The sequence below is a fragment of the Myxocyprinus asiaticus genome, chromosome 22, assembly GCF_019703515.2.
Source record: "Myxocyprinus asiaticus isolate MX2 ecotype Aquarium Trade chromosome 22, UBuf_Myxa_2, whole genome shotgun sequence".
Taxonomy (NCBI): Eukaryota; Metazoa; Chordata; class Actinopteri; order Cypriniformes; family Catostomidae; genus Myxocyprinus; species Myxocyprinus asiaticus.
In genome coordinates, this window is record NC_059365.1 from 25,124,450 (window position 1) to 25,268,628 (window position 144,179).

Below are 144,179 nucleotides of genomic sequence, written 5' to 3' on the forward strand. Positions count from 1 at the left end.
GAAATAACACTTACTACCCAGGAACAAAAATTTTATTACATAGTGATATTAGTGCAGTTCACTCAAATGAAGATGTGAACGAGAGGAGAGCCAGGTCCCCAACTGAATTTGCAGCATTTGCATCTACGAGCCCCCTTGTCAGTCTGTGTGGGCACTTTATAATCTTTTTGAAATCCAGAAGTCTCACCTGAGCACAAGTTTTTAGCACTGATGGCATTTCTGGCATGAATATGCTTTTGAAATACACTTCTAGTGTGGATTTCATGGTGCTTTTGGTTCAAAGAAAGAGACAAGTAAAGAAAAGAAGCAGTAAAGATGAATAAGTGGCGTAACCAGGAGAGATGGACTGATTACAGGTTGGCATGGATGTCCTCGTGTCGCAGCACTTTGTAGGTGATCCAGTAGAAGATGTTGAATATAAGGAAGCTGAGAGGAAACACTGCTCTGGATATGGTATCAATGCGTTTGGCTCGGTCCACAAAGCGTTTCCGGACGGCCTCACCATCGTACAAAACATGCACAGGGGGTGGTGGGGTGAACACGTTGGACCCTTCCACAGTTGTCCCATCTTTTGCTTGTAGGCAATGGCCCAGTCCATACCCACGGAAGTAAAAGCCCCTGCTTTCCCGAACAAACTCCTCCTCCTTTAACAGAAGTAGGGAAGAAAAGCCTTCTCAGTTCTTGTTAAATGTTGTTTAGTGGCAGGCAATAAAGAAACTTTGACCTACACTGCTCGCCCAGCACAAAAAAAAATGTGCCGTTCTACATTACAGCTGATATGAAGACTTCAGGGCACATACTGTATGCCAGATTTCAAATGAAGAGCAGAAAACTAAAACTAAAATAACATACTTTAAAGTGGTCTTTTGGGCTACTGAATTAGAATGTTCTAGAATACTGTTACAGAATACAGTTGATAAAATCAAAGAAATGTTTACCAAGTTTCATGCTTTTATGATTGCTAATTGTGTGCAGCTTATGAAGCAATGGTTGATCACAAAATGTTTTTTTTGTCTCTCAAAGAAGTAAAGACAAAGATAGATATTTGCCTCCCTTATTTGGCCTTTGAAGTAATAAATCTCTCAAAATACCCACATGATGTGACAGGTCCTCAACCAAAAAACCCACAATGGCAATTGTCATGTAATGGATGACCAGACCTCTTTTGCAGACTCACAGAATTGAAGTCTTATTCTATTAAGACCATTGTTATGGAATATTAATAGATATATGTATATCCCAGTCTAAACATCCCTGAAAGGCACAGAAAGGCAGGGTAAAGATTTTTCACACCAAAGGTCAAACGGAAAAGTGAAACGATTCACAGATGAATGGTCTATTCACACCAAGAGTGAAAAGAATATTCATCAGGCTGAACGAAAACCAATTTTACACTGGTACAATATGTGGCACTGATCAACAACTAAATTTACTCCAGTATGTGGAATGCATCTTTCAATTTCTCAGCCATCAGGCAATCAGAGAGGAAAAGAAAATATAAGCTAAACAGCCACAGAGAACCAAAGGACTCAGGACAAACCAGAGAGGGTATTCTGTTCACTGTAAACCCTAAAGATGTCATTACTGGAAATATCAAGTTGCCTTAATTAAGTATTACTTGAAATGTCAGGTTTTGAGCTCATAACTCAAATATTTAAGTTCATTTAACTTATTTATCTTAAAAATCTATAGACTTAAGATTTTAAGTGTTAATAACTCAAACTTAAAAGTACAAAATTGAGGCTATGGGGAATACCCATAATGCTTTGCGTTTGAATTATTTAATAGAGCGCAACAGTGCCCGCCCACTTTTTCCAGCCGTCTGGGTTCCGGAAGTATTTTTCCCTTTCATTTCTTCCACAGACTTTTTATAAAATCCTTCATAAAAGAGTTGTAAGCCATGAACCAAACCAACAAGCTCCGAGGTGAATCACATCACAAAATTTGTTTTGAGACAAAAAAAGTATTTGAATCGGACATAAAAACAAAGGACCAAGACTGTGTATTTAACATCTTTAATGAGGGCACAAACTACAGTCCCATGAAGCATTGCGAATGATGTCATTGAATAAAAAACAATGGGTATATATAAAACTATTGTTGATTATATGTATAGAAACAATATATTTTATGTTTATTGCAAAATATTCCGATATGTACAAATATATAAGTGGTTTAAGGGTGAAGGGAGACCACTCGGTTATGTCATTCACAGTGTGTCATGGGAGTGCAAGATCATGTTTTGTGGGTTTCGTTGGCTGCGGTTCTCTGATTGGTGGATCTTTCTCTGCTGTATCATGGGTAATGTAGTTGTTTACCATGAATTATGCTATCAAACATGATTTTTTTAAACAGTGAAGTTGAAATAGTGCAGACTGATGGCTTCAACTGAAGCATATACTCGATGAACAATCTCGTAGCTCTAAAGGTTTATAAGTTATCGTTGAAAATCAATTAGTCTATGGGATAAATAAACGGGATTTTTACTTCCGGATCCAGACTGCTGCACTCTATTATGTTTCCTTGGTCAAAGGGAAGATATGGGGGCATTTAAATAGTTTTAATTAAGACTTTATAGAGGTTTAAGCTGTTTTATAGTATTATTTATATTGTTTTGTTGCAAATATTTGTTTCGTATGATGTCACTATTAGTGTGATCAGTGTCCCATTTGGTCAAGTTGGACCCTGTTGACTAAGTCTACTTGCATCTAGTTTACTTAACTTATATAATTAAGTTCATTCTATGTGAACACCAAGTTAATTGAACTTAATTACATATGTTTTGGAGATGCCATTACTCAGTTTAATTGAGGGAACAAGTTTATTCAATCAAATGAGTACAGTCAACTTATTAGGGTTTTCAGTGTTTACGTCAATGTATTAGACTCATTCCAAAAGTTGATGTTCTCTCTGACCCCAAAAGTTTGCACCTTTGCATTACTTTGTTATGTGTTGTGAGGGGGCAATATTAAATAGAAAAAGTTCCACCTTTTTCTCTTTTTCTTTCTCTTCTCCATCAATACTAATGGAATCTACTGTACAAGAAAATCCCAGGATTTTACAAGATTTAACAGTAATTTCTTACAATAAAATACTGTTTTTAATATTTTACTGTAAAATCAATGCAGGCTAGATAATGTTCTGTCCCAACACAACAAATTAATGTGAAAAAAGGAATTTCGCACTGCATTATGGGAAAATGGTGTTTCATTTGAAGTCAACTTAATGGTGTTTAGTGTTCCCTTTGGATGGGACCTTATTTATTTCTAATCAAATTTCTCCCAGTTGGTACAATTATGTTTAAGAACACAATTTATTGTACTGTAATGTATGGAAAAATAATCAATTTAGTGGTTGACTTAATGTCGCCCATGAAGCATAAACTACACCATATGATGCATTTGAAAGTAAAGAAACAGTTTCATTTTAAATTAACAGTGAGGGAGGGATGTTTGTAAAGCTAGGCTATAATATGGTGGGTTTTATCGCTCATTAACATTTTATCATGAGTTGTCAATCAGGCACGCAAGATATCAACACTCAGCATTACTAAACTCAGTGATGGTGACAATTAACAAACACTGCAGATACAAAATACAAATGATCATTGTGATTCTACAACACAGCACTGCTATATTACAGTAATTTATTGGTCCTGTTCCCTGTGAAGTCACAGTATACAGTTGTCTTTTAATTGTAATAAATTGTAGAAATACTACTGTAAAAGTCATGCAACTAGTAGCCATAAAATGTTTTACAGTGTATGATTACTTGTATATCTAAGTATATCTAAAACAATAGCAGGGTACTATGTAGTACTTTGGCCTGTTTCTGTGCCTCTAATATTATATAAATTGGATCAGTTTATCTGTCAATCTATGACAAATTACCCCTTTCCTTGAGAGGATAAGAAGATTAAGTTCTCATTTAGTTCTTTATTAAAACCTCTATTTGTACCTAAAAACAATCCAGTAAAACATGTGCCTATAGGAATAATGATGTGTTTGGTTTAAGATAAAAGGCACCCATTTAAAGAGATTGTATGTCACCTATGCAAACAGTTGGATCAGACTGTACCTCTTTAATCAAGGTCAGGCAGTGTCCAGACTCTGAAGCGTCAAGCGTGTAAAAAGAACTTTGCTACCTAGATGTTTTTTGTGTAAAACAGGCCAGTTCTATTTGTGTGGGGCTTATTACAGACTGAGAGGAAAATACTGCAGACTGGGGTCCACTCAACATCACGGACTAAAAGAAAGAAACCATATTGGGTGGATATGCACACCTTAACATAAGCACATATTTGTGTATAACACCCTTTCACACTTCTAAAAGGAACAGGTCACCCAAAATGAAAAATGAAAATAATTTACTCACCCACAAGCTGTTCCAAATCCAATTTTCTTTCTTATGTGGAACACACAAAAAGATGTTTCACATATTTTCAGTACAATGGCAGTTGATAGCGACTCACTTTAAAGTTATGTTCTGGGTTTAATACAAGTTCAGCCTCAAAAGTAATTTTAATTCGTCCCTCCTTTTCTTTAAAAAGAGCAAACATTAAGGTTACAGTGCGGCACTTATAATGGAAGAGGAGGCCAATTTGGAGGATTTAAAGGCAGAAATGTAAAGCTTATAGCTTATAAAGCTTAAAGCACTTTTATAAATTAAATATTATTTGTTTTTGTTAAAACTTGTTTATTATTTGAACTGTAAAGTTGTTTATATTGTAATTTTGAATGGTCATTTTAGGGTTTTGGTGTATATGGCGTTACATCATCATGGTAACAACAGATTTGAAAAATCATATATAAGGTTAGTAAGAAATTGTATAACTCTAAAATCATGTTAAAACATATTGTTTACATCTTGTGGCTATACTTTAGAAATAGTGAGTATTTTAAGATTTACGTATTGTCCCCATTCACTACCATTGTGAATGCCTCATTGTAATTCAGATTTTAAGGAGGGAATGAAGTCGAAATTAATTTTTGTGGTAATCAATATTATGCTACAAATGCTGTCGATTGAGCTTAAATTGCTTTGAACCTGGAATTATTCCCTTTAAAGCTTAAAAAAGGACTCAAATATTTAATTAAATTAGCCAATGTGACTCATGCATCATATTCCAAGTCTTCAACAGGTTTTGGTGAGAAACATCCTGAAATTTGGAACGACATGAGTATGAGTAAATTATGACAGAATTTTTATTTTTGGTTGAACTCTCCCTTTAATGAATTTCCTAAATTCAGGGATATATTTATCTATTTTATTTTGTCTGGTTTTACTCATAGGTAGGTGACAAGTTTCCATATTACATATGTGCTTAAGCTAAAGTATTGACTGAATTTCCATGGGGACACATCTTATCACTTAAAGAAGACTTTCAAGACAGAATGAAAAAGTACAAAGGCATTTAGACATCACCAAGTGTGTGGAGAACAACTAGACTGAAGGGGTTCTGGGTTTCTGGGGCTCAGTGTTTGCCCATGGGCAGAGAGGATGGGGAAACAGATGGTAGTTTTACCCTGGCGCAGGTGTTGCAGTGCTGGTTGAGTTTGCTGAAGCTCGTGCTGTTGCCAGGGAGCTCGTTCACTTTCCGTTGCGAGTCGATGCTTCCAGGCTCACTTGCTTGATACTCCATGAGGAAGAACGTTAATGAACATTGTGCATTTTTATAAAATGTTTTGTGAATTATTAGTCTCTGAAAGTTATACAACAATTTATACAATATTTAGTTTCAGTGCACTAATTTGATTGGACAAGAGGCATTCCAAGATTGGTGATATTTCATGTACAGTAACAGCAACAGAATGTTTTACTGTTTGTATCACTGCTCGTCTGTGTTTGTGTAGTTTCAGACAGGCTTCTTTTGGAACTATTTTTGTTGGCGGTGAAAATGAAAATACAATTTTACCTGAAACATAAGTTGCTCGATATGATAATAGAACTGTTGTGTAAAAGCAATATCACACTCGCAATCATGCTGTTGTCCTTAATGCTGTTGATTACTTATGGATAAATCACAGCTGTTCTGATATTCAGGTCAAAAGCACTCTTGTTCTCCTGATACCTCTTAATTGGAACCTTAGTCTGATGCTTTTTCCCCCTCCCCTTTTTTCCCCAATATGGAATGCCCAATTCCCAATGCTGTCTAAGTCCTCATGATGGCGTAGTGTCTTGCCTCAATACGGGTGGCAGAGGACGAATCTCAGTTGCCTCCGTGTCTGAGACTGTCAATCCATGCATCTTATCACATGGCTTGTTGAGCGCGTTACCACTGAGACATAGCGCGTGTGGAGGCTTTACGCCATTCTCCGCGGCACCCACGCACAACTCAACACATGCCCCGCCGAGAGCGAGAACCACATTATAGCGACCACGAGGAGGTTACCCCATGTGACTTTACCCTCCCTAGCAACCAGGCCAATTTGGTTGCTTAAGAGACCTGGCTGGAGTCACTCAGCACGCCCTGGATTCGAACTCATGACTCCAGGGGTGGTAGTCAGCATCTTTACTCGCTGAGCTACCCAGGCCCCAGTCTGATGATTTTTAACATCTGGGGATCAACAGAGCACATTCATCAGTCTTTCTAGAGATCATATCCTTTTACATCCTTTTACACTCTTACACAGTTCAATGCATCAAAGAGTGCATAAGTGCATGCAATTCAGATACAGGCTTAGCAGACTGAAAATCATCAATATTGACAATTGTGTAAATACTTAAGCATTTTAAAGAACAACAATAATCAAGTGCTTCAAAGCCTGTGTTCTGCTGCATCATCCAAGTTGCTAGGCAACACTGCAAGTGAGTGCTCACTTCTTTGCACATTGCTAAGGGACACTCCAATGAAGTGTGCACTCAAGCTAACCGGCCACAATCTTTAAGTCTCTTCTGCAAAACTTGATAAAAGTCAAGAGGATAATGCTCAAGCTGATGATAGAGTACAGTGAGCTACAAGTCTGACACATGTTTTTCCAGAACAGATCTCTCTGTGTTTGCAAATGCAGGAACATGTGGCCTAATTTGTCTGTAGTGTTATTAAGGCAGAATGAAGCCGAGGATTTGTTGTATTGATTAATCCTGGCCAGTAGTTGGTCCATCAGCCAAACAGCTCTCTCAGCCAGTGACCCATGCATCGATACAATATCACCCAGATTGATCATTCAGGACAGAGACTTTCTTGGCGGGAGAGAATGGGACGAAGAGTAATGGCTGCCAAGCTCTTTAAAGCAGAAGGGGGAGGAGAACTCTTTCATTCTTAAAGAGAGTTATTCTCATTTTTCTCTCATTATTGATTCAGATCCAAGAAACACACTCGTAAATCTCCATGGGCTTGTGAGCTTGGACAGCAATTGCTGTTCTACCAGCTCAGAAAGTGCCCCTGCAGTTTTAAATGCGATTGTTGGGGCTTGATCTTTTCTGTATTGAATATTATACAAGAGTATAATATTTCTTGACTGAGCAAGTACTGTTCCAAGAGTGCAAATATTTACTACAAAAGCACTGGGATGCTGATAGACTGGAAGTCTGTGCGTTCACTGCGTTGCTTTCTGACACACAATGGTTGGTCCTGCTTTGGCTTTGTTTAAAAATAGACAAAAAAACAGACAAAATAACTTTCCATATTATGTCTAAAATGTATGTGTCATGATTCACTGTTGTTTTGCCTTTTGTTTTGCCCCTGTCGTCTGTTTCCCCCGGACTACACTTCCCATAATTCCCTGCCCTCATCACTGCCAGCTGTTCCCTATTATTCTCACCTGTGTTTCATTTTCTCATTTACCCCTGTGTATATAATGCCTTGATTTCTACCTAGACTTTGTGAGTTGTTGTGTTTTCTCCTGTTCATGTATCGGTTCCCATCGTGGATGTAACATTTGTTTTATTTCCTAGTTCCTAGTTCTGCCTTGTTCCAGTGTTTACCGTGTTTTTGTACTTTGCTTTATTTTTTATTAAACTTTAGCTGCATCTAGATCCAGCTCTCGTGACTTCCTTCCAAACGTTACAGAACAAATCACCACGAAATGGATCTAGCGGCATACTTTGTGCAACTGAGTCAGGTGGAAGGGAATACTCCCATTTCTTCAGTACTGTAGCCTGCCGCACAGGGTTTGATGATTCCACCCTGAAATCCATATACCGGATTGGACTCACAGCTCGCCAGTGGAGGGAATTGCAGGAGACCGGAGATTACACGTGGGAGGAATACGTGAATCTAATAATAGAAACTCTCCCCCAATCCTGGCTTCTGAGCCTTCCATGCCTGAGTCCGCTTCGCGCCGTGTCACAGCCAAGTCTGAGTCTGCTTCGCGCCGTGTCACAGCCAAGTCTGAGTCTGCTTCGCGCCGTGTCACAGCCAAGTCTGAGTCTGCTTCGCGCCGTGTCACAGCCAAGTCTGAGTCTGCTTCGCGCCGTGTCACAGCCAAGTCTGAGTCTGCTTCGCGCCGTGTCACGGCCAAGTCTGAGTCTGCTTCGCGCCGTGTCACGGCCAAGTCTGAGTCTGCTTCGCGCCGTGTCACGGCCAAGTCTGAGTCTGCTTCGCGCCGTGTCACGGCCAAGTCTGAGTCTGCTTCGCGCCGTGTCACGGCCAAGTCTGAGTCTGCTTCGTGCCGTGTCACGGCTACGTCTGAGTCTGCTCCATGGCAAGTCACAGCCAAGCCTCCCGCGGCCCGTCTCGAAGCCTTCCACGGCCCCTGTCTCCAAGTTGAATGATCTGCCACTGATGTCGGTGCATAGGTCCATGAAGACCCTCCATCACAAATTGTCAGTGCCCACGCTTGCCACGGCCAACGAGCCAACACCCATGCCTGCCACGGCCAACGAGCCAATGCCCACACCTGCCACGGCCAATGAGCCAATGCCCAAACCTACCACGGCCAACGAGCTGGAAGCCTTGTCCGTCCCAGAGCCAGCGTTGCCAACTTTGGCCGTCCGGAGGAGGAGAGGAAAGGCTTCTACTCTCAAGTCTCTTCCCGTGTACATGACCACAGCGGTTGTTTCCAAGTCTCTTCCCGTGTTCACAACCACGGAGGTCGTTTCCAGTTCTCTGCCAGTGTTCATGACCATAGAGGTTATTCCCAAGTGTCTGCCCATGCCCACGACCACAGAGGTCATTCCCGAGTATCTGCCAGCATTCATGACCATAGAGGTTGTTCCCAAGTCTATGCCCATGTTCACGACCACAGAGGTCGTTCCTGAGACTCTGCCCATGCCCACGACCACAGAGGTTGTTCCAGAGTCTCTGCCAGTGTTCACAACCATCCCCAAGTCTCTTCCCATGTTCACGACCACGGAGGTCGTTTCCCAGTCATCCAGGACTCTTTGTCTCGAGCCTCCCACGGCTCCGCCTTCAACGGCTTTGCCCCTCGAGCCTCCCATGGCTTTGCCCCTCGAACCTCCCACGGCTCTGCCTTCTACGGCTTCGCCCCTTGATTCTGCCATGGCTCCACCTTCCACGGCTTCACCCCTCGAGCCTCCCACGGCTTCACCTTCGCCCCTCAAGCCTCCCATGGCTCCACCTTCCACAGCTTGGCCCCTCAAGCCTGCCATGGCTCCGCCTGCCACGGCTTTGCCCCTCGAGCCTTCTACGGCTCCGCCCTCAGAGTCTTCCACAGCTCCAGTCTCTAGTCTGTGGCCGCCTTCCAGGCCTCCTGACCCTGTTTCAGCCCTGTGGTCGCCTCCCAGGCCTCCTGACCCTGTTTCGGCCCTGTGGTCGCCTCCCAGGCCTCCTGACCCTGTTTCAGCCCTGTGGTCACCACCCAGGCCTCCTGACCCTGTTTCAGCCCTGTGGCCACCAACCAGGCCTCCTGATCCAGTCCCTACCCTGAGATGGTCTCCTGGGTTCCCTGGCCGTCCGCCTGATCTGCTCTGGTCCTCTGGGTCTCCTGGCCGTCCGCCTGATCTGTTCTGGTCTCCTGGGTCTCCTGGCCATCCGCCTGATCTGCTCTGGTCTCCTGGGTCTCCTGGCCGTCCGCCTGATCTGCTCTGGTCTCCTGGGTCTCCTGGCCATTCACCTGATCTGCTCTGGTCTTCTGGATCTCCTGGCCGTCTGCCTGATCTGCTCTGGTCTCCTTGGTCTCCTGGCCATCCGCCTAATCTGCTCTGGACTCCTGGTTTATTTTCTATTAAACTTTAGCTGCATCTAGATCCAGCTCTCATGACTTCCTTCCAAACATTACAGTATTTTACACAATATTACTTTAAAATGGATGGATATAACATTGCACTTTTCAGTATTTCAAGAGCTTACATTATAAATCTGTCAATGTTTTATGCGTTCAATGAGATTTTACTCTCCGAAGCCTTGGGGGTATTTTCCCAACTTTTCACTTTGAAGGCTCTTTGGCATTTTAGTCAGTATCTGTGAACTAGATTCAGAGAGCAGGTTGTTGGCCTTTGGAAACTGACTGTAGAAAAGCTTTAAAAGCTGTCAAAAACAGTGGGCTCAGCATAGGGGACTGCTCACTATGGAAACCATGCAATCTGAATTCCCCCCTACACTGGATGTGACAGCCAGCTGTAGTATGTAGGATTGCCAGTGTTTGGATATGTGGCAGCGCACAATGAGAAGAGGTGCAATCCACTGTGACAGGAGCCTGTATTTGTTTGTGTGTGTACATGTGTGTGTGTGTGTGTGTGTGTGTGTGTGTATGTGTTTATCACACTTACTATTCTCTGCCTTCGTTGCTTCTTGCGCAGCCTGATGAGCTCCTTATGTTGCCTTGAGACAAAGTTGACTGCTGCGTACTCCAACAGTGCCGCAAACACAAACAACAGACAGACAGCCATCCAGATGTCAATGGCCTTCACGTAGGAAACCTGGGATGCACGAGGTAACAGTAACGTCAATAGGCGATCAAAAGGGGCATTGCTGGGAATAATGAGGCGGTGTTGATTTTAGAGGCATCTTTTCATTTGGGCTTAAAAAAAACTAGTTCACCCAAAAATGATAATTCTCTCATCATTTACTCACCCTTATGTCTTTTTTCTTCCGCGGAATAAAACCAAAGATAATTTAAAGGAGATATGATGTCTGTTTGTCCATACAATGCAAATGAATGGCGACCAAATGTTTAAGCTCCAAAAAAGCAAAAAAAAGAAGCTTGTTAGTGACATCAAATCTTTTAAAGATATTGAGAGTTTCGTTTGAGGCATGTAGTAGAAAGTAAAGCAGATATCCACAAGCAGAGCTGCATTTTCTTCTTTGTTTACCAAGTTATGTTTTTGAAATTCTCTATAATGAGGTTTTCTGTGTTGTACTTAGACTCTCTACACATTTTCTGCTATTCTCCCATGTGTTTTCTGTGTAACCGCTCACTGAGACTTGTGCACCATTATATAAATTATCTTTTTCACCATGTCCAATTTTAGACGGATTAAGGGTAAGTAAATGATGAGAGAATTATAATTTTTGGGTGGCACCCGTGTTCTTCCATTATAAGGAACTGACAGAGCTCTGTCTTCTTCTAAAAATCTTCATTTGTGTTCTGCTGAAGAAAAACAGTTATACACATCTGGGATGGCATCGGGGTAAGTGAATAATGAGAGAATTTTCATTTTTGGGTGAACTATTCCTTTAACTAATACCCAGTTGACATCCAACTCATTTTACACTATAATTTCTTGTCCCTTTAAATGTTAAAATTGACCTTGAAAACAGCCATATTTAAAAATAAAGGGAAAAAGAGCATTTTTTGACCCTTCTTATGTTGGTGATATAGGCTGCTTTAAACTGTTAAATTTGTAGTGATTCATAGTGACTATTCTGAATTCCAAATATATCACTTGATTCATGTGAGAAGATTATTTTCTGTGCTTGAGGAAAGGGGTTGCCTGTCCAATTTTAAATTTTATTCCTAATTTGTCAAGGCAAGACCTCAAAAATTTCAAAGTGCCCCCCCCCACCCCCCATTTAATGACATAACGCAACCCATCCATGCTTATCCATGCAAATGTCAAATTTACAATCTTATAATTATTTTGCGTTTGATCACAAGGCGTGCTTGACTAGCATGTTCGCAGGGACTTTGATGCATTTACTGGGATTTCCCATGTGCACTACTGCGCGTGCTCAGCGACCATGTCTGACAGGAGTGGTGGGGTTTTCTGAGGTGAGGCCCTTTAATGACAAATTATATCACTGACCATAGAAGTTATGGAGAGTCATAATATAGAAATGTTCCTGTTCTTCGAATCAACATGATTCACGTAAGGAATGTTTTCATTTCATTTTCAGAATAGAATTATTCATAAATATACATAAAATGTCAGAGTCAAGTTTAATTTAATATAGGCTTCTCAACATGAAGTCTATTTTGTTTACTTTGAGGTGAACCTGGTTTTTATTTTTGTAAACAGAAACAAGTGCTCTTCAACATCCTAGCTAATAGTACAATATCATTTGTTCCTATATTTTAATCATTAAAATGTACACTTTGCCTATTCTTACCCTTTTCATCATGAATTTGCAACCCTGAATTTCATTGATTGTTGTCTTGTTATTCATTATCCCATACTTTGTAACTGCTCTGATTCCGAATTGATTCTCTGTTTGTATTTAGAGTGATTTTGTTACCTTGGGTAGAGAGGCTCGTGAGCCTGAGCTCTGGGTGGTCATGGTCAGCACAGTGGTAATACCCAAGCCCACTCGAGCAGGGGCAGCATCCATGTTGATCCAGAAAGACACCCAAGACAGGATGACAATCAGCAGGCTGGGGATGTACATCTGAATAAGATAATAGCCCATCTGTCTCTCTAAGTGAAACTTCACCTCAATACAGGTGAATTTACCTTGGAGAACGAGAAAAGTAAAATTTTATTTATATATCAACTTTTTTCTTTTTCTTTTTTTTTTTTATTATCATTGCTTACAAAGTCAAATCAAATCAAATCACTTTATTGTCACACAGCCATATACACAAGTGCAATGGTGTGTGAAATTCTTGAAAAAGTACTTTACAGATGACATGTAGGATATGTATATAAAACACATTCACATGCAAACATATGGAAGCAGATACAAGAGAATAAAATGGGCAGAGTAAAATGAAATTAAGTTAAACAGACCAAATAGTGAGAAAAAAATGGATGGCATAAAGGAAAACCCTAGTTAACAGGTGTCTTGAGATCCTTTATAAAAGTGCTAAGTGATTCAACCTCTCAAAGTGAGTTTCACAAGCAGTCTCCCTGCTTTTCAACATGGATGGATGTTGGTTTGTAGATTGTATACATACTGTATAATTTGGCATGATGTGAATGTCATAGTGGTTTCTCAGTTTACCTGTGTTGTAGTGTTTGGTGCAGTAGCCAAGATCTTTTTCCTCCTTCAGTAAAAACTGGGGAAGAGTCAAGTCATCCGCTACCTGCACAGGGCTATCAGAAAGCCACTCGAAGATTAGATCATTCATGGTGTAGCCAACTGTGAAAAGGGAGAAAGAATGAGATAGAAAAATATACAGCATATTTGTTGAAAAAGTGTGAATTGAGCCTGTCAAGCTTCAACACTCATCCCATACTTTGTTTCCCATGTAAAGTTCATCTGCCAGACAACCAACCAAAGTGGCAGACAGGTAGATAGAAGGTCTGGTACAGAGAGCAGAGGACCATTATGCTTTTAAACAGTGAAAAATGTTACCAGTTTTGGGTTGCAACCACTGATGATTACCCAATAGATGCTCTGTCTGTGTATGGCTCTGCACAGACAACCATTCACGTATGACCACCAAGACGTATTTGAGCAATCGAGTGGAAATCTCTCTTTCTTGTTCATTCATGCCACTTTGCCTCAATTTCTTCACACTTTCTGTAACAGATCTTTCCCTTCATGGTATACGGTGAGATTAGGGACCTATTAAAAATGCATGAGGCATGCAGTAACAATGTAGAATACTTGACAAATCTGAATAATATTGATGTCTATCAGAGACCCTCAGGGATTTACAAAGGCATCTATTATTCACAAACCTTCCATCCCCCCTCCATCTTCAAACCTTGCCAGAAAACAACAAACCCGTTAAAAAAGGATGAACACAGATTGTCCTTAATCCTAATCGAGATTGCCCTCGTCAAACTAGCTAGAGGAAAATGAATGTTGTTCTAAGATGAGGAAATGTTTTTGTCCTACTCTAGCCCCAGGACAGAAACAGACAAATGTCCAGAATGTATTATATGCAATATAATTGGCCCATAATACATATTTATAGCCTACAAAAAATGTTTGTTGAACAGACATGTGGCAGACGCAGTGTAAGTGGGCCATCCATCCATTGATTGCCACACTTCAATTTCTACACTTGATGGACTGTATGGTCTCATGCTTCCCTTTCTGTTTTAATTGTTCATGTTCCATATGGTCATGTAATAGAGATAAACAGTAAAAGGTATGCTTGTCATAAAATATCGATATATCGATTACTGATCAGCACGTTATTTTATCAGTTTTGAGGCATCAATATTTAACATTAGTGGCATTTAAATTAGAAGCATAATTTGCGTGCTTTCCAATTCACTCAGTTGGGCATCTTCTGAATATCTGGCGTAATAGCGTTGCGAGACCACAAGGGGGTGATATAACATTTACTAAAGCAGGTTGCAAGGCACAACGCATAAACACAAAAGTTACAAAGGTTTTTGCACTTCTTCAAGAATGAAAATGACATGGATGAGTTTGCAGGTTAATGTATGAAACTGGTTTAAACTACGCAAACTGAATGATTAGAAATTATTATGCAATTTCTCTGTATGGATCTTTCAAGAGGTTTCATTCAAGCTATCAAACTACCAAAAAACATACTTGTATCTGAAAATACATTGTGTAGGCTATATGAAAGATGCATACTGGTGTACACAATATATAATTTATTGATGGCTAGAGTAAATAATCTTTGTCATTTGATAATGACTTGGGTCGAATTGAATGGAAAACTATGTGAGTTGAGCTCCGTGGCACTGCAGATTTTTGAGCAGCTTCGAGAAACGGCGAGCCCGTGGTGTGTGCGTACATACCTTCATAGAAAATAATTGTTTTGAATTTAAGAACACGCCATGTCATCCGTCAGACACATCCGATGTGCGACACCCTTTAACTGACTCTGCTGACTAAAGTTGTGTTGAGAAATAAGTAAAAAAAAAAAAAAACTGAATATTGTGCAACAGGTAGCCTTATTTATATCAGAAAAATCCCAAAATATATTGATACAGTGCATCCGGAAAGTATTCACAGCACTTCACTTTTTCCACATTTTGTTATGTTACAACCTTATTCCAAAATGGATTAAGTTCATTATTTTCCTCAAAATTCTACAAACAATACCCCATAATGACAATGTGAAAGAAGTTTGTTTGAAATCTTTGCAAATTTATTAAAAATAAAAAACAAAAAAAATCACATGTACATAAGTATTCACAGCCTTTGCCATGACACTCAAAATTGAGCTCAGGTGCATCCTGTTTCCACTGATCATCCTTGAGATGTTTCTACAACTTGATTGGAGTCCACCTGTGGTAAATTCAGTTGATTGGACATGATATGGAAAGGCACACACTTGTCTATATAAGGTCCCACAGTTAACAGTGCATGTCAGAAACCAAGCCATGAAGTCCAAGGAATTGTCTGTAGACCTCTGAGACAGGATTGTATCGAGGCACAGATCTGGGGAAGGGTACAGAAAAATTTCTGCAGCATTGAAGGTCCAAATGAGCACAGTGGCCTCCATCATCCGTAAATGGTAGAAGTTTGGAACCACCAGGACTCTTCCTAGAGCTGGCCGCCTGGCCAAACTGAGCGATCGGGGGAGAAGGGCCTTAGTCTGGGAGGTGATCAAGAACCCGATGGTCACTCTGACAGAGCTCCAGCATTTCTCTGTGGAGAGAGGAGAACCTTCGAGAAGAACAACCATCTCTGCAGCACTCCACCAATCAGGCCTGTATGGCAGAGTGCCAGACGGAAGCCACTCCTCAGTAAAAGGCACATAACAGCCTGCCTGGAGTTTGCCAAAAGGCACCTGAAGGACTCCCAGACCATGAGAAACAAAGATTGAACTCTTTGGCCTGAATGGCAAGTGTCATGTCTGGAGAAAACCAGGCACCGCTCATCACCTGGCCAATACCATCCCTACAGTGAAGCATGGTGGTGGCAGCATCATGCTGTGGGGATGTTTTTCAGCGGCAGGAACTGGGAGACTAGTCAGGATCGAGGGAAAGATGAATTCAGCAATGTACAGAGACATCCTTGATGAAAACCTGATCCAGAGCGCTCTGGACCTCAGACTGGAGCGAAGGTTCATCTTCCAACAGGACAACGACCCTAAGCACACAGCCAAGATAACAAAGGAGTGGCTCCGGGACAACTCTGTGAATGTCCTTGAGTGGCCCAGCCAGAGCCCAGACTTGAACCCGATTGAACATCTCTGGAGAGATCTGAAAATGGCTGTGCACCGATACTCCCCATCCAACCTGATGGAGCTTGAGAGGTCCTGCAAAGAAGAAAGGGAGAAACTGCCCAAAAATAGGTGTGCCAAGCTTGTAGCATCATACTCAAAGAGACTTGAGGCTGTAATTGGTGCCAAAGGTGCTTCAACAAAGTATTGAGCAAAGGCTGTGAATACTTATGTACATGTGATTTTTTTATTTTTTTATTATTATTATTTTTTATAAATTTGCAAAGATTTCAAACAAACTTCTTTCACGTTGTCATTATGGGGTATTGTTTGTAGAATTTTGAGGAAAATAATGAATTTAATCCATTTTGGAATAAGGCTGTAACATAACAAATTGTGGAAAAAGTGAAGCGCTGTGAATACTTTCCGGATGCAATGTAATCATCTGGAAAATCTTCCGATTATCCTTGTGTGAAAAATGCATCGATCCCAAGCCATGCCCAAAGATTTAGACTGGTGATATGGACTAGATTACGGTCTAAAACCAGCCACAGAGCTCTTCAAATGGGAAAATATTGAAAAGTAAATTTCTAGACATTTATTTAATGCTTTCTAGTGTCATTTGAGGTCAGGGTGAAACAGGCTGACCTCACTTTTATCATGTATCATATGTTTGGGCAAGAATGTCATGGCCATTTTCATATGCCCGTTTTAACCCATAAAAGTGCCAGTTTATTAAATCTCTGTGAATAATACCTAAAAAGCATGCATTTTTGGGACCCTAACGCCAAAGGGTTACAGATTCTGTGTGTAGAATAATCCTGCATTTCTCTAATTTGCCACAAGGCACTTTTCTCCACTCTTTATCCAAATCTCTTGCCTTGGTCATGATTCTTTTTCCCTTTGGTGGAACAGTTTCTATCCTTACCCCTAAAATGGTCGAAAATCCTTGACAATGCATCTTCCTTGGACAACATTGATGCACATCCAGTGTCCAAAATTGTACTTTCCTCCTTTGTTTGCTTGTGCCCTCACTTTAATCTCTGCATCTTGGGAAACAGCAACAGCATCACACTTCTCTTCTAGGATATGTCCTTGCTAGCCAAGGTGATCTCACCCCTCGGCTGTGTCCCAACACTTGTCAAAACAGTGTTCAGCAGGCCCTTTCAAATCCCTTAAAAAAGATGCTCTTGTCTAATCTGAAATTATTATGCCCTCCGTAAAGGCTTTGTTAGGCAGTAAACCTGCCCATCTTCCTGTGTCTTCTCTCTCTCTCTCTGTCTGCCCCTATTTCTTGGAAGAGGGCAATTTTAACTGCATCCAGAGAAGAGGGCTTTTTCCTCTCCTTGAGTAAATGTAGTGGACATACAGAGGACACTAGGTGTAGCCCATCCCCTAAATCTTTAAACCATATCACTGAATGTAAAATGTACTTCAGGTGCTGTTTGAGGTCACTACACTTAAATGGGAATCAAATCAAATAATCCCACAGACAAATCCAGACTCAGAGCTAAGTGGCATCTGCAGTGCATTTTTGCATTAAATCAATGCCTAATTTGGCTCTGCTCTTGGTTGAAAAGGGGAATTCTTTTGTCTAAAGGAGGTGGAATTAAAAAGCCCCTAGGGCAGCTGAGGTGGGTCACATAATAAAGGGGACACAAAATGAAAGTTTCATTATTGATATCCTTTAAATTGGTTCCAGGAGTTAAGATGCTATCTGCTCAGAGGGCACGGGGGTGGTGAATAGTCTATTTATTTTCCTTCCTCTTCCTTTTATCAAGGTAATAAAGAAGGACACTTTACAAACAAAAGAGGATGCTATATCACTAGCCTCGTTTCCATCCACTTTTCGCGCTATTTTGTTATCAACAAAGTGAAAATGCGTAAAACAAATTGAGCGAAATTTGCCGTCTTCTGCCTGTTTCCATTCAAATGGCCTTTTATCGATAAAAACGGTGTGCCTAATGATGTCATGCCTAAAAAAACACTTTGTCGCATAAGTTTTGGTTTATCGCAAAAGAAATCTGCCCTTAAGCCATTTCCATACAGAAATGTGTGTTTATCGCTAACTCCCAGATGTCCCTAATTTTTATCCTCTGAAGTTTTGGTAAAATGGGGAGAGTATTGAGACAATTCACTGAAATTTGCCAGCTTACTGTCATTTTAATTTCACAAATAAAAGCAATCAGAAGAGGAATTGCAATCAAATGGGAGCAGTTGCCCTTCTGATAGGACTATAATATTGGTCCTGATGTTGTGCCTATCGCAGGTTGCCACCTGTTCCGACCCGAAAGCGAATCGTCATGGCCCTGTTCAAGCTGGCAACCTGCACCAAGTAGTGCGGGAAACTTTCAGTCTTAGTATAAGCACCATTCATCGATGTGTAGCCTATATGCTGTGTGCACAGCTATTAAAGAAAAAAATTATGCGGTGTAATATCAGGGTTTACTTATACATTCCTGATATTCAACAGGCTATTTTGAACAATCATCTAATCTAAAGCATTGCCATCACAACTGCATTATGTCCTGCATATTTGTCCAGCAACTTTTAACGACCAACTGAACTTGATTGTCATCTCAAATAAATTTTAGTGTCATAATGCAATTGATGACACTGAAAAAAGCTCAGCAAATGCGATCCGAGGTAAAGAGGGTTCGATTTAAAATATTTAAACGTTTAAAAATGTTCAAAAGCTCGTTTTCTGTTAGTGAACTCAGCATTAGACAAATAGTTCCGATAGTTTATAGTTTTGAAAAAAAGTGTAGAACATTCTAAGAATGTCATTCAGCCGACTTTTATGTCTACAGAACAGGGTAAAGCTAATTTAAGTTTGTGTAAAGAAAAGGCAGGTAAAAATATACATCTATATAGGTCTAAAAATATATATATTTTTTTCGTTTGGTAATTTATTTAATTTCATACAGGGAATTTTGCCGGATGATGCACTGATGTTTTTCTCCTAGTATTGTGTATTTATTTGTAATTTAAAACATCTTTGTGCACAGAAATGATATGTTTTTTGTATTGTGGGCTAATTCCGTGACTGCCGTCTATTATTTTGAATGGTGTGTAAAAGGAACGTTAATAAATAAATGGATGGCTGCCACGATTAAATTAATCGCAAAAAGTGGCCATTCATTTGTTCTCCGTGCATTTGTCGATGTGCACGATACGAGATATTTATGTTGGCACTCCTGGAAGTGTCATGTTTGCAGCATCGGATCTATATGCTGTTAAGATCAATCCATAATCACGTACAATAAATTAGCTTTCAAGGATGTATACCGTCGTCATGATTAACACAGGCTAACAATTGGGGTAAACTCTGTCTGGCGTTAATGCCAATTTTCTCGACAAAATGTGTTTCCAAACCAGTTTTTCACGACATTTGAAGTATCGACATAGAGTTTATGCACTAGAGTTAAACGGATTATATTATGTCGACACTTGTGAAATTTTAGCGATAATTTGCTTTTCCATCAGCTTTATTTTGATGCGCAAAAATTTTTTTCCGCAAAAAATCATTGGATGGAAATGTAGTTACTGATAGTTTCTCTAAAGAAAACTGCTTTAAAACCTTCCTTTTTCCTGCCGAATGCCAGTATGAATTTCCATATTGGTCCTAGCTGGTTTATGCTGGATATTGCTGGTTTGGTGCTGGTCTGGCTGGTGGACCAGCATTCCTATGCAGTGTTGGGGAGTAACTAACTAAAAGTAGCAATGCTAGTACCTTAATTACATTTTTCATTAGCGAGCTAACAACTTTCCAACAAGTAGTACTAGCAGCACAAACTGTTACATTTGTCACATTGTGTTGGGATTGCAGCAGTGGAGCTGAGGGAGTAAATAAAACGTTCATCCAGAGTTGGGCTGTAACAGAATACATGCAACAGCATTGCTTATTCAGAATACAAAAATTAGTAACTGTATTCAGCCCACGTTACATTTTCAAGCGCTTCTATTCAGAATACAGTTACTTTATAACATTTTGTTAGAATACTTTTAGAATACTTCTCTCATAATGAACACAAAAAAGTAAAAAAAAAAAAAAAAAATCTTGTCAATTAAGTGAGAAACTTGATTGTTTTTCTGAACAGCACAGATGCTTGGCACACTTCTCCTCTCGCTCTCTCTTCCCCAGAGCAGCTTCAGTGCATGAGCAGTATTGCCAGGGGTTTCAAGCCAAATAGGGCTAATTTGTAAGTACAATCATGGGTTAAAATCATAGCATAACAGGTTGTGGTTTTTGGGACACTTTAATAATGGACCACATTCAACAAAAGGTTTGATGGTAGACACTAGATAACGAAAATACGTCTTAGTCATGTATAATGATTCAGGGATTGAATATCTAGCAACTGCACTGGAATGTTGTTGTCTTAATTAGCGCACTGTCAGCTGTGCACCAGAATCAATACAGCCACATTTTTACACAAATATCATTTGAACGCATGAAACATTTGTGACGAGGAGGAGGGCATGGCCAGGCCATGAGGGTGCAGGGCCAGCACTGAATCAGTGAGAGAGCGAGATAAAGGGGGCCGGAGACACCAGTTCAAGAGAGGAGATGCACGCGGCCATGCTGCATGTGTGTTTGCTTGTTTATGTTTGCTTTATGTTGAGTTTTACATTAAAAGTTACGTTGACTGTTCAGCCGCTTCCCACCTCCTCCTTGCCCATCTTTATCTGTTACAACATTTGTAACAGGTCAACAGTTAGGCGAAAGCAAAGGACCACCTCGAACTTAAACGGCTGAAGAGCCAGGTACCAACAGGATGGAGCCACGTGGTCTGAACAGAGGGTGAAAGCCTGTCACAGGAGGTAGTACCGAAGGGTGAGGACTGCCCACTTGATGGCCAAACATTCCTTCTCCATGGTGCTGTACCTCGCCTCTCTCGGCAAAAGCTTCCGGCTGATGTACACCACCTTGTGCTTCTTCCCCTTGACCACCTGGGACAACCCGGCTCCCAACCCCCTGTCCGACACATCGGTCTGTAAAACAAAATGGAGAGCAAAATCTGGAGTATGTGAAGCTTTCACCTGCATAAAAGCCTGTTGGCATGGCTCCAACCACTGGACCGGGTCTGAGACTCCATTTTTAGTGAGATCAGTCAGCAGGGTGGTGACGTCTGAATAATTAGGCACAAACCTTGTATAATAGCCAGTCAGCCCCAGGAACTGCCTCACCTCCATTTTGGTCTTGGGTCTCGGGCAGGCCGCAATCGCTGCAGTCTTATCAATTTGGAGATGCACCATGATCCAAGTGGAACCCCAGATACTGTACCTCCACCCATCCAACCGCGCACTTCTTGGGATTTGCTGTGAGTCCTGCCTGTCTCAGCGACCTCAGAACTGCCCTCAGATGCTGCATATACCGCTGCCAATTTTACTGTATATAATGATGTCATCCAGATAGGCAGCGGCATATGCAGAGTGCGGTCTGAGGACTCGGTCCACAAGGTGCTGAAATGTAGCCGGGGCCCCAAACAAACCAAACGCAAGGGTCACAAATTGTCAAATGTGTGGAGAAGACTGCTTTCTCACAGGACATTGGTGTTAAGGGGATCTGCCAGTATCCCTTTGTCAAATCCAGTGTCGAATAAAAACGAGCCATGCCCAACCAATCGTGCAGTTCATCAATAGGAGGCATTGGATACGCATCAAATTTAGACACCACATTGACCTTTCTATAATCTACACAGGACTGAGCCGTCAGTTTTTGGAACCAGCACCACCGGGCTGGCCCAGTCACTGTGGGATTCTTCTATTACCCCCATATTGAGCATGACCTTTAATTCTTCCCAAACCACCTTTTTTTGTGCTCGGGTAAGCGGTAGGGATGACAGCATACCACTACCCCTGGGGTTGTTTTGATATGATGTTTAATGAGGTTTGTATGACCAGGAAGGGGTGAAAATTCATTGGGGAATTCTCTTTGCAACCGGGCCACATCCATGACTTGCGACAGTGAAAGGTGGTCTCCATAAGTGACCGGGGTGCCTCGATTAGCTTTTAAGTTCACCTCCGGCTCGAGCTCCTCCCTCTCCGGAACCACCTTTGCCAAGGACACAGGGACCGCCTCCCTCCATGGTTTTAAGAGACTGAGGTGGTAAATTTGCTGTGCTCCACCCCTATCCATTCGTTTAACCTCATAATCGACTTCCCTGACTCGCTGTGTGACCTCAAAGGGCCCTTGCCACTTTGCAAGTAATTTAGAGCTTGATGTGGGCAGTAATACAAGGACTTTATCTCCCTGTGTAAATTATTGTAGCCGAGCTCCTGTTATACAGCCGGGACTAACGTCCTTGAGCCTGTAGAAAATTCTCCTGTGATAGCTGAGTGCCGTCTACTCTAATGGCCCGATGAGGTCCATAACAATTCTTTCAAAGGGGACCTCGATCAGAGGAAGCGGGCACAAAGGCGCTCTTGGGGTGGTTGGCGGATTCACCTGCTGATATTCACAGCATGCTGCACACCATCTGCGAACATCCCCGTGAATGCCCAGCCAATAGAAACGAGCCATTAGACGGTTCAGTGTCTTTTCCTGCCCTAAGTGACCCGCCATCGGATTATGATGAGCCGTCTGGAATAGCATTTCCTGACGGCTCTTCGGTATCAACAACTGGGTTGTATCTTCTTTTGTTTGAGCTTCCTGCGTCACTCGATACGAATGGTCATTTATAATAGAAAAGAATGGATATGCGAGTGCAATGTCTGGCTGAAGACGTTGACCATCAATTACTTTCACTTGGTTGTCTCACGTCTGCTCCAGAGGGAAATCTCCTCCAGGGAATCCTTTAAGGGCTGGGGAAGCCGAGCCTTCCATCTCTTATATATCATCCTGCCATGGAGCTGAAGTAGACGGCCATGGCTCCACCTCTCAGCCAGTGCATCACAAACCACACACCGAGATGCTTTGTTACATGACCCATCCACACAAATTTCCCTCAATATACAGGTGCATCTCAATAAATTAGAATGTCATGGAAAAGTTCATTTATTTCAGTAATTCAACTCAAATTGTGAAACTCATGTATTAAATAAATTCAATGCACACAGACTGAAGTAGTTTAAGTCTTTGGTTCTTTTAATTGTGATGATTTTGGCTCACATTTAACAAAAACCCACCAATTCACTATCTCAACAAATTAGAATATGGTGACATGCCAATCAGCTAATCAACTCAAAACACCTGCAAAAGTTTCCTGAGCCTTCAAAATGGTCTCTCAGTTTGGTTCATTAGGCTACACAATCATGGGGAAGACTGCTGATCTGACAGTTGTCCAGAAGACAATCATTGACACCCTTCACAAGGAGGGTAAGCCACAAACATTCATTGCCAAAGAAGCTGGCTGTTCACAGAGTGCTGTATCCAAGCATGTTAACAGAAAGTTGAGTGGAAGGAAAAAGTGTGGAAGAAAAAGATGCACAACCAACCGAGAGAACCGCAGCCTTATGAGGATTGTCAAGCAAAATCGATTCAAGAATTTGGGTGAACTTCACAAGGAATGGACTGAGGCTGGGGTCAAGGCATCAAGAGCCACCACACACAGACGTGTCAAGGAATTTGGCTACAGTTGTCGTATTCCTCTTGTTAAGCCACTCCTGAACCACAGACAATGTCAGAGGCGTCTTACCTGGGCTAAGGAGAAGAAGAACTGGACTGTTGCCCAGTGGTCCAAAGTCCTCTTTTCAGATGAGAGCAAGTTTTGTATTTCATTTGGAAACCAAGGTCCTAGAGTCTGGAGGAAGGGTGGAGAAGCTCATAGCCCAAGTTGCTTGAAGTCCAGTGTTAAGTTTCCACAGTCTGTGATGATTTGGGGTGCAATGTCATCTGCTGGTGTTGGTCCATTGTGTTTTTTGAAAACCAAAGTCACTGCACCCGTTTACCAAGAAATTTTGGAGCACTTCATGCTTCCTTCTGCTGACCAGCTTTTTAAAGATGCTGATTTCATTTTCCAGCAGGATTTGGCACCTGCCCACACTGCCAAAAGCACCAAAAGTTGGTTAAATGACCATAGTGTTGGTGTGCTTGACTGGCCAGCAAACTCACCAGACCTGAACCCCATAGAGAATCTATGGGGTATTGTCAAGAGGAAAATGAGAAACAAGAGACCAAAAATGCAGATGAGCTGAAGGCCACTGTCAAAGAAACCTGGGCTTCCATACCACCTCAGCAGTGCCACAAACTGATCACCTCCATGCCACGCCGAATTGAGGCAGTAATTAAAGCAAAAAGGAGCCCCTACCAAGTATTGAGTACATATACAGTAAATGAACATACTTTCCAGAAGGCCAACAATTCACTAAAAATGTTTTTTTTATTGGTCTTATGATGTATTCTAATTTGTTGTTTGGTGGGTTTTTGTTAAATGTGAGCCAAAATCATCACAATTAAAAGAACCAAAGACTTAAACTACTTCAGTCTGTGTGCACTGAATTTATTTAATACACGAGTTTCACAATTTGAGTTGAATTACTGAAATAAATGAACTTTTCCATGACATTCTAATTTATTGAGATGCACCTGTAGTGGTAAATGCCGGCCAATTCATACCCAAGATTAGCAGATGGGTGAGGCGGGGACTAACTGCCACCTCGACACTATGCTTTTGTCCCCGGAATTGAATAGTCATCGTCACTACCGGATAACTGTGGATATCACCATGCACACACCTCACCTTCACCCTGTGACTAGCACCCAAAGCCTCATCTTGAAACAGCATTGATGGATGGTGGTTTGGTTGCATCCTGAATCTACCCAGGCCTGGTATATACCCCTCTTAATACTCACAGGTATGCGGTATGTCCCTGCTCAATCGGGGGCAGCCTGTGGAGCGTCAGGGACCTGGACCAATGCCCCTATCTCCATCACCGGGCATTGGTCCTGGAAATGCCTGGGCTGCCCCAGCTCCAGCAAACCGTCCCAGTCTTTGGCAGTGGGTTCACCAACCTGGGAGTGAGAGCGGTGAGGGAGAGGGGAAACCGGCAGGTAGGCCAGTCCCCGAAGCCGAGGAGCTGGTTTGGGAGGGGGCATCCCCCGTTACGGGGAGGAGGAACAGGGCGGAAAGAAGGGGAAGGAGGGAAGACAGGAGAGAGAAGGATCTCGGGGCTCGCAGGCTCCCAAATATGCCGCCATGTGGTCCTCTGCCAGCTGGATGGCTGTTTGGAGCGATGCCGGGCGGTTGCACTGGACGTACTCCACTGTCCCTATTGGAAGCCGAGCAATAAACTGCTCCAGTACCACCAGGTTGATCACAGCCCCGATGTCCCGTTGCTCAGCCAGCAACCACCTACGGCAGGTGTCCTGGAGCTGCTGGGCCCAGGCAAACGGGCGGTCGTCCTCGCCAATGGTCAGCAAGCATTGGCACTCTTGCTCGGATGTCTGGCTGACCCATTGCAGGATGGCTCTTTTTAAGTCCGTGAAAACCAGGAGGCTCTCGGTGGGTAACTGTTGCGCCGTGAGTTGGGCTTCCCTGGACAGATGTATTAGATGTATTAGGTATTAGATGTACCACCCATTGGGTTCTCGGCCATCCGCAGGCCCCCACTGTCTGCTCAAAGAGCTACAGGAAGGCCTCTGGATCATCATGGAGGCCAATCTTGGCGAGCGGAAGATGGGGCGGAATGGTTACGGTGTCCGGGGTTGCAGCGGCAGCCCCCTCCTGGGGCAGCAAACTCCGGAGCACCTGGTGATCCACTGCTTGGGCCCGGAGGAGCACGATGAACCGCTGCTCCTGTTCTGTGCGCAGCTCGAGCAGGGCCTGATGCTGTGACTGGTGGATGCTGGCGAGGGTCTTGAATACGCCCTCCAGAGGTGAGGCATCCATGGCAGCATTCTTCCTCCTAGATCCTGGGTTTCATCACCAGTGTAACAGGTTCACAGTTAGGTGAAAGGAGGAAGCGGGAGACGGCGAATCCAACTCAAAAGGTATGTATATTTTAGAACTCAAAATCACGCTTTTCAGCGGCAACAGTTCAACTCAAAATCATGCTTTGCAGCAGCAATGATTCAGCACAGTCTCTGGGTGTGTGTGGGTAGCTCTCTCTCTCTCTCTGGCATCTGGCTTGCCCTTAAATCCGTCTCCAACTCTCACTGCAATGACAAACAGCTGTTAGAGACAATCATTGACAGGTGATGATCCTTACCGTTTTCATCTCCTGATCTCACTCTCCATTTACAAGCTGGTGCTCGACCACACCCCCACCACCACAACATTGTTTACTGCAGTTGTAATTGCTGTGTAAATACATTTATTTCACATCTCATACCAAGTGATTCACAAAGAAATCTAAAATTGACAATTAAAATCAAAGGAGTAAAAGAATTAAAAGCACCCAAAGAATAAAAGTATCAGTAATAAAAGAAGTAGAAAATGCAAAGAATAAATAGGTCTAAATATGGAAACGAGCCTAGCTAAAATCATTCATATACTACATTATTGCCACAGGACTACATTATGTTGCATGTTTAATTTCTGCAAGTGGCATTCAGTTATCATATCAAAAATATGGTTAATTTGCATTTCATATCCAATTTTGTGTCATGTATTGTTTTAATCTTTGTCAGTCTAATCAAATAATGGGTCAAGAAGAAGATTAAAATACAAAAAATAGTTAAAAACATTAAAAATGCCATTCTGACCATTCACAAACAGCCCTGCTTGGTAGCTACGATGTTACAGCTAGGGCTTTTGGGTCTGGGAGGTACAGGCTGCATTATTCTTGTTGAACAGTGAACGAGATATTGGAGTTGACCGCAAACTTACTTCTGTTTGCCTTCTGCATTCCATAAAGAAAAACATCAGCATCCAACTCTACATCTAATTGAAAGAAATCAAGGTAATGCTAAATTCATGAAATTTGCTGACAAATAGCTTACTAGCTCTTTAGACTCACTTAGATGTTAATAGTGGAGATGTAGTGGTTCAGATAAGATAATAAATGACATATTCCAATTGTGCCTTGCCTTTATAAATATGCATTCTAAAAGTATTCTTGTATTCTGAATATGTTACTTTTTTATGTGATGTATTCGGAATACATTACTGAATACATTTATGAGAGAATATGGTATTCAATCCAGAATACTTTCTTTAAGTATTCTACCCAACCCTGTGTTCACCTAAACTGTCCTTTCTCTCATACTGTATGTATTGCTGGGAAATCCAAATCATTTATATAAATCAATTCTTTTGGACACTTCATTTAAATGAATTGGTTATAATAAAAGATTTACTTGTATTTAGCATTGGGAACTCAACTTCATTTTATTAAATCATTCGTTTGGATGCTTAAAGGGACTTTGCTTTCTGTTTTGAAGTGTTTCAGTTTTTGATCACTATAAACTGTATTACCACTCAGTATTATACTGTAAAATATTATTTATTTTTTTATTAGTTGAAATTAATTATTAATTTATGTTAAATTTAAAATTTGCAGCCTAATTTGTTTAATCATTTGATTAAATGTATATATCAGATTATTAAATTTTGCAATCAGAACTGGAAATAATAAAAAAATAGCTTCAATGAAGTTAGCTGTAGTTGTAATGTAGCTAACTACTTTTTTGTAGTGTGCAGTTTGACTGTTGTTTACATTAAAGCTGAAGTGTGTTACATTTTCGGTGTTAAAATACTCTTTTCCCAACTTAATATGCAGAGACAACTATAAGTAAGCCTTTCGTTAGTTAATTGTCGTATACTTTAAACAATGTGTCTCTACTCTGTCGCTATAAAAAAATCCTCTGCTTGTCTTGAGCGGATTGACCAGCCTGACACAATGACATAGACTCGACCAGTGAAGTGAGTTTGGGGCGGGACTAACTGTTCATTTGATCAACGACAGATGGGGGGCGTATTTGGAAGGCTGTTTGAAAACAACATTTATTTTTGCAATTCCGTTTGGTGGCACTAGTAGTGCAGAAAATACACTCTTTAGCCTTAAGTTATGAGTAGCTTGTAGCTTGGGAAGCTACAGTTTAAAACTAGTGAACACAGTTGCAATGTTGTTCACTAGCCAAAAATTCTATGCTTGCTGGTTATGCCTGGTAGGGACACCAGCACACTAGCATCTCATGCTGGGGACCAGTATCCAGCATCCAAAATACAACATATGCTGGTGACCAGCTATGCCAGTCTTTTAAAAAGGTTTCTAACGACCCCCCCCCCCCCTCCCGTTTGAAAACAGTGATTATTTTTGCAATTCTGTTTGTCGTTGCCAGTCGTACTGATATTAGACACTGTGGCTTTACACATTCAGTGTAATGTGTTCACCAGTAGAAACAGACAAACAGTGCATTGTCATTCCCTATCTTAACCTAAATATATTAATAATATAGCAGCTCATGATATAATCGTACACCATAAATACAACAATGCACATGGGAAGAGTTTTAATAATGTACATTTACACAAGCAAAACCACTTTCACTGTGCTTCACCTTCATGCTGACGGCTATCAGCACAATCATTAAAACTCCCTATCAGTGCCTCAAGAAGGGATTGCAACAAAGTGTAAAGAGATGAAGATGAGGAGTGATGGGGGAGGTAAAGATAAAGAGAAGAAGCCTACTCACAGCTTTCTAGCTGCATGGTACAGGTCTGAATATCCATTGGGAAATTCTTCAAGTCCATGGGACAGGACAGGATGAGTGTTAGCCTGAGATGAAGCATTAAAAAAGAGAAGAGCAGAAAGTGGGGAGTAGTAAGAAAAAAGGCAGGGCAGAAAAAGGTGTTAAATAAATAAAGAAAAAGAGTTTCCTAGAAAGACAGGCAGAGACATAGATGCTAAGAATATTAAGGGCAGTGCACTGAGCAGAAATCTAATTTCAGAACACACCATTATTTCAAAAGCTCAACATACTGGCTCTGTGCCAGTTTCGTTCTGTATAGCTGTGCACCTTGTCTCTTTGGTTTGTGATTATAGAGTGAATAGTTTTTTTCTTTTCATCCCCAAAAGAAGTGGTGAATTGCTGAATGTTTTGGTCACATAACTTCTTGGTAATAGCAAATCAACTGCCAGACAGTTCTTATTCATCGTGCTGTTGACACATTAAGGTTTCAGCCATGGGGAAGAGCCGTCAGTATTAGAGAGTTTGGACAAAGGAAGCAGTGTAATTACCTGCTGTAATGCAATGCCTCCACGCAAGACAAGAGCCACCAGCGTTGTTTTGAAGAGCCAATTTCTTTTGTACTGTGTTAATCCTAAATTCAACCCCCCCAAAAAACGCACTTACAAGCACTGATGGATAGACCTTTTAGGCTTGCCAATAATTGTGGGCACCATGGAAATTTTCCATGGTGCCCACAGAGACACCCAGGCATGATTGTTTGCAGTTAAATCCATCCTAGTATCAACTTAATAACAAAAGCTTACACCAAGTTCTGGTTTGTGCGTGTGTGTGTGTATGTGTGTCTATACATTTTTTGTAACTGATTTGATGGATATAGTGGTTGAAAAACAAAGTTCAACAGCAATTAATTTAAAATTTGGTACGATAGCACTAGTATTGTTTTCTCTTTTGGATCAGTCCCTTCTGCATGTATTATCTCATGGGTGAGTCACTTACAATAATAGTGCTAAATGCATAAATGTAAATGACGGGAGACAAGAGTTATCTGTCATTAGTTTTTGTAACTGTAGAACTGAAACAAGTCTTCGTGAAATTCAAATAAGTACATTTAAATAGCACTCATCTTTAACATTGTTTATTTGATTAATAATTGCTCAAAATCCATTGTGATAATAGTTGATAGTGCTATCTATTTTGGCTTAACTCATTAGATATAAGGAGATATAGATATATTTAGCCCCCCAAAAAACCCAAAAGCTCATGAGCTCAGGAACTAAGGGTCGGTTCACACCAAGTGTGTTTTTGCATCCACCTGCACTGTTTTTTAATTGTTTTTCTATGTAAACATGAGCCAGACAGACATCTTTGACCTTTTCTTTAGTGTCTCACACAGGAGCACCAGGTTTTTGGATGCCGTTTCAAGTTAAAAGAACTCAAACTTTTAAAAGCACGCCTTGAGATACATGCATTTTTTTCCATTCTTTGGGCTGCGTTACTTTTTTTAAGAACAAGAACGCTTTTGCCTAAACACCTATGACTAAGTCTGCAAAACCTTCTTTTCAAAGCCTAGTAGTGTCTGTGACATTTCACCTTGAACTGGCAAAACCTGGCATATAGGTGACTGACATTTAAGAATTAAAAGAACAAATTAATACATCAAAAACAAATATTTTGCAAGGATCTTTTCATGATCCAAGCAGGTATCTAAGCGGTAAAACCAGCATAGTCAAAATTATGACTACGTTCCCTCAAATCAGTGAAAGACGTTTCTGTTTACCTAATGCTGTATAAAACATTCCCATCCTGAAAGATCCTCAGTAGCTTGTTGTCTGTTGTGACTTCATGGAAGTTTGCACCTTTCTCATTAGCAAAGAACAGATCAGGTTTCCATATAGAGTCCAGCATAGAAGGGTCCAGGTCTAGTGATGCATCGGGATATTCACTATAGGCCAATCGAGGATCATTCCACTGCTGCCGTAGAAACACGTTAAGTCTGTAATCCTGTAGAGGGAAAAAATAAATATGTTAGGTCTTTAAGTTTAATAGTTCAATTTCTTTAAAGGTGCATGCAGTAACTTTTGTCTTTGTGTCATATTAGACTTACACTGACACCTAGCGGCTTGGATTCAGCATCATTTAAAATCAATAGTTTTCAGTTTCAGATGCCATTGTAGAAATGTATTATTCACAGTCAGACATGATTACTTTAATCAATGAGTGAAAGTGTCAAATAACAGGACGGTTACTGAGATTAAGCGAGTAGTATTTGGCTGGTCATGTGATTTTAACATGGCAGCCCCCATGCATGGACCATCTTCATATATAATAAAACAGCTTTTATAAGGTTACTGATATTACTGGAGTCTTCATTTTAATGAAGTCATGATTTCCTACATACAGTATATTGCAAAATTACAATTAATGTCTTCAGGAGTTACATTTTTGTTAAACCTTTAATGTGGCCTTTTTGCTTTTGTTATTTTTTTAATTGCAAACCTCACCAACTGAAGTTTTATCAAATATGCTCCTTATTTTAATAACCTTTTCCCCCCTGACAGTAATTTCTGTTGGAAGTCCTCCATTTCCAATGACCCTAACCTCTGGTTAACAGACTAACAGGCCGTTAACAATGGTATTCTGTAACGGTCAACTGACACATTCTGCTGACAGAGACACTTAGCCCCAAGCACAGGCTTTATAGGATGGCTACATAGGCATTTAAGTTTTGCTTGGAGATCATGTTCGTTCTCTCAATTTTTCATATTAATTGCAAAGTGGACAGTTCATTATCAGCACATCAGCTGACCCACTGGACTCTAAACTTCTAAGTGATGTGCTCTTGGAGATGGGGAGAAATCAGGCAAGCGATTAAAACTTGGTCAGCCTGCTGCCTCAAGGAATCGAGGGAAAGAAATGGAATTCTCTTTGCACTGAAGGTCAAGGTCTGTGTTTGAAAGACAACCATATGATCGGTATCTCTGAATATTTGATTTCAAACAAAAACACAACCAGAGGATTTAGTGTTACATACCATTGTTGTTTCAGTAATGGACCCAAAACTGTTGATGAAAATGTTACAGGTGACATTTACTGGTGGCCCTGTTGAAACAGAAGAGAGAGAAAGTCCTAATTTTTATACTCAGACAGGTTCACCAGAGTTTGGAGAGTGCATGGAAAATGGATAACCCTTGTAATAATAACAGAGAACCTTCAAAAGAGCAATTACAGTCTTATATACTTATTTAAGCATCTCTGATTCACCTTTGCCATTTCATTTCTCAACGGACTTGTCTGGGATTGGTTAGAATACTGCCACACAAATATGTTGTAAATAGAAACATTTGACACAACAGGAGTAAACTGAAATGGAATGCTGTAATCCTCAGTTTTAATGTAATCATAATCTCGATAAGTTTTTCGATTGATTGTGCAGCCCTATACACAGTTTAAGGAAACTTGAAGCTGAAGTGTGTAATTTCTACCCACTAGCATCCCCAAAAGTAATTACAAAATTAATCACTGTTGTTAAACAGATTTCAGAAAACTCCCTCGTCTGCCTGTGGTTGTAAAAACGAACAGTCCCGCCCCAAACTCACACCACTGGTTGAGCCAGTGTTGCTATGTTAGGATAGTTGAGATGCTTCAACAAACTGAGTGATGTTTTAATAGCACCGCAGTGCCACACTTTTAATCTTTTAAGTAAAATCAGCCTACTAATGGCTTACAGCCTTTGCGCCTACAGTAAACAGCAATTTTGCATAGCACGCACTGGCGCTACTCCTGTCAGCAATAGAAATCAATAGCTTAGAACGGTTGTTTTGATGTGTCCAGTGTAGACAGCCTCACATCCTGTCTACACCAGATGCGAGCTGCAAATCAGAATGACAAAAGCAAAACTCTCCCATTATAATCAATGACACTGTCTACATTGAATGCGTTAAGTCTTGTCCGACAGTAAACAGCAATTTTGCAGCAATTTTTGTGGTGTCAAGCCATTGCGATGCGACATTGCTGTAGACAGGGTGTTACTTATAATTGTCTCTGCATATTAAGCTGGGAAATGGGAAAGAAGTTTAACATAGGAAAAATGACACACATCAGTTCCCGATCTGTCACTCACTTGATGTTGTGTCGATGTAGTGACACTAGGGGTAACTCTTGGGAGCCCCAAACACCTCTGCTTTTTGAAAAAGGCCAATGGGAATTGGCGAGTGGAATTTGCATGCCACTTCCCTGGACATACGGGTATAAAAGGAGCTGGCTCACAACCACTCATTCAGATTTTCCCTTTGAAGCCGAGCGGTTGTGTTGTACAAGGCACACGGTGGTCTGCCCGTCTCGCACCGCCAGTCCACGTAACACAGTTCAGCTAGTTGTGCCGTTTTGTATAGGGACCCCTAGTGTCACTACATCGACACAACGTCGAGTGAGTGACAGATAGGTAACGTCCTGGTTACTTTTGTAACCTCCATTTCCTGATGGAGGGAACGAGACGTTGTGTCCCTCTTGCCACATCACTGAACTACCTGCTGAAATGGCCGGGAGCTTGTCGCGGCTCCTCAGCACAAAACCTGAATGAGTGGTTGCATACCAGCTCCTTTTATACCCGTATGTCCTGGGGAGTGGCATGCAAATTCCACTCGCCAATTCCCATTGGCCTTTTTTCAAAAAGCAGAGGTGTTTTGGCCTCCCAAGAGTGACCCCTAGTGTCACTACACCGACACATTGTCTCGTTCCCTCCATCAGGGAACGGAGGTTACGAAAGTAACCAGGACGTTTTAAGTTCACATAAACCACAACTGTGAACCTGCCACCAGTAGCAAAACAAGTTATATCCCATACATCCCAACAAAAGCTGGTTTGTTTACATTGTGTCACACCTTTGAAGTTAGGTCTGATGCGAGCATCATAGCCGGAGGTTCTTCCCATCAACTTGTCCAGAAAGTCAGATGGGGACATAGGCTTTTGGGCTGGCCTACTAGAAGACTTTATCTCCTCTTTACAGGAGCCAAGTCTGCCAGATATAGAAAAAGTGAATGGGGAGGTGAAAAGAGATGGGGCAGAAAAGAAGTGAAAACACAGGAAGAGAAATGTGAGAATAAAGGCGATAGACACAGTCACTGATAACGACAGAGAAAAGTGCCATGAACAATTTGGACTCTTTTTATAATGAGTGCTTCAAATACTCTCTTCACAACTGAAGTACAAAACAGAAACACAATGTGTCAAACATACATCCTTCATATTGAGTTTTCACAGAATCCTTTCAAAGTAATCATGGAAAAGAAAAACGAAGCCCCTAAACCTCTAGGCAGAAGGAGGCATTGTGTCTGACAGTTTGATGGCTCAATTGAAATGCAGTGAATGTCACAGTTAAAGGGAGACTGCTTTGATTCCAGTTCCACCGGGGCCAGGCCAGAGCAAATGTTCCCAGAGCCTGGAGCCCAGGATTCGGCTGGATCTTTTTCTCTCGTGCTACTTCAAAAGAACTGGTTTCTCCCAGTGCTTTTGATGCAATTGTTAGCATATCAGTCATGACCCCAGTGTCTAAATTACAGAGTGCCATCACACTCGCTGCAACCAGATTCTTACTCTTTGTGTATACAGACCAGTGGCTGCTGGTGCTTTTCAAAAGTGGGAAAGCACAGACTTGTTTTTGGCGTCTGCAATGTTGCTCCCAAATGCTGCTTAAACTTGTAAAATTTCTTTATGAAAAATAATTAACTTAGCTCAGTTCTTTTTATGCAGCAAAACTAGCAAAATATTCAACAGCAGTGCTTTTACATTTCAAATGCTGTTGATCACCTACATCAATGTTTCAATTATTGTCCATTTGTTGTGAAGTCCAACTGTTTGAGAGCTCGATCAATCATCATACAGAGACGCCAGGCCTCTAGTCGGGACAAAAATACATTGATTGAAAGCCCATTGTCAAATAAGCAATCAGATCTAATGCAAAAATCACTCACAAAGCTCCCATAGACTCCCAGAGAAGCATGGCATCCAGGCAGGACCCAAAATGACGTGTTTAGAGCCTCTTATCCAATGAATGTCAATCTTTACTCCCCTGAAATCTAATGGTAACAGCATTTTGCCATAGACTCCCACTGACTTCAGTAACGCTATAAGGGACATGTGTCCACTGACTTCTATGGACATATTCATGTAGAAAAAAGCTGATTGCATTACTTTTACAGCACAATAGTGACGTGATATTTCACACTTTTATTTGCTAAAATACTGAAATGCACATAGAGTCATGTGTAATTTATATAGATTATTTGTACATACATTAAACTCATCATTGCCGCATTTCTAATGAAATTGCAGGGGAAGCTGTGCTTCCTGTGTATTATTAATGCAAAGCAAGACTACACACTTATCAGTTAGTCTTTTTCACAGTTTTTTCAACATAAAATGCTCTCTCTTTTGACTCCTAGCACTTTATAAAGTTTTTGGATTGGAGAGTGAATTTTAGTGGAAGCTCCCAGGTGAATCTCTGTACTTGGTTTGCATGGTGTATGAAACAAATTTGTACACAAGGGGTATGTTTTCTTCAAAGCCCTGGAAGTTATGAATCTCTCTTGGAGTGAGATAAAGTCCAATATGGGTTTATTGTTTAAATTTGCCAGACAGGCTCCAGGGCTTCTTCATTATCCAGTTTAGTTTAGCTCAAAAGAGCTTGTTTATCTCAAAAATAAGAGAAAGCATTCTAAATGAATCACTCCCTTTTATTCATGTGGTCAAACCACCTTAGAAAGTCTTGTTTGCATTCACATTCCTGCTACATTTTTCAGTAAGTTTTATTATGAGACCGTGCTAGAGCGGAACATGCATTTTTAACAAGTTGCAGGAGAGAGGAGGTAGTGATCGAGTTTGTTTCACAACCCTGAGTGTCTGACTCACATTTGCGTCCAACTTCCATCAGCATCAGGTTGTGTTTACAAACCTCACGGCTCCACTGCTGATACGAGTAGCTGTGCCAGGTTCATATCTAAGTCTCTCTGAACATGGGAAGCTTCATTCCATTGAACTCTTTAGAGGTTGGCTTTCACTGTTCTCACTATTTCTTTCACTAACTTGGAGAGAAACCATAAGGAACCAGATTTTCCACCTCTTCCCCGTCTTTAATTTCTCAATCCCTCTTTCTCTGGTTCTTCTAAACAATAAATGTTCTTCCTAACACCACAGTGTATTTTACGGACAGCCCGCTTACATTCTAATACCCAGTAAAATGGTTTATCCAATATGTGGCTCAGTTGCACAAAGAATACCCATGGCAAAACGCCATGGCAAAGGTCCATTGCTTCTGTCTGTGCTGGGTGTATTCCATGGTATCTGTTGTTTTGGTTGTCTAGTATTCAGCTCCACTTGAAATATTCCAAAGAGATTACGCATTGAGTCACATTTAAAACACACCAACTTGTCATTTCAGACTAGTGATAAGACTGGATTTTTTGTCTACATGTTTAAAATATCAATTGTAAAGCCATGAGTGGGTGTAGTGGCACTGATGCACATTTTACGGCACATATTTTCTCCATCTGTTAAGACACAATGACATTGTTCTAATTATATCAAGTGGTTAGAGTCCAGAAACATCCTTATATTAATGTATTTATCAGCAAAGAGTGGCAAAGGTATATCAGTGGCGTGGAATCAGCCCCTTCAAACCCTTCAGATAAGGGGGTGACATAAATGCAGAAGGGATAAGTTATTAAATTATGAAACATTCTTTCCCCCATTTATTAAAAAAATTATATGCATTTAATAAATAAATGCATTAAAATACAATGATATACAACTTCAAAAACAACTTAAAATGATTGTAGATTATACATCAAATTTTCGCATTGTTTTTCCTGTTTGAGTGTAAACGGCCCTTGACCGCCAATCAAAACTGCTCATTTTCACACTGTGGCTCTATGTTACTGTGCCCCCCTGCACAGGATATTTTGAAGAGCTCTGTAATTCATTTGTATTAGCAGAGTGACAGAAAATCTGACCAATCAAATATATTATTTTCACCATGCGGGTTGCCTTTAGAAGTATGCACCTTCACAGCTCCAAGGAGAAGGGCTAACACACTGAACGTAATTGAGGAAAGTTTTCCTTCATGAAGCCACATTTGCCTCTCGACCTGAGGCTGACGGTGAACAGTGGGACATTTTCCAGCTACATACAAAGCAAGCAGTCTTAAAATCGATGGAGGATTTTATGCAGATGAGTCCGAATGACATTATTCTTTCAAACGACTTAATTGACAATTTTCCTGTGCTGTGCGCAATCGTAATTATTGCCCAGTCAATGACTTTGTATTCATGATCGCCGTGTCAACAGCCTTTGTTAAGTGCAGCATCTGAATAAAAAGTTATGCAAGAAAAACAATAGAACAGGTGAGACTGAAAGTAGGCCGGTTTCTGCACTGCACACCACTGAGCTATATAATTCGAACAATGATCATACAATGTATATTATATTATGACTTTTTAAAAAATATATAATTATAATTGTCTTGGCAAGCACAAAAAAGATCTGTCTGGAATATTATTTCCTTGACAGCTTGGACAATATTTCAGTGCTGCATTTTGAGAGGAACACTGAAAGACAAATTGCTATGATAGCTATCTCTTTAATCTGTAAGAAAGATTTACACATGAAATGCAGATCTCTTTTAATTCAATTTGCAGTGTTAGAAACGATTTCTTCGAATTTGTGACAGGAATGAATGTAGTTGAAGATGACTAGCTGAAAGAGAATGCTTAAACTTTTGCAAGTGGATGTGAATGGTATAATAAATCTGTCAGACATTTAACAGAAAAGTTCACTGGGGTCAGGAAAAGAATTATTAACATGCATTGAAGGGATTAAGTTAGCTAGTCACGTGTGATTACGTGCCGTCTCTCACAAAAGCAGTCTGTCAAAAGTTTTCAATAAAAAGTCATTAATAAACTTCTTTGATTAACCTGGTGCCCTGAGAAACCATAATTGTCTGAAGGATTTACAGTACTGATTATAGAGATCAGTGACTGTGTGTTAAATACATAGTTTTGCGTTCTGTTCTACAATATTTTGTCTTTTTATTTTTGTCATGATTAGGTGGAAAGATTCATGACAGGATTTTGCCCCTCATGAGTTCTTAGTCATCAGAAATGGCTTCAAATGTTGAATACATCAGCATAATGTATCATAGCATGCTTAATTTTTCAATGACAACGCAGAAAAGTTAAGAGGGGGTACAATTAAAGATTAGAATAAAGTTCCCCACACTGAACCAATCAGAGGAGCCGGGGAAATAACTTGGGGGGGATGTTAATGGAGGCAGATCTAAGCTTGTTTCATGCTGGGCTGTAGCATTTCATAGCCTTGGAAGATGACCAAAATTCTTTACCGTAAGCCTCGAGAGATGGCTGACCCCTGCTTCAACCATCATGAATAATAACTGCCTTGTCCATTGCTCACTTCATAGTATCTCAGATCCAGTCCCAGAGGACAGAACTGTACCAACACAGCAATCCAGTCACGTAAATGTGCGAACATAAGAGCTACTCATCAAAGCGTGAGTCGAGTGTTCCTGAGGTGTGGAAATGCTGGGATAGAGAGAATGAGTCACTTAGGGGATTCCCAAGATGGCAGATGATAAACAAAACTACACTGTGGTAATAATTAAATGAAGAGCCAGAAATTTCATAACAGGAAACAGGCAAAATTTCATTGGACTAGCTAAAAAGACTGTAAATGAATGTAGATCGGGCTAGGTGATATAACTAAAAATATCTTGTTTTTCAGCCTTTTTACAATATGCTGTTTCTTGAATTTCAGAATCAGAATCAGAATCAGCTTTACTGCCAAGTATGCTTACACACAAGGAATTTGTCTTGGTGACAGGAGCTTCCAGTGTACAACAATACAAAAACAATACAAAAACAGCAGCAAGACATAGATAATAATAAAAAATAAAAAATAAAAACTTTCGATGTAGATCTCAATATTTATATATACTGTATATTCAGAGTGAATTTGCACTAGGTGTAAATAATTAAAAATAAATAAATTATGGCTATTTGCACTCCAATTGTGTGGTGGAAACACAGAAATTAAAAACAAACTGCCCTCTATAGTGTTGCTGCAGTGGTGTGGGGTGTAACAACGGTGTGGATATACTTTTTCGTTTAGACGACTCGGGTTCGAGTCCGCCTTTTTTCCCATCCTGTTTCCTGTCTCCACTCTTAATATTTCCTTTAATACTACTTTTAATAATAAATAAAACAAATATAAAGTTGATTTCATCGCAGTGATTTGGTCATGGTGAATGTCATGGAGTTAAGGGAAAGGTTTGATCTGGGTAAAATTAACCATGGTTTTACTGTAGTAATATGCTTTTTGGCAGAAGCCATAGTTTTAATGCAATTAACCATGTTGTTACTACAGAAATATGGTGTTTATATAGAAACCGTTTAATTTTGTGGTTACTATGATTTTACTACAAATCCAACGTTGACAATTTGGTTACTGTAAAACCATGGTTAATTTTTGTGAAGGAATATTAGGGTAAGTTTTAGGGGTAGGGGTTGGTGTAGGGTGTTTTTGAGACTCTAAATAAATGCAACAAACACAGTGCACAGTGATGCCTTTATACTGTATGTTAGTATTTAATGAGGGGTGTAAATAGTATCTGCCACCATTTGCACCGGAGAGCAAATAGCAACTATCGCTATTTGCACTCTGCCTTAAATATTTGTTCTGAAATGGCTTTCAAGGGTGTGTTTTTTTATTTTTTATAAGAGGAACCATCACAAAGTAAAGCACTCTAAAAATGCTCTACACATTGCCATGTTATCTACATTTTCAATAAATGAGCACAAGAAAAAATGATGTTTGTCATTTTCCTTTACTTTAACAATACATTGTAATAAACAGCAATTATTTACCTACATGTAGTTTTTACTAAATATATGTTTTTAACATAAATTTTTATAATATATGAAAAAAATTGTGAACCAATTTAGGCAAACGAATCAATGAATTTTTTAATTGACTGTTTGAACTAACTCACAGAAAAAAAAATCGAACAGCATTTTTGCCACTGAAGTTAAATCAGAGACGCTATTATCGCTCTCATACACGTGTGTTGCACGAGGTTTGCGAAACTAGTTTAATGGTGCAATCTTTAGGAAATTTAATGGCCAAATAAAAACTGCATTAAAGTCATCGTAATATTCATGATGTTGGAAATATATATATATATATATATATATATATATATATATATATATATATATATATATATATATATATATATCAGAAGCTAAATCATTGCAGACATATTATGAATATTCATATATTGTGCATCCCTACATATAGAGAAAAAGAGTAATTAACTAAAATTAATGCAAAGTGTTTGCCTCTCATCTGATAGGAGCTGTTCCTGTCGGCCTTGTCATGAGGGCATTGGGGTTACTGGTAATGGCTTCGCAAAAAGCTTTAGTGGATTGGCAGAAGCCTGTTAAATGAAAGCTTGGGCTCTTTCTAAATCATTGAGATGCAAGTAAGGTACATTTAATGATCCTGACCTTTCAGGTCCCAATACTACCGTCTGATCCCTGTGTCTCTGTCTGAGGAATGACAAGAATATTTTACATACCTTCCTTGCTCAACACTTGCTCAAACATTTTCCCTTGTTTTATCACAAACCTGAGATTAATCATAGTGCTGACACAGTCATAGACACGTACACTTGCACATACAAGTACACATAGAACTGATGCCTGAAAATCCATTTTAAAGCTGAAGTGTATAATTTCGACTCTACTAGCACAAAGTCCCTTTCAAGGCAAGTTAGTCTACTTCAAAAGTGTCGGCCATCTTGGGAATTCCGGGCAGCTATTTTCTATGGAAACAAATGGCATAAAAGTACAGCTCCTGTCTACTTGAATGGGGAAAAACATAAATCTCCAAACTTTTAGATAACGATAAAGATAATGATCAAATAACATATTTCAAATCAGCAGTTAAATCTGACAACAATGATATCATAAATTGTGCTTGTTTTGCTCAGATTACTCTGAAAAACTATATTTGTCAGGCTGGTCCAGTTAATGCGCATTCTCGAGTTAACTGAGAGGCGATGTCTGTATCAAAAAAGTAATTGGCTCTTTTACCTGTAAGGTGGGACTTCCTTTTCTACACCTGCCATATCGGGTTTCAATTTCTCTTATTCATTTTAATACAAGTGCTCCATCTCAGGCTAAATAGTCTCTGACCAGCATCACCAAACAAAATTCCAAAAATAATGATTGTTTGGCTCCCTGCAGGACCACGGAGAGATCCCATGAGGGAATGAGGCATGGTCTGGGAGGATTCAACCTCCTTGCACCTCTAAGGAACCTGATGATCAGGTCGTGCTTCCTTAAATACTTACTGTCAACTGCATTGTGGTGCACCGCCATAGTGGCCACATACATCCTCAAGGTGGGGGGAACAGCAGCCCCACCAGCCTCTCCTGCAGGAAGGAAAGCACTGACCCGACTGCGCATCTCTGGGGGTCTTTGCGTCGGGAAGAACACCACTTAGCGAACAGACGCCACTGCAAGGCTTACAGGCGCCTCGTAGAGGGAGCCCTAGCCTGAGTGATCGTGTCTACCACCGTGGGTGGTAGGCCACTTAGGTCTTCCGTGTCCCTTCCAAGGGCCAGACATGAACATTCCAGAGGTCTGGTCACGGGTGACAGATGGTGCCCTGTCCCTGAGAGAGGAGAACCCTCCTCAGGGGAATTTGCCAGGGAGGGGCTGTCGCGAGGAGTGTGAGGTCCGAGACCCAAGTCTGGGTGGGCCAGTAGGGTGCTATTAGGATGACCTGCTCCTCGTCCTCCCTGACCTTGCACATGGCCTGTGCAAGTAGGCTCACTGGGGGAATGCATACTAGCGCAGCCCCCAGGGCCAGCTGTGTGCCAGTGCATCTGAAGCGGTCTCATATGCATCAACCTGAGCGGCGTGACCGACTTCGAGGATGCCATATACCCCAAGAACCTCTGAAAATGCTTCAGTGGGACCACCGTGCTCCGCCTGAACAACTTCAGGCAGTTCAGCACTGACTGCATGCGCTCGCTCGTGAGGCATGCCATCACAGAGACTGAGTCTAACTCCAACCCAAGAAAAGAGATGCTCTGTACCGGGGAGAGCTGCTCTTTCCCCAGTTGACCCGAAGCCCCAACTGGCTGAGGTGCCTGAGCACCAGGTTGCTGTATGCACACAACAAGTCTCGAGAGTGAGCAAGAGCCAGCCAGTCGTCGAGATAGTTGAGGATGCGGACGGCCACTTCCCTTAGCGGGGCAAGGGCTGCCTCTGCGACTTCCATGAAGACGTGAGGCGACAGGGACCGACCGAAGGGGAGGACCTTGTACTGGTGCGCCCGGCCCTTGAAGGCGAACTGAAGAAGGGGCCTGTGCCGAGGAGAAACCGAGACGTTGATGTACGCATCCTTCAGGTCTACTGCCGCGAACCAATCCTGATGCCAGAGGCTCGCTAAAATGCGTTTCCACGTCAGCATTTTGAACGGGAGTCTGTGCAAGGCCTGGTTCAGAACTTGCAGGTCCGGGATTGGCCGCAACCCACCGCCTTTCCTTGGTACGATGAAGTAGGGGCTGTAGAACCCCTTCTTCGTCTTGGCTGGAGGGACAGGCTCTGTCGGATGGTCGAATGGTCCCGGTCAGCCATCGCGACAGGTTGGGGAGCACAAGACGCCCCCAAGCTCCGGGCGAGGGGGACCAAGGAGACAATTGCATCAGACGTACCGGCGGGTGGAGCCTCGTGGCGGGGCAGAGCCGGAGGCGCCACGTTGAGGGGGCTCGGACCCTGAACTTGTGGCCGTACTGAGTCTGGGGACATCGAAGCACTTACCTGGCTCCGGGTACCCACCATAGAACCGGTCAGTGACGGGGGAGGAGGGGAATGTCCTCGTAATCTGTCACAACCGCCCGGGCGAGAAGCCGCTGTAATGCGCCGTAAATCCAACAGTTTTTTTTAGAGGTGAACGGAACGGCAGAGGATTTAGCTCGCTGAACACAACCACTTGGCTCCGAAGAAAAAATCTGAATGAGTGGTTGCGAGCCAGCACCTTTTATACCTGTATGTCCGGGGGAGTGGCATGCAAATTCCACTCGTCAATTCCCATTGGCCTTTTCTCAAAGATCAGAGGTGTTTGGGGCTCCCAAGGGCGACCCCTAGAGTCACTACATCGACACAACATTGAGTGAGTGACAGATGGGGAACACACACTTCAACTTTGAAAGCTTGACAGGGCTTCAGAAATATGCTAATAAACAAATAGCCTTAAGTTTATAAACATAAAGTATTGACTTTCTCTGTTTATTTCCTTATCTAAATTTTTGTGGAAACAAAAGTATCTTGCCTTCCACTGCATTTTGACACTCATGGACTCAAGGTTTCTCTGATGGTTTTTGTTGTTCTTGTTTTTTTAAGATGCTTAAAACAGTGTGTCTTACTTAGGCTTTGTTTAACATAAGCACATATGCGCTGTTTATACTTTAAGTAATTTGTTAATTGTCTAAGCACCAGTGTGAAGGGAGAGATTCCACCTCACAGCCTATAGTCTGCCAACTTTCAAAGGAAATTAATCTGGATAAATTTCAGCCCAGTCAACTGCAATATTATTTTGGAGCAATATGCTGGAATGAGAAACTTCATAAGAGGCCTGACTCTGCTGATATGCATTCTGAGTCCTTATGTTCCTTACTGTTAAATACAGCACAGTATGTGATCCTCAGCAAGATGTGCAGGTTTCCCTCACAGGCACTGAAACCTGACACAAATACATGTGCCAATACTCAGTTTGAAAGAATTGCCAAGAATGTTGAGATCTGTAATTCTATGTATGCTATAAGTTATGGAGACTAGAGAATCCTATTCCTCTATAGCCATTATAATGTATATGAAAACACATAATTCACTAATATTTATTCAAAGTTTAATCAAGCACACACAGCTACATAATCTCACCTAGATCTCAAAGCAGACTGTAGAATATGTCCAGGACTCAGCTTTAAGCCCTGGGACAACAGCAACCCAACAGTGCTTGGTTAGATAATGAAATGTGCATAAGTTTAAGGGGTCAATCTGAAGGGCTGCCCATTAAAGAGCCCATAGGAGGATGTGGAGATTATCCTTCTCTTTATCTCACTCATCATGGCACCAGAGAGGTCATACTTAAATAATGTAGCCCTCCACTGAACAAGTCAGAGAGGAAAAAGCCCAAACCCTTAATCCATTTGTTTCACTCCAAGTATTGTCAAACCAGTTTCTCATGCAACAGTGAAACTTTAACAAAGGTAATATTGCCATGTTCTCACACAGCATGAAAATCACAGAGCTGGCCTGGTTTCAATTAGTCCCAGCATACACTCTGTACATGACTTGCAAACATATGCTACTAATTGCTTTTCATTAGGGAGCCAGTGATCAGAAAGCATATTAATTTTGAATGTGGCCATTCTATGAGTTTAGCAAATGCAGGGGAAATGATAGTCATTAGACACCCATGGATGGAAGTCCAGAATTTTAAGGCTATTAACATTATACGGGATGGAGTTTAACAGGTCTTAAAACCTGTCATCAAAAGACATCTCTGCTCATTTCCTTGAATGCTTCAGCTCAAACATATTTCACACTTTGGATCTTCACGCATTCTAAGTGCCATAAATCCGGCTGGGATTTAAAAATGATCATTTAAGATAAATGCACTGTATGTTTGGACTAGAACGGAATCTCACACGTGTCAGTGTTAATCTGAAATTAAAAATCCATTGTCAGATTCATTTGTGTGTAATGGCAATTTAAAAAACTGGAATTTTCAGTCTCTCTCTTTTCCATTTGAAATCCCCTGAAAGATACTTATTTTTTTCACTCTTTGTTTTGAGCAACAGCATTATGGTGGAATACCATTTAGATTTTGCACTGCAATTTTCTGATGTGGATTTGTCTTGGATGATGTGACCTATGTCCCTTCTGTGGTAATGTTCCCCGTGTCCATGGATACATGATGGGGATATTGTGCTGGTATGTGGATTTAATCACCTGCTGCCCTTTAGCAGTGACTGGACAGATGCCTCTGTAGAAAAACATGTTTAGGATCTGACACGGATCACATACAGTATATAGGTCAGCGATGCCCTTTGTGAACATGAAAATAAAAAGAAATAGCTTAAAAACTGCAGTGGTCAGCGATGATCTCACCACAAGTGAGGAAAAATATATCACAGGCCTTCAAGGTAAATCTTTTTTCTGGGTTGAAATTTAGCTAGTAACAAGTTAGCCAATATATAAAAAAATTGTTGACAAAGAATTTAAAAAAAGCATTTTGCAGCATTATCTTTCTTTTTTAATGTCTGAAATTCAATAGATGAAAAACAACATTCAAGTATTGGGCTATACAAAGAGCATTATAAATAGAACTACAATTATTTTCACCAATCTGGTTATAGAGTGAAGCTTGAGAGCTCTAAAATCATTAGAGATGCTTCACAGCTCATTTCCAAACAGGCTTATGTTTCACTGTTTACAAATCCTGCATGATCATTATTAGTGTTTTAGTAGATGCACAGAAGAAAACTCAATGTTCTAAACCAGATATGCTGTGTTGCAAAATCAGCTCAGTTGAAATTAATATTGCAATGGCTTATTACAAGTATAGAGATTATTTCAGAACTTTATTAAAAGTCTAGCTCAGCTCAAACTCTTCACAGCTCACAGTTCACTCATTTTAATTCACAATGCAATCTCTAACCTTGGGGAATTTTAGTCTGACATCACAGAAGACCATTCAGATCTGATCATGCTTCAATGTTGAATTTATTCTATGTTGCAGAAAACGTTGAGAGTACATTTAATGCCATGATGGTCTATTTTTTTTAATTTTATCTGATTTTACTCTATGCTCCCAGCCATTGATTCCCCCAGATTCAAATTATGTTTAAATTGTGGCTTAGCTGTATTTTGTCCTAGCTTTAATTCTCTGGTGTACAATAATTAAGACAGTAGCTATTTCTAGCTTGAATTTTGTCTGCTGCTAATATCCAATTCTGTACTTTTGTGAAGTTTGTACTGAGCTGCAGGGGGCTGGAAACATGATACTGTTTTTTTTTTTTTTTTTTTTTTTTGCCTTTCTTTTGTAACCTTGATTTTTTTCTTTTTGATCACATAATTAACTAATTCACTTATTTGAATACATTTTAAATGTAAAACTGTATGCAGAATTCATAATTTAGTCATTATCTTTTAAAAAAATGAGAGATAATTGGAAGTACAGTATGTAGAGAAAAAACTGTCATCAGTGTTGCTTGGTAACATAACCCCCTATAGTACCAATTAATAGAATGTTCTTTGTTGTGCAAGTAATTTTTGTGAAAATCACTCATCTAAATTTAACCAAGGCTGTTATTTACATTAATTGTAATCAAGTTGTACAGCTAATTGGTATGCCATCTCACAAAAAATGTACAACAAATGAGCCCACCTGCTTTTTGCCCTATACTGATTTAATGTGAAAACAATCAAACAATCAAACAAACAAAGAAATGAATAAACCATTTAAACCAGACATGACATGTATACAGTGCATCCGGAAAGTATTCACAGTGCTACACTTTCCACATTTTGTTATGTTACAGCCTTATTCCAAAATGGATTAAATTCATTATTTTCCTCAAAATTCTACAAACAATACCCCATAATGACAACGTGAAAGAAGTTTGTTTGAAATCTTTGCAAATGTATTAAAAATAAAAAACAAAACAAATCACATGTACATAAGTATTCACAGCCTTTGCTCAATACTTTGTTGAAGCACCTTTGGCACCAATTACAGCCTCAAGTCTTTTTGAGTATGATGCTACAATCTTGGCACACCTATTTTTGGGCAGTTTCTCCCGTTCTTCTTTGCAGGACCTCTTAAGCTCCATCAGGTTGGATGGGGAGCGTCGGTGCACAGCCATTTTCAGATCTCTCCAGAGATGTTCAATCGGGTTCAAGTCTGGGCTCTGGCTGGGCCACTCAAGGACATTCACAGAGTTGTCCCGTAGCCACTCCTTTGTTATCTTGGCTGTGTGCTTAGGGTCGTTGTCCTGTTGGAAGATGAACCTTCGCCCCAGTCTGAGGTCCAGAGCACTCTGGAGCAGGTTCTCATCAAAGATGTCTCTGTACATTGCTGCATTCATCTTTCCCTCGATCCTGACTAGTCTCCCAGTTCCTGCCGCTGAAAAACATCCCCACAGCATGATGCTGCCACCACCATGCTTCACTGTAGGGATGGTATGATGGCTTTGTTTCATCAGACCAGAGAATTTTGTTTCTCATGGTCTGAAAGTCCTCCAGGCGGGCTGTCATGTGCCTTTTACTGAGGAGTGGCTTCCGTCTGGCCACTCTACCATACAGGCCTGATTGGTGGAGTGCTGCAGAGATGGTTGTTCTTCTGGAAGGTTCTCCTCTCTCCACAGAGAAATGCTGGAGCTCTGTCAGAGTGACCATCGGGTTCTTGGTCACCTCCCTGACTAAGGCCCTTCTCCCCCAGTCGCTCAGTTTGGCCGGGCGGCCAGCTCTAGGAAGAGTCCTGGTGGTTCCAAACTTCTTCCATTTACGAATGATGGAGGCCACTGTGCTCATTGGGACCTTCAATGCTGCAGAAATTTTTCTGTACCCTTCCCCAGATCTGTGCCTCGATACAATCCTGTCTCGGAGGTCTACAGACAATTCCTTGGACTTCATGGCTTGGTTTGTGCTCTGACATGCTCTGTTAACTGTGGGACATTATATAGACAAGTGTGTGTCTTTCCAAATCATGTCCAATCATCTGAATTTATCACAGGTGGAAGAAACCTCTTGTCAAGTTGTAGAAACATCTCAAGGATGATCAGTGGAAACAGGATGCACCTGAGCTCAATTTTGAATGTCATGGCAAAGGCTGTGAATACTTATGTACATGTGATTTTTTTCATTTTTTATTTTTAATAAATTTGATTTCAGACTCACAACTACAAACTTTCAAAGATACAAAGATTTCAAACAAACTTCTTTCATGTTGTCATTATGGGGTATTGTTTGTAGAATTTTGAGGAAAATAATGAAATTAATCCATTTTGGAATAAGGCTGTAACATAACAAAATGTGGAAAAAGTGAAGCGCTGTGAATACTTTCCGGATGCACTGTATATCATAGAAAGCTTGTGTTTCTCAATATCTACCATTGTCGTTTCAGCATTCATCTTATTCCTTTGTAGAGAAAGACCTTGGGTCAGTGGTGATTGTATGTTGTCAGTCTGTGAGACAGTGCTCCAACTTCTTTGATTGCTAGGCTGATGGTGACAGGGCTCTGACATATAGCTGAGATGGGTCTTTTTGTAACGTGATCTTCCCTGTAGCAATAAGCAATGTCTTTGCAGATTTAAGAGGGTCCCACAGGCATGTCTTTGATGGCTGGGACCATGGATGGGATAGGATCATCAAAATCAATCTGCTATTCACATTTTAATAGTTTTAGACCTTTAAGTCTGGGAGTATTAATTACACATTTGTCAGAAAGTGACTGATGCTTAATTTTAAAAAGTTAAAGATCAAACAAATGTTTTGTGCAGCTATCCTGCTGAAAAATCAGCACAGTTCTGGTGACCCCACTAATCTTCTTAAGTAGGTTTACCGGCAGGACTTTCGTTTTACTTGGTAAACAGCATGACTTTGTTGGTCCACCAGCTAGACCAGCAACCACCAGCATAAACCAGCCTGATCCACCATGGACCAGTATTCATTTCTACATTTACTATTTAGTAGATGCTTATTTCTGTCATGAATTGTAGAATGAACCCAGATGCAGACAGCAGGAAATACCAAAAATCCTTTATTTAAAAAAACAAAAAAACCAAAGCCCAGTCAAGAGATACGGGTACAAAAACCCTTAAGAGGGCAAAACTAAATAAAGAAAAACAAACCAGGACCAACAGACAAGATTCAGACTGACTAGAAGACCAACTAGTCAATAGGAATGAAACAGCACAGAACAGACCACACAAGGGGAATATAAAGAGGGGAAAATCAAGAGGCTACCAAGGAGGGCAGGTGAGGGACATGAACTGCTAATGAGGGAAAAGAGGGGGCGGAGTTATAATTAAGACAGTACAGACACAAGTGCACATGGCAATGAGAAAACACAAAGCCAAGTACACTCACACAACTGGCCACAAAAACTATAAACAAGACCAACCAAAAGATCCTGACACTAGATAGACAAGATGGGTACAAACACAAGACGGGTACAAATACAGAGACAGGTGACAGGATCCCAACACAACAAAAACTCAACTAGAGAGTCGGTATACTGACAGTTCCTTAAACGACTTACAAATTTGGTCTAAGCTGGTCTTTTCAGCAGAAGTCAGGTTTAACAGTAAAAAAAAAAATAAAAAAAAATGAAACAAACAAAGGTAAGAGGGAGAATCTTTAAAATTTTTTAATGAAAATTAGAATTTTGTCTGAAATGCACCAGTTTTTGGAAACATGGAATGGAGTTCTCACTCACTAATCTCACTGCTCCAATGCAAAGACATCACCACCAAGAAGAAAGATTAGCCTACTAAAGGAGGAGCTCTGCCATGATTTCTCTCTGCGTGCCCATGCAGGTTAATGAAATGAGAGTTGAGAGAAATTGGGGTGGAATTCATGTGTGACAAAGAAATGAAGGCCAGGAAATGGAAAGGTTTAATGAAAAAAGTTCAGCAGCAACACAGACTCTTCCTCTACTTTCTGTCTCTTCTCACACATGTATGTATGTACAGTAAATGTCTAATTAGGACCTGCGGAATGATATGAGTTCCATTAAGTGCTTGTGCTGTATTAATATGGATATGGATAGAAGTGTCAGGTCTCATCAGGATCTGGATTATTTGCATGGACGTATAAGAGTCTCTTTACACCATCCATCCACTCAAAGATCTGCTTGTGGCATCCTGCTGTTTCTCGTATTTATCAGCTACACTCTCTCTGGCTTCCCTTGCTCAGGTAATGAGGCCCTCCTGTCTGCTCACCTCAGGGTCTGTGGTGCACTTGAGTTCATGATGGGTAGTTCACAGCTCCCCTCCCTGCATGTTTTGCCTGTCATCGCCCTCTCTTAGGTGGTCCTGACTCCACAACGCTCCACCTGTCTAAAGCCTGATCTGAAGGGGTTTGGTGCCGGTTCAGGGAGAAAAGTGCTTGGAGAGGTCACTCGCTGCATCTAAGAGCCTCAAGCTGTTCCTGCCCTTCCAGTCACTCTGTGCTTCTGCTTTACATTAAAAGAGATTTAGAAGGCCATCATGGCTCAGAGTTACAATTTCTGTGTTGGAGTCTTTACTGGGACTCTGGGAGAGTAACACTCTTTGAGGACTTGTACAATCATGTGGTGTAAGTTTAAAAAAGGAGAGATGCAGGACTCTCTCATTTAGTTTGGATGCTACATACTTGAAAAAATTAACACAAACAATTAAAATATTAATTAGCTAATTGCATCTGATTAGCTTCCATCTGGTGGTAATAGCATGTTGTTAAGTTTTGTGAATGAAGCACAGTCTATAATGAGCCCAATTTACATAGAAACTGGGGGTTCCCAGGGTTCCCAGACCCCCCATAAGAGTTAAAGGAGCAAAATAAATTTAACTTGGGGAGGTTCCCTGGTGCAGTGGCGTATTCGGGGCCATAAGCACATTTATGCTGAATGCTTTTTTTCCCCCGGGCTGTTTGCATATAATTACTTCTAAGAATCAATATTTACCCTCAGTATACCCACTTGTTTTGCTGCTTCAGAAGTCCAGAATTGTACCTTTAATTGTATCCTATGCTGTTTTGTGCAATTCTTTGTTGTAATTGGTGCATTATCACTTGAATTCTACCATTATCTGCCCTTGACAACCGCTGACACAGCTGTCATCGACTGAGGGAATTCACGGCCGTGAGTGGAGAGAGAGATGTTGGGCCTCATGTATTCAGATATAAGACAAAGGCAGGCCTAACACAGTCGTAAAAAGCCTGACTGAGGCCCATACACAAAGTCATAAACCTTACTGATAAAAACCACGCCAAAATCAAACAAAGGGAGTCCAAAACAGACTACAAATCCCATGAAGCCTTGCTCACTAAAGGATCGAACTCTCAACTCCTATTGGATGAGGCACACGACAGAACGCCCCTCAACCATGATGTCATCAGGTGTAGAAATACCTCCGCGATCCTTCCGGGCATTGCTTCCAGCATCTTTGCTTGCCGTGTGTAGATGCAGCACATCGCTGCTCTCAGGTGTAGTCTCGTGGCACAAGGAAGTGACGTACGACTTAAAAATGTAGCCATACAATCTCCATCTCGCTGGACGAGTTGAGATTACTCTGTGTTCCACCGAACACTCTAACGGATCTGAAGGAGACCGCCGAGTAATCCACATCTTCATCCGTTTGCCTGCAGAAGTGAAGAAAGAAGATTTCTCTTCCCTCTTCAACCAAGTCGACGTCGCTGATTTCTCCGCCAGCCCGCCGACAGAGTGAGGAAATGGCCTCCCGTCATCACCTGAGCCTCGAGGGACCGAGTTGGAGTCAAATGATGGATGAACACCCATTCTACCTGCATCCTCATGAGATTCAAGTAAGAGGTTTATGTCTGGGCAGAGATAGAATATTATAGTGTGTTATTCTTGTGTATCAAGGTTATTGCTTGTACAGTTTACGGACCGCCGAGTCCACTCATTGCTGCTAATAATACTTAAGGCATTACTGTAACGTACTGATATCACAAATTAGATATTTGTGTATTTCCGAAATCGCGGGTGAGACTGTCACACTGAGTATATCCATTAAAGAACCAAAGACCGTGGGACGGTTTACGAGCCGTTCACTGCGTCTCTGACTGAAAAACTAACAGCTGCTTTCTCTCCCACAATCGCGAAACCGGCTTTGGTGCCACCACTTTATTCTCTCTCTCTCTCTCGTACTAACCACACATACACACGACCCCTCACAAACATTCCCGCACACACTTTTGGCTAGTAGATAACTTAGTGATAAAGCTCAGCTTTGTCCCTAAGTTATCATACAAGCAGAGACACGTGGTAAACGGGCAGACGCCATCAACCGGTTTCTCTCCGCCCACATTCGCAGCCATATTCTCTGGCCGGAAATCTCGCGTGACGTACTCTCCATGAGAGTCACGTCCGCCATTTGTGCGCATCACTCCTTACACACACACACCCATTCACCCATTCTCTCTCTCACACACACACACACACACACACACACACACACACACACACACACACACACACCTACCTTCCTCTCATGTGTTATAGGCTTATTTTGGTTACCATGTCTAATCAAGTCACTGTTTAGTTTGTAGTTGTGAGTCTGAAGTTTATTGACTGCTTTGTATTGATTATTAATTGAAATTACTGCATCAATAAACTGTTATATTTCAAAAAGAAGTGTTTTGGCTTGTTTTGCATACACCTGTGTCAAAGGCTGGCAGGGGATGTCAGTGCTCGGATTCAAGCCTTCATTGTTTTTTGTTTTTTTTTAAAGGTTGATGTTCTCCAGACGTCGATTTTCCTAAGAGAACAATCTAATATTGATACTGTTACACTGTCTGGTTATTAGTCCCTGATTCCAGGGTGGTGCCCCAGCGATATTAATCCTTATTAATATTCTATTGATTTTTGATAATTATCTTTGATGATTGTTGAATTTGAAGGATCAATAAGCTAGTGTAAATTCTAATCAATGTTCCATTGATTTTAATAATTAATGATTATCTTTGATAATAATTAATATTCTATTGAATTTGATGGTTATCTTTGATTGTTGATGTGAAGGATTAAAAGAGCTAACATTGATTCAAATCAATGTTCTATTGATTTTAATAATTGATAATTAGCTTTGATAATTATTAATTATTGTTAATAACCAAACCCGCTCCTGAACGTAGCGCACTACATTTACTGGTGCCCCGTGTGAGGCTTTAATGTGTTAGATTCTATTATTTAATTTAAATATTAATTAATAATTAATAAGAAATAATTAATTATTTCTGATAGTTAAACTGATCTAAACAACCAGTAGCACCTACAGAGAGAGGGAGACTCTCATGCTGAAACCCCCAAAACGAAAGATAAGAAAGATATATCCATTACAACTCTAAAACCGCTCCAGTGAGAAATGCACTTTGGCATTTTGTTGTAACACAAATCAATTATTATGCAAATGCGTGAAGACTCGGTGCTGTTAAGGTTAAACTAATTGCTGTGATTAGTGGTATTTTGACCAGCATTAATCTGATTTAAATTGGGATCCTCGCAGAATAACACTGGGATGAGTGAATGATGAGATATTGAGAGCACCTGGAGAGCATGTTTGTTTGATTGACATTGGGAGTGCACATGTTGAAGGGAGTGAATCTCAAAGTGCTCATGATCGCTCAAACTGCCTCTATCACTTCACACATCATCTAATTGTCACGATTTATGTTACATCATGTATACTCAGATTTGTATTTGCTTGTTTATTTGTTATTTAATTCATTTTTATAGCCATTTGCAGTATCTTTATCCTCTCCTTGCTTATTGTGTAGCAAGTCAGAATTACTACCATAATGATTCTTGAAAATGGGCAATTTAATATTCATAAACATGTAATTCTTACACATAAAAAAAAAAAAAAAAAAAAAATCCCGGCAGATTAATTAAAGCATGTCTGAAAGTTTAAATACGCAAATGCTTAGTATTGCCAACAACTCACCCTCCAGAGGCCACACTGCCTTGCTCGCAAGCATTCATTTATTAGAGTAGCAGTGTCTGTGTATGTGTGATTCCCTGCATGCTGCAAAAAATATAAGCCCTGAATCTAAGCACGATTGGCTCGATCAGCTCAAACCCCATTAAAAAATTTCACCCATCATTCCAAGAACCGTGTGCGAATGGGGTTAGGTGAACCCAATACCAGCCAAACTATAGAGGCTTCCTTAAGACCAATTAGTTGACCAGTCATTCAGGCAACCCTAGTTTGCACAAGTCTAACTTGTCATTTTCAAAAAAGATGAGTTGGAAGTTTTTTGATGAATGTACCATGTCATATGGATCTCATGTGTAGAACAATTTTGCATACTCCTTACAGTCTGCTTGCTGAATTCCTTTTAAAAGTAATACGAGTAGTACATGTGCAGGCAATTTTGAACCCAGGGACTGTGACAATGAAAACAAATGGTGTGGATGAGCTGTTGTGGGTCCACCCAGCAGTGTCTGGTTCTTGTGCCAGCATAGTGAGGTCAGGATGTTCCCCTCACCTTTATGGAGTGAGACACATGGCAGTGTAGACAGTTTGCACCAGCACAGCCTCTCCTGAAATAACCACTTTAACTGGAGCGATATTCAATGCACCTACCCCATTACATAGGTGCCAAAATGTAGAGGAGGGAAGCACTGTCACGGAGTCCTCGCTGCTGAAATCTGCCTGGGGACGGAGGGGTTGCTGCCAGCTGCCAGCTGCCATGAGTCAGAGGAACCGCTGTCATCCACCGAGAAAAGGGAGGAGTCGTTCTGTCCACCTGGGGTCGTAGGACTCGCTGCCGTCCGCCAGGGGAGGAGTGAGCTGTCATCCACCAGAGGTTGAAGGAGTGGCTGACGACCAGGTGATGGCGTGTCCGGGACCGACGAGACAGTTCTCTCTCTCTCTGTCGCTCCGCCTCACTCTTTCCCTCTCCCCTTTTTCCTCCCCTCGTCTCTCCCAAGGCTGGGGGTTTCCCTGGCCTGAATCAGGTGATGGAGGAGTGTGATGAGGAGGAGGGTGGGGCCGGGGTGGGGCCGGGCCGGGCCGTGAGGACACATGCCCAGCCCTGAATCGGGCAAATCAGCCGAGAGGGGGATAAAGACGAGCCGGAGGTGCCAGTTTGAGAGAGAGAGAGCCACATGCGGCCACTGTATGTGTGTGTTCATGTGTTTGTATTTAAGTTTATTTCAGTTCATTTATGTTATTAAAACTTATGTTGAATGTTCAGCCGGTTCCCGCCTCCTCTTTGCCCAGCTTACCCCGTTACAATGCAGTACAGCACTTTTTTCTACTAAAATAAAAGAGACTATAAAGAGGAAATGTCCTTCTCTTGTCTAACAGAGACACTACTTGTTAATTTGTCTTAAAGATGCTGCAAGTGATATTAGCCATTCTAGAATTTCCAGAAACGGAACCGTTGAATTAGCCAAGTCCCCTCTTTCCAAAACCCCGCACTCAGAAGATACCAAATGAGCTTTTGAAGACAGTATCGAGCAGGAGAAGTTGTCAAAAACAACATCAGCAAAATAGCGCACTCAACTGACAACTGTTATGAGCAACATGACTTAAAATGGCATTAAGCCTCAATAATTCGCTGCAACTACAATACTATGAGAATGCGTAAAATGATTGACAGGCAGAAAGCGTCAGAGACCGTGGCCCTCGGAAACTATTTTGTTTGCTTTTTACAGAGTCTAGTGCTGTCACAGAGCCAGTCGAGATATCTCACTATACTTGTTTCATTAATATCTTTCAGGGAGTAGGATTTTTTTTTTTCATAATTTTCAATAAAAAATTGCTTACAGCACATTTAATGAGCAGGTTTTCCCTTTTCTTTCACATCATTATGATGTGCTGTTTTCTTCTGAAATCTTCCAACAGTGAGTGAGTAAAACCATACAGTAGCTAATATCTTTTCGCTTTGAGAGTGTCTGAACATAAATCCTTTTATAAAATCCATAATAACAGGGATGTGTTGGGAAATAGTCTCACAGAAGAAGCCAGCATGCTGCATGACTTGGATGGCTCTACACTGATTTAACTGCTAATAGCAGGGGACATAGTCTCCAATCAAGAAGGTAAACTGGTACTGTAACACAGTCATACTAGCTGAATCTACCAGACAGTTCTGTGCAACTATTCTACCTGACCTCCTGGAATCCTGCACTGCTTCCATTAGTCAAAGCAAACAGTGTCAGGTCTAGTCTGGCCTGGACCCGGAAGATCTGTGGCAAGAAACATTCCTCATCAAGGTGAGGTTGAAAATAAAGACAGAGAAGAGAGGGAAAGCAGGGAAGCGGTGTGGGAAGACCCGATGAGCTGATAGTGTAGCACTTGAGTAATGGATGGGGCATTGACTTGCAGCTGGTTGTGCCGACACAGATAAAGAGCAAGCCAGCATGGTCATGCATGCCTAATTCACCCTTTTTGGCTGTTGTTCATGGCTTTAACCCTCGGCAAACCTAAGGGAGTGCATCCAGGTTACATACAACATGAAGTAAGACAAACGTCTTTTAAGGATTTTAATGTATCTGTTCTGTCAGCTAGATAAATGTAATTCTACAGACCACATCTGATTTCTGACGTGAATGAAAATGAGGCTGTGTGGGATAAACTTACAGCCTGTTAAATGGCATGCATAGTATAAACCTGTACAAGACACCATTTACACATTGTATTAAGATACGTTTCAGGTGATCATATCACATAAACACATTTTGTGATCATATCACATAAACCACATACGAATGTGGTCAAAAACACATGTGACCACATCACATTTGAGGTGTAAATGCTATCCGTCCTGCATGCCTCCCAGTATCAGTGAAGCTCCTCCCCCTTACCTGTCAATCAGCTGCTGCGCTATAGCAAGATTTTAAACTTTTCAGGTTATGAGTGGCTTTGAAAGGAAATAACTGTCCAACTGGGAAATTTATAAAAGTGGTTACATACACAAGCACAAGAACTTCATGGATCTTCATCAGTGTGTTTGATATCAACCCAGATAGAAGCACAGACATCTGATGTGCCTTTAATACAGGTAATCCACTAAAATAACAGAATTCTGCTGGAAATGTTGTGTTTGTGATTAGATTAAATTTCATCTGCATCTGGTAGAAACAGCGCACCATTTGTTGTTTTTTTTCACATACTTTGTCTTTTATGACTTTTTTTTGCAGTTTATAATCATGCAGTAACACACTGACATAGTGACTGATGTATGTCGTCATGAAATAGAGACCTCGCCTCCAAATCCAAGCACAAGTGGTCACAGGAGATGCATTTAGTGATCAGGTTTAAACAGCGATGTGTCTCAACTGACCACGTTATTGGATCGCCTGAGAAGCATCTTAATACATGGTGTAAACGGTGTCTAAAGCTCGTAGATCACATGTAATTTTCCACAGCTCATGTTTTCTGGAGAATTTGTCAACTGAAATTTCTTGGAAAGGTGTTTTTTTCAAATTTCAACAGAGCAGATATATCAAATCATATATATATTTTATATAAATCTTGCAAAAGGTGACTTTTTAATCACTTAAAGACTTTTTACATAAAGACATAAATGCAATCCAATAATAGGTGACAATTGTATATTAAATAAAAATTCTAAACAAACAAACAAACAAACAAACAAACAAAAAAAAAAATGTATCAATTCATTTATTTATTTGGGGACTACCCTACACAGATCATGTTGTATTTTCTGTACTATAGATTCAAAAGAACTGGCTCATAGGAGTCATTTGTTTGGAAACTGCACTACACAGTACTTTAGTACAGTTCCATCCACATCGTTGGAAAAATGCATGTTCAAAAACCATCAACAGAACCAAAATTCATGAAAATTAAATGGTTCAAGTATTTTTTTTTTTAAATGAATAAACATTTTCTGAATAAGGTTCTCGGTTCCCAATCCTAATAGTGGCATGGGTTGGCAAGCATATGTTTTGCATTCCAGTCCTTGACCACACTATTAATTGTAGTGCAAAAAGACAGTCAACTGATTCTGTTGGCCAAAAGAAACAAACTAATTTGATTTGCTTTTTAGGCATTTTGTAATAAAGACGTTGACCTGTACTTGAACTAGCAGCATTGCATTGGTTATTAGGATGTCTGAAATCATGTGTGCTGGCTTAAGGTCTGTATATAAAATCGCAGTATCTCTATTTGTCCTACAGAATAGTCTGGTATTTTACCGTAAAAACATAGTACTCAGACATAGTGGCTCCAGCCCTCATGTCCTGTTTCAGTTTTCTCATCAAGACAGTCAGTCAGTCATGCTAATGATTTTGAACATATTTGTGATGCAAGACATGAGGTGTGACCTTAGGGGGTTCACATCCTCCTTGACCACTGCTGTTTTGCTCTTAAGAAACTGCCTCTGCTTCTGTTTATCCATTAAGATAAAATCAGCTGTCGTTCAGGGTAATGGATAAGGCCATAAGCTAAACAGATCAATAAACCACAATTGTCATGGCAACTGACCGCTAGAGCAAATCTCCAGCAGCTAGCATCGGTGCTCTCGTAACTGCTGAGACACAGAAATATCAATAAACCAACTGAATTGGTTGGTGTGGCCCGGTTTCGGAGCCCGTCTGGAGGTCAGCGCACTAGTGGGGCGTTTACTGAAAAGTTGTGATTAGCACTATTGAATTTAATTTGTTTCTACAATAGTGGGCCAGTGTCAAGAGGTGACTTACAGAGGGTAATCATTTGTTCAGCGTTCAGAGGAATTACACGGCTCTAGTGTGCTTGTGCTCTCATTACATGCTGCCTAAAAAAGGGCTGCCGCTCTCCCTGATATTATGTTATCTGACAAGCACAGTTGTAATCCCCACTTCAACTTCCACCCCACCCCCCCAGGTTTGGTTTGAATGTTGGTAGGGACACTGAAAGGAGGAATATACAGTTGTGCTCAAAAGTTTGCATACCCTTGGAGAATTGGTAATATATGTACCATTTTTTAAAGAAAACATGAGTGAGCAGGCAAAACCAATTTCTTTTATTTCTTATGGGATTCATATTCAACTGTAGGTTATAACAGAATGGCACAATCATAAAACAAAACATGGCAACAAAGAAAAAAATGACATGACCCCTGTTCAAAAGTCTGCATACCCTTAGTTCTTAATACTGTGTATTGCCCCCTTTAGCATCAATGACAGCATGCAGTCTTTTGTAATAGTTGTCTATGAGGCCCCAAATTCTTGCAGGTGGTATAGCTGCCCATTCGTCTTGGCAAAATGCCTCCAGGTCATGCAAAGTATTTGGTCGTCTTGCATGAACCGCACATTTGAGATCTCCCCAGAGTGGCTCGATGATATTAAGGTTAGGAGACTGTGGCCACTCCAGAACCTTCACCTTTTTCTGCTGTAACAACTGGAGGGTCAACTTGGTCTTGCGCTTAGGGTCATTGTCATGCTGGAAAGTCCAAGAGCATCCCATGCACAGCTTTCATGCAGAAGAATGCAAATTGTCTGCCAGTATTTTCTGATAACATGCTGCATTCATCTTGCCATCAATTTTCACAAGATTCCCCGTGCCTTTAGAGCTCACACACCTCCAAAACATCAGTGAGCCACCACCATGCTTCACAGTGGGGATGGTATTCTTTTCACTATAGGCCTTGTTGACCCCTCTCCAAACATAGCACTTATGGTTGTGACCATAAAGCTCTATTTTGATCTCGTCACTCCAAATTACAGTGTGCCAGAAGCTGTGAGGCGTGTCAAGGTGTTGTCGGGCATATTGTAACCAGGCTTTTTTGTGGCATTGGTGCAGTAAAGGCTTCTTTCTGGCAACTCGACCATGCAGCTCATTTTTGTTCAAGTATCGTCATATTGTGCTCCTTGTAACAATCACACCGTCTTTTTCCAGAGCACCCTGTATTTCTCCTGAGGTTACCTGTGGGTTTTTCTTTGTATCCCGAACAATTCTTCTGGCAGTTTTGGCTGAAATCTTTCTTGGTCTACCTGACCTTGGCTTGGTATCAAGAGATCCCTGAATTTTTCACTTCTTAATAAGTGATTGAACAGTACTGACTGGCATTTTCAATGCTTTGGATATCTTTTTATATCCTTTTCCATCTTTATAAAGTTCCATTACCTTGTTATGCAGGTCTTTTGACAGTTCTTTTCTGCTCCCCATGGCTCAGTATCTAGCCTGCTCAGTGCATCCACGTGAGAGCAAACAAACTCATTGACTATTTATACACAGACACTAATTGCAATTTAAAAAGCCACAGGTGTAGGAAATTAACCTTGAATTGCCATTTAAACCTGTGTGCGTCACTTTGTGTGTCTGTAACAAGGCCAAATATTCAAGGATATGTAAACTTTTGATCAGGGCCATTTGGGTGATTTCTGTTATCATTATGATTTAAAAAGGAGCCAAACAACTATGTGATAATAAATGGCTTCATATGATCACTATCCTTAAATAAAAGACAGTTTTTTTGCATGATCAGTCATATTTTCAAAGTCAATGCCAAAATTTCACCATTTCTGCCAGGGTATGCAAACCTTTGAGCACAACTGTATTCAAAATGTTGGTATAAAGAAAATGCGAGAAAGTCAATCTGATAAGATTATATGTTATGTTATTTCTGGCAAAATAACTCTATTTCCTCTGCCAAACATTACATTTGAGCCTGTTTTTGTTTTTGTTTTTCTTCTGAAGAATAAACAGGTTTAGAACTGACCACTAAGGCTGCATGAGATGGAGGAAAAATGCGAAGTGCAATAAACTTGTTGGATTATGCAACAGCAATGTGATGAACCTCAAATTAATTTGTCAAATATTCTTTACATGCATACTGATATACATTAAGAAAACAATGATATCCAAGGGACATGAAGTGACATTCTGTAAAGTGTATCATTCAGCATTAAACAAATGGAAATCTAAACAAAGAGTAGGCTAAATTAACAAGTTACATGTGAAAAATGACATCTAAAGATAAATAAATTATGGTGAGAATAAAGCACTGACACCACTTTAAATTGTTCTGCTTTCCAACTCCCATGTAATCTTTTCTTCTGTTTTTTATTTATATGTAGTTACATTTTTATCCGAAAAAGTAGGCATTCTGAACAAAGGCTTAAAACGAATTACTTTTAAAATCAAGATGCCCTGATTTTATTTTAAATTTTATTGACAAAACATGCTTTTCATATCTACCCTGAGGTAATTCTCCAATGTGCAAAATAAAACATGTACTGGCTTAATGTATGCTATACATTGTGTGCACAAAATATAAACTATTAGTTAAAAATGCAAACATCCATGTGCTGACGTAGACCGACTGATTTTGACAAGCTGCTTGCTTGACTCTTTCACACATGCCTAATAAGAACACAATCTTACCAGAAGTGTGCCTAGTATATTCATCTTTATAAACTGAACAAATGGATGCATTAAAATCATGCTGCAAGTTTATTTGCGATACATCGCAAAATTTGATAAATCCCGCAGTTCTACTGACCACCACTAATATTTGTGATAGCAATCAGTTCTCTGCACAGTTATACTTGCATCTTAAATCCTTCACCACTAATCCACTCCCTGCCTGGCACAGTCATTCAAATTCAAAGGTGTCAAGAGGGCGCATGCCGGCTGTAAAAGCAGAAACCTCCAGTAATTGGGCTGCATGCAAATCTCAGGACACTTTGACTTGCACAGGAAAGATTTGTATACAAAATGTGTATAAATCTATTCATGACAAGGACTGTACCTAAGATACAAATAGAAATCCATCCATATAATCTCCAGGAATTTGTTTTATTTTATATTTATGCGGTAATCACAAACGACTGTGATTGGTGCATCTTTAACAGTGCTGAGAAAAGTAGCAGGTGCACCGTGACCTACCGACCAAGAGGTCGGGCAATAATTTACACACGAATAATGATAATGAGAAACTTTAATAGTCATTCAAATTCAAATTAAAAACATATTGTAAAGTTAAAAATATTTTCTATGTGGTAAAATTGCCCAAATGTTGGTTGGGACACGTCCCTACCATCCCTACCTAAATCTACACCTCAGCAGGCTTCTAATTCAAAGCTGGTCTTATGACAAGAGCTCATCTTTTCAGACCACTCAAAGTTTGGATGTCTTACCTCACACAAACCAAAAAAGAGGCATTTCATTGTGTTAAAAGTAAAGGGCATGAGCTTCTCACAATCTGATGGTATGTAAAATGGACTCCAGGAGCAATCATTCACAGTCCTGCATGGCAGTCTGTCACCTCTCAGCCGTATGTCCATGCTCACATCACTAAACCACCTATGCTGCTCTGCCACAGTGGTGTTGCATCCTCTGGGTCAAATCTGCCCTGCCATTCACCCCTCTGCATACTGTTGTGTGCTCAGTCTCTCTCTCTCTCTCTCTCTCTCTCTCTCTCTCTCTCTCTCTCTCTCTCTCTGTTTCCATTGTGAAGCAGCTGATGTAGACAGACAAATATTTGTGGGCTGGATGCAAGCATTGTTTGTTTTGAGCAAAATGGGTGAATAACAATGTTGTATCAGAGTCGCTTTTTGAATTCTAATTAGCAAATTGCTTAAATCAAATAGAAATTAAAATCCCCAAACCCCCCAAAAATCATGTTTGTTATAGGGTCAATGTCTTTATTACAAAATGCCTAGAAAGCAAATCAAATTAGTTTGTGCTTTTAGGCCAACAATTGTTTTTTTTTTTAAATTTGATTTATATATATATATATATATATATATATATATATATATATATATATATATATAAATTATTATTTTTTTTTATTATTATTATAGATTTATTATAATTAAGGAATGGAATGCTAAACATATGCTTGTCAACCCATGCCATTATGCATGATGAACATTAGAATCGAGGCTGGACTTATAATTACATTCACCAGCTTATGGAACAGATACTGTATATAATGGTAGAATGTTTATTTATTTATTTTTTTATATGTAAAAAGTGCTGTGTCTTTTTTAAAATATGGAAACATTTTAGAGATCTTTAATATTAACATGATCACACAGGAAGTCAAGATGTTACTGACAAGTGGCAACTCCCATCAGACATCTTTGCATCAGTTGAAGTGGGTTTACCTTTTCCTATGGGGTTACTGATAGCATGTTGTGCAAGCAGCCTCAGAGACATGGGTTCTGGTCCCATTGATACCAAGAAGTAATTGCATTCATTGATGATCACAAATTTAGGCCACATTTTCCCTCCCACTAAGATTGCATTTTTACTCCACTGAAGATTAGGTTAAGGGTTGGGGTTTGGGTTAGCATGTATGGCTAATACAAAAGGCATTATGACTTTATTACATTATTTACAACTAAAGCAACTCACATTACAACTTACTTTTGGCACCATTCTATGGACATTTCAACCAGAAACGAGCTCACACATGCCCATTCGTTCAACAACACTTCCAGCTTCAGCCACTGGGGGCATTGGTTCAAATTTTGGTAAGCACAGTCTGATTTCAGCTGAAGAACTTTCGACCTACTGTCACCAAATTCATAGTGAGATCAGTCTGTTAATAACTAAGGTTTTAAGAAAAATACCTAATTTACATGATATACCAATTAGAAGACAAATAATTTATTTTTAATGTGCATGGATAGAGTATAAACTCTTTGGGGCTCTTGTAAATATAGTAAATTCAGATAAATTTGCATGTAAAATGGAACTTCCCTAAAACGTTCTGCTGGATTCACAAATGCTTCGTACTCTCCAGATTTGTTAGTAAAACGTGTGTATGTTGTGAAAGTTCAGTGAATGTCTGCACGTTCATTCACAATTACCATAACCCACGCCCCTGAAAATGCCATATAAGGAAGGCACCAGATTCACTTGTAAATGCTGTTAACATTTTTATGACTGAAGTGCATTCACATTGTAAAAATGTTGTTTAGCAATCACAATAGCGTATTAAAGAAATTAAGGACTTACTGTCATCGCATGTTTTTGCGGTCATCTGAGGCTCTTTTGTGAATCAAACATTTTAAGAAGTCAATAAAAATGGTTTAACATGAGTGTAAAAACATTTCAGTTTATGCCGGCAGGAAGTTGTCCACCACCACTTATTTAATTTCACTTCTATCAAAATGTAGTCATGGCAGTTTTTCTGAAAGAACAAGGATATCTTACACATGATTTAAACGTGGTCGGGAGCAGGTGTAAATTTTGTTCGTACCAACTAATGTTTTGAAAAATGCAAACTTTCATATATCTGAGAATTTACGTCAGAATGGCTGTACGAACGATGTACACAAAAATGAGTTCTGCTCGGGGTTCATGAATGAGGCCTTTTTTTGGACAGACATGTAAAACAAAAACACAATATAAAAACTTTGCTAAAGTTTTTGTTTTTGAATTCTATTTAGTTATGGCCCCTGACCTCTGCATTTCCTCTGCTGGTGATTATTGTGCTGCTGTGGTCAAAGGGTCAGATTTGGCACACATTCTTAGCTCATTTGTGCGAATGGCATGCTCATGTCTGGAATTCATGTATAGACCTGAGACGAAAACCTGAATTCAAATACTCCATTATTAATTAGACACAGAGTGTAGTTTGGGCTGTACAAATTCAACTGTTTTTTGCATCTCAGCAGTGCAGCAGGCAGAGTCACTTATATTACCTTTCAAATCCCACTGTCTCAACCTTGACGGATGGCTTCATTTTACACAGTGCAAGCTGGTCTTTCAAACCACGTTAGTCCCTTTTCTTGACGTAATTTTCATTCCATGTTTTCACTGAGGTTATACTTGGTTCAAAACTTTCATCATAAATATGAAAGATGTCTGTGAACACAGATAGTGACTTTCTTATATTCAACTTCACTTAATCACCACACTGCTGACCTGTTAACTGCAGGGCTCTTCCTCCATTAATAAATTCCTGGTGCTGTCTGTGGTCCTGACATTCAGCAGGGCATGCAATTGTGGAATGGCAAGTGGTGAAGCTCTGACACTCTTGTCTGTCTGACTAGAGATGGAATCAGCACTCCTGACCTGTCAACCTGGTAATCAGCCACCTGCTGGATTTCTACCCGGGTCTCTTGTCACAGCCATTCTCGCCCCCTCACAGTTCAACAGCTCAGCCCAAACAGCGCTCATCTCTGCCTCCATGTTCTGTTAGCTCTGAATTGCCCACACAGTGTCTGCAGGTTGACACACTGATCCGGTGAATGCCACTGCTAAGGGATGTCATCTCTCACCCGCAAGTCACACCGTATGCCTTTCATAGACCAGCAGGAGAGTCACTGGAATCATACCTGCTCTCCAGAAGTCAGTGTATTTCTGCTTGTGTGTGTATGTAACATGTGATATACTGTAACATGTAACATATACTTCTGACAGTCATTCTCTCTATGGATGTCTCATGCACTCACACGTTCATTAGATTTACCATCTTTTATATCATCTGTAACATCTTGAATGACTTCACCCTATCATAACTCACTATCCTCTATTTCTATGCTTTTTCTCTGATGAGTTCCTGTCAGTACCTTTCTCCCAGAGCGGATTCACGTCGGCAGACCCAGGCTCTGGGATTATGCAAATGTAACTTCAGCCTGTTCACACCTGGATGCAATGGTGCATGAAAAAGGGAGTGCACTCACTGCAAAAACGTTTAGCTTTTTTCATTCAAAGGGAGAGAGAGAGGGTGAAATAAGAGAGACAAAGAGAAAGAGGTGCAAAAAGATGTTTTCCTTTATAACTGTTACTCTAAGAGCTTTTTAAAATTGTGGTATGTTTTTTTCTTCTTTAGTTAAAACAGTGCTGACAACACTCTATGTCTTTTATATGCTTTAAAATCTTTCTTTTGTTCTTGTATAAATAAAATATTGAGACACAACACTCACTGTGAGCTAATGAGTTTTGTGCTATTGGATATTGTTCAGTGGTTTCAAATAAGGCACCCCATGATTTCAGCAATCTCATAAAATATTCTCATTTTGTCTGCTAAAAACAATGGATCAAACTTTTATTTATTTATTTATTTATTTATTTTTTTTTTTGCAGTGAGCTTATTTCAGCAGCTTCCATTTCTCCCTCCAAAATGTTGCATACATTTGGAAATACTGAATGTTGTTTTGGCAGGAGAAAAGCACTGCTCTTGCTCTCAGCAACTTAAAGCCTGTCACTATTAGTTTAAACTGACCACATTTCTTTTTTACATTTCTCAAGAATATAGGAAGATGATCATATTATCATTTGCTATCTTAATTTGCATGTCTTTATGTTTTCTGTATTGAGACAGTTTAAATTTACCAATCACTTCTCTGATTGGTAAATGCTGCCTATTTTTTTAATTATTAAAGATGTATACAAAATAAGCCAACAAAAAACTTCCAATCCACCTTAAAGTTTGAAGTTACAACATAGAGCTAGTTTACAGTCCAAGCAGAGACATTCTTTTAGCTTGAGGTTTCATATACTGTTTGAATGTTTGATGACCCCGATACGTTTGATGGTCACTCACCCAAAATTATTTGTCCCAATAATTATTCTCAAATCAAAACTCTGAAATACTCTCAGAAAACAATACAATTCTGGCATTTCTTAAAATGAAGAACAGTGAACGGAAAACCAAACAACAAACACAGGCATGCTATTAAGAACCACTGCATGACTTACCTGATAAAGCCCCCTTGGAAAAAGAAATAAGACAAGACATATAAAATCCGTATGACCTGAGGGGGCATTCTCTTGCTCAGTCTCTCTCTCTCTCAGACTGTTTAAAGAACTTACAGTCTACAGAATTACCAAATCCAAAGAAGAGCAGGAAAAACTCGAAAGGAATGCATTGTCTTGTGGAGTGATTCGAGCCTTTCTGAGAGGAAACTTCTCTTGTCTTCCTGCTCACTTCTACTGGCTAGAAAATTCACCACTGTGTCTCTCCACCTCAGATGTCAGTGAGCGGAGGTGAGAGAGCAAGCATGTATGTGTGTCTGGGTTTGTGTTTTGAAGAGAGTATGTGCTTTTCCCTTTCTTTCTCGCTCTTTTTTTATGGCCAGCTGCTCGCTCCAGGAATTATAGCAGAGAGGATTTAAAGGGCCAGCAGCATATTTGAAGGCAGGGAGATGGCGTACGGTGAGCCCACTGAGAAGAGAGGCAGATAGAAGGATCTAAGGGATCAGAGCGAGGGATGGGGAATTTGTTTCTGGCTTTGTTTATGGGACAGTTTTTTTCACTCTTTTTTGCCTCTTGATGTGGAGGACTAACCACTTCAAGGTTTTGCTCCATCAAAAACAGAGCAGAGCAAGAGAGGCTCATAACATATGCTACTTGCACTTGGTCTGTTATAATAGATATGTGTAGTTTAATCATATCTATACTTTTCTTAATCAACACGAAAATTTCAGGTTGAAATTTATATGAATGTATAAGGGAATGTGAATATTTTGGTGTCTTTTATTCACCTTTTTGCCTTTACTAGTTCATTTTTAATACGACAAATAAAATGTAAAGTTAACAAATATTCCATGTAGCATCTCAATTAATTTGAGAAACTGCATGCATAATAACTAGACACGAATTAGTAAAATGCTGTTTAAAATTGTTTAAGATGGAGTATAACATGCCACACTGCAGGTCGTGTCAACTTCCCACATGATTGGAATATCCCAACTTCCCAAAAGTATTTAATGTCAACTACCTAAATATGATGCAAATTAGGGCTGAAATGATTAGTCGACGTTATTGACAACATCGACAATAAAAAATTGTTGACAAACATTTCTGTTGTCGAATAGATGTTTGATCTCATTTAACGTAACATGAGATCAAATTAAACTCTAATGTTAACATGCGAGAGCAGCACTGCAGCTTGCGTCTGACTGAGGAAAGGAAGAATTACACAGCTCACAGTCCAGATGCACTCTAAACTTTCCAAACAGCTTCAGATGATGTAGATGTCACGGATCTACCTGACACTCCCAGCACTAATATCCTGCCATCCCTCTCCCCTGAGTTCTGATCACCTGCACCTGCCTCTCATCACTGCATCAATCAGCTCCACTACATAAAAACCAGATTCTCCTTTCACTCTTTGTCTGGTCTCGATTCAGAAAACAGACTCACATACCTGCTATCGCTGAGAGCCTCTCCGAAGTCATTCCTTCAAGAGTCAGTCTCTTCCTGGTTCCTCTCCATTGCTACTCCAACGATTCCCAAGGTCTCTGTTATTTATATCCACTCTGTGTTTGTTATTTTAAGACACGGCAGTTAATCTCTGTTGTCGTTTTGTTTGTTTCAATAAACACTGCCTCTGGGTTCAACATTACCTTCGAGTCTGGGTATCTGTGACAGAAGACCAGACAGCCTAAAATCATGAACCCAGCAGGTCTGGACCCCTTCCAGGAGCTGGCTGATGCACTCCAGCGAGCACTAACTCACGCTATGGATCCCACAGCACCCCCGATCTCCTCCGGCACTTCCGCAATTCTTCCTACGGTCTATTCCGCCAGTCCCGCGGTTAACCCAATGCCATACTCTGGATCGGCAGAGAACTGCAGTGGCTTCCTGACCCAGCGTTCGCTCGCTCTAGAGATGCAGCCACAACAATTTCCCACAGAGCGGGCTGAAGTGGCTTACATTATTTCTTTGTTGACAGGACAAGCTCTGCAGTGGGTCCAACCTCTCTGGGACCAAAACAGCCCAGTAACACTTCAGAAAAATATCTGGACACCTGGTTGGGGATTCATCCATCTGTGAACAACTTTACAATCTCCATCAGGGTGAGAGTTCCATCAATGATTATGCCCTTAAATTCCGCACCCTAGCCACCTCCAGCGGATGGAATGAGCCCGCTCTTCTAACCACCTACCGCATGGGACTCGAGCCAAGGTTGTGGTTGCATCTCTCTTCTTTTGATGACACCATGGGGCTCGAGCGCTTTATCCAGCTCTCCATCCAAGTGGCAAATAGAATGAAGACCTGCCTCGATGAGCTACCTGATTTGCAGTTCCCACCTGTGTTGCGAATTTGGTAGTGTAAATGTACACGGGATGGGTTAAAGTGCCCGCATACCTCCACCATTATATGTAGGGAAACAGTATGTGTGAGCTATGAATTAAATTAAACTGTCCTTATTCTACATTATTATGTAAAGAAATTTATAACGGAATTAGTTGCATTCGACAACCATTATAAATTAGATAAATGACAAATAACTAGATTATTTGTCTGAATAAAATTCTACATTAAAATCGTAACACAACGTCTCGTTGTATCTTCTATTGTAAGGAATTAGCTTTAATAAGGGAATTATGATTAATTCTCTTATTGGAGTAATATTATTCTCATGGCTTATTGAAAATAATATTACACATATTTAGGTACAGCTTTGAAGTGAAATCTTTTAAAAAAACAGGGATGAGATTATTGATCGAAATATACCACAGTCAAATTATCTTTAAAAGGGGAATATGAATAATTAATCATAACTCATTATAATCAATTATAAATATTTGGATCAGTTAATAGAATTAACTTGATGTAGCTGAATTAGCATTACAATCAATTAATCTGTTCATCCAGCGAACACTCAGTATTGATCGTCTATCAACTCTCAGAAAGGATATTTTTCGTGGCCACAGAAAAATAACTCTTTCTTAGCATGTAGCTGTGATCAAATCGTTAAATTGATGTTGATTTATAAGCAGACCAGAATCAACTCGCAAGAATGTACACAAAAGCTTTATTTAACTAAATCACGAACACATAACTAATCTAAACAAACACATAAACACAAATCACGCATACATGGGAAATGTGAAAGTGAAAGTGAATGAAACCGGAACAGAACAGGGGAATGAAGCTATGAAAAGAGTCATTTAACCATCTGAAAGAACAATCAGTTTCTTACTTCAAAGCACCTTTGTTAACAAAGGGGTTCACAGCTTATACTAAACCTCTGTTTAGTTAGTTAATTGTACGATACTTGCAATGCCTTAGCTGTTGAGAGAGCGCCCGGATGCAGTCTCAGGAGAAAGTCTTGATGGTTCCTTGAGTTGATGGTGTTGAAGTTGCAATCAATTTCTTTCGTGTTTAATGAAGAAATGATGATGAACTTGCGGTGTTAGTTTGACTGTTATGGTCAAGGAAGTTACACATGGCTTGATGTGTTTGAGGCCCGCCAGCCCGTGACCTCGCGGTTGGACCGGGTGTTTCCGGTCCCACACGAACAGCAACCATGAGCAGAAGGGAGAGAGAAAGAGGGAAGAGAGGGAGAGGTCACTCCGACAGTGCCCTTTAACTCCTGAGTGAGGTCACTCCTCTCGAATTTGGCTTGACCAATGAGAAAGGTGCAATTTTCCAGCGGGAAAAGTTCCTTTGTTTGGAAGCTGACTCATTTGCATGACTGGAGTAAGCTAGCGGTTTGTGCCCCTTTATGCTCTGATTAATATAGCAAGCATACAATGCATGCTATAAGGGGGTACTATACTCCAATGTTTAGGGCATCACACAAGCATTAATTTGATAGAAAGCATGATACCAATAATTTTACATTATCTAGTGGCTCTGTCATAAAGCATGCACAAAACGGTATACAGTACAAAAGACACCATACGAGACAGTAATAATCATACACACAATGTCCTGAGGATATGCATGTTCATTTATAGAACAGTTTGTCTATAAATTAATGAAGAAAAGTCTGTTTTATGGGCTTTATGTATCTTTACTATGGGGGAATGGAGTGAGTTTCTTCTCAGCCACATTCCTTTACTTTTGCATGTGGCTACCTTACCCCACCTGGAATGTCTCTGAGGTCCACTAGTTGCTGGACCAGTGTCAGCAAAGGGGGGAGTAAAAACTGATAATGATTAGTGGGGGAGCAGACATCTCAGAGTCTGCTTGGGCCTACTTGGACCTTTGCCTGTTATGGTCTTGAGACGTCTGTTGGATTATTCATTTAATAATTAATAATTGTGTGTCTGATTGGTCCAGATGCTACACCTGTTACACCTCAAAAAACTCCACAACCCATTCTCCAGAACCAGATTGTGAAGCAATGCAGATGAATGCTTATCGCGGCTGAAGCTACAGAGGTTAGTTTACTCTCCGTCTCTGTAGCGGATGTAACCCGATCCTTCCGATGGGTGAATATCCGCAAAGCCGCTGGCCCAGACGGCATTCCGGGCCGCATCATCAGAGCATGCGCGAACCAGCTGGCTGGTGTTTTTACGGACATTTTCAACCTTTCCCCCTCTTTGTCTGTAGTCCCCACATGCTTTAAAACATCCACCATTGTGCCTGTTCCAAAACAATCAAAAATAACTTGTTTAAATGACTGGCGTCCTGTTGCTGTGACCCCCATCATCAGCAAATGTTTTGAGAGACTAATCAGAGATTACATCTGCTCTGTATTGCCACTCTCTCTTGACCCGCTGCAGTTTGCTTACCGCAACAACCGCTCCACTGATGATGCCATTGCATCTACAATACACACTGCTCTCTCCCACCTGGAAAAAAAGAACACTTATGTGAGAATGCTGTTTGTAGACTACAGCTCAACATTCAACACCATAGTGCCCTCCAAGCTAGATGAGAAACTCCAGGCTCTGGGCTTAAACAGCTCGCTGTGCAGCTGGATCCTGGACTTCCTGTCAAGCAGACGTCAGGTGGTTAGAATAGGCAGCAACATCTCCTCATCACTGACCCTCAACACTGGAGCCCCACAGGGCTGTGTTCTCAGCCCACTACTGTACACACATGACTGTGTGGCAACACATAGCTCCAATGCCATCATTAAGTTTGCTGATGACACGACGGTGGTAGGTCTGATCACTGACAATGATGAAACAGCCTACAGAGAGGAGGTACACACTCTGACACACTGGTGTCAGGAGCACAACCTCTCCCTCAACGTCAGTAAGACAAAGGAGCTTGTGGTGGACTTCAGAAGAAAAGACAGAGAACACAGTCCCATCACCATCAATGGAGCACCAGGGGAGAGAGTCAGCAGCTTCAAGTTCCTGGGTGTCCACATCACTGAGGAACTCACATGGTCCATCCACACTGAAGTCGTTTTGAAGAAGGCTCATCAGCGCCTCTTCTTCCTGAGACGGCTGAGGAAGTTTGGAATGAACCGCCACATCCTCACACGGTTCTACACCTGCACTGTAGAGAGCATCCTGACTGGCTGCATCTCCGCCTGGTATGGCAATAGCACCGCCCACAACCGCAAAGCACTGCAAAGGGTCGTGCGAACTGCCAGACACATCATCGGAGGTGAGCTTCCCTCCATCCAGGAAATATATACAAGGCGGTGTGTGAAAAAAGCTCGGAGGATCATCAGAGACTCCAGCCACCCGAGCCATGGGCTGTTCTCACTGCTACCATCAGGTAGGTGGTATCGCAGCATCAGGACCCGCACCAGCTGACTCCATGATAGCTTCTTCCCCCAAGCAATCAGACTTTTGAACTCTTGATCTCCCACGATCAAAATACATCAGCACTGCACTTTATTACCCTTACTCTTATATCTCACACCGGACTGTCACAAATTATATTATTATTATTATATTATGTTCTCTCTTAACAACTGACTATCAACCGACAGCCTGAATGTCAATACAGTACAATACTGTACATTCTATATATATATATATACTTTTTATATATTTTTATTTTTTATTTTTATTGAATAATGTGTATCTATATAGTGCGTATTGTATACTGTACAGTGTATGTTATTATTTGTATATTGTGTTGTGTGTAATTATGTGTATATCAGATGTTTAAATTGTGTTGTGTTAATTTGATGTTATTGTAAATTGGTATATGTCTCATCACTGTCACGACTGCTATGTTGATCGGAACTGCACCCAAGAATTTCACACACCATTGCACTTGTGTATATGGCTGTGTGACAATAAAGTGATTTGATTTGATTTGATTTTGTCAACAGCAGAGCGCCAATGCCGGCTGACCCAGCAGTTGTGTTTGTACTGTGGTGGTAAGGGACACGTCATCTCGGCGTGTCCCATTCGTCCTCCACCCCCATTGGTGAGTCACATACACACTCCTAAGGTTTGTTCCTCAAACTGAACTGGTGACATTAACAAGACTGTAATCTTGTACTACAATCTTGTATTAAAAATATGGACAATCCCTTCACATTATGTAATTTTATGTTCCGAAATGCAGGGCTCAACATAATTTGCTACACTCACTCTGCTCAAATCATCTCTTTTACATGGGTAAATATTTAATATTTAAAGGGCTCAAGTGCTGGAAAGTGCAGATTTATGGTGTTTTTATTATCATGTCAATTCGTACTAGATTAATATTACCAGGGGTTATTTTTACAGGCTGTTTTATAGTAGGTAAACATGCTGCAATTTTTACCACTGCAGGAATGTGCGGTCCGGAAAAATTACTGACATCAGATCTTTCTGTTTATACGTGAGCAACAATATCCGATCTGTGTCAGATGCGAGTAAAAAAATCTGATTTTTTTGTGACAGTGTAAACACAGCCTAAGAGATTTAATGCCCATTGCAATGAATATGTAACCTATGGGGAGGTTAGTTCTTTCAATTAGTTAAACTCTCACTTAAACTTTGAGAAACATTTAATGCTACTTAAATTAGTGCTATTTTAGCACATTTCTAGCTTTATACTGTGGAAGGGATTGTTTGTAAAATATTATTAAAGCATAATATTGTTACAGTATTGATTTGTGTTCTATCCTAAAATGGAAATAAATGCATTTTGACAGGAAAAGAAGTTTATACAGTGTAAAATTTCAGTAATTTCAAAATCTGATTAATTGCGATTAACTACAAAAAAGATTATGTGATTAATCATGATTTAACATTTTAATCAACTGACAGCACTAAAAAAATAATTATTAAGCAATGTATAAAAACTCTCATAAAACTCACTCAAAATATTCAGAGGATCACTCTTAGAAAATAGACACTACAGCTTAAAGTACGTAACCTGCTGAAAAGGCCGACAAGATCAATAAGGTCAGAAAACAAATTGCTAGCGAACAGCTTTGTGGTACTAATCTATCAACTACACCAGCACCAAACCAGTATAAACCAGCCTCAAAAGTGTTAAAGAAAAACGCGCTTGAATGAGCAGAAGACACAATTTGAAAAATTTCACTCTGCATTTCATATTACTTGTGCCTCCTGACTATCAAATTACCTCAGCTGGAGTCATTCATCTTCTCAGCGGATGAAACAGCTGATAACACCATCTCCTAAGGAGATAAAGGTCTTGCTCTTTTTAATCTTTTCAGGCCAAAACATGTAAGATTAAACCCTTACCTTTACAATTATCTTTGTGTTACTGTTAAGCCTGTTAAAAGAATGAGCAAGAAGTGTAAAGCTTGCATATACAAGTACCCACCTTCATTTTGTTCTTTGTTGTTATGGCAATGAAATCCGCTGCCACAGAAAGCATTCATCCTTGAGTGAATCCAGCAAAAATGTCTGACTCTTGCTGTCTATGATATCTTGTGCATAAAATAGAGCATATTAATATAATTCTGCCAATGACCATCCGCATTGTTGGGCCTCATGTATTCAGATAGAAGACAAAGGCAGGCCTAACACAGTCGTAAAAACATAACTCAGGCCCCCACATTCCAAGTCGTAAATCTTACTGATAAAAATCACGGCAAAATCAAACAAAGGGAGTCCAAAACAGACTGCAAATCCCATGAAGCCTTGCTCACTAAAGGATCGAACTCTCAACTCCTATTGGATGAGGCACACAACAGAACATCCCTCAAACATGACATCATCAGGAGTTGAAATACCTCTGAAATGCTTTTGGGATTTGCTTCCAGTGACTTTGTTTGCAGCGTGTGGACGCAGCTCTTCGCTGCTCTCTGGTGCAACCTCGTGGCACAAGGAAGTAACGTCCGACTTGAAACTGTGGCCATACAATCTCCATCTCGCTGGACGAGTTGAGATTACTCTGTGTTCAACCGAACACTCTAACGGATCCGAAGGAGACCGCCGAGCAATTCGCATCGGGATTGTTTGTAAAATATTATTAAAGCATAATATTGTTACAGTATTGATTTGTGTTCTATTCTAAAATGGAAATATATGCATTTTGACAGGAAAAGAAGTTTATATAGTGTAAAATTTCAGCGACTTTGTTTGCAGTGTGTGGACGCAGCTCTTCGCTGCTCTCCAGTGCAACCTCGTGGCACAAGGAAGTAACGTCCAACTTTAAACTGTGGCCATACAATCTCCATCTCGCTGGACGAGTTGAGATTACTCTGTGTTCAACTGAACACTCTAACGGATCCGAAGGAGACCGCCGAGCAATTCGCATCTTCATCCGTTTGCCTACAGAAGTGAAGAGATTAAAGATTTCTCTTCCATCTTCAATCAAGTCGACATTTCTGAGTTCTCCGCCAGCCCGCCGAGAATCAACAGCCGTACCGCCCGCCGACAGAGCGAGGAAACGGCCTCCCGTCATCACCCGAGCCTCAAGGAACCGGGTTAGAGATAAAGGACGGAGGAAAACACATTCTACCTGTGTCCTCATGCGATTCAAGTAAGAGGTTTACGTCTGGGCAGAGATAGAATATTATAGTGTGTTATTCTTATGTTTCAAGGTTTTTGCTTGTACAGTTTACGGACCGCCATGTCCGCTCATTATTAATACTCAGGGTATTAATTATCACAAATTTGTTTTGCTGTATTGTGGTCCAACCAAATTGGATTGTTGTGCAATTTCGCCATCGCGGGTGAGACAGCAACTGAGTTCATCCATTAAAGAGTCAAATAACGCGGGACTGTTTACGAGCCGTCCACCGCGTCTCTGAGCGATGAACTAACAGCTGTTTTCTCTCCCACGATCGCGAAATCGGCTTTAGGGCCATCACTTCTCTCTCTCGTACTAACCACACACGCACACATACACGCACGCGACCCCTCACAAACATTCTGGCACACATTTTTGGCTCGTAGATAGCTTAAATGCTAAAGCCCAGCTTTGGTAGACGCCATTGACTGGTTTCTCTCCGCCCCCATTCGCGGTCATATTCCCTGGCCGGAAGTCTCGTGTGACATACTCTCCATGAGAGTCACGTCTCCCATTTTGTGCGCGTCCCTCCTTACACACACACACACACTGTCACACACGCACTGTCACACACACACCTTATGTGTTAAAGGATTGTTTTATTTCCATATCTAATCATATCACTGTTTAGTTTGTAGTTGTAAGTCGGATGTTTATTGACTGCATTGTATTAATTATTAATTGATATTACTGCATAAATAAACTTTGTTTTTATTACAAAGAGAAGTGTTTTGGTTTGTTTTGCATATGCCTGTGTCATGCTGACGGGATGTCAGTGCTCGGATTCAAACCTTCATTCATTGTTTTTTTTCCCGAAAATCGATATTCTTCGGATGTCGATTTTCCTAAGAAAACAATCTAATATTGAGACTGTTTTATATTTGGTTATTAGTCCCTGATTCCAGGGTTGTGCCCCGTCAACGTTAATCCTTATTAATATTCTGTTGATTTTTGATAATTGATAATTAACTTTGATGGTTGTTAAATTTGAATGATCAATAAGCTAGTGTTAATTTTAATTAATGTTTCATCAATGTTAACAATTAACGATTATTTTTGATAATTGTTGATTTTAAAGGATTTAAAAAAGCTAACATTGATTCTCATCAATGTTCTATTGATTTTAATAATTAATAATTATCTTTGATAATTATTAATTATTGCTAATAACCAAACTTGCTCCTAAACGTAGCACACTACATTTACTGGAGTCCCATATGAGGTTTTAATGAGTTAGATTCAACTGATCAATTTAAATATTAATTAATAACTACAGAAATAATTATTAATTATTTCTGATAGTAACTCTGATCTAAACAACCAGTAAAGCCCTACAGCATGTGGATCAAACTCTTTGGAAAATAAACTCTCCTAAATGCTGTTGGGGGGGGGGGTTGCTGAAGGCTCCAGTATTGGCATAGCACCTTTATGCTGAGTTGACTCTCTGGTTTCCCTTGTGTCTGGTCCTCACATGGCTGTATAGGCTGACACGAAGAGCTCCATAGGACTGCTGACATATGGGACTGAAGATAAATTTGTCACCCAGCTCGGACAGTACACAATGAGGAGGCACAGAAGTGAAAACCAAATATAGTCGAATATCTATTGCTGTGACATCTACGCTCCATTGACCTTGGCCACATATCAAGTCATTAAGTCACCCGTTTACACCCGTTGTCTATCACTGCTGTCCTTTAGAGCTTTAGGAGTCTCTTCACCTTTCTGATTCACTCTACTATAGAAGAACAGCCTACTGCTAACCTCAGTGACTCCATCAGCAGATGCCAATCAGCATTGATTCACAAATGTGTTATGATCCTCAGAGTTATGTATAAAATAGATGAAAATATTTTTTAAAAAGCACAGTTTGAAATGCAAAGCCTTTTCCACTGCCAGAAAGAGGGGTTGGTTTTGTTGAGTGAAAACAGACAATAACATACAAGCTACTAAAGTCTAAATGCAAAATGATCAAAGATAATTCAGACTAATCCAATTATTTCATATCTGATGGGTGGTTTACATCTTCACTCACTTAGCTCTCCATCCAGATATCCCTTTTTGTCACTCTAAGTTAGACCATTAGTCTCCTTATTTGTAAGTGGTGCGCATAGCAACTAAGCTATCTTGATTTGTCCTTTTCATCTAGAGATGACTCAATTACAGTTTCAACTATTTGTGATCACCCTCTTTCTGATGCCCATTGCCATACTTGACTTCAAAATGAAAGGTTTCTAGTAGTGCTTTCAGTCAATTACATTTTTTAATCGTGATTAATCACATAATTATTTTGTAGTTAATCATGATTAATCACAGATTTTGTAAGTGCTGAAATTTGTCAAAATTAGGGTGGCCATACGTCCTCTTTTTCCCGGACATGTCCTCTTTTTCGGACCTTAAAAAAGCGTCCGGCCGGGATTTCTAAATTTGCAAAAATGTCCTGGATTTGGCTTTAGTTGCATTATGATGTGCATCTGGTCTAATACTTCATTGTGTGTGCGCGCATATTTGCATTGCTTTAACCTCTCTTTGTAAGTCCCGCCTTCTCGCACACCAATTGGTCGATTATAAGATGCTTGTAGCAACTATTGGCCAAATTCCTGCCTGTCAATCTCTCCGTGAAAGCGCAAAGCGCTGTTGTGTTCTGCATCAAACAGTTGCTTGACAGTAGCAGCAAATGACAGCTGAGTGGAAACAATGCCCAAACGATAGTGCAAATTTACAGAAGATTTGCACAAAAAATTCCCATGCTTTCGTCCAGGTCAAGATCCGTGGGAAGCAGAATGTATGACATGTAAAGCTGGCACTTATGTGTCAGTGGTGAAATGGTGATGCAACCTTAATGATTAAAGAAAAAATTATTTCCCAACGTCTCTTTCTCATTAATTAACTTAAATTAACATTTAAATAAACAAATAATGAAGTATTCGTTTTTTATGAGCTCAAATATTCGAATACAAAATTATTGAAAAATGCCCATCCCTACTATCAAGTATTCAAGGAAACATTCAGAATGAAATGCAACATAAAACTACTACTGGCTTTCACTGTGTGATTATAATACATGAATACTTTTTAAAGCTATTAAAGTTACTCAGTCAAGAGCAGTGAGTGTTTTCTCGTTTTCTTGTTATGGTTGTTTGATTATTATAATGACACACTAGACAGCAGCAGGTCTATTAGCTTACATGTACACATACAAGTCTGACATATTAATACAAATCCGCTTTCTTCTCTGCTGTTTACATTCACTTTAGACATCACTCTCTGTGTTTACATGAATACCTCACCAAGACGGGCATTTTGGTGGAATGTTTAAATGAATTCGTCCGTTCAGGCACGCATTATCGCGAGCATTTTCGGAACATGCGCACATGTTCAGCACACACACATATGCCGCCTGTCAATCAAACAGAGTGCAGCTGTTACTAGATTGCTTGCAAATTATAAAATGACGTGCTCTTGATTACTTTTAACAGCAGAATAAGAACATAAACTTTCTTATAAGTGACTGACTGGGAGTGAAATGCTTTGCTGAAGCAACGGAACAAAACATAATGTTAGATACCTTTTATATTATTATGAGTAGGGTGGCTACACATCCCGTTTTTCCTGGGACAGTCCCCTATTTAAGCACTTTTTCTAGTGTCCCGACTTATTCTTAAAAAATTGTGTTTTGTCCTATATTTCCCCTCTCCTAAAATTTCTCTTTCGCCTAAGCGGCTTTCTCAGTCATGTGAGTATTCTAATCAAAGGTAGCCAAGGATACGGCTTGTAAAACCAATAAAATCACACCATGTTATTTGAAGAACATGATTGAATTAAACTATCCAATCACAATCCCCTATCAATAGATATCCAGTTAGTGATTTGATTGAAGAGTCAGTTTGAAAGAGCACACAGATGAAATTGCGGCTGGAAAAATGGCCATACTGACATCGCAAAACTTAAGTGTGCCCCACCAAGTGTTAGCAATTTTTTTTGTGAAGCAAAATTCCGTATCTGACCAGGTGCACACAACTGAAGGACTATTTGCTTATCATTCTGTTGTGCACTGCCATAGATTTGCACATTTATGACCTGAGAAAAGTCTTGCAGGCCAGGCTGGAGGAATCATTCATACCCTCTGACATTAAAAAGCATTTGGATGCCCTGGTTGAAGCTGGTGACATGTGAGCGGATGATTTCTTTTGTGTAGTCAGAAACTTTTATTCAGCATCGGTGGATTACCTCCAAAATTGGAGCTGCTCATTGGAGAAAACAGAAAAACTTGAGTGGGCCCTACTGAGAGACATCCCAGAGTCGAAAGACATTCAGAGCAGCCTCAAACACTTCTACTCCTGAATAAACACTCTCAATTTGATTGACGAAACCATGCTCTTTGATGAGTGGGCTTGCGTGAATACATTGTCATTTGTCGCATCACTGAGTGGAACATGAACAAGACGGCCGTGTCTGAGAGATGGACAGATGTTTTTCATGAGCTGGAGAGCAAGACCATCAACTTCGGAGTCTTAGCCAAGGTCGTGGAGCATGTGATCTCATTAATGAACGCAGCATGGACACCGGATAAATCTTGACTCAGTGTAACAGTCTTCATTTTCGTACGTCTTCATTTTGGACTGGAATGTTCTGCGTTTTACGATAAACTCTTGAAAGACAAGCACACACTGAGAAACATTGCTGCCAGCGAAAAGTACAAGGTGACAACAGTTAGAGATGCGGATACACCCTCTACTTTGCATTGATCTGCACCTAGGTAAGGATACGTCAATTTCATTTTTGCTGGGAGGGGGGCTGTCTCGTTTCCAACAAGCAGGAATCTGGTCACCCTAATTATGAGAAGTGTAAAAATATTTTCGGTTCATTATGAAACTGTGGTGGGCACCACAGTCTAGGTAATTAATGGGAAACACTGCATCAACACATTATAAAGGTTCCGCCCTTCCAACAAGTGTTTATGCTGGTTTATGTTATATTAACAGTAAGAAAAATGTAAGAAAAATGTACGTGTTAAACTTTAATTAATCACATCCGTTAACGCGTTAATTCTGACAGCTCTAGTTTCTAGACAACAAACATAGATCGTAAAAATTAGTCATGACATAGGACCTTAAAGGGATAGTTCACTTAAAAAGGAAAATTCTGTAAATTTTCTCACCCTCATTGTTCATTGTTTCCTCCTTGTTCCAAACCTGTATTACTTTCTTTCCTTTGTGGAGCACAAAAGAATATGTTAGGCAGAATGCCTCAGACACTATCCACTTTCATTGCATAATTTTCCATCCAGTGAAAGGTGACTCCAACTTAGGGCTGGGCGCAAAAAAATAATAAAAAATAAATAAAATAAAAGATTTTTTGATTCACTATTTTATAATTTGTATTTTTTCATTTGGTCGTTTTGATATCGATTCTTAAAAGCCATTTGCAAACAAATTTCACGCTATGCAACTAAAAATTTATATATTTGGCAACTGGCTGGTAAATGTTTACATTTCACTCACCAGTAATTGTGTACTGTATTGGTGGAGTACTCAGCAACGAGATCCTTCAATGCGTGTTGAGAATAAAAGTTCATCCATGTGTGTCTAAAGATGAAATCCAAGCAATCGATTTCTCATTGAATAATGCCTCTTTTAATACTCTTTCTGTTCTTTACAGTCAATTGTTGATCAAAAACCACAAAAAATAAACATTTAATTGTAATCAGGAATAGCACAGATGAGATAAAGCCATTCGAATCTCTCTCGTTAATGTGCACTAATTTAAAGACGCTGTTTAGAGAAATGCCGGTTTTCCTTAGATACAGTACCGGTTTTTAACATGTGTTCAATAAATCAATGTAAATACCTGTAAATAGTACAAATTATGCAATTAAACAATACAAATTTAACAAAAAATATAATATTTGCAATATAATATTATATTCATTGATTATATACATGAATTTGTTCATTTTTTAAAAACTAAAATGTGACCAAAATGATGAAAAACTAATCAAATATAATTAGTAAAATTAATATTTTCATATTTTATTCAGTTAGAAGGTTCCCTGTATAATTTGCAGCATTAGATGGGAGAGATTTGATTTCATATGTAAGCAAAAGGGACATTATAACTGAAATATACCCATAAGAATTGATATCGAATTGAATCGAAATTGGAATTTAGTCAAATCGAGAGCTTGTGAATTGGAACTGAATTGAATTGGGAAATCTGTATTGATACTCAGGCTGTCAGTCCCTAACTAAATCTGCCTGACATTTTTTGTGTGAAATGGTGGTAAGAAAGTCATATGGGCTTTGAATGACATGAGGGTGAGTACATTTTCTTTTTTTGGGTGAACAATCCCTTTAAGACCATACAACTAATTAAATGGACTGTAGGTTTACTATCACAGACTCTTTTTTTTTTTTTATATATTATTTGTGTAATATTAAAGCCCTCTAGCGGTTAAAAAATAAGACTGTGTGTGTCTTGCGGAAGAACATTGTTTTGGTAATGACGTAAGTTGTGCTTCGGCCCTGCTCCTCTGTGCGAATGAATGTGGTTAGAGGCACCGGTGTACACATGGATACAGGACATCAGAGCGAATGAACAAATAAATAATGAAAGAAAGGAAATGACGGATATCCAAAAACTTGACATCTGAGCAGTTAAGTGCCATATCTTATGCTGTTGATTTGAATTATTGGAAAAATTGATGTTTTGAAATAAATTACATTACAAAAGTTAGTCAACATTTGTTAACATTAGACACAATGATTGCTAGTCTGATAAGGTTAAACATTGTAAAGTTTTTATAACTGCAGGATATTCCACAGTAGATTGTCACTGTTACCAACCAGTGGTCAAAATAATTTCAAGGCTCACGTGTCCTTGGCAAGCCTAGTACTAAAGGATTTATTTATATAAATTATTGCTGTTATATAGAAAAATACACACACATTCTAGCAGGTGAAATGTTCTGCACCGATTACAGTATAATTATTGTATTTCACTCACTACACACACTGTGTGTGTGATTAAACAATTATACATGAACCATATCAATAAAATATCATACCTGTTGAGTAAGAAAAAAGCCATCTCTGGGTTGCTTTTAAATCCTTTCAGTTGTTGCCGCCTCTGAAAAGCCAAGCCAATGTTGATTCGGGTTTGCTTGTAGACTCTGCTCTGTTCGGGGTGTCTTTGTTTTTACAACTGTTGATTCCCCGTAGGTTTGCAGTTTTGGATGATCCATGGTCAATTTGTCTCATTCGTTGTGACAAGAAACTTTCAGCTTCAGCTACTCCCACACACCTGCTACAGTAGCCGGATCTTATTTTCTCTGTTTACGGATATGATGTGAACACGCACGGACAAATGACATATGCAATTTCCCATGAAATCCGTCCCGACAGCTCTAAAATATATAATTATTATAGGTTTATCAAAGTGTATTTGGGTAAAGACATGGTTTGGAAGATGGATTTTTGTTGCACAAAAATTAATAACATTTTGTTATTTAAAAAAACAAAACAAAAAAAAAACAGTGTAGCTTTACATATGTTGTCTACCCTGACTAAGATCTAAGGTTAAATGTCTGCTTTAATGTATTAAAACTTCAAGAAATCCACAGTTATTGATTTTGTTCGATCTTATAATCAATATGTTTATGTCAACTTTGATGTGGAGATCATTTTAATGAAAAATCTCACATAGATCCGTATGATTAGCATTAAACAAACAAAAAATAAAGAATAGAAAAAAAAAGTGATGTCAGCTCAGCATAGATCCCAATCCTAAATGGTATTTAACAAATGTGCCCATATGAATGTGAATGTAGCTTTGGATGTCAGCAGGGTTTGGAGGCTGTTTAGAGAGCATGAATCTCTCCACACAGTGAGGAGTATGTGCCTGCTCATATCTCAACTCCTCATGCATAAAGATGCCACTCTCCTCTTTAAATCCAATCGCTCTGGCCTTTCTCAGCTCTCACACATCCATTTTCTACTTCTATGGAGCATCTCTTCCTTTGTGATCAGACATACACTTGCTCTGTTTGAATTAGTCACTACTACACTTGATTGAGGAACACTTTTATGAACATAAATTTTGAAAGAAGAATATGGAGTTCCTTTAGTACCTTATAAACAGTTTCTAATGGACAGAGGTCAGTTTAAAGCAAGAATCCAAACATTATGTAGCCATTTAGCCGTAAAACTGTTCACATGAGAACTTGCTCTATTTTTGCTTTCGTGAATTGGATGCACAAGCCACTAAACTTCTTATATGTGAGCTTCTTTAATGCACTTATTAATGTACAAAGTCAAGATTTTCTCTGTAAAATAACTTACATTTAGTATTTCTTCGGATTAAAAATGTGTTTGCCTTCAGAAGACTTGGATTATGATGCACAAGTCACAAGGACTACATTTATGGCTCTTTTGGGTGCCTAATTAAGTTATACAGCAAGTCACTATCAACTGTCATTGAACAGAATCAGCAGTTGCAACATATTTTTAAATATCTCCTTTTGTGTCTTGCAGAAGAAAGGAAGTCAAATGGGTATTCCTTTAAGATGAAGGATAAAATGTACAATCACATGATAAAGGAAATGGCAGAAGAATGAGCAGGGTACGACTTGGCCTTATAATATGTAATGAAACCTAATGATTATCAGTTCAATGGTTATTGATTATGTAAGATGTGTTGTTGCTTTATAATGTATAGCTCTGTATGATACTCGGTGTTGGATAACGTTACTTTTAAAAGAAACTCGTTAGAATATTGCGTTACTCCTTAAAAAAGTAACTTAATTAATTTAAAAGTGACTTTTTATGAAAAGTAAAGCATTACGTTGCTTTTGCGTTATTTTTGCATTACTTTTTTTCTCACTGCCACTCCCTCTTCTGCTATGCTATGCATTCCATACAAATAAGCCATGTATTGCATACAAGAGACATTACAGGCCATGCTAGCTACTGTACAACACTCTTGTCAAAACAACATAGTAAACAGATATTTAGAAAGTCTACAATCAGTAGGTCTTCACGTCATATTTATAATAAAAACTCAGTAGAAGGATTATGCATGATTTGTTTTTCCATCGACAAGGCAGCCAACATGAATAATGAAGAATAACCACTGTCTTACCAAATGCAACAAAGTTCAACATCTGAACCTTCATCATATGTCATCATATGTGGTGCCCCTCGACAATACCAGAGTCAACTTGAGATGTTTTTCAGAAGTCAGGATAAAATTCAGTGGGGAATGCCAACCTAACATGACCAAGGTATAAGTCTGATGAATAAATGAATATTTTTCACTTAAGTCATCTCAGTGCAGGCTTGTTTTGAGTTGATCCACGATGCGTACTGCAGACAGCCTACTGCAAACGCAGATATTGATACAACTTGAATGGAATCGGTTTTAATGCTACCAAAATGCCATAAAAACAGTATGTTTCACAAATCACATTACTTGTTTATTATAAAACAAAAATGTAGAATATTTTAAGAAATTAAGACATTTTGTCTGCGTACACAAACCATGCAGTACATTGCTCACAGCCGCTGATCCAGAATCAGCTTTTCTCATCCCATTCTTCTAATTACGGGGAGCTCTTGGAGCAGTTTGGCTGCATAAGTCAGTGAATTGAGCGAGTATTTCACCCTGTATATCATGCTGTGGCCAGTGGAAGGCTAGTCTTATAATCCCTCTGCTGGGGAAGGGCAATACCACTTATTTAATTTTTGATCCGATTCCAAGTACTTTTAGGCCAATATCGCCAATATCGATATCGATACCAAAACCGATACCTCTAATAAAATGAATTTTCACGAATTCTTTGGATAAAATTAGTAACTTAAATTATTACTTACATTTTTTATATATTTATAGGCCTAAACAGAAAATTATTAGGCTTCTTTGTTTACCCTTTAAAAACTATTAAGTACAAGCCACATATAAAACCTCAAAATTAACCATAAATATTATTATATGGTTACTATTACTAAGACCAAGTTACCATATGGATACTACAGTAATGCTGTAGTAAAATCAAAACCTTGCTTTCTGCAAATAAGAAAAAAAAAACATGGTTACTACTGTTGCGGTTACTACGCCATGGTAAGTTCTCATAAGGGTATTATTTATAAACGAGGATTAAAGATCATTATCAATGTTTTAACAACTCTGAATTTAAATAAACCTGTAAAAATTGTCACACAAGCCCATTATAATACATGTCATGTCTACGTTTGTCATTACTTAGTGAATAATTCCAGATGCTGTTTTTCTGTCATTACCTCAGGAAAGCACTGCTCCCTCTTTTAACGAGCGCTGTGACTGAAAGGGTGAGCGCTGTCTGTGACTGATAGTGTATTTTAGCATTTCTGCACATCAAGATGAGCGGAAATAAAAATAGTTCCGGTGTCATGGAACTATTCGCTAATATAATATTTTTTTTTTGTGAGGATCAATATTCTTGATACCACATCAGAATCAGAAGTATCGATACTTTGATTCGCCCATCCCTACCCTCTGCCTAAACGTGTTTACTGATTTTTAATGCAGCATGTATTTACACATGAAACAATCGCGTTTCACTCAACCGAATGTTAAATGCTTTAACACAAAGCAGTTTGGATGCAAACTGATCTTAGAGAAGTAGTTACGGGCAGCTTTAAAACAAAGTAATTCGGATGCACAGACAGTCAGCAATCATTCCACATTGTATGTATCTGTATAATCATGCCGTGGCCACGGGAAGACTTCTCCGGGTTTATGCCTGTGCTATATTATACCATGAAAATGTGTTTACACACTTTAAAATGCAGCCTACATGAATCATGCCTTATGAGGACACATTTCTTAACTCTTGCTGTGACTGTTATGACAACGGCAAAGTTTATGACGGCTGCTCATGTAAGCTCCAGTACACAAAAAAATCAACTGCTGCAAATGATCAGTACAACTGGATTCCACTGAAGCGTTCAGATTTACATTCCTTTACCAGCAATATTTTGCAGTTTTTAAAACAAACACTGGGGGCCAAAAGTTTGGAATAATGTACAGATTTTGCTCTTATGGAAAGAAATTGGTACTTTTATTCACCAAAGTGGCATTCAACTGATCACAATGTATAGTCAGGACATTAATCATGTGAAAGATTACTATTACAATTTGAGAAAAAAAAAAAAAAACAATTTCAGAACTTCTTAAACTACTTCAAAGAGTTCTCATCAAAAAATCCTCCATGTGCAGCAATGACAGCTTTGCAGATCCTTGGCATTCTAGCTGTCAGTTTGTCCAGATACTCAGGTGACATTTCACCCCACGCTTCCTGTAGCACTTGGCTTGTCGGGCACTTCTCACGCACCTTACAGTCTAGCTGATCCCACAAAAGCTCAGTGGGGTTAAGATCAGGCCAGTCCATCTCCGTCAGTACTCCTGAGGACTGCTTCGTACCTAAATAGATTTTGCATTACTTAGAACTATGCTTAGGATCATAAACCTGCTGCGTTATGAAATTGGCCCCTATTAATTTCTGACCACAGGGGATGACATGGCATTGGAGAATGGAATGATATCCTTCCTTGTTTAGGGTTCCTTGCACTCTGTATAAATCTCCAAATTTTCCAGCTCTAAAGTACCCCCATACCATTATATTTCCTCCACCATGGTTGACTGATGGTGTTAAGTATTCCTCCAACATCTTTTCGTTCACACTTCTTCTCACATACATTGTCCTGTTTGAGCCAAAAATTTCAAACTTCAATTCATCGGTCCATAAAACTCTTTTCCAATTATCTGTTGGCCAATGTCTGTGTTTCTTTGCCCACTCTAACCTTTTCTTTTTGTTTTCTGTTTCAAAAGTGGCTTTTTCTTTGCAATTCTTCCCATAAGGTCTGCACCCATGAGTCTTCTCTTTACTGTTGTACATGAAACTGGTGTTGAGTGGGTAGAATTCAATGAAGCTGTCAGCTGAGTACATGTGAGGCGTCTATTTCTCAAACTAGAGACTCTGATGTACTTATCCTCTTGTTTAGTTGTACATCTGGGCCTTCCACATCTCTTTCTATCCTTGTTAGAGCCAGATGTCCTTTGTCTTTGAAGAATGTAGTGTACACCTTTGTATGAAATCTTCATTTTTTTTATTTTTTATTTATTTATTTATTTGTTTGGCATTTTCAAGCATTGTATAGCCTTCATTCCTCAAAACAATGATTGACTGATGAGTTTCTAGAGAAAGCTTTTTTTTTTTTTTGTTGCCATTTTTGACCTAATTTCGACCTTAAGACATGCCAGTCTATTGCATACTGTGGCAACTCAAAAACAAACACAAAGACAATGTTAAGCTTCTTTTAACAAACCAAATAGCTTTCAGCTGTGTTTGATATAATGGCAAGTGATTTTCTAGTACCAAATTAGCAATTTACCTTTCTCAGTGTATTAAGATGGACCAGTTACAATTGTGCAAGTTAAGGCATCTCAGCACATTTCATTTGTCATTTCAGCATAATACCAGGTCTTTGTCATGTATTTTAAATAACGCTTCCAGGCTGCTCACATTTCATGCTCTGAGGCTAATATTTCTTCTCACTGACTGACACATAATTACTTTGGAATCTATGAATTCCAAGCCAGATGATAACCTTTGTAGAAAGTCATACCCACCAATTCCATAGTCAAGATAAAAACTAAATGTAAATGTACATTTATAGTGTGGTTTCTTCCTTGCAACAAATAGATATTTGTAGCATTACATGCACCTTACATCACAACCTCTTTGTTTCTTTGGTACATGACAGGGTGTGATGGACTCTAGCAGGTGTGGTGCATTTGAATGCTAAGAGGCCATTAACATTAATAGCTGGACAAGCTCAACATGACATGGAAAGGTCATATTGTAATGATGAAACAAGTTGCTCTGGGTTGCATGTGTTGAGTGCCAGAAGTCAGTGTGAGAAAAGGCTACCCATCTACAGAACCGCTACGTCTTAAGCACAGTGCTATGCGATATGTCATTTAATATTACTATTTAGTAGCTTCATCAATAATAATAATATCTTTGCAAAAAAGACTACAATTAATCACCTCTACAACCCAGCTACAATTAGAACAAACTGTATGCAAGTTGGGTGACACTCAGATGTGCAGAGAATGCTGGATAACCAAGGAAATTGCAGTGCTCTTAGGAGCAGAGGGCAGGGGCAAGGGATACTAAGGCATGAATATCAAGGAGGGTGAAGACAGTCGTTGATCTTTGAGGGGCAGCACACCATGAGGTGTGTGTGGGCTTTTGGGCAGGACTGATTGTAGGTTGACATCTGTTTATCAATTTCCTTTTCACTTCATACATCCTTTATATCCTAACAATATACCAGTTAACATATACAATTCTACATATTTCAAGTCTGAAATCTCCCTGTGTGCTGTCATCTTTCGTCCATGTGTATGTGTTTCACTTTCAGTATTGTATATATTGTATATATAATACTATACGTTACAAATTTTATACATATATATGTATCTCTCATACTATGTCTTTCTTTATGTATCTACTGTTATGTAATATTTTTTATGTGTGTGTTTGACACTGTATTGTATTGTCTATGTAAGTGCTTATGTATATATTTCTCCTGTTATACCCCTATTTATGTATCTCCAGTTATGTACTCCTCTTGTATGTTTTGCTGCATAAATAAATAAATAAAAAAGTCTTGGCATAAGTGGCTTGGTGAAATTATGCATGCAAATGATATAAATGAAGACAGCCCATTTGAAAAATAGAAATATAGACCATTTGAACATTTACACGTGGATTTAGCACTGTCATGAAAATTGTATAAGATGTAGCGCACGGTCGTAGCGTATTGCAAGTCCAATAATAGAAGGAAGGAATAGTTCAACCATAAATCTGTCTAAAAATTCTGTCAATATTTACTAACCCTTGTATCCCTTCAAACCCATATGCTGTTATTTTCTCTGTTGAGCACAAAAGGACAATTTTGAATCAGCTACACTGTAAAAAATTGGTAATTTAACTTAAAAATATGATTACACACACACACACACACACACACACACACTGTATATCTTTATAAACCTGACTACATTAGATTACATACAAATTCTACATACAAACTCTGCAACAGCACATAGCCTATCCACTGTCTGCACATCTGTCAAGCTTCAAAAAAGCACAAAGGTATAGATGTTGTCCATATTATGTATGTATAAGCCTGTGCCATAGGCATCATATTTAATCAGAGAGCTTCTCTCAAGCTGAAACATAGTGCAAGATTTTCAGTAAATAATGACGGATGCATTGCAATCAGTAGTGTAGTCTAGGGCATACACATCATATGCCGTAGGCCCACCTATCTTTCAAAGGATTTTGTGTATGCCCACCTAAAATGAGTTTTGATACGTATGGCCGCCAGAACAGCGAGGAGGCTTTTGACCCATAACTTTGAATTATACTGAGGTGATGCCGCAGCACTGTTGAGTTTATTGCAATTATTATTTTTGTAATAAGTGTTCAGAGATTCTCTCTAAACCCACACGGAGCAGTGGGAGGCAGGACCGCAACTGAAGGCATGGGCAAGACTCAGCTGAGCTACCAAACAGAACGTTCGTTTAACGCGGTTGGATATATTCTAACCAATCATATTTTCCGTTTCAATAAGGGGCGGGACATTTCTTGTCTTTACAGTGAAATGCTGATTCGCCAGCAGCACTGGAGTCACCATAATTTGCAATCGCTGCTAAAAGTGAAAGCATGAATGCATTTAAATAAAAATGTATGCTATTAAACTTTGGGAAAATACTGACTACTGACTGTCACTGCACCCGTGCTCGTTTTTTTATGCTCTTCGCAGATGACAAGTTGTCCCATAATTGTATCAAATGTCATTTTTTTTCTGTCTTTTACTGCTGTCAGAGGTACCTTTTTTCCCCCTTGTGATATCAAATCATCATTATTTAATAGAGAAGCTATTTCACTATACACAATTTTGTATTTTTTTTTTTTTTTTTTTTTTTGTAAACATAAAAACAAATAGCCTAATCATTAATTCTTATGTACTGTATATCATAATATAAGATAACATGTGAGCGTGAACATTACTACACTCATTAGTCATTACCTATACAATGGTTAACAGTTTATTCTGCACAAGGTGACATATGTATTAGTTTATTAATTAGAGTAAGTATAATGTGCAACCCATTTTACTGTTACTTAAAAGAACAGATAATCAAACCTATTAATTTAAATGGAAAACAGCGTTCACATCATCCAAATTTTGACGTCATTCGAACCTGGGACGTGCACCAAAAGTACTAGTGTGAAAGCACCCTTAAATTTCGGTCTGAGCCTCACACATATAGCACACTAAGCATATTGAAAATTTTGTGGTGCTTTATAGTGCTTTTTGTCCTTTGTAGAGCTTAACAGATGCCCTCACTATGAACTGTTGTTGTATAGAAAAGCAGTGCTTCAAAATTCTCATTTTACATTCAACTGAAAAAAATTCAATAATAATAACAACAGCATACTGGTTTAGAACAACATGAGAGTCAGTTAATATTGACCGAATTTTCATTTTTGGGTTAACTATTCCTTAACGTATATTGAAGTGAGGGCCAGAATTCACATCCCCCAAAACCTCACTCATTTTCCAAATGTTCAAGCAATGAACTTTCATCTCAGTGTTTCATTGGAAGTTTAGATATTTTTTCTGCATTCCAGCATGACAGGGCACAATCTTCCTGCTTGCAGGAGCTGCTCTTTACATAGTCACAGTTTGCATTACTAACAGTGTCATAAAGAACCCCAATGATGCTTTTCATGGGGAACAGATAAGGAATGCATAGCTACAAAATGTCTGTTGCTCACAATTGTTCCACCTTTCACTCTCCCTGTAGCTCTTTCTGAGAGACCTGACTGTGTTCCTGCCCCGATAATGCTGTCTTTCAAACACAGCTAGGCCAGTTTAATGTGCCAATTCTTCGATCTTTGGCCCTGTTTAGTCTCTATTTACATTTTCTCTCACTCACTCCCTGCTCAGCAATGTCCATTTTCACATGCTTTATTCAAACAGTTTGGATGAATAGTTTAAAAGAACAGCGACTTTGAGCAGTGAGCAGTGTGTAACGGTAAGATGCAATTCTAATTCCTTTGTTCTCAGCATGTGTACATTTTTACAGCACTGGAGGATGAGTATAAATCAACCAGCACAGCTCTCTTTAAAGAGAGCCCATTTGTCTTTCTGGTGTGCTTAATCTCTTTGTCTTGCCTCCCGTTCAGCTCAACATACAACTAACATTTATTATTTTCAACCAGGTTTAGAAAGCCTAGACATTTTACTTTAATGGAAAAATATCTCCCATTCCATTTTACTTGCCCCTCTTTCACTCAAAACAGATATACAGTCAGTTTCCTGGTGATAAAATCCAATTGCAACCTGTAATTTGAAATAAATGTGTGGATAAATCACTGTGATTATGCTCTATTTTTTCCCTGCTGTAAAAATACTCCAAGGTTTGAACAAGTCAACTTGCTTGGATGCACCAAGTTGTCAAAGTATTTAAGTAATTACTGGATTGTACTTTAGTTGCTGGCTGTGAGGAAGTCATAGTATAACCGTTACATTTAGGCTAATGTGAATTGTTTGTTCACTGAATTCAGACTGATCTCACATTGAAATCCGAAAGAGTAGGTTAACTTTTGTTTAGCAAAGATCAGTCTATGCTGACCGAAATTTGAAACACTGCCCCCAGTGGCCAAGGCAGTAAGTGCATGGGCCAAGTTGTAAAGCGAGCTGTTTTCAGCTGTACAGGATGTAATACACTGAAGAGAAATGCATATTTTATTAACTGTATCCACACATTCCACCCAACCACACCCCAAACCTAAACCTAACCATTAGTGGCGTAAAAAATGTAATGTTAGTGGGAAAATCTTGGTCATCACTGATTATCCGGTCATGTCACTAAGAAAGTTAAATGCAGTTGAGCCGATGCAAACATGTCATATGGGTGATGGAGCTTGTCATTAACTAGGTTTCCATCTAAATGTATCACATTTTTTAAATTGCATTTCGAAAAATTTGACTAAAGAAAATCTGAATCGTTGTGCATTTCCTTCTACTATGTCATGTACATTATCTTTAGGGAGCCCGCCAAGGGTAAAACATACAGACTTAATGTGTGATTATGTTGCTGTTCTTTCTACACTCTGAGAAACTTTACTTCAGATGACTACCTGACTATATTTGTTGAACCTTGATCTTTATAAAATGTTATAAAATCAATGTTCACAAACATCGACATTCAGCCCTTGCATTTTTAAGCACTCTGGGATCTCCAGGGTAGAACACATACAGTACATGCAAACCAGAATTTTCAAGGTTACAGAGAATAGCATTAAGGACCATCCTGCTACCTGCCTGTTCCTTTCCCTTCATTAAAATTTCATACTGTTCACTATGGTTGTGTGTTTCTCGTGTCTTGGAAAGTAACAAACATACTGTAGTAACAATCAAAGCCATAACTATGATGCAGATCAAGTGTGAAATTAACGTAGAGGAATTTGGCCTAGTTAACATAGTTTTTATGGATTCGTATGGGGTCGGGAGCATTGAGGAGTTTAGAGTTCATTTGATTTTTATTGATGGCAGGAATCAGTGGTGGTGCAGAACAATTGAAGAGGTGCTTCTAAAGAGAAACTTAATAGACACATGCTGGAATTACGTGTGATTTCATAAATTAGTTCTGATCATGAATTCCCCCGGCTGATAAATTTGTCATAACGGGGAGGCTAGAGATGAGATGAAGCCCAAGACAAGGATGCAGATTGGTTGAGTGCAGATCGAGCTGAGTACAGAGCACAGTTTCAAGTGTTTTAATGATGACTTTAATGATAAAGAAAAGCACAAAGGAAATGTATCTACTAACCATGACAACCATGGTCCACCAGTCTCTCTTTGTGGATCTGCCATTCTGTAACAAGAGACTCATGAGGAATGATGAAGTTGAACCCAAGTGTGGCCTTTATAGAAGAAGTCCTGCACACTGCCATAAGTTGCAAATCTTAATTAACAATGATTTTTAACAATTAATTTAAACAAAGACCTTTTTGCCTGAAGAGGGTCTCTGACTGAAACTTTGGCAAAAATGTCTAAAGGTGGTCTTTGACTGAAACATTGCTAATAAAGATTTGCAAGCTACAACAGGGTGCAGGAACTGTTCTATTCTTTCCATTGTATTGACTGTCCTACGCACCTGCCCGTGACCACCCAGGTGTGGGAAGGGGTGTCTGTACAGACTGATCTCACCGTGAAATCGGAACGAGTAGGTTGACTTTTCTTGAACTAAAATCTTTCCCCAGTGGACGGTTATGTCCACGCAGGGGTGCAAGAAGCAAGTTGTGAAGCGAGATGTTTTCAGCTGTACAGGCTGAAATACAGTGAAGAGGAAGGCATATTTTATAAACTTAACCCCCCAACCAAAACCGCATACCTAAACCTAAGCATTAGTGGAGTAAACATTTATTGTTACGGGTAAAAATACAACCTCCAAATTGTGCTAGTCACTGATTATGCGAACGCGATTACTTCCTGGTTTCAATGCAGGATCAAAACCCGGGTCTCCCACACTGCTGATGCAATACGCTTCCAGTCATGCCACAAGGGAATGTAAACACACTTGAGACGATGCAAAAATGTCTGATGGGAGATGTTGCTTGTCAGTCAGTTGACATAATGTGGCCGATCCTAAGGTACTGGGACTCTCAGAAACAACATGCCGACATCCCATGTGATCATGTTCATCTGTATGTTTATTTATTGATAAAAGAAAAGAATAAATGAATAAGAACAATAAAATATAATAAAAACCATGGCGTAACTTGATGACATAACATGGCATGACAAGAGATATGCTAATTTAAATATTTGATATTCCTTATCTGGCACAAAGACAAACGACGGTGTGTGTTATTCCTGACAGATTTGCTTTTTGCTGTCCAATATTTATTTTTTTATTTTTTTTAAACTTTGTTAAAGTTTAGTTTGTAACTCCAAATACAACAAATACATCAAGGCAGAAACAATAACTTCCAAACATGTACAGTTGCAATCTAAATTATTCAACCCCCCTGACCAACAATACATTCTGGTGATGTGAATTAAAACACATCAACTAAAACCTCAGTAAACAGTCAAAGTAAGTTTTTAATACACATGGTGATTATGAGAACAAAGAGTTCAGTTTACCCAAATTTTAAAATAAAAAACAACTAATTCTCTCCACAAATGTCATGTCAAAAATATTCAACCCCCAAAGTCAGTCATTTGTGGAGCATCCTTTATCCTTAATAACAGCAAATAAATGTTTCAGGTAAGTGTTCTCAGGCTTCGGACACCTCTCTATTAGAATTTGTACACATTTCTCAAGAGCAAAAGCTTCCAGCTCATTGACATTCTTTGGTTTCTGTGCTTCCACTGCTTCCTTGAAATCCCAACAAAGGTTTACAATGGGATTTTAATGATGGACTGAAAGGGCCATTTAAGGACATTCCACGACCAATCCCTGAACCAGATTTTGGACAACTTGGATGTATGCTTGGTGTTATTGTTTTGCTGGAAATTCCAGTGATCACCGAGCTTCAATTTACACACTGAAGGCATCACATTTTTCATGCCAAAATGGCAGATACCTGAAAGAATCCATGGTGTCAGTCACATAGTCAGGATATTGAATATTTAAGTCAACATTTCCCTTGGTGAAGTTTTGCTTTCTTCCACACCCCAAGAAGTTTGCTGTTGTACCATATTTAAAAAATTTATGAATGGTGCTGCCAACTTTTTCTATTGGAAATTGAAGTGCCTTGGAAATGTACTTTTAGCCATGACCTTTCTTGTGTAATGAAATAATCTCCTCTATTAGCTTTTGAGACAGCTTTTTTTTAATTGTATTTTTTGCATAGAAATACATTTTTGCTTACAACGCTAAACTTACATTTTAAAACTTAAATAAGTGCCATTGCAGATTGATGACTTAATTTTGTTTTAAAACAATTACTTGTGTAGCCTTACATATTTAAGAAACAGCTACATGCAATAGGGGTTGAATAATTATGACATGGCTGTATTTAAAACAAAATCCTGCTATTTACATATATTAGGTTATATATTAACACTTTGACTTTGAATGTGTCACGTTGGGGGGGTTGAATAATTTTGATTGCAACTGTATATTTAGGTGAGACATTACTTCCAAGCAAAGGGGAAACCAAATGTTACCAACTGCATTCCTTTCTCTCCATAAAGATATACATTTTACCATTTAAAGAAGCAGTCTGCCAATGCATTTCTGGTTATGAGGGTGGAAATCTCCCTGCTCTGCTACCCCTTTCTAGTTCATACACCATAAGCAATCGTCCTTAGGCCTTCCAGAGAGGTTGGTCTGTCAAGGTACAAAAGGTTAGGTTTATACATCCTTGCACACTTCAGGGCACACTGAGGTTACACTTTGAGAATTTATTTTTTCAAGTAGGTGGTTTCTAATCCTTTCAAGGCTGTTTTTTTCTCACACTTGGGAACCAATTTTATCAGAAAATACAGCTGCTGAATGCTGTGTTCTCTTTGCTATATTTTTACCCAAAGGTTGAAAATACATTTTAGTTTTCATCTAGTTTTAATTAATTGTTTGTTTGTTGAGTCATACAGCCTCGGGGCAATTAGCATTCGTATTGTTATTTTTCAATGGCCACATTGTTAACACCAGTCAACAATGTGAATACTAATTTGAAAGGACAAATAATGAAATGTGCACCGATAAGGCAGCTCAACAAATTTCAAATGTAATAGGGCCAAGGTTAGCACAATCTATGTGTTCCTACCCCTTTTGGCTATTATGGTCTAGGGCTGAAATTATTAGTCAACAACATCGACAAAATCGAATAGTCATTTGATCTCATTTAATGTAACATGAGATCACATTAAACTCTAATGATGATGTGCGAGAACAGCACTGCAGTTCACGCTGACTGAGGAGAGGAAGAAAACAGCTCACAGTCCAGATGCACTCTAAACTTTCCAGACAGCTTCAGGTGATGTAGATCGCAAAGTATGAGGGAATTATAATGCAAAAATACAAAATTAGTAAATACAGAAGCACTCTCATTGTGGAATAAGTGGAGCTGGAGCAAAACTTGCTTGTCGAGCGTCTTTAAAGGAAACACCCCGGCGTTACATCTTTAATGCAGTTATATTTAATATGTTATAGCTTTATTAAAGTTCAAATAATACGGAAGCAGATCATGTAAATAACTACAAACTACAAAACTGGCATTTCTCTGTGCAATCAGTGCCTCTTCTATGAGTTGCGTGAATGTCCCGATGTATAGGGATGAGACTGAAACTGCACCCGGCTGAGGCACACTCTTGCGTGGGGGGATACGCATCCCTCGAGCGCACACGCTTAATACAGCTAGATTATAACGTGAATGCTCGTGACTTATTGAATCATAATATATGTGTCACTGTGAATTACTTATCGTGAAGGAAATTGGCAATATGCAGCTTTGTTAATAAGGGAGAGTTTTTTTTTGTTGTTTTTTTTTTGTGAGTTAAAGATGTATTGAAGTGAACAGAAAGGTAAGAGAGGTAGTCTTCTCCCCATTATACATTATATTGGGCTTGTTTTCCAATATAAATATCTAAAACTCCTTTAAAACAACGTACATTTTCTTTAGCAGCTATACAGCAGAATAAAAATTGTTATCTGAGAATGTTGAATATAATATTAAAAATACAAATATTTTAATCTTAAAATCTTTAAAAAAAAAAAAAAAAAAAAAGATGCATTCACCTGAGAAGTAACATATAAGATATTTAGACTTGCTTTTAGAGAATAGTTCTTGAATATAAGTATATTTCATCTTTACTGCACTTGCAGAAGTATAACCAAGTGAAAAAATACACTTGTATATAAAATTCACTTATATTTAAGATACATTCTCTTAAAGTAAGTCTAAATATCTTATATGTTGCTTCTCAAGTAAATGTATCTTGTTTTAAGGATTTTTAGACAATTTTAAATAGAAAACAAGACAAAAACACTTGATAACAATCGGATTTTTTTGCAGTGAATTTCTTAATAAAAAGTATTTGTTCCCTTTAATTCAGTGAATGTCATTTAGAGGTATTTTTAAAAGATGACTTGTCCTCTTTATTGTTAGTGAACACGTTTAATACAACCTTTTAAGTCGGGGCACAAGCTGAATTATCGGTTAAGAGCTAATGAATTGCAATAATCGCCGAATAGGTGAATAATCGTTCTAATAATCGTTAGATTAATCGATTATCAAAATAATTGTTAGGTGCAGCCTTATTATGGTCAAGAAGCCAATAAGGACAATAAGAGTTTTACTAAGACAAACACTGCAAGAAACTCACACACCACTTGCTACATTTATGTTTGTTTAAATGGGCAACACATAAATCAACTGTTCTTGTGTGCCAATTGTGTGCCATGTGGACAAAGCCATGTATGCAAATAAATTATCCCTAATCCCCAATCTTTCAATTCAATAGCCAAACAGTGTACTATTAAAGAAGCACTAAGCAGCTGCTGTTCAGAGGCCCATGCTGTTTCACATTCAGGTCTACCTTGATTGGAGAAACAGACTGTCTAGCAGTCTTTGACAGCAAGCAGCACATCACAATCTAATGTGGGTTAATGGCTTCCCACACTAGATGGATAATTCATTAAGCCCTTTGCCATGTGCCTCCAACACAAGAAGTCTAGTGCTCCCAGGAGCATCCAACCCTTGGCATTGTGGAGTTTTGGACTGAGGTACAGCAGCTGAGATTTCACTCCCACCCACTTCCAAAGGCATGGGCCACAGTGGTAAAGGGGGAGCAAGGATTGTAATGTGTTTGTCTGCTGGATCTCTGGAGAGAGAAGTATCAAAAAGAGTGCTGCTAATTGCAGTGCTTCCTTCAAACATCATTGAGTCAAGAGGAAATAATTCAACATTGCATTCATATTTGTTTTGTTAGACTTGACCTGAGCTCAAATACCCCCCAAAGAAGCCAAGAAATGTCATAGCCTCGTGAGGCACGGAAGTGATGTGTAGGAAGAGGAACTGATTGATTTTAATGACAATATACAAATATCCAAAATGTATGTGCCATGTTGTAGTCTGCAAATGCATGAGCTGAATTGGAAGAACCTGGTTTACCTTCCAATTGCTTTAAGGTCTGTCACAGTACAGATGCTGTCCTTTCATGCAGGTCTTTATATAGAAAAACAGACCATTCAAGGGTTTTATTCTTCATTGTTATATCAACCTGTATTGGTGTGAATTTAGAAACCCAGCAGACAGAAGTTGTCTAATACAGGACTGAACTGTAATTATACTGTACAGTAGTTCGTAAGGTAATGTTATCCTGCAGTGAGGATAGCGTAAACATATGTGGCTTGTTATCCCTGGTGGAGGGCTCGAGGCTCGAGACTTGACCTGAGCTCGAATGGCAAACCCCCCCCCCCCCCCGGACTGGATTACTATTGATGGAATAGATAGGAGGAGATGTGGAGGTTCCATTCTTGTTCCCCCCAAAACAAGAATGGAACCTGAAATGATGTACTGGAAAGGTGTGCTCGCCTAGCCTTGTGTGCCAGATAGGCAGAGGTGCCAAAAAAGATAGAACAAACGGAGCCGCTTGCAGAGGAAGCCTCACACTAGGGTCCGCTTGGGGGATAGGAAACCAATAGGTGCAGGATAGGGAAGAATTAGAGAGTGAATTTTGACTGAAACACTGAAAGACAGTGATGGTTGCGGCCGCATAGAAAATTAGATCTCGTGGGAACTGTTGTAATTGCAACTGGAGGGATTCGCCACACCTGAGCAAGGGTAGGCCACCCCCCCAATTGGGCAGGTCTGCCTCAGGTGTGGGAGAACCCGAGCCACCTGGACCAGACCTTAAGCATCCCTCCAGATGCAATTCTTTTGACAGGAGAGGCCTGCGCAGCAAACGGGTTATCCCCATGTGCGTGGGGCTTTGCTGCTGCTCGAGCGGACTAGCCCATGCTGCAGTAGAACGGGGGACCTCACAGCGGCATGAACGGGAGAGCCCACAATACAAATAAATATTAGTAAGCTCAACAGCATTCGCACAGGAGGACCCCCACTACGATTCAAATGAGAGAGCACTTTGTGTGTGTGGGAGGGCCTTCACAGCGGTATGGACGGGAGGACTTCTGGGCTTGCCGGGGTGGATCCTCGCAGCATCTGAACGGGAGGACCCTCCTGCATTTTGAACGGGACAGCCCTTGGATGTATGTATGTGGAAGGGCCCTCTCAGAGGTACGGACGGGAGGGCTTCCGGGCTGGCCGGGGTGGACCCTCACAGCATCCGAACAGGAGGACCCTCACTGTGATTTGAACAGGACAGCCCTTGAATGTATGTAAGTGGGAGGGCCTTCAAAGCAGTTCGAATGGGAGGGCCTCCGAGCCGGCCGGGATGGACCCTCACAGCATCCAAACGGGAAGGCCCCCGAAATATGGACAAGGTAGTGCAAGCGGCCCCTTCCACCTTTTTTATTTTATTAGGGCAAGGTGTGCTTTTTTGATTTGGAGATGGTTTGTATTTATGTAACTATTGAATGCATCAGATGGCCTAGTGATGGAGATAGTGTGCTGGCGATTGGAAGGGCTGGATGGGAGTTGGCAGATTGAAAATGAAAATAAATGCCCTCATTAGAGGCAATGTCAGGGTACATTCTTGCATGTGCATTTGCGATATGAAAGGGCTGAATCCTCAGACACGGGACCGCACAGCGCTCAATGGGAGAGCGTGCGATTCGTGTGAGAATATTTTAGCTGTATTATCCTGAGCTTGCTCAGAGCTGCGAGCGGCTGAATCCATAGGAGTGGGCCCACATGGTATACGACGGTAGGACACTAGATTCTTGTGGAAGTGATATATGATGCATTTAAGGAAACTCCCTATGCGAAAAGGGCTAAATCCTCCAGCACAGTATCACACGGCGTTAACAGGAAGATCCTGTGTTTTTGTATGAATAGTTCACGCTGCCTATAAGCAAGAACTCACTCTGTGATATAAATGGATTGAGTCGTCAAGTGCGGCGTTTGACGTGAGGGCATACAGGAGATATTTGACTGAAAATTATTAATGCGGAGATGCTGGCTTGTGGCGGACTGTTTAGGGAAGACCTAAAGTGGCCCGATTGTCGATCACTAGGTGGTGATGGTTCATTTAGTATGAGTGACATAGTTTGGGTTACGGAGCCATGGGGGCTGAGACGCATGGTCTGAAAGACGTGCCGAGGTTGTGGCACGTGAACAGTTGAGGCGCTTGGACAGTGCGTTTTTGCTGTTTGCCATGCAGTAGGAGGTTTGGTCGCACAGCCTGAAAGATGACGCAGTTGCGGTGCTTGGACAGCATGTGCTGTCTGCGGTGTAATGGAAGTCTGTTTTTCTTGAGGAGGGATTTGGGATGAAGTTCGCTTGCAGCCTCGTGCAGGGAAAGGTTCCGGAGTAGGAGAGATTAAAATGGTAGAAGGGAGGGGGATAAAGTGAAGAGGGGAATGGTTCTGGAACGGGGTTCTCCAGCAGAGGCAGCCTGATGTGGAAATCCAGTCTAGAGGCCCATGGATAGAAGGGGTAGAGGGATGGATGTTGGCAGAGAGAATAGGTTGCGTGGAAAAACTAAGGCGTCTGAAACATATGCGAGGCAATGTCAGGATATGTGCTTGAGTGGGCATTTGTGATATGAACGAGCTGAATCCTCAGACGCGGGACCGCACTGCATTAAATGAAAGATCATACGATTCATGTGAGAATGTTTATGCTGAATTTTACTGAGCTCGATCGAAGTTGAAAGCGGCTGGATCCAAATGAGTGGGCCTGCACAGCATTCAATGGTAGGATGAATGAGATAAATCCTCGAGTGCGGCCTCACGCGGAGTTAACAGGAAGAGCCCATGTTTAAGTGTGAAAAGTTTACACTGCAAATGAGAAAGAACTCGCTCTGGGTCGGTACGATTGGGTTGAGTACAGCATTTGACGTGAGGGCGTATGGTAGGCTATCTTCGAATGAAATTGATTGATGTGGAGATGCAGGCTTATAGTGAACTGTTTAGGGAAGACCTGAAACGATGTTTTTTGAAATGATTAATTTGGTATGAGTGGCATAATATGGATTACGGAACCATGGAGGCTAAAATGCATGGTCTGAAAAACGTTCTGTGGTTCTGGCATGTGGTGGCACTTGGATGGCGTGTTTGCACTGTTTGCCGTGTTGTGGGAGTTTGTCGTATGGCCCTAAAGACATCACAGTTGCGGCACTTGGATGCCGCATTGCACTATTTGCAGTGTAGTGGGCAGTTTAGTCACACTGCCCAAAAGATACAGCAGTTGTGGCACCTGGAAAGCACATTTGTGCTGCTTAGGGATGTGTTGAGCCAATAGAAAACATGGTAATGTGGTAATCGTAGCATCAGCGGACACCTGAACGTAATAGTTGCTAGGTTAAATGTCGGGAACATGTGTAAGACAATGTCAGGAAACATGTTTGCGTGTGCATACGAACAACATCATTTAAAGTTGATTTGTCATGAAATTAGAAGGCACTTGAAACTGAGTGCCCAGATGAATACCATAGTCTGATGTTTATTTTTATTATTTAAAAAAAAAATTATTTTCTCCTCTTTTTCTCCCCAATTTGGAATGCCCAAATTCCAATGCGCTCTAAGTCCTCGTGGTGGCATAGTGACTCGCCTCAATCCAGGTGGCGGAGGATGAACCTCAGTTGCCTTCGCATCTGAGAACGTCAATCCGCACATCTTATCACGTGGCTTGTTGAGCGCGTTAACGCAGAGACATAGCACGTGTGGAGGCTTTACGCTATTCTCTGCGGCATCCACGCACAACTCACCATGCACCCCACTGAAAGCGAACCACATTATAGTGACCATGAGGAGGTTACCCCATGTGACTCTACCCTCCCTTGCAACCGGGCCAATTTGGTTGCTTAGGAGACCTGGCTGGTGTCACTCAGCACGCCCTGGATTTGAACTCGCGACTCCAGGTGTGGTAGTCAGTGTCAATACTCGTTTAGCTACCCAGGCCCCTAGTCTGATGTTTATTAACTTAAGCGTATGGTTTGGCACTTTGTAGATTGTTTTCCAACGTAATGCGAGTCATTTTATAACTCTATATTATTGAGGGTGACTCATCTCGTTTGACAAGGACATATGAAATCGTAGGAGTTTGTGCCTGAGAGTTGGATTTAATGCATACTACAAGAACACCATTTGCAGTAGTGTGGCGAATAAAACGACTTGTTTATACTGAAGACTTCTAATAAATTCTATGGAAAATCTGAAATATTGGAGTATAAATTAAGGTGCCAAGCTGAATCATTCGGCATCAATTTAAACTGGTTACTTTAAACTTGGGTGGAGCGAATAATTGGCAGATTGTTGAAAGCTTTTAAAATCATGCAGCAATTAAGTATGGTCAAGTTTGTAAATAAAAGTTTGTAATCCAATGATTCGGGCAAAAATAGAGAAGACTGTCTGTAAAATAAAATGATAAATTGATTTTACTTGCATGAAGCGTTTGTCCTGACGGGAGGAGGGAAAGTGATGTTATAGTGTAGAGATGAGTGGAAGTTTGTAGCAGCGCTTGCTTTGTGTTATCAGGGCAGCGCGGCGAGCTCTAATGCTGAGAGGAGGTGAGGCGAATTTGCAGAATGATTATGAACGATTTGGGATGTGGCACGTGATCCGCCTCTTCCGGAGCCGAATTCGGCTCGTGTCTGTTCGGACAGAGGCTGTGTATAACTGCAGTGTAATGGTCAGAGTGAGTACTGCATGGCAGCGAGCTCGCGTTAAAATGTCTGTGTTGGCTTGAAAAGAAGTTGTAATTAGAGTTTCAGTCGATTAGAGTTGCACGATTGCCCCTGTGTTCTGGATGGAATAAATCGCACTCCGAAGGGCACTTTGAAGTGAGAACAATCGTGATATTCATGTTAGAAGTTGACAAACAGAATCGCTGAATGGATCATGCCCTAAATGATGTAATGAGGCCAACAGGAATCACCTGTGTGGGAGAGCCAGGTTAAAACGCTGGGGAGCGTTGGAATGATGATTGAATTAAATAGTTAATCTTTTGTTTCCCTCGCATTCAAATTAAGCTGTAATAGAAATTGAGAGGCATGAGCCAGAGCAGTGCCAGTTCACGGAGGCAGGCTAACTTGCTCCAGGTGGAAATTTAGATAGGAGAACATATGAGCGGTCGTAGAGAGCTGTTTGACATGTATACAGAGCCAAAGCAGCCAGTTTGCGGAAGCAGCTTCACGCAGTCGACCGCTCCGTGTGGGAAATTTAGATAGGAGATCATATGAGCAGTCGTGGAGAGCTGTTACACGTGTACAGTGTCGAAGCAGCCAGTTGCGGAAGCAGCTTCACGCAATGATCTGCTCCAGTGCATAGAGATTAGGTGGAAAGACAGAGTAAAAGTAACACTTAAAGTGCTAGCAATCAATACTGTGAAATGAATGAGCTACTGTGTCAGCTTCTGTTGAGACAAGATGATTTAGACGGAGGAGCTATTTTGATGAAGGCGAATGCTTTGCAGCGGAGTTGCAATCTGGTGATCCGAGTCACTTGCATGGGTCTGTTCGTATATAATGGACAAGGCCGAATGCTGGAAACTATCAATGCTACGTAGAGGTAAGCAGCTGTTTATATACTCTTCCTCTGGCTGTGTGATTGGTCGGATTAAATGAACTTGCTCCTCCTGAACTTTGTTAATAAAACACAATTATGTTTGAACCTGTGCTGTATAACAGCATATTTGTGTAGAAAAGCTATTGAGGTGTCTCTGCTTGTTAAAGTGCCAAAGTGTGTCCTATATTACTTCAGCAGTTGTCTTAGGGGGCTTTCACACTGGGCACGTTTGCTGCGGTCTGATTCCAAGTGCGATTGTTCCTGGTGCCCCCGCAGCGTTGGTCTGGTTTCACACTCACTTGATTCTATCGAACCCCGGTCCATTTGCATTCATCTTACGTCATCACAAACACGCATGGAGAACACAACGCGACTCATCATACTTTCTTTTTATTTTTTTATTTTGGTGCAACTATGCACAGCAGAGTGAATGACAACTGCGTATATGTGCGCTTCATGGCATAACTCATCAGATGTCCAGGGGAAGGCGGCTTGCTGCTGCTCGCAAATGGCATTTTTTGAGTTTACACTACACGCTTACTCACGCTCGTGTCCAAGGTGAAGTTATCGCCACTGTCATCTCCTATTATACCCTATATTTATTAGTCGAAACTAATGATGTCCTCATCGGTTAAAACACATGCGCAGGTTACTTTACTTCCTGAACGAGTGTGCACCCGAGTCCGAGTTGCTTTCACATTCACGCGAATTGCGCTACAGTTCCATTGCAACCGAACTCAGACCACCTCCTACAGGTGGTCTCGGGTTCGGTACCACGGTGTGCTCCCCGGTCCGCATGACAGCTTTCACATTACCAATTTTTCATGCGAACCATGCTCTGTTTCGAACTAAACTGCCAGTGTGAAAACACCCTTTGTAAAGAGACTGTGGGGGGAATTCATTAAATAGTTGTGCAACTTTTTGTGATGTACAGTGCAAATATCTGCACTTAGCAGTGAGTATTTAAATGTAGTAGGGCTGTCATTCGATTAAAATGTTTAATCAATTATTTACATGATGTGTTGATTAATTAACGGAATTAATCGCAATTCATTGCATATTAATATTTACTGAGAACCCCCCCAAAGATAAAGTAGTATATAACAATTTTAATAATTATAATGTAGGCTCTAATAAATATTATAATGCAGATAATTCAATACACTAAATATATTTTGGCAGCAGCAGTGTTGTAGCCACTGGTGTGCCAGGGTGTGCAAATGCCACCCAAAACATTAGCCTGCACACCCAATTGAATTGACCAATTTATATTTATTTATTGATGCATAATAGTTGGGGTGCATTGATGTGAAGATGAAAATTGATAATATCTATAATAATACCCAATGTGTTACAGAAGCAGTCTCAGATTACATGTGCGCTCTCACAACAGCATGCATTTTAAATGAAAATTTTTGTTAATGAGTTCGGCTTTCTGTGTCATTATTCATAACTTTGTGCACCCAGTTGAGCAAAATAAGTGATTTGTTGTTCTTTTCTACATTTACAGGGTTTTCCACACATTCTCCATAACCTAGGACTTAAAACCAGATCCCCAAAATCGAGTTCAGCACAGTTCTTTGGCTTTTTTTTTTTTTTTTATTTTTGTGCTGTTATCAGATTTGCATATTTCTTATTAAAAAAACACAGACAGCGTATACACACACACACACACACACACACACACACACACACACAACTAATTCTAAGAGAATTCATCCTGTTTCTAGGGTCTGTTTTATATTCATAAAACCCTGAATATCCTCACCTTTATTTCTGCAAATGTTATATTCATAGTGGCCGCAAACAATGTGTCTGTGTTATCCACAAAGAATCCTAGTATTTCACTGTCCTTGTCCAGGCTTTTTAAACTTGCAACTTTACTCACTTTCAAGATATTGACCTTAGGACTCTGGGAGATCTTAGAAAATCTTAGAAAACACTTCACTCTTTCTTCCACAGCTGTCACAGCTTTACCAGATCTCTTAACATACCATGGTTACCTCAGAGATTTATTTATTAATTTATCAATCGACTTATTAAAAACACAAATAAATGAAAGTGTTAGGCAAAAATTTCTACTGTCTAAAGTCTCTAAAGTCTAAACAGTCAAATGTATTGCAGTCAAATGCGTCTCCATTGTGATCGGATAGAGATCCGATCAAAGTTACCCGCACTTATTGGAAAACACTTACAAATTACATCATCAGAGGCTGTGGTAACTAAAACATTTTTTATCTTTAAGCTAATTTTAAAAACATTGATGAATAATTTAAAAGTTGTCAAAGCTCATTTTGGGCTGGCAAAGCAAATGTAATGATATTCATCTTCTGTTCTGTATTTTGTAAGTGCAAACTATGCTTCTCATCTGAACGTGTAAGGGAAGCCTTGTTTCACGTGAGTGTCGCATGAGCAACATAGTGCTTAGAAAACAGGAGACGTGAGCGAGTGGGGATTTGAGGAGAGAGACAAGACATTCCAAGTGTATTCCAATAGAATAATTCATGGAATATTGTTCATAGTTCGATGAGAAGATTGCAAAATGGCTGAATAAACAGAAAAAAGGCAAGAAATCACAACAGCACTTTAGCAACAGATGACTATAGTGTAACCTTATCACATAATTAATTGCTAACAGAGTTGTATAGGCCCCTGTGATTTCCGAGATGCGGAAAACATGGACGGAATCGCAGAATCCAGTCATAAAAATAGAATTAACTATAAAATGAGGAATGCCATGGAATTTGACATATTTGGGATAAAATGAATGTATGAATGCAGAAATAATCTAATTTAAATCATGATAGTGTGATGATTAAACCATAAAAGACTGTTATTTAATTAGATAAATATACATTCTGTATGTGCTGCGCGCTTCAAACTGAATGTGTGAAGCCGGACGCTCATACACTAATAATACCACATTGGTCCCTTTCAAGGCTAAATAGTCTCTGATCTTTTGCATCACACATGCTCTGTGTAGCAGATTACAGAGAGCAGAGCACCCATTAACCTTGAAGTGCACAGCACATGCAGACTACACTCACTGAGAACTTTATTAGGAACACTATGGTGTTCGGTCACTCCTGTCTTAGATGCCGGTTTTATTTGTGGCCGAGCTCTCGCACAGGCGTCTTGTCTTGTTTTGTTTTGTTGCCTGTTGCGTGCATCGCATGGTGTTTGCTTCATGATGTATGCTCAGTATTTGTCTAGTGTGAGAGTGCATTGTTGTGGTTGGCATGAGTGCATGTTGCCTTATTGTCCTGGCCATATGCGCTCGTAGCATTCGGGTGTTTGTGTTTTGTTAGAGCAAGTGGCTTTGTTTTGTTTCTGTTTTGCCTGGTGTCTCACAATCCTGCATCATACCCCACCTCCTTGTTTGCACATTATCGGGTAATTTGTCTCACCTGCACTGCCTGTTAACCTGTTGATTTCTCTCCTTTTTAGTGCCAGTTCATCTTGTTCTCTCATCCTGTTGGTCTTGTGTTCTGCTCGTTTTTGTTCCAGCCCAGCCCGTCTGTGTGCTTGCCGCCCTGGACTGTGTTTTTTTTTTTTTTCCTCTCTCTTACAGGGTAGTTTGTGTTTGGTTTTGTTTATTTTTTGTATTAATAAAATCCTTTGTTTGCACTCTGCATTTGGGTCCTGCCTCAACAAACCGTGACATTCAGAAATAATACAATGGAAAACATAATTTGGAAAAAAAATAAATGCGGATAACGAAAACGCATTTGCATTTATCTTCTTTAAATGTGATCATAATCCAACACTGACCATCTCCGAATGTGGTTTCAGTAACCAGATCACGATCCGATCACAATGCATCTTGGGTGCATTCACACCTGGCATTAAATGTGGTCAAGTGCTATTTGATAGCGATCCGATCACCGAAAATGCATGTTAATGAAAGGAGTAAATGGGGCCTTTGACGCTAATGTTGAGGCCAGCAATAATAATACAGATGTTGTAATAAATATTGTGCAAGTTAGGTATAGTTTATATAGAAAGTAAACCTTGTGGTGCTGGTTTCTAATTTTGGTGCCCTGACCTATTTTTAATATAATTAGTAGAGTAAAACTGAATAAAACCAGGGGTGGGGGGGTGGGGTAAAATACAAGGTAAAATCCAATAAATACACTTAAATGGAGTTTTCCACAAGACTGGGCAGATGCATTTAATCCCCTTAATTAGACAGAATGTCCACACATACAGTGCATCCGGAAAGAATTCACAGCGCTTCACTTTTTCCACATTTTGTTATGTTACAGTCTTATTCCAAAATGGATTAAATTCATTATTTTCCTCAAAATTCTACAAACAATACCCCATAATGACAATGTGAAAGAAGTTTGTTTGAAATCTTTGCAAATGTATTATAAAAAAATTAAAAAAATAAATTAAAAAAATATTTAATAAAAAATAATTACATGTACATAAGTATTCACAGCCTTTGCCATGACACTCAAAATTGAGCTCAGGTGCATCCTGTTTCCACTGATCATCCTTGAGATGTTTCTACAACTTGGAGTACACCTGTGGTAAATTCAGTTGATTGGACATGATTTGGAACGGCAGCAGGTACTACTTACATTCTCGATTGAAGTCACAACATCCTTTCACACGAGCATGAATTAACCAGGATATACTGACATGAAGACTTCATTAGAAAGGATTTGGGGCAAGCTGTGTTTGTGCGTATGTGTTATTTAAAGGAGAGTGAAAAGGCAGGGAGAGCAAGAAAAGGGAAAAATGAAGTCCCGTGGTTTGAAGTCCCAGTGGTTTGTCTTATAGCAAGTAATCCATTATCAGAGTGATCATCAACTGTGTTCAAATAAATCTGTATATTTACATATTAGATTATTGTAAAGCATTGAATTGACCCAAGACACCATTACAAAGATTCCCCAAACCATTTGTTACAACTGAATGAGCCTGAATCATCAAGCACATGACACACAGTGACTGTATGTCAGTGGCAGTTTGTAATGACGTTTGTATGAGCTCTACACATTTCTACAAAACACATTTAGACTAATGGCCTGATTGCAAAGCAGCTGGGGGCCATAATAGCCTTCCTCTGTTCTCCAGAGTGAGAGATTGCATCAATAAATATGGGTAATGGGGAAACATGCCAAGCCAAGGTAAAACACTTAAATAAGAGGAAGACTGAGGATGACGGCCGAGGGATTCATCAGAAGAGTGGAAACAGTTTAAAGATGATTAAATACACGCTGGCTTGTTATTCATATTGGCTCATGATTGCTCGCCTCTGGGTGGGAGAGAGGAAGGGCATTTTGGCAATCAGCACTAAAAATGGCTTAGATTTCTGCCTTTGCTACTGATTTAGCCATTCCCTGCCCTCTCTGTCACTATAGCAACCACAACTGTAACCCTTTCGGATGTTCTCAAAGTGAGGAGTGGGATTTATTCAGCAGCTGTGAGGGTAGCTTTTCTTTGCGGGGTTGAGGTGATGTGATGTGTGTGGACTAAATGAAAATGTAACTGACTGATTGATTTAGGAGCTGTTAGAGTGGCATATGGCGCTTTGAGGATGAGGACCAGATGTGATCCTAGAGGTCTTGGGACTCTCTATGGTTTATGAGACTGTTAACCTATACTCTGTGTTCCCCGAACTAGAGCTTGATGGGGTAAAAGCTTATAGAATTTTTCCATTAGCCTGCTGCTTCTGTATTTGTAATTTACCGAAGTGTGATGTTAGGCTTACAGAAGTTTTATTATTTACTATGTTATTTAAAATGTTATTTTCTAATTATAGTTATAAATATCTTTTTGTGCAAAGACTGAGACTAAACCCGCTGCATCACATAAGCATGTCTATGTGAAACTGTACCTGTCACGAAAACATGAAGACTTGGGGTGTAACAGTTCACTCATTTTCTTGATGCATTGATTACTTATGCTGAAAATGCTAAAAATTTGATGAATCGCAATTCCACAAAGCAGTGTACAATATTTAAAATATATAAATATTATATATAAATATAAGTTACAAGTGTGTTTTAATGGAGACATGTGCGTCATCGTTCCCTAGACACGCGCCCTCATAGCCTTCCACTCACAGGCGCACGCGGCACTCTTCACTGGATCCCGCTCTCAGTTCCATCCGTAACTCTCATTGAAACTTTTTCTGAGCAGCTTTCGAGCACTTCGCGTCTGATCTCTCCTCAGAACGACCACTGAGAATCACGTGAGCAATTGACAGCTTGTCTTTTGTCTCGAGTGAAATGTGCTCAAAGCATTGTACAGCTGCCATCTCATTGGCTGCATCTGAAAACTGGAAAATGCTGCCTACAGAGGTTGAATATGGAGGCAGGATGAAAATAAGGTGCTTTTCAAATTGAACTTAAATTTGTACTGAGACCAGTTTCTTTAAAAGTTCCATCCATCCAAAAAAGCTGTTTTAAAGTGCAGCCTTTGCGTGGCCACTACTGAAATAAAATGCTGTCATTGAAAACCTGGAAATATCAGGGAATTTTAAAATTGTGTCTTCCAGGCCTGGAAAAGTCATGCAAATGGATAATCTTTTTTAAAAATCATGACATTTGTATAGTAAAATATGGAATACCTTTGTAGTTACACTTTGCTCTAAAATATTTTAGTGGCACATTGCACTGTTGTATTCCAAGAACCCTTACGAAACAAAAATATATGTGAATATATTAGAAAAAATGTGATATATTAAATAATACATTTTCATATATGGGAATCTAGTGCTTATATTTTTCAGTATTCTGCAATATATGCATGAACCATGTATGGCTATATATTGATACATATACAAAATATATATAGTAATAACAAGACAAAAACTGTACTACATTTTTACATGTAATAGCTTTACTGAAACACTTAATGCATGGGTTTACATACAGCATTAAATATCTCAAAAATATATTCCCAATATGCTTACAAAGGTCCCCAATTCTTTACAGATTCAGGCAAATAAAGACATAAATGTAAATTCAGTGACCGATTTGCTTTCCACATAGTATTTCATACTATTGGACAAAATCTACAACCATTCTTTTTTTCTTTCTTTTTTTTTTTTGGTTTTACATTTTTCACACATTATATATATACATTATATATATATATATATATATATATATATATATATATATATATATATATATATATATATATATATATACATACACACACACACACATACATACATGCATACATACACATGCATACACACACATGCACACAATACATATGGATGTATATTACAGAATATTTTTCTCTCAGATTTGTGTATATATATTTAACATACATGTTCCCATATATATGTTAAAATATAGTGCGTATATGTTCAAATGTATTTGTTCTCAATATGTATATATTTACAAATATATAATTACATAAATATTCACATATGGATATATACACCATATATATTTCCTCAGAATTGTGTACATATTGCTCATACATATTCCCATATAAATGTGACTATATGTACAACATATGTTAAAATATATTTAAGCACACACTACCATTTATTATCACATGCACATCTATATTTTATGAAGTGCATTATTGAATATAAAATGACATACATAAGGACATATTGTCATATATTTCCCAATATATGAAAAGCGGCAATTCCTTATGTATTACTCAGTATATTGTAATATATTAACACAATGTATTATTCTATATAATTATGAATATACTGAAAATTATTTAATATATTGAGCCTTAATATATAAATAAATATATTTGGGGAAGGCTGAATGAACTTGTATTTAATGTGTTTTCTTTCAAGCTGCTTTTAGTGCACTAAACTAACTTAAGTGTTTTGTCTTTTTCTTGCCTAAGACACATTATGGGAAGTATTTTAAGAATCCTGTAAATGCATAAAAAAATAAATAAATAAATAAATAAATAAATGCGAATCGAATCATTAATCAAATTTCATTGTGAATCGGATTGAATCGTTCTGAATGTTCAAAAAATAATTTTGAATCGAATAGAAAATGTATGAATAATGAACCGAATCGATTCGCTTTCAACCTAAAGATTCACAATCCTATTGAAGACACATCATTCATTTTTGGGACTATTTTTTGGATTTTCCACATCTGCATCACTTGATTCCTTATACTGAAAGGGGAAGTGCCTATTTAAGAGAGGATAATGACCAGGTGAGAGGCCAATCCGGTTGGAATGCCAATCTAGTGCTGACACCAATCCGGCGGTGAGCCCAACAGGTGGTGACACTGAGAGATGCACCCCTGTGCCTTTGGAAAAGCCATCCATTTTCCTCTCTTCCCCTATCTCTGATGTTGTGGACGGATATGACTATAAGATGTTTTGAGACTTTAAGTTTCCTCCTGTTTTGAACCGACTTGGTGGGGCTAGCTGACACGCAAGTTAGCGCTTGGGCTTGCTGGGGACACTAAGGTGAAATGAGTGACCACATATCTTGTGAGATATTGCTTAAATGCATGTGATTAGATGGGTTTTTTGAAGATAAAATTAAATTAAACTTTAAAAACACTGAATTCAGTGTCAGGATCCTGTCACTTTGTCAGTCTGGGTTTTTGTGGTTACTGGATCCTGACACTTTTTTTCTGTGTCTGTGTCCCTTTCACAAACATACACAATCAAAATAGCTTCTTACATTTCACTTCCACGTTGAACACTGGCAACCCCTTGTCTTGTATGTTAGGATTCCCAGATAGTCATCCTTTCTTTTCCCCCTAGATAACGTCGCTGTGTTATTTGTGTGGTGGTCAGCTGGCAAGTTCGTAACAGTGTTGCCACATCGAGTTCTGGAGATTTTATGCATCCTATGTAAGGTACATTTTTCACTTGTTGTGTTTAGAAGAGATTCAGTTATGTTAAAGTTACCATTATAGTGAAGACTGAGCTTAGGCTGACAACAGGAACACTTTAAGATTATTCTATAGTATATTGCTTTACTCATTGAGCAATTGTTATGCTAATCAAAGCATAGTGTTTACAGTTAGCATGTATTCTGCACGCTAGCATTCACTAGTTAGGTTTCCTCTACTTGAAGTATTTATGTTGAGCTTACATCATTTTAAGTTTAGCCAGACTGCATATATTGCATAATATCACTCTATATGACAAAATGGAGATACTTCTAAGCTTTTATAACCAATCTTAACGCATGTAAATTCAGTTTCATGTGGTGTGTGAGCTGAATATTAATACTCTTGACAATTTAATGGAAGTTATATTTCAACATGAGCTGCTTCATTATGCCTTCGCAATTTACCAGGCATATATGCCATAAATATAGCAGTTGAGTTTGCTGTAATTTTGAGTATCCTTTTGAAGATGTCTCAATTTCAGGCAGGTGCAACATGTTCAATATGAAAAGTAGAACTTCAAAGTTACACCTGGTGATTGGGACTACTTTTTTTAGTCTTGAGTCGATGTGCTGCTGTGTTTCTCTAGATCACCTCCGGCCTAACGCTACCAATTAATCTTAAAATTGTTAGATAGCTGCTAAAATCTCATGAATGTGGGGTAAAGATTTCACAAGGTTCCTGCTGTTCCAGTTTACAGGTTAACATTAAAAAGCCTATGCCTCTCGATTTGTTAATATGCGGATGAGAAGAATGCAGGCAACATAAAAAGTCCTTAACTGTTGTAAGGTGGCAGAAATGGGCTTGTTTGAGGTCTTTAAAATGGCTCCCCTGCATTCTACTTTGCACTGCTAATAATCTCAAGGTCCCTCTGGCTGACAAAGGTCTGTGATTGACACAGGTGGCAGGGCTGGAATGGGCTCTGTGGCTGATAGAGGTGTGATTCAATTTCTATTGCTGTGGTTGTGCCTGCAGCGCTTCCTCCTGTGAAGCGTATCCTCCAGTCACCTCTCTCCCCCTCCCTCTCTCGTTATTCTCTCCTTGACATGCTCTTTTTTTCCCCCCTACACATAATTTAAAATTGGCTGGTCAGCACACACCTGACCTCTGCATTGCATAACTAATAATTGACTTCCTGGTGGAATTTAAGTCATCTTGGTGTCTCTTTTCCAAATCAGCAGGTTAGCAGAGAATCTGAGGCTGTGAACAAGTGTAGGTGTCTCACTTTGTACATGGAAAGCCTTTAATACAATTTTCTTCACTTGCAAATTGAAATATCTTTGCTCCGACAGCTACTGCAAACCATATCCTTAAGTTATACTTGTTCAAACCGTTGTAATCTTCATAGACGTGCATCTGCTAGGGAGGTAAATATCACACTTCAAAGGAATGTAGATGAGTTCAAATCAAAATCAAATCCCTTTATTTTCACTCAACCATATTTTCACTCAACCAAGTGCAACAGTGGGTAAAAATCTCGGGTGCAGTTCCGAGCAACATAGCAGTCATGACAGTGATGAGACATATACCAATATACAATAAACATCAGATTTACAGAACACAATTTACATATCTAATATACACATAATTACACACAACACAATATACAAATAATAATATACAATGTACAGTGTACAATACACAATATAGAATATGCATACACACAATATATGTAGAATACAGTATACAATAAAAATAATATATATAAAATATACAGTAGGTTTTATGTGCTTTATTGACATTCAGGCTGTCGGTTGATAGTCAGTTGCCAGTGTGTTGTTAAGAGAGAATATAATTTATGACAGTCCAGTGTAAGATTAATAAAGTGCAGTGCTGATGTATATTGATCATGAGAGATCAAGAGTTCAAAAGTCTGATTGCTTGGGGGAAGAAGCTGTCATGAAGTCGGCTGGTGCGGATCCTGATGCTGCGATACCACCTGCCTGATGGTAGCAGTGAGAATAGCCCATGGCTCGGGTGGCTGGAGTCTCTATTGATCATCCAAGCTTTTTTCACAAACCGCCTGGTATATATGTCCTGGAGGGAGGGAAGCTCACCTCCGATGATGTGTCTGGCAGTTCGCACCACCCTTTGCAGGGCTTTGCGGTTGAGGGCATTGCTGTTGCCGTACCAGGCAGTGATGCAGCCATTCAGGATGCTCTCTACAATGCTGGTGTAGAACCATGTGAGGATGTGGTGGTTCATTCCAAACTTCCTCAGCCATCTCAGGAAGAAGAGGCACTGGTGAGCCTTCTTCACAACGACCTCAGTGTGGACCGACCATGTGAGTTCCTCAGTGATGTGGACACAGAGGAACTTGAAGCTGCTGACTCTCTCCACCTGTGCTCCATTGATGGTGATGGGGCTGTGTTCTCTGTCTTTTCTCCTGAAGTCCACCACAAGCTCCTTGGTCTTGCTGACATTGAGGGAGAGGTTGTGCTCCTGACACCAGCATGTAAGAGTGAGCACCTCCTCTCTGTAGGTTTCATCATTGTCAGTGATCAGACCTATCACCGTCGTATCGTCAGCAAACTTAATGATGGCATTGGAGCTATGTGTTGCCACACAGTCATGTGTGTACAGGGAATACAGGAGTGGGCTGAGAACACAGCCCTGTGGGGCTTCAGTGTTGAGGGTCAGTGATGAGATGTCGCTGCCCATTCTAACCACCTGGTGTCTGCTGGACAGGAAGTCCAGGACCCAGCTGCACAGCAAACCGTTTAAGCCTAGAGCCTGGAGTTTCTCATCAAGCTTGGAGGGCACTATGGTGTTGAATGTTGAGCTGTAGTCTACAAACAGCATTCTCACATATGTGTTCCTTTTTTTCTAGGTGGGAGAGAGCAGTGTGTAGTGTAGATGCAATGGCATCATCAGTGGAGCGGTTGTTGCGGTAAGCAAACTGCAGTGGGTCCAGTGAGGTAGGCAGCACAGAGCAGATGTAATCTTTGATTAATCTCTCAAAGCATTTGCTGATGATGGGGATCAGAAACAGGATGCCAGTCTTTTAAGCAAGTGATTTTGGATTGCTTTGGTACAGGCACAATGGTGGAAATTTTAAAGCATGTGCGGACTACAGACAAAGAGAGGGAAAGGTTGAAAATGTCAGTAAAAACACCAGCCAGTTGGTTCGTGCACACTCCGATGATGCAACCCGGAATGCTGTCTGGACCCATGGCTTTACGGATATTCACCCGTCGGAAGTATCGGGTTACATCCGCTACAGAGACAGAGAGTGAACTAACCTCTGTAGCTTCAACCACGAGAGCTCTCTCCGCGAGGGCGGTGTTATTTCCCTCGAAACGAGCATAAAAAAGTATTTAGCTCATCCGGAAGAGAGGCAGCTGTGTTCACGGTGGAGTTTTTATTCCCTCTGAAGTCCGTGATGATATTAAATCCCTGCAACATGCTTCTAGAGTCAGTGGTGTTGAACTGTCCTTCAATCTTGTCCCTGTACTGGAATTTAGCTGCTCTGATAGTTTTGCAGAGGGCATAACTGGCTTGTTTATGCTCCTCCGTGTTCCTAGAATTAAAAGCGGAGGTCTGTGCATTAAGTGCCGCACGAGCATCGCTACTAATTCATGGATTCTGGTCGGGGTAGATCCGTATTGTTTTGGTTGGTACAACATCCTCTATGCACTTCCTGATGAAACACGTTACGCTATCAGCGTAGACCTCGATGTCGTCATCAGAGATGGACCAGAACATCTCCCAGTCTGCGTGATTAAAACAGTCTTGTAGCATAGAATCTGATTGGTCTGAACAGCACTGGATCGTTCTGAGGGTGGGTGCTTCCTGTTTCAGTTTCTGCCTGTAAGTGGACAGAAGGAGAACAGAAGAGTGGTCTGATTTGCCAAATTGTGGGTGGGGGAGGGATCTTTAGCCATCCCGGAAGGGAGAGTAGCAATGGTCCAAAACCCGGTCCCCTCATGTGTTGAAACTGATGTGTAGGAATTACTTCGGGGCTATTGACTTGAAGTTGGCTTTGTTAAAGTCCCCAGACACAATGTACGCGGCCTGAAATGTCTTTCGCTCTATCCACTCGATGCACAGAGAACCTCGTGGGTTCGATGGCTGAGTCTGGAATCTCCGCACACATCCAAGTTTCTGTAATGCAGATAATGCAGCAGTCCCTCGTCTCTTGTTTGAAAGAGATCCGTGCTCTCAGCTCGCAGAGTTTGTTGTCCAGAGACTGAAAATTTGCCAGTAGATACTGGGTAGTGGGGGTTGATTTGCATGAGGTCTTAGTCTGATGAGAACGCCGGCTCTCTTTTCCGGCTGCGTTTCTGCGGCCGGGCTGCCCAGACAAAGGGCTCCACTGGCATGTTTGTAAACAGGGGGTCGGCATTGAGGTATTTAAAGTCCGGTTTTCGGTGTGCTATTGCAGAACCAATGTCCAAAAGTGTTTGTCTATCATAGACAATAAGGTAGACAACATCCAAGACGAAAAAACATAAGAATTGTAGACAAAACTAACAAAAAACTGCAACATTGGGTTGGAGCTCTCAATGCAGCAGCCATACTCGGCGCCATCTTGAGTCCAGTGATGACAGTGATTTTTTTAGTAGTACAAACCTGCCACAGGCCTGCACTGATTGGCTTTGTGGGTTGGCCAGGTATGATGGGCTTAGACAGGCTTATCCAGGATAATATATGACATTGCATGAGGGAATCATCCTCACATGTCTGCAATTCAGACAGCCCTACTGCTAGCATACCAATCAGTGGCTTGCAAAGCTCTCAGTTAAGAATGTTCTCCTTAGAAGAAATATGCATAGAAAGTGTACGTAAACACAATGGGAATGATGTGTTTAAAACCTGGTTTCCCACTTCAGCAAGGTGACAGAAAACACATGATCTCACAGGGGTTTTTCACACACAGAATGTAGAGAAGAGTTAATCAGCACCTACTGCAAAGTGTCGCTGTGAAAAAATATATCTTAATTGGATTATTTTGACCTGTTTTGCTTCATTAATAATACATATGCCATCCTTACACCCCTGCAGTCCTGTGGTGTTGAGAGAACTAAAGCCTTAAGAGTGAATTGGGATTCCAATTAGGAAACTGATAATAATCTCCAGTGCCTGTGTCTTTATAAATACATTAGTGGGTTTGGCATTCTTAGGTCTGAATTTCACCATGCACTTATAAATGAGACGGAAACTTATCACTTGAGTTTTAATCTAGAAAGTGTCTAAATGAAAATTCAATCAGATTAAAAATTCAGCTATACAACAGTAATTTGATTGTACAAACAGTGTTCTAAGAGTGTTGATATTTTGATGGACATGCTGTCACAGTCTGTGTGTTACTCAGTGACATTCAACATTTGATCACACCTTGGCTACTATTGGAACTATTTTCATTAGCTGAGAAAAAAATAAAAAAAAATAAATAAATAAATATATATATATATATATATATATATATATATATATATATATATATATATATATATATATATATATATAAACTGAAAGAACGAGTAGTAAGATTTAATTAATTTGTATTGTTTTTGCACAGTTTTTCTATGAAGTAAATTGAATGGTATAAAATTAAGTAAAATCTGTTAGTAAAATACGATTCGGATGCTTTATTCTGCCTTTCTCGCAGTCACTCTTCGATCAGGAGATGAATTCACCGGTGGGAAGAAATACACAGACACAGAATGTCACAAGCAGTTCTACGATTTATTAAAGGAAAGCATGGAGTTATATGGTTCTTGTCACACAAGGCTTGTTACACCCTTTACCTTGAAACCCCCCAATATTCCATATATGGTGTTGTTTCCTCTCACTTACTGTCTTGAGTACATTTTGTGCTCAAGACAGTGCCGAAAACATACAAAGCAGATAAGCAAGCATCAGCATAAAAAGGTCACATTGTTCCATCTGAGGCCTATTTATCACAATTGACTGGTATTAAAATTAAGCAAAATCTACTTAACTTCATGAGAGGATATTGATTAAAATGAGTCAATTCAACTTAAACACTTCAGTTAATACAGTAACTTAACAGAGTAAAATTTAAATGAACATTTATTTGAATATTTCATATTTAGAATTTCTCTTATTAACACATTTTATCAAATACCTTATGATATGGTTCATATGTCTTTCACAAGGAAGCCTGTATGCTATGTAATCAATTAGACAACATTACCTTGCATTACAGACTTTAGAACCTAATTACAGACTTGTGAATGCAGACCTCAACACTTGGTACACAAAACAGTATGATGGTAACAATCAATAGATTTTTATTTTTTTGGTCATTAACCGGTAATTTTGAGTAGAAAATGAACTTCAGATTTCGCAAAACAAGACAATACCAAATGTAGCAACAAAATCAACAACAAAAATGGTGTAAATAAATTTGCAATCAGTGAAAACATGCAAGCTCATTAATTATTCAAGCCTGGTGCAAGATGGGAACACCAGCTTTCAAAAAATTAAGTAAAATATATTAATTTAATTTACCAGTAAAACTTACTCAAATTTGCGAATAAATATGACAAGGTTTTCTGCTTTAGGACTGATACATGATGACACATTGTAAAGATAAACAATCATAAATAATATTTACCTATGAGCTAGAGCATTATTTGTATATTGAATACAAAATGTACTTAATATTCTCAAGTTCAAACTTGAACTTATTCAATGTAGAAAGTACTTAACGTTTTCTGCTATATTTATTTCACAAAATAATTTCTCAGTGTACTTGATATCAATGTCTTGCTTAATCGTCTGACGGGAAATATCACTTTTTTTCAATAGACTTTCTACTCTATTCTTTGTATACAGATAAATATCCAGGAAGCTTATCCGTTTACACAATTATAATTGCATAACAATCAGTGTGGATACTGAGAATAGAAAGACCTTTTTTCCTGACAGTATGATGGGGTGTCGGCCAGCTCAGATGCATGTAAATTAAAACTGTATCTAGCTGGAGAGTGGTGAGATGGAGAGGCAGAGTTGGCTTGACAGTGACAGATGGGGTGTGTCTCCAACCATAGGCTTGGACTCCACCTTTACGGCACATCATACTGCCCTTTGAAGAGTGCAAGAGAGAGGTGCCCTTTAACTCAGTAGCAGATTGGGGCATAAGCAGAAAGAGTGAGAGACCTGGCCACTGCTGATAAAGCCTCGCCCTTGAGAGGAAAGGAGGCGACTGGAAAGGTGAGGAGGGGACAGACATTCACTTGGACATTCACCAGCAGCTCTGAGGATTAATTCAACATGCACCTGTAATCCCATGATTCTTTGCTCATCACGATTAAAGAGTTCACCATTCACAAGTTGCCAGATTTATAAAAATCATATTAACTTGGAAAATGGACACTGGATTCTTGTTGAAAGACCACATAAAATCGCTTGACAAGTGTAGTTTTTTCCTGTGTTGATGTATTGCTTGTTGAATGAAGAAGTCTGGGAGGGTCTGGGTAGCTCAGTGGTAAAATACGCTGGCTACCACCCCTGGAGTTCGCTAATTCGGATCCCAAGGCATGCTGAGTGACTCCAACCAGGTCTCCTAAGCAACCAAATTGGCCCGGTTGCTAGGGAGGGTAGAGTCACATGGGGTAACCTCCTCGTGGTCCCTATAATGTGGTTCGTTCTCGGTGGGGCGCGTGGTGAGTTGAGCGTGGATGCCGCGGTGGATGGCATGAAGCCTCCACATGAGCGATGTCTCCATGGCATTGCGCTCAACAAGCCACGTGATAAGATGCATGGGTTGATGGTCTCAGAAGTGGAGGCAACTGGGATTCATCCTCTGCCACCCGGACTGAGGTGAATCACTACGCGACCACGAGGACTTAGAGCGCACTGGGTATTGGGCATTCCAAATTGGGTGAAAAAAAATAAAAATACTTAGTAGTCTGGGAGGGACATAATAATGGGCTAATTACTTTTTTTTAGCTAATGGATTTAGTTACATCGTAGTCAAATACCATTTGATTGGGCAAAAATCTGGAGTGCAAAATGAGTCTTCAATACCTTTTTTCTTGAAATATATGTTACAGGTTAATTTCATCAACTTTGAGTACATTAGCATATAGATGACCTCAAATCTATATTTCACTAATTGCTGAGGTATGACCCAAATGCAGTAGGCAAGTGAAAAGGGCTTTATTTTAAATAATGAAAAAACAGAAACAAACACTCACAAGGGAGAAAATAACACAAACAGGATAGATCAAAATAAAGACAAGGACTGACCGAGTACAGGAGCAACTGAAAACACAGACTGGTAAACTCATGAACACACAAAACAATCTGGCAGAGACAGGAGGAAAGAGGGCACAATATATAGAAGGAACACACATGAGGAAAAGGTGAAACTAATTAACATAACAAGGACTAAACGAGGGAGAGTGATGAGGAAACGAGGAGACAGAGTCGGGTGCACATGGCAAGACAAACACAAAGCCATGTGCAAACATACAAGGAAAAAAAAACACAAGTGCACATGGCGATGAAGAATCAAATCACAGACATGTGCACTCACAACACATGAACAAACATAACCAATTGGCAGAAGAGACTGTCATGATCCCACCACAACAAGAATAAACTAAGACTAAAGTAGCAGGATCATAACAGCAGGGTTGGGAGGGTTACTTTTGAAATGTATTCCACTACAGATTACAGAATACATGCTGTAAAATATGTTACAAATTAAATTAAGTTACTCAAGGTCAGTAACATATTCTAAATACTTTGGATTACTTCAACACTGGTAGATTTTTTTCACTTGTTTTGACTATAAAAACTCTACCAGTACAGTGACAAAATACAAATGTTAAAAAATATATTCTCTGAAAAACCTAAAAATCTTATGCAGTGTTGTTTGTAAAATAAGATATATCAAACTGATCTTGTTTTAAGGATTTTTAGATATTTTTACAGGAAAACAATACAAAAAATTATCAAGAATACGATTTTTGCTCTAATATCAAAAGGTCTTACTAGAAAAAAGAAATCATGATCCAACGTGAATTTTCTTGATAAAAAAATATGATTGTGCCTGGTAACATGTGCATGTAAAATGGCTAGAAATAGCATTTTAGCTTAGCATAAAGCTGACAATTTACACAAGGTTTATTTCTATTTCTTCTGCTCCAAACTTCCTTCAAACTTCTCTGTCTGCTCTTATGAATGTAACATATCATAAGAAAGTGTTTCACAGCTGTTAAAATGCACCTTGTATTGCATCATTTATATGTATAAATGTTTTCCATCTGAAAGGACTAAATATTAAATTAAACAAATGACAATAAAATGCAAAGTAATCTCTTCGGTAATCAAAATACTTTCTGAATGTAACTGTATTCTAATTACCAATGATTTAAATTATAACTATAGTGGAATACAGTTACTTATATTTTGTATTTTAAATACGTATTCCTGTTACATGTATTCCATTAATTCCCAACCCTGCATAACAGTAGCGGGCCAGGAGCATTGGAAGCGACTGGTAAGCAGGGGCCCTTCTCCTCCTCCTCCTCCTCTTCCATAATGTCAGAAGCACTGCTGGGGGAACGGCCGCCGCCTCCTGGCGGTCAGCGGCTCGCTTCCTCCGTTCTCTGTGGCGTGAAGCTCGGGAAGAGCCAGAGAGATGACAGGGCACTTCCTCTGCAGCATAAGTTCAACTTCTGCGAGTCGGCAGAAGTAGTCCACCAAATCCCAATAGTGCCAGCTAAATATCTCCTCCAGCTCCGCTGGACAGATGGACAAGTCCAGGTGTTGGGGCTTCGTTCAGTTAAAGTTAAAACCCTGTAACAATCTTCCCTTATTAGGGAGAGTACAGTTCAGAAGCTTTTTACCTTGCTTGTATGAGTTGGAGAATCAAACGAAAGAATGAGAATTAACCAAGCACTTATGTATCACAGAGTAAGTTGTATTATATAAACCATATGTGCACATTAAACAATAAATCTCAACCCTTTCCCTTCAGTGATGTTATATATACATATATACATTGAAACTGGAGTAGTGTACCATGGAGTCTCTGTCTCTCTGGGTACCTGATAGTCTCTCCAATAAAATAATTAATGGATCACTCCTACCGCGTTAACAAACGTAGCATAATCCAGAGCAAAACTGATGTGTCCAAGTACAAAATCCAAACTTAAAAGTTCCACCATATATGCACAGGTAATCCAACCAGCAGGCTAACAGCAAGACTGATGATAATGCGTGGAGTGTTTAGGAATCGTTTTGGAGGATAACATCCATGGAGAACTCACTCTCTAGCTCATGGCTACTACTACTCCTATATATACACTCTCAAAACAATGATGTGGCAAAGAGGAAGTAAAGCGAAAACCAAGTCACTCCATCTAGTGACTCAAGGATGTCGTGGATTATGGGCATGGGATATGTGTCCGAGAAGGTTTTGCTATTCAGTTTATGGTAATCCACACAAAACCGGTACCCACCATCAGGCTTTTTCACCAAGGCTACAGGAGAAGACCATGGTGATAGGGAAGGCTCGAAGATGTTCTTCTCTATCATCTTCTCCACTTGATTATCTTTCCCTATCTGTCACTCACTCGACGTTGGTGTCGATGTAGTGACACTAGGGGTCACTCTTGGGAGCCCGAGACACCTCTGGTCTTTGATAAAAGGCCAATGAAAATTGGCGAGTGGTATTTGCATGCCACTCCCCCGAACATACGGGTATAAAAGGAGCTGGTGTGCAACCACTCATTCAGATTTTCTCTTCGGAGCCGAACGGTCATGCTCATTGAGCTGAATACTACTGTTCATTCACCTGCTGGATCTGACGGCGCATTTCAGCGGCTTCTCCCTCCTCTGCACTGGTGCACTGCAGAGAATGCCCCTGGGCGCTTCGGCAGAAAAACTAGAGAGTATATTTTCTGAAAGAGCATTTTTCCCTCTAAAAGAGTATATATTTCTCTAAAAGAGCGCACACACGGAACGTCTTTTTAAAGACGCGTCTTTTTAAAGATGCTTTTCCGATTGTGTATTATTCCTGGTTGTGCTCGTTATCTCTCGCCTTCTAACGGTCACGATCACTGTCTTTCGTGTCTGGGCACTGCTCACGCGGAGACAGCATTCGTGGATGGTCACATTCTCATTGCGAGAATGTGTCCATGGCAACGTTGCGGTCGCGGCTCGCCTTCGTAAGGAAGCGAGCCACCCCAGAGGCTCCCGCCTCGGTCCTTTTACCCACGGGTTTGAGGCCAGTGCGGCTAGCACTGGGGGCGATTTGGGGACCCCAATGGGACCGCCTCCGCCGGGTATCCCCCCGCGGACCTCCCATTCCCCAGCACGCTCGTCTGCCCCGATCGGGCTTCCGGGTGAGTCCGCCGGCTCGTCTCACGGCGAGTTCGACCTCTTATTCGGAGCCCTCGAAAGTGATGAGCTCTCGAGCGCAGCATCGGAGAGCGGGCTCGTCCAGTCGGAAGCCTCGGCTGGGCTCCTCCCTTCGGGGTCGATCGCCCAGTCACAGGCTGACGCGGAGATGACGACATGCTTTCCCGGACAGCCGAGAGCGTCGGTTAGAGTGGATTTCACCGCTCTTCCCTGAACCCTCGCGGCTCTGTGATTGGTTCCTGGGCTCGCGGCGCCGCTCAAAGCCCCGCCCCGTTCCTTTCTTCCCGGAAGTGCATGAAGAGCTGACAAGGTCGCGGGAGGCACCTTTTACTGCCCGGTCCCGATCTTTTCAGCTTCCCCGCTCTCACTACCCTCGATGGTGGGGCGGCCAAGTGTTATTCGGCAATCCCTCGGTGGATAAAGGCGCTCGCGGTGCACCTATGCCCGCAGAGCGCCGCCACCTGGCGTGGGTGCCCAAAGCCCCTCCGGCCCGGCCCCGGCGTGGAGCCCACCGCAGGAAGCCGACGCCACCCGTCTCACAGCCGGCACCGAAGAACCCACGGAGGTCTTCGAAGCGCCCCTGAGACGGGCGACCCAGGGACAACGAAACCCGCTGCTCTGGAGCTGGTAAGCAGATCTTCTTTTTGTTACCTTTTGCATTTAATTGCGCTGCATGCCCAAGTGGCTGCAGTACTCAAGAGCTCCGCAAGAGTGGTTTCCTTGTTTCCTGGGTCACATATTCGGTGTGTACGGCTGGCATCACGACCACCATCCACCACTCCATTTGGCAGGTTGGCGCTCCAGCGGTGGTCTCCCGCCCTGAGCGCCCAGCTGTGGCACAAATCCGCCCCCGATGTGACAGTCTCCACGGGTCATGAGGACAGGCCTCTTCCTCCCCCGTCCCAGGCTGTTCCGGGGGTGGTCACAAGGAGCCAGGTAAGTGCTTCGATGTCCTCGGACTCAGCACGGCCACGATGTGGTGTGGCACCTCAAGCTCCGCCCCGCCGCGAGGCCCCACCCGCCGGTACATCCGATGACATTGTCCCTTTGGTCCCCCTTGCGCGGAACTCGGATGCATGGCTTGCGCTTTCCAGTCCGTCGCGAGGGCTGGTCCGGACCGTCCGACTCGGCTGCACGATTCACTTCGCTGGGCATCCGCCCAGGTCCAGCAGTGTCCACTTCACCTTGGTGAAAGATGGAAACGCTGCTACCTTGCGCGGAGATCGCTACCCTCCTACGGAAGGACGCGATAGAACCTGTCCCTCCAGCCGAGATGAAGAAGGGGTTTTACAGCCCCTACTTCATTGTACCGAAAAAAGGCGGTGGGTTGCGGCCAATCTTGGACCTGCGAGTACTGAACCGGGCCTTACACAGACTCCCGTTCAAGATGCTGACGCAAAGACGCATTCTAGCGAGCATCCGGCATCAAGATTGGTTCGCGGCGGTAGACCCGAAGGAGGCGTACTTTCTGAAATTCTGATTTTCAGAGGCTCCTGGGGCATATGGCATCCTCGGCGGTGGCCACCCCGCTCGGGTTGATGCATATGAGGCCGCTTCAGCACTGGCTCCAGCCTCGAGTCCCGAGACGGGCATGGCGCCACGGGACACACCACGTGGCCATTACGTCGGTCTGTCACCGTCTTTTCAGCCCTTGGACCGACCTCTCGTTTCCACGAGCAGGTGTTCCGCTAGAACTGGTCTCCAGGCGCGTCGTGGTCACGACAGACGCCTCCAAAATGGGCTGGGGCGCTGTTGGCAACGGGCACGCAGCCGCCGGCCTCTAGACGGGTCCGCAGCTGCGTTGGCACATCAACTGCCTCGAGTTACTGGCAATTCTGCTCGCCCTGCGGAGGTTCCAGCCGTTGATCCAGGGCAAGCACGTGCTAGTTCGGACAGACAGCACGGCAGCGGTAGCATATGTCAACCGCCAAGGCGGTCTGCGCTCCCGCTGTATGTCATAACTCGCCCGCCGTCTCCTCCAACGGAGTTAGCAGCACCAAGTCGCTGCAAGCCACTCACATCCCGGGCAACCTCAACACTTCGTCGGATGCGACGTAACAACAGGTTACCCTCAAGGGAGAGTGGAGACTCCACCTTCAGGTGGTCCAGCTGATTTGGAGTCGATTCAGTCAGGCACAGGTGCACCTGTTCGCCTCCCAAGAATCCTCCCACTGCCTGCTCTGGTACGCCCTCACCGAGGCCTTCCTCGGCATAGACGCGCTGGCACACAGCTGGTCCCCTGGCATTCGCAAATATGCATTTTCCCCAGTGAGCCTGCTCGCACAGACCCTGTGCAAGGTCAGGGAGGACGAGGAGAAGGTCGTCCTGGTAAGCACCCTACTGGCCCACCCAGACGTGGTGCTCGGACCTCACGCTCCTCGTGACAGCTCCCCCGGGCAAATTCCCCTGAGAAAGGCCCTTCTTTCTCAGGGAAGGGGCACCATCCGGCACCCGCGCCCAGACCTCTGGAATCTCCATGTCTGGCCCCTGGACGGGACGCGGAAGACCTAAGCTGTCTCCCACCTGCGGTGGTAGACACGTTCACTCAGTCTAGGGCTCCCTCTACGAGGCGCCTGTATGCCTTTAAGTGGTGTCTGTTCGCTAAGTGGTGTTCTTCCCATCAGGAAGACCCCCAGAGGTGCGCAGTCAGATCAGTGCTTTCCTTCCTGCAAGAGAGGTTGGAAGGGAGGCTGTCCCCTTCCACCTTGAAGGTGTACGTTGCTGCCATAGCAGCACACCATGACGCAGTCGACGGTAAGTCCTTAGGGAAGCATGATCTGATCATCAGGTTCCTAAGAGGCGCCAGGAGGCTGAATCCCTCCAGGACACGCCTTGTTCCCTCATCGGACCTCTGTAGTTTTTCAGGGTCTACAGAGAGCCCCCTTTGAGTTTTGCAGTCAGCCGGGCTTAAGGCACTCTCCTTGAAGACTGCCCTCCTGACTGCGCTCACTTCCATCAAGAGGGTAGGTGACCTGCAAGCGTTCTCTGTCAGCGAAACGTGCCTGGAGTTCGGTCCGGGCTATTCTCACGTGATCCTGAGACCCCCGACCGGGCTATGTGCCCAAGGTTCCCACCACTCCAGACCAGGTGGTGAACCTGCAAGCGCTGCCCCAGGAGGAGGCAGACCTAGCCCTGTCGTTGCTGTGTCCGGTGCGCGCTTTACGCATCTATTTGGATCGCACGCAGAGCTTTAGAATCTCTGAGCAACTCTTTGTCTGCTTTGGTGCACAGCGGAAAGGAAGCACTGTCTCCAAGCAGAGGATCGCCCACTGGCTCATTGACGCCATAACTATGGCATGTCTCGCCCAAAACATGCCGCCCCCGGTAGGGCTACGAGCCCATACTACCCGTGGTGTAGCGGCTTCTTGGGCCCTGGCCAGAGGTGCCTCTCTAACAGACATTGCAGAGCAGCGGGCTGGGCAACACCCAACACCTTTGCAAGGTTCTACAACCTCCGGGTGGAACCGGTTTGGTCCCAGGTAGTGGCACGCATTACGAGCGGATAAGCCCGGGATAGCCGGCTGGGTGTATCGCTTGCACATAGTGCCTTCCACCTCCTTTTGAGCTGAAGACGTGCGCTGTTAATTCCCAGTAGTGTTCACAAAAGTTGTTCCCTGGTTGACTTCCTCCGAGCCCTGTGGCAGTCGAGTTTTCGGAGAGACTCGCTGCCGGCCCAGTACACGCGCTAACTAAGAGCCCGGTTCTGGGGTAGGTGCTCCGCATGTGGCGGTTCCCTGTAAGGCTAACCCCATGCAATCTATATCTTCCGCTAGTTCGTTTCCCTACTGGCAAACTGCGTCTTCCTTGGGCAGAGCCCCTCAGTCTCCATGTTGTAGTAACTCCTCCCCCATTGGGTAGGATCTACCTTGAAGGCTCTCCACATGGTTGGAAAGACCATGTGATGTATTCTTCCACTTAAATATCCCCCCCTCTCTTGGGGCGAGGTGTGGTCTCCGCGGTGTCCTCCCCTTGGGAGGGACACCCCCCGACTAGACCTGGCAGCCCAGTCGGATAATCCCCCTTCTTTTTTAGGGAGTGGAAAAAGAGAAGGGGAAAGAGGCCATGACTGGGTTAAGCCTGTCTCTATCTCTGGGTAGTCGACTTGTCCCCAAAAAGGGCCGTTCGACACTCATAACTGTGTTGGGGGAGGTTACGTGTCGACCTGGTGTGCTGGCTATGAGGCACACAGCAAGTCTGCCCACCACACACCGCCAGTTCACGTAACACAGTTCAGCCTTGTGGCGTTTTGTATAGGGACCCCTAGTGTCACTACATCGACACCAACGTCGAGTGAGTGACAGATAGGGAACGTCATGGTTACTGGTGTAACCTCCGTTCCCTGATGGAGGGAACGAGACGTTGGTCCCTCCTGCCACAACGCTGAACTACCCGCTGAAATGGCCGGACCTTATATCGGCTCCTCAGCGTAAAACCTGAATGAGTGGTTGCATACCAGCTCCTTTTATACCCGTATGTTCGGGGGAGTGGCATGCAAATACCACTCGCCAATTTTCATTGGCCTTTTATCAAAGACCAGAGGTGTCTCGGGCTCCCAAGAGTGACCCCTAGTGTCACTACATCGACACCAACGTCTCATTCCCTCCATCAGGGAACGGAGTTTACACCAGTAACCATGACATTTCCTTGAATGGTGAGACATGATAGCCCCTGGACTTGCCTGATGTTACTTGTGGCCATTCTCGCATAAGCTGCCTCATCTCGTCAGGACAATCAGATCCACATTCCATACCTTTTTCTTTCACAACAGGTCTATGAATGGGAAATGGTTAGTTGACAGGTATGGGGTAATACAGGTTGAGGTTATTTCTGGTCTGTGTATCATGTTGTGGTATGCTAGGTCTTTGTTTGAGTGCTGGCTGCTGGTTGTAAAAGAATGAATAGAATGCATATCCTTTCTTTGTTGGCAGGCCATAACAGTGTTTAGCAAAGTTTAGAATAGTACCTGTCTGAGTAAGAAAATCCAATCCTAAGACCACTGGGAAAACCAGATGCATGTCTTCCATTATGTGTGCCTCAACGCTTCCCTCTTCTTGGTGCCACTCGTACTTCAGCTTCACTTGCCCCTTTGCCTGGTGTGTCTTACCATCAGCAATTACAAACATCTGTCCTGCACTCTTATCCATCACAGGTTTATCTACCATTTCCCTCCACCGGCTCTCTTGCAGTAGAGTGAAGGCACTTCCTGAGTCTATCACTGCCTCATACTATATTCCATTCAACTTTAAGGGGACAGTCAGTAAGGAAGGTGGATGGCATTGAGTTTGATGGATATGTTGTTGGATTACAGATACTCCTACTGGCAAACTTGATGAAGATGGCTTATTCAACCCTCTTTTGCTTGGCTTATCTTTGATGTTTTGATCATTGATTTTCTGCCAATATTCTTTTATGTTTAAAAAATCTTTTTCTACCATTGAGCCGATCTTCACTAATTGTTCCACTGTATGAACAGTCCCTCTCAGCGAACCTGCCACCTTGGGGTTGATGTTACTGAGAATCCTGTTCACCAGCCCTTCCTCGCTCAAGTCAGGCTTCCATTTTATGCACAGGGCTCTGTAGTCATACGCAAAGTCTCTAAGCATCTGGCCTGGTTGTTGTACCATCGTCATGAGCTTGTCCTCTACCTCACACATGTAGTCTGTTGGTAGAAATGCAGACATAAAAGCTTCTTTGAATGTTGACCATATATATATATATATATATATATATATATATATATATATATATATATATATATATATATATATATATCTGTATTTAAATCCTCAGACAATTCTCAAGAGAGGCTTAAAAACTATGAGCAGCATAAAAACAATGAAAAAACAGCATGAAAACGGCCTATTTTAAAACCAAAAACCCATTAACAGATGAATAGAGTTACAGTATGAGAAATGTGATAATTAAATTAAACTGTGCCCTATTACTGTCACAAATCATTGATGAATCACTCATGTTTAGCTGGTTAATTTAGAATGAATATTAGCCACCAAGGTGTTTTATCTATCCCTCAGGTACATCAGTAGCAGGTGTACTAATGACTCTCCTAATAAAAACAGTATTTATGCATGTTTCAAATGCTCAGCAATGGCGGCTTTACAAAGTATTCTACATCTTGAGCACAGAAGGTGACACAGAACACGGTGTAAATAAAAGGTGAGGCACTGTATATAAATGCCTACAAAAGGACAACGTTCAACCCGCTTGACTCTTTATCCAATGACAACATCATAAGAATATTCCGGCTTCCAAGGACCAAGATCCTTGAGAGGGCCACAAGAAGAAACTATGCCTTAAGTCCAGCAATGCAGTTCTTAGCTGCACTGTGTTGTTATGCTGTGGGAATTTATTGGAATTTTATTTATGGAGGTGGTTGGTGATGGCCTTTGACTCAGCAAGTCTTTGGTCAGCAAGCTGTGACAGCAGTAACACCTTTGCCGTTACAGCTTATAAACACCATGCTGACTTCCTCCTCAAGAAATCCAGCTGGCCAATCAACAGTTCCATAATATTGCCAACATCCCTAGAGTGATTGGTGTCATCGATGGCACCCTTATCCCAGTGACAACTCCTGTGGTGAATGAGCCCTTGTACATTTGCAGGAAGGGCTATCCAACCATTAATGGTCAAGTAGTGTGTGATCACCTGGGGGTCTTCACTGACATTGTGGCAAAATGGCCTGGAAGCACACTTGACTCTTAAGTGGGCCAATTCAGCAATTTTGTGACAGTTGGCTGCTGGGAGACAGTGGATATCCTCTTCACCCATACCTATTGACACCTGTGCAGCATCCAGCCACCATTGCAGAAGAAAGGTTCAATCAGGCCCATGGTAGGAGACGCTCTATAGTAGAGAGGGCTATAGGAGAGTGAGCACAACGTTTTTGCTGCATCAGCAAGTCCAGTGGAAGCCTGAAGCTGAACTGCCCCAAAACCTGTGCTGTTGTAGTGGTTACGGCAATTCTCAACAACATTGCAGTCAGGGAAAATGCTCAACTTCCTGAGGAGGAAGAGGGGGTTTGTGCTGGTGCTGATGATGACAAGATGATGCTGCCAATGATGATGATCCTCTGAACCCACATCAAGGCAGAATGCATCATGCAGGAGCAGATGTCAGAGAACATTTAATTCAGAATTCAACAAATTATTATTCTTTTTTAAAAACAGTTTGGTTACTGTATTTTCTATTATTTCATCTGACTGACATAACTTATGTTAAAACATTTTGTGTAATTGCCTACCTTGCTCTATGTTTTTTGCCCCAGCAAATATTAATTGAAAGACTGCTGCAAAAAAGAAGCATACTGTATATTTGTTTTCTATAACAAAGCCTATTGAGAATATTCCATATTCTATTATACTCTACTTCTGTGAACACGACACAATAAACCCAAAACCACTTACACAGATGTGTAATCCCATACTGAAATCAGATATATGGCCACTGTGGCAGCGGGGGTGTGGTCAAGCGTCCGTCCAGAGAGAGAGAAAGCGGTAAGTGCACTTGCACCTGAGCTAGATTATGTTTAACACATGTTTCTAATTCCAGTGAGCATGGGGAGAGCAGCATATAAGCAGCCATGCCACCAGCAGAGGAGAGAGAGTGTCTGGCACAAGGAAGGCCACAGTGTTCCTGAAGCTGTTGCATTTAATCTGTTGTGTGTGTGAATCTGATGTGTTTAAGTGACTATGTGCCTGTGAAACTGATGTGTTTAAGGGAATACTTGCCCGTGAAGCTGATGAGTTTGTGAAGTTGTACAACACTGAAGTTGCCGATTAAAAGTCTTACCTGAGCCTGGAAAAACCCGCTTCCCTGTGTTCTCCTTCCCTTCTGCTGTGAAGTCCATTACACTGATGCCGAAACCCAGGAATTGAAGTTGGAGGAAGTACGCACCATGGAGTCCTCCCAGTTGGCAGAGATCCTCAAATCCCTCGCTGGCCTACACCAGTCCCACAAACAATCCCTGCTTGAGCTCTGGCAAGATCAAGATATCCGGTTCTTCGAGATCCTTCGGGCTCAAGCAGAGGACCGGCATGCGATCCAGAGCCTTCTCAGCCAGGAAAGAGCCCCGGCTGTGTCCCCGGACAACCACAGCCCCATGCCCCCGCCCGTGCTCTCAAAGATGGGGGCGGAAGACAACCCAGAATTGTTCCTCTTTGAGCATACCGCTGAGATCTGGGGCTGGCCGTGTGATCAAGGGGCAGCCAGGCTCCTCCCGTTGTTGTCCGGGGAAGCCCAGCTCACAGCACAACAACTGCTGGCGGCAAACTTCCTGGATTATGAAGACCTGAAGAAGATGAGCCATGTGACGCCATGCAAAGAGCAGACGTGTGAGAGACAGCTCTGTGCACTTTGCTAATTTTTTAAATTATTTTCATGATATAATCCAGTGAAATTCGATACACCCAATTACACATTTGCTGTTTGTGGTAAACATGGCAAAGAAGTCAAAATCCTTGGGCTCTGGAGACATTAAGAGACACTTACGGGTTCAAGATGAAAGCCCAGACAGGCCTGTGGACCGGGGACTCAATTTGGATGGCGCGGCAGGAGAAGGAATCCAGCGTCAACTGTCCAACATGTCGGTGATGTTGACGAAGGTACTTGTGGACTTGGAGGATCTCGTTGTAATACGTCGATCGATTACGGTGATGGAAAAAAATTATCTGAGTTAGTCACAAGAGTGACAGATGTTGAGAAACAAATCGATTATTTGGAGTCATCAGAGAGGGAATTAGCCGCTAATCCACCCGTAACCAAAGTTGATTTGGAACGTATTCTTGAAAAGCTTGAAGATCTTGAGAATAGAAGCCACAGGAATGACATCCGAATTGTTGGAATTCCTGAGCATGAGGAGGGCAGAGATATGGTGAAATTCCTAGTTGAGCTTTTCGCGAGTCTGCTCGACATAACAGGCCACAACCTGGAAATCGAGCGAGCTCACAGAGTCCCAGCTCACAGATCTGCTGAGGGAGAAAGGGCCCGATCGATTCTGGCCAAATTTCTGAGGTCATCCGATAAAGATCTCGTGTTGCGCCAGGCGAGGAGCAAAGGAAAGCTTTCTTGAAAGAATTACAATATTTTCTTTTCCCGGACTTTGCTAACTCGACAAGAGAAAGCGATTGGTTTAAGGAATGCAAGAAACTCTTACATCAGCAGAAGATCACTTTTGCTCTGATGTTTCTGGCCAGACTGAGAATAAACACCAAGGATGGCAGCAAAGTATTTACATGTCCCAAACAGGCAATGTCTTTTATTGAAACAATGGGTGAGTAACCACTGGGTGTTTTTCTTGTGAGTGGACTGACTCACTGTACATACTCTGGCTTTTGGAGGAAGCTGGGCGCCATTTTTGTTTCTTTTTGCGTTGGCTCCGCCGAATGGCTGGAGTTTGTTTTGTGGATTAACACTTTTCCTTAAAGAAACTTTTGCATTGACGGAAGATCACTTTTTCAATTAAGTTCCCGGGCAGATTGAGAATAGACACTACGGATGACCGCAAAATATCTACATGCCCACACAAAGGAAGTCTTTTATAAAGTTGGCGGACTGTGTAAATCATGGGATATACTTTTATGCGGCCTCCAAGTGAATTGACTCTTGACCATCCGAGGAACCAGGATGCATGTTTTGTTTCCTTTTGTGCTGGTTCTGCCTAGTGATTGGAGCTTGTTTTGTTAAATAACACTTCTTCGGGTCAGTTATTGATGAATCTGACAGTTCCTTGTGCTTATTCCTCCTGTTGGCTGGAGTATGATTTGTGGAGTATTTTCTTGGGACATTGGAATGATTATGTCATCTGCTGCACTCATCAGTTGGCTCACTGAAGAATCGTTTGTCTGACCGAGGAAACTGAACAGTTTTATATCGGCTGGAATTTGTTTTGTGAAGGAACACACCTTCGAGACAGTTCTGTGTCTACATGTTCTTTGTGTTTATTCTGCCTATTGGCTGGGGTCTTTTTACAAAATATTTGATGTTATGAAATTTTGCCTTACAAATTTGTGAGGCAAAATTGAGCAATCCGATGGCAAAGTTGTTGCGGGGGCTCTCGTAGATGTACGTGGACTGTTTGAGTTTAGAGGAATTGACGGTTGGAGCTTTCGTGCGCGAGGTTAATGCGCACGTTTTTCTTTTTACTGTTTGTTTTGTTTAGGGGGAAGTTCGGGGTTTTATTGTTGCATTAACGTTGAAATGTGGTCTTCATAATTTTGTTTTTGGCACACAATTTATTTTTTCTATTATAACAAAATGTCAAATGTTAATATGAGTGTACTATCTCTCTCCACATGGAATGTGAATGGGTTGGGGTACCCCATAAAAAGAAGGAAGGTTATTTCTTTTCTTAAACGTAAGAAATATGATATAGTGTTTCTTCAAGAAATACATCTTTCCCCGCAGGAAGCTGAAAATTTTGGGAAGATATGGGGTGGACATATTTTCTTTAGTGTTGGCTCAAGTAAGAGCAAGGGAGTCATTATATTGGTAAATAAACATTTACAATTCAAATGTCTCAAACAGTTTAATGATAAATTAGGAAGAGTCATTATTGTTTTAGCAGAAATTCAGGGGCAAAATCTGATTTTGGCTAATATTTACGCACCTAACGCTGATGATCAGGGCTTTTTTATAGATCTTGAAGGGATATTGCAAGTCGCAGGCACCCCTCATGATATAATTTTGGGAGGAGACTTTAATCTTTTGATGGACTCAGTCCTTGATCATTGTGAAGCAAAAGTGTGTAAGCCCCCTAAAGCAACAATGACGCTTCACAGGATGTGTAAAAATCTTGGTCTTACAGATATTTGGAGACTTTTGAACCCATCTGGTGGAGACTATACATTTTTTTCATCAGTCCATTAGATTTATTCTAGAATAGATTGTCTTTTTATATCCAAATCCCTCATTTCATCTGTTGTTGATTGCTCAATTGGAAACATTTTAGTCTCGGATCATGCCCTGGTGAGTTTAGAGGTGTTGCCACATATAGAGAAAAAGAAATCATATAGTTGGCATCTTAATGTAACCCTTTTGCAAAATCCGGATTTCCAACAAATGTTAAAGACTGAAATCAGTGTTTATATGGAGACCAACTAGTCCTTGGTATCCTCTGTGGGCGTGGCTTGGGAGGCACTTAAGGCAGTTCTTGGGGGTCGGATCATACAGTATGCATAGTGATTCGCCTCAGTCTGGGTGGCGGAGGACAAATCCCAGTTGCCTCTGCGTCTGAGACTGTCAACCTGCGCATCTTATCATGTGGCTTGTTGAGCGCGTTGCCACGGAGACATAGCGCGTGTGGAGGCTTCACGCCATCCACCGCGGCAACCACGCTCAACTCACCACACGCCCCACGGAGAACGAACCACATTATAGTGACCACGTGGAGGTTACCCCATGTGACTCTACTCTCCCTAGCAACCGGGCCAATTTGGTTGCTTAGGAGACCTGGCTGGAGTCACTCAGCACACCCTGGGATTAGAACTAGCGAACTAGCTAACTCCAGGGGTGGTAGCCAGTGTATTTTACCACTGAGTTACCCAGGCCCCCCTGGAAGGAAATAATAAAAGTGCAGAGGCAGAGTAGGTATGGTAGACTGGGATTATCTTTTTAAGATTTTGGAAATGTATGGGTTCGGGAGTACATTTATTGGTTGGATTAAATTACTTTATAGACACCCTTTAGCAGCGGTACAAACACATGGATTAATTTCAGATTATTTTACTCTGGACAGGGGCACTCGGCATGGTTGCCCTCTTTCCCCATAATTGTTCTGTCTTGCCCTGTAACCATTAGCAGCCGCGATAAGAAAGGAGGATAATTTTCCAGGGGTGGTTGCGGGAGGTGTGGCACATAAACTTCTGTTTTACGCAGATGATATTTTATTATTTGTCTCTGAACCTACTAGATCTATGCCTTGCCTCCACAGAATTATTAATTCCTTTTCCAAGTTCTCAGGATACAAAGTCAATTGGTCTAAATCCGAAGCTTTGGCTCTGACAGCGTACTGTCTAGTAACGGCTTTCCAGCCAGGCGCCTTCCAGTGGCCCAAACAGGGCATTAAGTATTTGGGGATTTTATTCCCAGCAAATTTGTCTGAAGATATGAAATGTGCAATGCTCTGGCAGGGGAGGTGGAGCCGGGGCCATCTTTGTCAGCTCCACGTCAGGATGATGTGAGGGGGGGAGAGGCTGCAGCCCCTCCCATCCTTGGGGGATTTCCCGAAGGGGATTTCCCTTTGGAGCAGTCGCCAGACAAAACCCTCAAGCACGCCTTTGACCAAGTGAGAGTGATCAATGGTCAACAACTCCAGCCGAATGTCGCACTTTCTTATCCTAATTTTGCAATTATAAATGAGCGATTGTATAGAGTGAGGCAGGGCACTCAAACAAAGGAAGATACAACCCAGCTCTTAATACCGCGGAGCCGTCGATAAATGGTGTTCCAGGCGGCTCATTATAATCCCATGGCGGGTCATCTAGGGGAAAGAAAAACACTGAACCACCTAATAGCCCGCTGGTGGTGTGCGGCATGCTGTGAACGTCAGCTGGTGAATCCACCGGCCACCCCAAAAGCGCCATTGAGCCCCCTTCCGCTGATAGAGGTCCCCTTCGAGAGAATTGGACGGAGCAGTGTCAACAGGTGTTCACACAGGTTAAAGCCGCACTTTGCGGGGTGTCGCTTTTACATTCACCTGATTTCTCTCTCCCTCTTGTCTTGCAGATGGACGCTTGGAGGGGGAGGAGTGCCCGGTGCTGTACATTAGCCACAAGCTCTCACTGAGGGAGACTAAGTACAGCACCGTAGAAAAGGAGAGTCTCACCATCAAGTGGGTGGTCTTCACTCTCCGGTACTACCTGTTGGGGCGGGCCTTCACCCTCCGCTCACGCCCCACTCCAGTGGTTCCACCGCATGAAAGATACAAATGCACGGATCACCCATTGGTATCTGGCTCTTCAGCATTTTAAGTTCAAGATGGTCCACAGACTGGGAGCACAGATGGCTGTTGCCGAATTCCTTTCCAGAAATGGGAGGGAGTGGTAGACAGGCCTGAGTCACGCGGTGAGGATATGTGGCAGCGGGGGCATGGTCAAGCGTCCGTCCGGAAAGAGAGAAAGCGGTAAGGGCGCTTGCACTTGAGCTAGTTTATTTTTAGCACCTGTTTCTAATTCCAGTGAGCATGGGGAGAGCGGCATATAAGCAGCCACGCCACCAGCAGAGGAGAGAGAGAGTCTGGCACAAGGAAGGCCATGGTGTTCCTGAAGCTGTTGCGTTTAATCTGTTGTGTGTGTGAATCTGATGTGTTTAAGTGACTATGTGCCTGTGAAGCTGATGTGTTTAAGTGACTACGTGCCTGTGAAGATGATGAGTTTGTGAAGTTGTACAACACTGAAGTGGCCGATTAAAAGTCTTACCTGAGCCTGGAAAAACCCGCTTCCCTGTGTTCTCCTTCCCTTTTGTTGTGAAGTTTGTTATAGCCATGTACTTGTTTCTACAATTATTGTTCATTTATTTGGGCATATTGGCTATATAAAATTATACTGTGATTTGGGAAATAATGTTTTACATATATGAAAGTGTAATATTTCAAAATGTGAATGAATGAATTTACACTTACATAGTGCTTTTCTGACACTACATTCAAATCACTGCAGATACTGTATGTAAAGTATTGTACAGATAATTTCTTATATCAGTGAAAATCACTAACATATTATGTTTTACATATACTAATTTTTTATTGTATTTATTTTCACATTTTAGAATAATAGTAAAGTCATCAAAACTATGGAATAACATAAATGGAACTATGGGAATTATGTTGTGACTAAACATAATCCAAAATAAATCAAAACTGTGTTATATTTTAGCATCTTCAAAGTAATCACCCTTTGCCTAGAATTTGCAGACATGTACTCTTGACATTTTCTCAACCAACTTCTTGAGATATCACCCTAGGATGCTTTTTAAACAGTATTGAAGGAGTTCCCATCTATGTTATGTCCCATCTAGCCACTTATTGGCTGCTTTTCTTTATTATTTGGTCCAAGTCATTAATTTAAAAAAAATAAACAATTTTAATAGTTTTATAATGAAATAAATTAATATGGTAGCACAATTATATTTTTGTCTACAAAACTAATTTCTTATTTTTTAAGATCACGAGAAACATTTCAGTCAAGTGTTTCAAAATTTTAGTAGGTAGTGTGTATTGCCAAATGTGAAATTTCTCTTTGGGAATGTTGTAACAAAGATATTCTCTTGTAAATAATAAAATAATTCACCTTTTCTATGTGTAAACGAAGCTAATCCTGCATTCCAAACGGCATAAATAATGCCTTTGTAGGGCACTTTGAAGGAAGAACAATTGTGACAGTCATGCTGGAAGATCGTTTCAAACAGAATTTCCAATAAAAATAACTTAAAAAGTAAATTACATGATATTTGAACACCACAACTTTAAGCCTTCCAAAGCTCTCAAAGTGGATGGTGAAGTATTTGAAAGGAATAGGGCATAGGGGTGATAACTCTGAACAGAACATACCCAAGCCGCGGCTAAATCAATGACATCGACAACGCAAACTAACAAGGAACTATGCTTCTAACCACAGGTGGAGAGCTGTAGTTCCAACTACACAACTTTGCAATGCAGCTTGCGAATGTTCATTGGAACGGTTTCAGGAAACACCAAATCGTTGAACTAATCGTTGTACATAGTTGGCTAACGATAGTTTTGGGAAACGCACCCCTGGATAGTTTCGGCCAATTTAAGTGTGCTTATCACACTAACATCAAAGTAATCATTATTTACATAATTTCTTCCCAGTCTCAGTCTTTTTTGTTACTGCCTGTTAAATAGTACATTAGTCCCACAGATGTAAACACCAGTGATGTTTTGGTTTAAAGTTGACAATTAAGAGAATGTTGCATAGGAAATGTGAGAGTAGACAGCAAAAAAAATAAAAAAATAAAAAAATAAACTGCTGTTTAGAGTTTCATTAGTATTGAGCTTAAGACAGAGCAGACTTATTTATCATTCTGTCGCAGGTATGGATCATGGGTCAGAGTTCCTCCTCTCTCTTCTGAACCTCATCACTCCTTGGGGAGGGTCTCTCCCCCACTCCTCCATAATGAAATTGAGAAGGAGAACCAAGGGACAATGTCTCCAGTAATCCACTATCACGTGTTCACTTTGCTCTGAGGCGAGGAATTAAAGGCTCTCCATGTCATGGAATGAAAGGGTGGGAAGATCTGAGGAGGTCCTAAAAACCATCATGATTAGATTAAGTATACTCCAGCAACCTCTGTTTCCAGTGGTGTAGCAGTAAGCAATCCATTGGTGGTAGAAAAAGGTTTTTGCAAACAATGTTAATGATACTGAAAGGGTTTGTCAATTGCTAGAGAAGAAAGAGCTTTAGAGGAGCATTTGATAAGGCAGGTGAGCATGCCAAAAGGCTCTTAAGTAGTATGAAGTATGAAGAAAAAAAAACTGCATTTATATAGCATATCATAGTCTCTAAGAAACATACTCTAATGATCTTTAACAAAGCCACAGGCATTAAAAATACATAAATCTAGCAAAGTAAAAGGGTATTTTACAGCTCAATGCAACTAAGGCACTGCCTAATTAGAAAGTGCAAAACATTACATTTCCAACACTCATAGAAAAGCATAAGAGAGGCTTTTGATGTAAAAAAGCAAAGCTACCCAGGGATTTTCAAAAGCTGCAACACTAACACAGAGCTGATGAATAAAAAATTCCAAACTATGTAGTTTTTTTTTTTTTTTTTTTTTTTTTTTTTGACAGCTGCACTCCAGAGTCTTTTATGAAAAATATACCAGAGTGAGATGTTAAACAGCATCAAACATGCGGGGACATTCAAGCTTTGAACCTCTGATTAATTAATTTAGATGATGTTGGGATGTCGCAACAAGAACAGCACATTGGAGTCTTCCCCAGATTCCTCTGGCCTCACACTAACTGATCAAATGGCCACAATAGTTTGTGCTTCTAAAGCAGATAGATGGATCTGGCAGGGCAGAGCAGTCATTTGCAGGCAGAGGACCAAGATACAATTAAACTTATTTAATGTCAGCCTCTCGGCTCCTCAGTTTTTGTTTGTGACTTTATAACCGTGGGCATACAACTCAGTTAGTGGAGATTGTAAGGAAAGAATTAGGCCAAAGACGGATTTGAAAATGTTGCCCTGTCCTCATAGGTAGTGCAATCAATGTTTAGGTTAAAAAAAAGTCACTTTAAGGCAAATCAGGTCACTCTGCAGCCATGTACATAACAATTCTGGGAAGCCTGTGGAACGCTATTTTCTATGGATACAAGTGCACCTCTTATATACTTGAATAGTAAAAGACAGAAATCTCCAAAACGGTTGGTCAAGACTACGATCAATTAACATATTTAAAATCAGCAATAAAATCTGACAACACTAGTATCATAAATTGTGCAACAACAACAACAACAACAAAACAAAAAAATTCTGAGTGGTCCAGCTAATGTGCATATATGTTCTTGATGATAACTGATAGTCGATGTCTCTATCAAAAAAGTAACTGGCTCCTTTAACTATAAGGTGGAACTTCCATACCTAGAGCCGCTATATTCAGCGTAACGATTTGTCCCATTCATAAAGTATACCAGTGACCCTTCTCATTCTATACTTCTCATTCTATAACTTAAATGCCTGGTATCACAATTGCTGGGTTTCCATTTAAATGTTTAGCATTTAAGCGCATTTCTAAAAAGTCAACTAAAGAAAAAACGAATCATTGCGCATTTCCATCCACTACATCATGCACATTATCCTGAGGGAGCCTGCTTTGTCTTGATGGAGCAGCTGAATGACCTTCTTGCTTTGGGGAGAGTTGTATTTGCAGGACTGGAACAATTGTACCTCATTTTATTAAATGCTGCCAGGAGACGCTGCAGAATAGGTGTAATATCTCATATAATGAGGGCTGAAATGGCTGCGATGCCCACACGCTGCCAGTCTCCACAAACCTGGGAGCGCCACTCTCAAAACTGTTCTGGCAGATTGTGAGGACCCACTTTAAAGACCAGCTGTGGGTTAAACACTTCTAAATGTCAAGAGCTATTTTCCGAAGAATTCTGTGCCAATGTTGGACCTTTCGTTGGTCCAGTCACATCAAGCTATCGCACACTCATAACACTTGTACAAATGGTCAAAACACATCATCATTTTGCAAATAAACTGTTTCAATCAATTTTATGTGCATTAACTAATGCAAAACTCTAGAAAATCCACCTCCTCCTAGCACATTACATTTTAAGTGAATTTAGAGAGTTATTTGCATATAAGGCTTTTCCATTCAGAATTTCTGATGCGCAATTTCAAAATGTGCATAAAAATAGTTGGATGGAAATGCAGCTTATAATGGCTTAAGTGGATTATATAATGTTCTACAGATTTACCATCAGATCCTTCTCTAAAATGTGCTCACCTTTGATTATATCTCCCTTTTTCAGTTCCACCAGTTACTGAAAAAGGTTAGTTGTTGCCGTGGCATGATGTCATGAAGTTTACGTATACCCCCATCCCTTTTGGCTTAAAGACTCCAAACCATTGAGGTTTTGAGGAACAATCCAACATTCTGAATGGCATATATGCCTCACCATTCATTTAGAGACTGTGTATAGCATTCTAAGCAAGAAATAAATAGAATATCATCACATCCAAAATTAACCCCATTAGATTTGGTTTACTCAAAAATATGATTCACTCCACAGAATATTAAATACATGGAATAGTATTTCTCTAATGGTCTCAGAACTAGAGACAGTTAAGACAGTGTTGTCTATGCTAATTCACATTCTGTTAATCATGTGCTGTGCTCTAGTATATTTGACACCTCAACAGTATGTGAGGGTGTCTTTTCTAAAAGTCACGACAACAAATGGATCTGACACCAGAACACACCGTACATTACCAAAGATGAGCAAAGGCAAACTTTATTTGACTGGATCTAAGATGAACATATCATATTTGTGCAGCATCTGTATTGATTGTAGGTTGATTTTTATCAGGCACAAAACATCAGCAAAAACAAAGTAACAATAGAGCAGGCAGTTGAAGCATTCAGCTACAGATCTTGCACATATATTAATGCTGTGCTAATTAAATGGACATGTACTCACACCATATAAGATGAGACTTGTGGGAAATCAAGAGCTCTAACTTGGACTGAGTACAGATTGAAAGGATCCACGTGCAGTGATTTGCTGACAACCATTAGAGAGAACAAAAGAACTAACAAAGCAAAAGCTATGATGATTGCATCTGAATACAATATCAGGTTCTCCTTTCTAAAAGAGAGAGCACTTCATATTCATTATGACCACAATCATACTTCATGTAAATGTAGCTATGCTGTAAACGTGTAATATGTGTGATAATTCATGCTCCAGAATAAGCATGGAGTTATATTGATTATTTTTCTTTATTGTCATGTTTATCTACGCAGTTCTGTTGCAAAAGTTATTGCGTCTGGCTGCTGCACCCCTCCAGAGAAATGTTTTGGCCTAAATACAGTGATGGATAAGTGTCATCCCATTTCTTTTCACCATTTCATGATTTTCTCTGAAAATGTCTTGTAATAAATTGCTTTAAGTTACATAAACTGATACATAACTCATTGTTTTCTCTGCGTGTATGGCTGGCAAAGACAAAACCCATCTCTCTCTGCTAGGCAGGAAAATCAATGTTTGCCCTTCAGAACATGATGAAAATCTAACAAATAATAAAACAGTCCACAGATTGTATCCATAGAAAGAAACAAAGTTGACACAATTTTTGTCTCACTTTGAATGAACAAAATAATCAGTCACAATGGTATGTTCTTTTGTTGAAGGAATGTGTCTGCCTCTGGAGATGAATTGGTAGAACATTATTATCTGATGCATGCATATCCTTTATGTTGTTACTAATGTAAATTAAAATACTAAGAGCCACTTTAGTAAATCGCTTGACAAGCAACATTTCTTAACTATGTTGATGTATTTCCTATTGAAACAGGAAGTTTAGGCGGGATATATAAAAAGGCTCATCCCTACAGATGTGTCTGACTTGAACTGCATCTCGATTTACCGATGGGCAAGATTTGCCATTTGTAATTGGGAGAGGAGTTGAGAATAGAGCCGTCAAGCTGGACACTTTCGTGCTTCTTGTCGCGTGCTGAACCTACATCAGTCACGTCAGATCACGTGATGTTTGTTTACTTTATTGCAGATGAAGTGGAATTCAGATAGACAGATGCTTGAATTTTACATAAAATAATCAGTAACATTATCATTTGAAAAGGTTATGTGCTGATTAATTCAGTGCCTGCTGTGAGTACAAGAAAAAAGTCCAATAAAAGCCTGTATTATTTTAATATCAATAAAGGAGTAAGTATTGTTTGTCATTTTTTATTGTTTTCAGCAAAGTGGAGGTGTCAGAATAAACACCTTGGTAATGGCATACTACTATACTAGTCTTATTTTTGGAGACGCAATCTATCAGTCTGGAGTCTGCAGTAGTGTGTAAGTGTGTGTTTATTACAGTGTTTTCACTTTGTTAGTATGAGTATTATTCATTGCTAGGCTAGAGTTGTTTGTTTACTGTGTGTTGACTATTGTAGCACTCTAATCTCTATCTTGGATAGTATTTTTCTGATGCATTTGAAACTTTGTTAAGCAGCACTTTTCGTACTATTGTCTCCTTAAGATGAATCGCTTATGTTGTGTCGATTTGGATAAAAGTGTCTGCCAATTGAATACATTTCTGCCATAAATTGCAATTGTGAATGCAGCCCATGGAACATGTGTC

General features: G+C 40.6%; 1 protein-coding gene across 2 annotated transcripts; it reads right to left on the reverse strand.

Annotated features, from left to right (window-relative positions):
- Positions 1–319: 319 nt before the first annotated feature.
- On the reverse strand, positions 320–66,510 carry LOC127412977 (glycine receptor subunit alpha-4-like). 2 transcript variants are annotated; one of them, XM_051649737.1, is made up of 10 exons: positions 66,437–66,504; positions 33,837–33,970; positions 31,988–32,055; positions 30,734–30,957; positions 28,960–29,042; positions 13,283–13,420; positions 12,578–12,792; positions 10,672–10,821; positions 5,525–5,635; positions 320–644 (listed from the first exon to the last, which is right to left on the reverse strand). In XM_051649737.1, the coding sequence occupies exons 1-10, from the start codon at positions 66,502–66,504 to the stop codon at positions 351–353; spliced, it is 1,485 nt and encodes a 494-aa protein (XP_051505697.1). In that variant the 3' UTR covers positions 320–350. The 2 variants fall into 2 exon arrangements, with proteins under 2 accessions (XP_051505697.1, XP_051505698.1); XM_051649738.1 differs by lacking the exon at positions 5,525–5,635 and having other exon boundaries at positions 66,437–66,510.
- Between the last annotated feature and the right edge of the window lie 77,669 nt (positions 66,511–144,179).

What these genes read in the sequence shown, in the direction of transcription:
- LOC127412977 (XM_051649737.1), bottom strand. Translation starts at nt 66,504, where the DNA reads ATGCCCCCTCAGGTCATACGGATTTTATATGTCTTGTCTTATTTCTTT. An exon ending in AGCAACGAAGGCAGAGAATA is followed by an intron (nt 5,636 to 10,671) that starts GTAAGTGTGATA and finishes TTCCTCATGGAG; the next exon opens with TATCAAGCAAGTGAGCCTGG. An exon ending in ACTGCAACACCTGCGCCAGG is followed by an intron (nt 645 to 5,524) that starts GTAAAACTACCA and finishes CTTCTGTTAAAG; the next exon opens with GAGGAGGAGTTTGTTCGGGA.